The sequence below is a fragment of the Bufo gargarizans genome, chromosome 9 (genome assembly GCF_014858855.1).
Source record: "Bufo gargarizans isolate SCDJY-AF-19 chromosome 9, ASM1485885v1, whole genome shotgun sequence".
Taxonomy (NCBI): Eukaryota; Metazoa; Chordata; class Amphibia; order Anura; family Bufonidae; genus Bufo; species Bufo gargarizans.
Window position 1 is genome coordinate 111632392 of NC_058088.1, and position 144179 is coordinate 111776570.

The following is a 144179-nucleotide window of genomic DNA, read 5'->3' on the forward strand; positions in this document are numbered from 1 at the left end:
TAGGGCCACATTTGTTTAAAAAAAGGGCTGATTCATTTGGGAGCATTTGCGCGTGTTCTGGGTGTGGTGGTGGATGGTGAGTGTTTGAGCGCCACCCACCGTCACTCTCAGGAAGTGTGCGAATGTATGCCTTCCAGGTCTAAAGGGAATTTCTATTGGTCAAGGCATAAGGTGGAATGTACCTGCATATCTGCAACTTTACTGGGCAGCCATGTGCCATGGAGGGCGGGGTTAGCCCAGTAAAAGGTCTAACCTGAATATCCTATCTATGTGTAGAACTTGCATGCCTTATGTTTTTTCTTACTTTTCTTTCTTCTCTCTTTTCACTATGCAGGAGATTTTTTCCTACTGTGCGCCAAATTACACAGAAGGTTTTTTTTCATCTCCTTCATAGTCTTTAGTGTCTTCATGGGTCACACACACACACACACACACACATATTTAGATATATATATATATATACATATACACACACACAGCCTTAGATGGAGGAAAACATACAGTGATCCCAGTTTTTATATATATATATATAAAAGTTGGGATCAATGGTTGGATTGAAAGGGATTTTCATAATCTTACTTTTGATACATTACAGATTAGACACATATATTATACAAGCCTCATCTCTTATGGAAATACAGTACCTCACATTAACATATCTTACATCCTCTGCCAGTCTTGGACACAATAGAAGCCTTCCTGACCAAAAGGCTATTTAACACCTCACCTCGCATACATTGACAGGAACGTGTGATTTCCTATTTAACTTGTTAGCATGGAGAAAGAAACCTGTTCAATGTAAAATAACCCTTTCATGTATTGTATATAGCAGATGTCAGCATTGTTTAGTAAAGTTTCAACTGTATATTCACAAACACATGATTCCCAATGCCTTGTGAGTTCTAGGAGGATTGGTGCAAATTGGATCTGGGAGGACACTATGTTCCCACCCCCAACAAGCCCTATAAACTATGTGCTGGGAGAATAAAGATTTCAGATATTGACAACCTATGTTGAGTCAGGGCTGTCTTATCTCTCTGATCAGAAGCAAAGGGGATATTCGTTGCACAGGGAAATATTCACGGGTGTGGAGGTCTGAAGCCTCATAATATAACAACCACAAACCTGCCAAGAAAAACCGCTAACAGGCCTGGAGCTGCAGCTCCATCAGCCCCTACGTTAATCCAGCCCTGCCTGTATGGCCAGAGGGGGGGAAGGTCATAGTGTTATGTCTGTATATGTGGATATGTCTGTATGCCCCTGTATTTGCACACATGTCCATTTATACTTACATTAGAGTTGGGTATATATAGTATATATAGATATGCCCCAATTGTCTTATATGCATGTGGCCAGTTATGTCCCCCAGTCATGGCGCCCCCGCCTCCTCCTGCTGCATACCTGTGGGTGATGGCACCAGATGGCTAGATTGTCCAGTTTCTGGTCACTTCAGAAGATCAATAGATCTCTTTGAAACATGCCCAGCAGGGCTCCCCCACCTTCTGTCTAGGGACTGTTTATGACATGGGTGTGTGTGTGTGTGTGTGTGTGGTGCCATGGTGTCTTTGGCTGTACAGATTGTAAGCCTCAGGGGGGCCAGCCAATTATCTGTTGCAATCTGAGTGCATGCATTCCGTCACACGCACACGATGATGTCATTTCCCTACACCTTGGATGGGGGAAGGGGGGGGGAGTGAGATTGACTTATATATCAGTCCAAGACAGAGGAAGAGGGTCTCTTGCATCTGGGCTACAATGAGACTCACATGGGAACAGAACCCTGAAGGAAGAGAGGCCACATGCTCCTGGAAATGGCCCTAGACGAACGAGCAAGAACGCTAAGTATCGATTAACCCCTACCGCTATCCCACCAATGATAAACCCCTACTCCCCTGATTATCCCACCAACGATCCAAACCCCTACTCCCCTGATCCCTTCTATTTGTACCTCACTCTCACCCACTACCTACCCACAACCTGCCCATACTCAACCCTTCTCTGTACCCTTGACACTTGCAGGGTATTAAACCTTGCATTGCTGTAGACAACCCTTGCATTGCTGGATCCCTACCCTTTAGTTCCCCTTACCCTAATCCTACTAGAGAAACTTGCAAGGTATTAACCCTTGCATTGCTGGTCCCCTACCAAACGTCCGTGGCCTGCATTCACCCCTGCAGTGCTACCATTAACCCTTCGTCATACTCTTAGGGATAGAATTAGACAGGTGGGGTGGGCTGCTAATACGTGTGTGTGTATTGTATAGTTAGTTTGTGGGTGGAATTTGGGAACCGTGTAGTGTAGTTTAGTGCTGTATTTATAGTACTGTATTGTTAGTGTATTGCGTGCGTAGTGTATTGTTGGTATTAATAAATACTATGTTTTACATATAACTATCTGTGTAATGTGTGGTTATTAACGATAGTTAGTTTAGTAAGGCGCATGCAGTTAGCTTAGTGATTAGCGTAAGGCAAAGTATAGTGAAAATATTGTGTTATTGTTATATAAAGGTATAAATAGGCGGAGTCATCAATAGACGGCTCCTCCTATTTATGAATATTGATATTTGCATAAATATTGGTGATTAATATTCCCCCTTTACAAATATTATGAAGGACGTCAATCCATCTATTATCTTATATATTTCTCACTAGGGACGCATACACTCCTAAAGCATGATGAGAAGAATTTAAAGTGTAGACTATGTTAATGAGTCCTTGTTCAGGAAGGATGGTGTTATTTCAACTAACAATAAATCACCTGTTGAAGGGACAGAGGAGACACATGTGTCTGTGAGAGTAAAATGTCCATTATATTCTTATCGGTACATATATTTGAGAGTATGGGAAAAGTCTAAATTGTACCACAAAGTCTATGCCTTAATTGTTTTTTGTGTCAAAATTAATCCCTTAGCTCTGATTTAGGATTCCATATATTAACCGCCTCCGGACCGCCTAACGCAGATGTGCGGTCCGGAGGCGGCAGCGCTGCGCACAGTCACGCATATACGCGTCTTCTCGCGAGACGCGAGATGACGCGAATATGTGCGCGCGAATATGCGCGCGCGCATGCGCAGTTCGCGCCGGCATTTCGTAGAGGGGGGTCGGGTCACCAGCCTGTCAGCCAATGATCGCGGCTGGCAGGCTGACGATTTTTAAAAAAACCAATCAAAGGCCAGATATCAGATCATATTAGTAAATATGATCTGATATATGGCTGCCTGCTCCTCTGCTGGTTCTTTTCGTCGGTTGGATCCAGCAGAGGAGCAGGCTTCACAGTGAGTACACCAAACAGCACACTTTAGCCCCAGATCACCCCCCTGAACCCCAATTAACCCTTTGATCACCCCTTTGTCAATCACTAGTGAAAGGAAAAAAGTGATCAGTGTAAACTGTCACATTTTTTTTTCACTGGTATTGACCGTTAGGTTTTAGGTATAGTTTAGGCCCCTTGGTTAGGTAGTTAGCGATCAGTTAGCGCCCAGCCCACCGCACCGCAGTCCGTTATTCGCTGATTAGCGTATCGCTAATCAGCATTTGTACTTTTATAGTATCTGGAAGCGATCAAAACTGATCACGGTCAGATCTATAATAGTACTAGTGTCACTTTAGTTCGCCCTCCACCCAAAACGCAGTGTTTGCCCGATCAGGCCTGATCGGTCGCCCACACGTGCGTTCGCCCACACCCGCCCCACCGCAGTGACAAATTTTTTTTTTGGGTTCACTGCACAATCACTTTTCACGCACTGCGGCGATAAAAAAAATCAGTTTTGATATTTTTTATCAACCGCAGCGGCCTCCGGTACTTCGCTAGCCTCCCCTTTGTAAGACAGGCTTGCTTTTTTTCCCCTCACCCATGACGGCACCCAGTGCGACTCAGGACCTCCCATCAGGACAGGAAACCTGAGAAGATAAAAAGGACACACCTCCACCCAACACCAGTTCAGGTTTCCTGTCCTCCGGGATGGGAGTTCCTGAGAAGCAGCACAGCAGATCACTGCAGGACATACCTTAAGAGGAACCAGCGCTGGGGGGGGTCTGTGGCTTGGCCGTGTGAAGACCTATCCCTGGGGAGCGGTAGTTCTGTGGCCGTGCCGGAAGCCGCTCCCCACAAGTCTGCCTGCTCCCGCACTCGTTACCGGTCCTGCGGGGAGCCGCTGTGGCCGTGTTCAGGCGGCTCCCCACGCTGACATGCCCAGATTAAAGATGGCGCCCGCGCGTCTAAGCGCTTATGCGCATGCGCGGGGCCGTCCTTCAGGGGGCCGGCTGATGACGTAGGAGGGGGCGGGGCTCTCTCCCGACGGCAGGACCCGGAAGTGAGGCCGAGGCGCGTCTTTTAAATCTATAAATACGGCAGCAGGTGCAGGCAGCCAGCGGGGCACAGTTTAATGTGCTGAAGTAGGATCCAGCTGAAGCATGTCGGAACCTACAGAGGGACGCGCTGATCCCCCGGACCCCTTGAGGCCTCCAAGTCCGGTATTGGTCCTAAGGACGGGGAGAGGAAAAATTCACTTGGTGAGAATGTTCCTTTTTTTTTACTAATATGGTGTTTCTGTCTTAGATCCCAAAGCCTCCTAAAAAGTCATCCTCCAAGTCCAAACACAAGGAGTGTGCAGACTGTAAGACGGCTCTATCTGCATCCTATCAGAAGTCTCTGTGCACAGCTTGTATAGACAAGCTGGTAGCGGAACAGTCCAAAACCCTTACAAAATCTATGAAGTCCCTAATCAAAGCGTCCTTCAAGGCGTTCAGTAAAGGCCGTGCCAGATCCCCGGATAAAGCCACAGAATATGATAGTGGGAAAATGGACTCGTCCGATAGTGAAGCCAGAGAATCCGGACAGTTAGATTCCAGTAATTTGGACTCCTCGGACGAGGAATACTCAGGGAGGTCCTTTTTTTCCCCTGATGATACTCAGCCGTTACTGAAAGCGGTCCGAGCGACTATGCAATTGGAGGACATTAAGGAGTCCAGATCGGTTGCGGATCAGGCCTTCCAGGCTTTAGGCCCTAAGAGACATAGAGTTTTTTCTGTACATGAGAGCATGCAGGCGATTATTAAAAAGGAGTGGAAAAATCCCGACAGAAAGTTCTTCATACCCTCTTCGGTTAAAAGAAAGTACCCTTACGAAGAAAAAGTGTCCTCAAGCTGGGATAGGGCCCCTACGGTGGATGCACCAGTCGCCAAGATTGCAAAAAAGTCTGCCCTCCCTTTTGATGACTTAGGTTGTCTCTCTGACCCCTTAGACAAAAAAGCGGATATGTATCTTAAGCGGGCTTGGGAGACGTCAGCCGCCTGTCTCAGGCCGGCAGTCGCAGCCACTTGGGTTTCCCGGTCGTTGAGACTATGGATTGACCAGCTAGAAACACACCTTAAAATAAAAAGGCCTAGAGAAGAGCTCCTAGCCTCTCTCCCCTCCTTCGCAAAAGCAGCCGATTTTTTAACGGATGCCTCCACTGATGTGATGCGCTTTTCCGCCAGAGCCTCTGCTATGACAAACGCGGCTAGACGAGCTATTTGGCTTAGATCCTGGAAGGGTGACCAGGGATCCAAGGCCAGACTCTGTGCCCTTCCGTGTGAGGGCGACAGGTTATTTGGGTCATCTTTAGATGACATCCTGGAGAAGGCCTCCGACAAAAAAAGGGGGTTTCCTGTCCCTCAGAAGCCCCCCTTTTTTCGTAGGCCCCAGCAGAGTTTTAGAAGGCAGAGGGGCAAGCCCTATGATAGGAAGGAGAGGGATCGTTTTCAGAGGAAATCTAGCGGCTTCCTTTTCAAAACCCAAGATAAAAAAGATAAGCAGCAATGACGCCAGTCTCCAGGTTGGGGGAAGACTTTCATATACATTATGTGTGTATATATATATATATATATATATATATATATATATATATAGGATACAGTCAGGTCTATATGAAGTAATATAGATTTGTAAAAAAAAAAAAAGGGGGTCCTTAATCCCTTATCACTCTCTCCGGAGAACAATTTATTTCTTCCACTGGTGTTGGGTGGAGGTGTGTCCTTTTTATCTTCTCAGGTTTCCTGTCCTGATGGGAGGTCCTGAGTCGTACTGGGTGCCGTCATGGGTATCGAGAAAAACGATTACCGGTAAGCAATGTTGTTTTTTCTTGGGTAGTCTCAGGGAATACCCCTAAATTTAGTTGCCCACATGTCTAACAGGGGGTATTCTTCTGAAGAGGCCTACAGGCTTCTGACCCAGTCGGATTAGGAGTGGGAACCCTCATCTGATGAATCCAGCGGGTCAGAATACGAACCTGTAGAAAGCAGTGGCTCTCTGACCCAAAGTTCGGACGAGGAGGCTGAGGTCCCTGATACCACCAGGCGTACCCGGCCCCGTGTCGCTAGACCACAGGTTGCGCAGGATCCGCTTCAAGAGCAGCAGAGTGGGGCTGGTGCTGTCGGATTACGTGGTGAGGCATACACCAGCAGCCCAGCCCTCCCTGGACCTAGTACCAGCAATGCCGTACAACCTGGTGAAGTAGCGAGCACCAGAAGGGCAGTTGAAGCTGGTACGGTGGCACGTGCAGTAGTGACCCCATCGCAGCCACCGCAAAGACGTGCCCGTAGAGCCCCTAGAATCCCAGAGGTGCTGGCAAACCCTGATTGGCAGTCCCCAACTTCAGCCGCACCCGTAGTTTTCCCTTTCACTGCCCAGTCTGGAGTTCGGGTTGAGACAGCTCAGATCGGTTCGGCCCTGGGATTTTCGTGAGCTGTTCTTGACTGCGGAGCTTTTAGACATAGTTGTGGCCGAAACAAACAGATATGCCACACAATTTATCACCGCTAACCCGGGAAGCTTTTATGCCCAGCCTTTCCGGTGGAAACCAGTCCAAGTTTCCGAAATTAAAACTTTTCTGGGCCTCCTCCTCAACATGGGCCTGACAAAAAAGCATGAATTGCGGTCATATTGGTCCACGAACCCGATTCATCACATGCCCATGTTCTCTGCTGCTATGTCCAGGGCACGTTTTGAGGCCATCCTGCGTTTCCTGCACTTTAGTGACAAAACCGCCTCCCGTCCCAGGGGCCACCCTGCTTTTGACCGGCTCCACAAAATTCGGCCCCTCATAGACCATTTCAACCAGAAATTTGCAGATATTTATACCCCAGAGCAAAACATCTGCGTAGACGAGTCCCTGATACATTTTACCGGGCGCCTTGGCTTCAAACAATACATCCCAAGCAAGCGCACCCGGTATGGGGTCAAATTGTATAAGCTCTGTGAAAGGGCCACAGGCTATACCCACAAATTTCGTGTCTATGAGGGAAAAGATCAGACCCTGGAGCCGGTCGGTTGCCCTGACTACCTGGGGAGCAGTGGGAAGACAGTTTGGGACTTGGTGTCACCCTTATTCGGCAAGGGGTACCATCTTTATGTAGACAATTTTTACACAAGTGTGGCCCTCTTTAGGCATTTGTTTCTAGAACGGATTGGCGCCTGTGGTACCGCGCGAACTAGTCGCGCGGGCTTCCCCCAACGGCTCGTTACCACCCGTCTTGCAAGGGGGCAGAGGGCCGCACTGTGTAACGAAGAACTGCTCGCGGTGAAATGGAGAGACAAGCGTGACGTTTACATGCTCTCCTCCATTCACGCAGACACGACAATACAAATTGAGCGAGCAACCCGTGTCATTGAAAAGCCCCTCTCAGTCCACGACTATAACCTCCACATGGGAGGGGTGGACTTCAATGACCAGATGTTGTCTCCGTATTTAGTTTCCCGCAGAACCAGACACTGGTATAAGAAGGTGTCTGTATATTTAATTCAATTGGCTCTGTACAATAGTTTTGTTCTCTACAGTAAGGCTGGGAGAACTGGATCCTTCCTCAAATTTCAGGAAGAGATCATCGAGAACCTCCTGTACCCAGGAGGTTCCGTGGCCCCATCCACCAGTGTAGTTAGCCGTCTACACGAGCGACATTTCCCCAATGTCGTTCCTGGTACCTCAACCCAACCGTCACCCCGAAAAAGATGTTGTGTCTGTAGCAGGAGTGGAATAAGGCGTGACACCTGCTATTTCTGTCCTGACTGTCCTGACCACCCTTCCCTATGCTTTGGAGAGTGTTTCCGGAAGTACCACTCACAGGTACACTATTAGCATAGGGATCATCTCACCAGGACAGGCACACAGGGCTATTAGGGCCCATTCACTCACTGCTGCTGCTGCAAACGTCTCCTTTCACATGGGACAAAGTGCATAACGCACTTCGCCACATCTTTGGGCAATTTGCGCTTTGCACATTGACCCATGGGGAAGGAGAGGTTTGTTCTATAAAAGGTAAAAGAAAACAAAAAAAAAAGCCAGTAAGCAAAAAGGTTAATGTTCAGTTAAAAAGTTAAAGTTACATGTTCTGTTGCAAAGTTAATAAAATTATTGCGTTGCAGCCTGGTTTTTTCTTTTTTTTGTCTTTTTACCTTCCTGGTGGACCAACCGATCGACCAGCTGCAGCACCGATGTGCATTCTGACAGAAGCATTGCGCTGCTGTCAGATTACACGCAAGTCGGTGTATGCCGCGCTGCAAGACGGGATTTTCTCCTCTGCAGTAACAGATATGTTTGCCGAGGCATACGAGCTGAGGAGGAGGCGGCGTTCCTATGCTTTGGCAAAGTGTGTGTGTGTGTGTATGTATGTGTGTGTATGTGTATGTGTATGTGTATGTGTGTGTGTGTGTATGTGTGTGTGTGTGTGTGTATGTATGTGTGTATGTGTGTATGTGTGTGTATGTGTGTATGTGTATGTGTGTATGTGTATATATATATATATATAAAAAATCCCAGCAATGATTTATTCATCCACATCGATTGATGTGAATGGAGAAATCTGGTTTGCCAGGGCATACGAGCTAAGTGGGTATGGATGTAGGGCGGAGCTCCTATGTCCTGGCAGACGCCTTTCCCCTCCATTTTTTTTTTTGGCAGAGATTTTTTTCATCCACATTGATCGATGCGAATGAAGAAATCTGTGCCGTTCATTTTTTTTCTTTCAGCCCAGAGGCTGAACGGAAAAAAAAAAAATCTCATTACCTGTATGCTCAATATAAGGAGAATAGCAGAAACTCCTAATGCTGGCCATACATGTAATGATTGCGGAGACCCTCAAATGCCAGGGCAGTACAAACACCCCACAACTGACCCCATTTTGGAAAGAAGACACCCCAAGGTATTTGCTGAGGGGCATATTGAGTCCATGAAAGATTTAAATTTTTGTCCTAAGTTAGCGGAAAGTGAGACTTTGTGAGAAAAAACAAAAAAAAAAAAAAATCAATTTCCGCTAACTTATGCGAAAAAAAAAAAAATTTCTATGAACTTGCCAGGCCCCTCATTGGATACCTTGGGGTGTCTTTTTTCCAAAGTGGGGTCACATGTGGGGTGTTTATACTGCCCTGGCTTTTTAGGGGCCCTAAAGTGTGAGAAGAAGTCTGGGATCCAAATGTCTAAAAATGCCCTCCTAAAAGGAATTTGGGCACCTTTGCGCATCTAGGCTGCAAAAAAGTGCGACACATCTGGTATCACCGTACTCAGGAGAAGTTGGGGAATGTGTTTTGGGGTGTCATTTTACATATACCCATGCTGGGTGAGAAAAATATCTTGGTCAAATGCCAACTTTGTATAAAAAAAAATGGGAAAAGTTGTCTTTTGCCAAGATATTTCTCTCACCCAGCATGGGTATATGTAAAATGACACCCAAAAACACATTCCCCAACTTCTCCTGAGTACGGCGATACCAGATGTGTCACACTTTTTTGCTGCCAAGGTGGGCAAAGGGGCACACATTCCAAAGAGCACCTTTCAGATTTTGCAGGCCATTTTTTTACACATTTTGATTGCAAGGTACTTCTCACACATTTGGGCCCCTAAATTGCCAGGGCAGTATAACTATGCCACAAGTGACCCCATTTTGGAAAGAAGACACCCCAAGGTATTCTGTGAGGGGCATGGCGAGTTCCTAGAATTTTTTTTTTTTGTCACAAGTTAGCGGAAAATTCCCCAACTTCTCCTGAGTACGGCGATACCAGATGTGTGACACTTTTTTGCTGCCAAGGTGGGCAAAGGGGCACATATTCCAAAGTGCACCTTTTGGATTTCACCGGTCATTTTTTACACATTTTGATTGCAAAGTTCTTCTCACACATTTGGGCCCCTAAATTGCCAGGGCAGTATAACTACCCCACAAGTGACCCCATTTTGGAAAGAAGACACCCCTGGTGACAGGTTCCCTTTAACCGCCTCCAGACCGCCTAACGCAGATGTGCGGTCCGGAGGCGGCAGCCCTGCGCAGAGTGACACATATACGCGTCATCTCGCGAGGGCCGAGATTTCCTGTGAACGCGCGCAAACAGGTATCCGTGGATCCGTAAAAATCATACGGACGTCTGAATGGAGCCTTACAGGGGGGTGATCAATGACAGGGTGGTGATCACCCCATATAGACTCCCTGATCACCCCCCTGTCATTGATCCAGGCTCCATTCAGACATTTTTTTTTGGCCCAAGTTAGCGGAATTTTTTATTTTTCTTACTAAGTCTCATATGCCACTAACTTGTGTCAAAAAATAAAATCTCACATGAACTCACCATACCCCTCACGGAATCCAAATGCGTAAAATTTTTTAGACATTTATATTCCAGACTTTTTCTCGCGCTTTAGGGCCCCTAAAATGCCAGGGCAGTATAAATACCCCACATGTGACCCCATTTCGGAAAGAAGACACCCCAAGGTATTCCGTGAGGGGCATATAGAGTTCATGAAAGATTGAAATTTTTGTCCCAAGTTAGCGGAAAGGGAGACTTTGTGAGAAAAAAAAATAAAATATCAATTTCCTCTAACTTGTGCCCAAAAAAAAAAATTCTATGAACTCGCCATGCCCCTCATTGAATACCTTGGGGTGTCTTCTTTCCAAAATGGGGTCACATGTGGGGTATTTATACTGCCCCGGCTTTTTAGGGGCCCGAAAGCGTGAGAAGTAGTCTGGAATATAAATGTTTAAAAATGCCCTCCTAAAAGGAATTTGGGCCGCTTTGCGCATCTAGGCTGCAAAAAAGTGTCACACATCTGGTATCGCCGTACTCAGGAGAAGTTGGGCAATGTGTTTTGGGGTGTCATTTTACATATACCCATGCTGGGCGAGATAAATATCTTGGTCAAATGCCAACTTTGTATAAAAAAAAAAAAAGGGAAAAGTTGTCTTTTGCCAAGATATTTCCCTCACCCAGCATGGGTATATGTAAAATGACACCCCAAAACACATTCCCCAACTTCTCCTGAGTACGGCGATACCAGATGTGTCACACTTTTTTGCCGCCTAGGTGGGCAAAGGGGCACACATTCCAAAGAGCCCCTTTAGGATTTCACAGGTCATTTTTTACACATTTTGATTTCAAACTACTTACCACACATTAGGGCCCCTAGAATGCCAGGGAAGTATAACTACCCCACAAGTGACCCCATTTTGGAAAGAAGACACCCCAAGGTATTCCGTGAGGGGCATGGCAAGTTCCTAGAATTTTTTATTTTTTGTCGCAAGTTAGTGGAATATGAGACTTTGTAAGAAAAGAAAAAAAAAAATCTCATCATTTTCCGCTAACTTGTGACAAAAAATAAAAAAAGTTCTATGAACTCACTATGCCCATCAGCGAATACCTTAGGGTGTCTACTTTCCGAAATGGGGTCCTTTGTGGGGGTTTTCTACTGTTTGGGCATTGTAGAACCTCAGGAAACACGACAGGTGCTCAGAAAGTCAGAACTGCTTCAAAAAGCGGAAATTCACATTTTTGTACCATAGTTTGTAAACGCTATAACTTTTACCCAAACAATTTTTTTTTTGCCCAAACATTTTTTTTTTTTTAATCAAAGACATGTAGAACAATAAATTTAGCGAAAAATTTATATATGGATGTCGTTTTTTTTGCAAAATTTTACAGCTGAAAGTGAAAAGTCATTTTTTTGCAAATAAATTTGTTACATTTTGATTAACAACAAAAAAAGTAAAAATGTCAGCAGCAATGAAATACCACCAAATGAAAGCTCTATTAGTGAGAAGAAAAGGAGGTAAAATTCATTTGGGTGGTAAGTTGCATGACCGAGCGATAAACGGTGAAAGTAGGGTAGTGCAGAAGTGTAAAAAGTGGCCTGGTCATTAAGGGGGTTTCAGCTAGCGGGGTTGAAGTGGTTAAACTACATGTCTGCTTCTAATCAGGTATTTAGACATGTACCACTGGTTAATAACGGCTAGTTTAATTTGAAAGGTAGTAAATGGTTTTCTGATTCCATAAAGGGTAGTAGCACTTGCCTGCCGGGTTTACAATACATTCTACTATAGGCTAGGTTTTGATAACCTAGATACATGACGCCAACTGGCCCATGTTACCGGAAGTGAAGGAACTGGTAGCATGCGTGCTGCCCAATGTACGAGGGACTAAAATGTACTGTCGGTTCTGAGGTGATGTACGTACGAGCAAATAGTGCTTTGACTTAAGCCCAGTCGCAACACAGACGCCGCACGTGTTCTCCACAACTCCTAAGCACCTCCATCAGTATAAATTATAGGTATGTGCCTTCCGCTTTATTTCTCTGCTGTTACAATGTGAATTATAATGTTATATGACACAGTATGAATTATATAGGGAGATTGTAAATATTAGCTATTGTATATGTGGAGGAACTGACCCTTTTGAGGTGGTTCCTGACCCCTTCACTTAAATCAAATCTAAATGGGTGTGTATATTTTTAGTTTCAAAAAGGTATTTATTGGATTTTTAAACAATGAATGATGGCAACATACTGCCAATGCACCCCACGCGGGGGTGGGGTGGGGGAATATACACAAAAGATAAAAACAGGAAATAATTAAAGATCAGTACCGATGATCCAATATCTAGTCAAACATACAGACTACAATATAGTCCGACAAAGCAGATATATTCCTATGACTTTGTACGATTTCAACAACTTATCACAGCTGAACATAGTAGTGCAAGTCTGAAATGGCATAGTACAATATCCAGGGAGACCATATTTTTTGTGCACTACCCTATCCAAACGAATGGCTGTAAGTTTTTCAAAGAGCATTATTTTATTGATCCGCCTAATGACTGCTCCGACGCAGAGGGTTGACTGTATCCACTGTTGTGCTATATGAATACGGGCTGCCATGAGGATATGTTGTAGAAGTTTAAAAGAAGCATTGAGTTTTGGGGGGTGGTAGCAATACAGAAAAGGTTAAGGTGTGCTCTATTTTTTTTAGACAGCCGCTATTCACTGGCCGTTAAATAAAAAAATAAATTTAAAAAAGGCCATGTTAATAGACAAGCAATGGCCTTTTGAATGTAGTCTTGTGTCAAAAGTCACTATACGGTAGAGTAAGGAAGGGTAAAAAAAAATTCACACTGCAAAGAAATCAATTCAAAATAATTTTTATTGAAAAATGTGAAGAAATCAGACAGATCAATAAAACGTTTTTCAGATATCACTGTTAAGGCTTGGCCAACATGCATGCATTATTATTAGTAGGCTACAACTTCAAAGATTTCTTTACTCTTCGTGTTTCGTAAATGCACTATAGCATGATGCAAATAGAAATGCAACTTTGAGATGACTAAGAATGGTTGACCAAAATACTGAACAATTTTATTAAACTTTTCTGTTCACCCAATCTTGAGCAGGCTTCACTGATGAATACAGAAGATTCAAGTAACACAAAATCAGATTGTAAAAGTGCAAGGTTCATCTGGAGCATCCACTAAAGAAACCTGTTCCAGAAACCGAGGTATTCTAAAATGATTAATCTCTCTGCTGAATGGGCCCTGTTAGTCTGTCATCCTAGTTACCCATATTGTGTGCTTTTAAGGGAACCAGTCACATTGAACATGAGCTTGATATAGAGCCAGAGGAGCTGGACAGATTGATCTATAGGGGAAATATTCAGTATAAAATGTCCCTTTTTAATTTTTATTTCTGCTCAGTGGCCACTTCTACTCCATGACCAACAGCTCTTTATGTACACTTATACAGTCAGTCACCGAGTAGGACCATCGACTGAACTTGAGCCCAAAATAAGCCCAGATTAAGGATGGTTTCAGATGGCCCTGTGCAGTCCAGGAAAAAAAAAAAAAAAATTGTCTACTGTCCCCATGTTCAAATGATGCAATAGGTTTAAAGTCAGCCGAGCCATGGTGGGTCCAGGAAATGTGGGCAGCTCATGGACAATTTTTTTCCTGGACCGCACACAGCTATCAGAAACCAGCCTTACTTTGTATGTGTGAGTAAATATATACTGTATATACATACATTCCTATCCTAATCTGCTCAGCTCTTCCTGCTCTATAACATGTTGCCTGCAGATCAAACTACTTGTTCAATGTCAGATTCCTTTTAAAGGAATTCTCCAGGAGCTCCAAAAAAGATTGTTTCCATGCAGACTGCAGAATATGCATAAAGCACAGTACACACAAAAAAAGTAACAGGCTGCAATGTATGCACTCTATACAGATATGTGGTCCAAAGATCTCAACTCGGGAACTGAATTGAGGCCATTAGAAAGTTTTAACACACAACTAAACACGCCTCTCAACTCGCAGAGAACCCTTTAAGATAAAAAGATTTACAAACGCCTGTACCGAGAAGAGCCAAATCTGCAAGCAATTAGAAATTGAGAGCAATAACGTTTTCCAAGGCAGTGTCAAAAAACTGTGCATTTTATTACCTTGCAATCGCATTTGATTCATTTCTAAGAATTCTGAAAATCTAAAATATTCTAAGACATCAGTCGCCCAATAGGGCAGCACAACACAAGAGCAGCCTTAAGCTGTTTACTCTGTGTATATGTCAGGCACTTCTTAGAGATTGTTTCTGGTTCTGAAAGTCGAATATTCAAGTACATTTAATACACAGTGAAATAAATAAACCCAGCATAAACATCTTAAAGAAGCAATGTAAAGCTCCCGTCCCGTCCATTCTGTTAGGTACACAACACTGATCTTCTGTTCATATTCCATTACATGGATGTATGATCTTATAATATTATACTTGGTATAATGCACAATATTAGAGGCTTCATTGTAGGAAAGTAACATAAGTAGCGTGGTATACAGCAGGAGGAACTGAGCAAGTTGATTTTGAAGGGTTGATCATGCAGAGTTAAACAATATGAAATAGTTGATTTTATTGCAGAGAAATCTGCACTTTATTGCATATGCTAATGAGGTACTCCAAGCATCGAGAGATGGGTCTAGGATCAGAGCCTGCACAGTTTGGATCTCAGCAGGCTTTCTCAAAAAATGAGATCTAGACTGCGCATGTGCCGACTCAACATTCACAGACACGTGCATAGGATTACAGGACCAACTGAGAGGATGCCTGGCCTTGTCACTTTAAGGAGCGGCAAAATGGGAAAGACGTTGGGGCAGTGGTGCTCTGAGGGGCTAGGCCTGCCCTTCGGTGCTCCAAACATCTTATTAGTATATGTAATAAACTTCAGATTTCTGTACAACAGGCCAACGATTTAAAATATACAGAGGGATGGTTTAACTCAGCATGATCAACCCTAATAAGATGTATGACTGGTTTAAGTTGATGCTCTTTAAACAAGCGGAGCTGCTAAATGGTGCTACCATCAGGTAAATGGTAAGACATTAGCAGGATCTCTGTACCTTCCTCCTGTATTACAATGGTACTTAACCTCTCAGCATAACCTTAGGCCTCACATGAACAATTCTTTGAAGCAGTAATCAATGACTTGTGCTTTCACGGTGAATCTTTTTTTTTTTTTTTAAACATATACAGCTAAACAATAGTGAACACCCCCCACCCAAAAAAGTAATATCCATATTAAAACATATCACCAAAAATACCAAGCTACCAAAAGTTAGTTTTATTAGGAGGCCAAATAAAGAAATCTCATTGCACCAGGTTTGTCGAAGGATCTTCACATTGTACTCTACCGTTATGCAGAAAAGAAAGATGAAATGTTCTTGTTAGGCTGTATACTCTTTATATGGAATGCAGGAGGGGGTCTTGTACTTTCGGGGAGATGGGGTTTCACTGCATTTCACTAAGGCACTGCATCAGGTCTTTGGTTCACGGTTACCACCAAGGAAAAACATCTCAATTATAACAAGTTCTATTGCAAAATGTGTCCTAGACACAATCCACTGTGGTGAATCCTCGTGAGCAAGTAGCATGAACCATTCCTATGTCTCTTACCGATGTCTTCAGTACAAATGAGCTGCATCTAGGACATCAGAAAGCTAAAAGAAAAAAGAAAAGAAGGGCTGTCTGCTCGTTCCAAAGTGAATGGTATGAAGCTGTAAACACTAAAGAGGCTGCAGTGCTCAACAGAGCGAAGCGACCCTTTCAAATATCTGACCCCCAACAATCTGATATTGATGGTCTATCCTGAGGACAGGCCATCAATAATCAAAGCCAAATATCCCTTTAATGCGACTATGGACTCCTGCCTACATATCCCAATACCCCTTTAATGGTACTATATTGCATGTAGGGCGAGACTCCTGTCTACATATCTTACACAAGTTTTCAGAGGTAAGCAGGTCTAATATTAAGATGCAATGGTTTACCTGTATGGATATCCATGGTATTTGGATCTGAAGACAGAAAGCAGCCAGCTGAAGAATAGCACCATCAGCCCCAAGCCTGCCACACACATTACTATCAAAGGAAGACAAAGTCAGACTTCATATGTTGCAGGATGCAGTTTACACGGCTCTCAAATACAGGCAATTATGTCCAGTTCTGTAAGGCGGACGCACTTGCAATGCTTTACCATGGAGAGCCACCTTCCTTTAAAGAGGATTTCCACTCAAAAGCATGACAATGGCCCTATAAATGGTAAACTGCTGTTGGTTGTCATCCTTTTTACTTAGTGATATTACCATTTTTCTATTCAGGTGCAGCAGCAATTTTTACTAAAGTGATAAGGGATGGGAATCCACCGAGTTATCTAAGGCTAGGGCTACACGGTGACGTGTCTCACTAATGTTGCGCATCATTTATTATAATGATAGTCTATGGCAGGAATGCCCAACCTGCGGCCCCCCAGCTGTTGCAAAACTACAACTCCCAGCATACCTGGACAGCCTACAGCAGGGCATGGTGGGAGTTGTAGTTTTACAACTGCTGGAAGGTCACAGGTTGAGCATCCTTGGTCTATGGTGTCACATTGCAATAGTTGCAAAAAATCCATCCAAGATGTAGTTAAACCTTTTTGTTGCATGACATGTCACCGTGTATCCCTAACCTAATGGTTCAACTTATGTCACTCATTGAACGTTCTCCAATGACGGTTGATTCTCAGTTGCAGAGTAGCTAAATGAAAAGGGATGACAATATGGCTGAATGTCTTGTTGTAATTTTTGCAGCACAAGTTCAATTGTGATAAAATCCAAGAACATATACTCACCAATTTCATCCTCCACCGCTGGTGGTCCAATCCTCCCTGCAGCGATGACACGCCCATGTACTCCCCATGATCACTGCAGCCAATCACTGGTCTCAATAGTCATGTGGCATATACTGCTTAGGCCAATTATTGGTTGCTGTAGTGCCCGGGATATATGGGTACATCATCGCTGTAGTCACAAAAAGGATTGGACAGCGGTACTGGAAGTGGATGAAATTAATTAATAATTATTAAGAAAAAAATATTGACATTTACCTTATACAATTACTGCCTTTGAGGACTTTTTTTTAAACTATGTCAGGCAACCCTCATTGTATTATTAGCAAAAAATAAATAAATAAATGAATAATAAAGCATTTTAGGCACACTTGGTCTGTGACCTGCAGGAGGTCAGTCCTAAACCTGTCCTAGTGTCTTCTGCCACAGAAGTTGGCTATAACCCAATACTACTGATATGTGCCAGGATTTCGGTGGCTGTCCCACGGTCTCGGAATGGCCGAGGTATGCCCTGCTGGACTGTATAGTAGGAGTCTGCGGGCCAGGAATCAGCCTGTGCGCTGCTCCTCCTCCACATGATGTGCGACAGTATCCTGCTTGCTACTTTCTGGGGAACGCTGGCAGCTGAGCTCTAATCACAGGAGGAAACAGGTGAGTGTTTTTTCTTCTTGTGAAGGGGGCATGGCTACCGTGGAGGGGGGCCCAATGTGGGCATGGCTACCGTGGAGGGGGGCCCAATGTGGGCATGGCTACCGTGGAGGGGGGCCCAATGTGGGCATGGCTACCGTGGAGGGGGGCCCAATGTGGGCATGGCTACCGTGGAGGGGGCATAAAGGGGAAATAATTACTATGTTGGGGCCTTAAGGGGACTGTGGGATTGGGTGTGTATAATTGTTTTGATTAGAGTAAGAGTCGTGGCCTAGCATGAAAAAAAATTGCGTATTGTAAAGCATATTGTGCTTTTCAAAAGCTGTGAGGTATGCATATTCAAATCTGACTTCTGTGAAATCTCACTTGAAGTTAAAAGGTCCACAGCCTGAGGCTGCACTTCTAATTTCTAATAGCATGTCCCCTGCCCAGTTATTCTATGGCTGGACCACATTAGATCTTTCAGATCTGTTCATGTACGTCTTATGGGAGCCCTCTATCACAGGACTTTACATACACAATAGGGAGCAGAGACAGCACCTCAAGTACTCAGCTGTGCAATTAGAAGTCCCACCGCCATGTTTTAACAGGCAAAGGTAGGAGACATTAAAGGTGTGTCAACAGCCTTGAAGCAGACGTGTCCTTCATCTGCAGTGTGGTCCTGCAGACTTCGCATAAATTGAAACAATTATCCCCGCATTATCCCCATACATCTGTCAGTATAATGCCCCCCAAAATGACCTCATACAGGTTATACTTACCCTGCTCCCTGGCACCCACGTCACTCCTGATGTGGATCAAAACATCCAGCGAGGAGAGGTTTAGCCAACAGCATGCTGTGACGGGAACGAGTGGGGTAAGTACAACCTGTATGAGGTCATTTTGGGGGGCATTATACTGACAGATGTATAAATGCGGGGAATAATTATATCAATTTATGGCCGGGCATTTTAGGGGTTGAATAACCCCTTTAAGCCAGTAAAAGGGTTTCTATCATCAGAATTTGATCAGCGATGTGCTAATGTCAGCAGTACATGACAGTGTTCTTTTTACATTTGTCCCTGCAGCCGTCCTCCTAAAAAACACACTTTTACAATATGCTAATGAGCCTCTAGGTGCTATGTGGGCGTAGTATCGGCACCTAGAGGCTCAGTATACTAACCATTTATCCATCCCAGGTCCTCAGTCTAGCCCACCCCTCTTGATTGATGTCCAAATTCGCAGCATCGCTGACAAAATCCTGTGCCATCCACTTCTGTATTTGGCGCAGGCGCAGTGAGTGAAGGACGCGCTCCTGCTGTAAAAAGAACACTTATGTACTGCTGACATTAGCGCATCGCTAATGTCAGTCAGCTACATAACAGAAATTCTGATGGTAGAAACCTTTCAAGATGTAGATATTGATGTCAATTGCAAGCTTTATATACAGACCACTTATCACAGGCATTTATCAAATATATTTAGGTTTATACAAGGCTCTGCATTTCTCCTGGTGTCTCTCCTTAAGGTTTTCTCATTTAAATTAGGTACTCACTCTTGCGTTTTCCTACATCCATTTCAGAAGTAGCAGCTTCATGTAAAAGGACCATTCCCAAAGTTACTCCAGCATCTAAGTGTCAAATGTAAGGACAAAGATAACTGTACTCATGGTTAATATACTGTAATCTAGTAGATTTTTAATCCCAAGAATTGGATCCAGCAAGAAGGAGATGTATACCGTATTTTTCGGCCAAAGTGGGGGTAAAATCTCACCGCTGTACGCGTCGGGTCACAGCACAGCGGCGGCAAAAAGAAGAGAGATTGAGGTGAGGAGCGGCAAGTGGATTTTTTTTTATTTGCTCCATGTCTGGGGCTGACAAGAGGCTGATGGCTGGGTGGTCATTCACATTGGGGTCTGATCTAAAGTCTTATTGAGGTCTAAATTAACATTGTGGGTCTGACCTGAGGTCCGATTGGGGCTGTGAGCTGAAGTCTGATCAACACTGGGGGTCCGATTGCTGGTCTGATCTGACGTCTACCGAAAAAAAAAAAAAAAAAAAAAAAATATCTTAATGTCCTCCTCTAAAACCTAGGTGAGTCTTATGGGCCGCTGCGTCTTATAGGCCCTTCCAAGGTCTTTTTTTTTTTTTAGATAAAAAACTGCCAAGTTGGAAGGGAAAGCCACCAATACCTGTGTGTGAACTCACTCTTAAAACTGTCTACTATAATTCCATTAATATAGACCCGTTAGGCTACTTTCACACCTGCGTTTAGGTGCGGATGCGTCTGGTATCTGCACAGACGGATCCGCACCTATAATGCAAACGCTTGTATCCGTTCAGAACGGATCCGTTTGTATTACCATGAACAAAACATGATAATGCAAACGGATTTGTTTTGACTTACACTGCAAGTCAATGGGAGGTGGATCAGTTTTCAATTGCACCATATTGTGTCAGTGAAAACTGATCCGTCCCCATTGACTTACATTGTAAGTCAGGACGGATTAGTTTGGCTCCGCATCGTCAGGCGGACATCAAAACGCTGCAAGCTGCGTTTTGGTGTCCGCCTCCAGAGCGGAATGGAGGCTGAACGGAGGCAAACTGATGCATTCTTAACCGATCCTTATCCATTCAGAATGCATTGAGGCTAAACTGATCAGTTTTGGGCCGCTTGTGAGAGCCCTGAAACGGATCTCGCAACCGGACCCAGAAACGCCAGTGTGAAAGTAGCCTGAGATGGATTAAATAAAAATGGCTTCATTAGTTCAGTATTAAGTTCTTGTAAGCCAGAGACTGCCTCAAAATGGGATGCCAGAGTTATAAAAATAAGAAATACAGCACTGGAAATCTGATGGTCAGCAATATATACATAAGCTAAGCAAGTTTTAAGCAAAATAAATTCGATTTCCTAATTTCTCTGGTTTTCTTTAGGCCCGTTACTTGCAATACCAACAATCTCTGAGGTTTTTCTCATGAATATTTGTGCCCCTCCCCCTGCTTTGCAAAGGGAGTGAATAAAAGTGCTGCCCTGAGTGAAATGTCTGACTGCTGAGATACTCAATACTCAGCATCATGTTGTATGTGTAGAACTACAATTCTCAGCTGTACAATGACACTGCTGATACACACAGGATCTTCCCCCTGCCTGTGCTTGCGCAATGCTCTGCAGAACTCCTCCAATATGTCACTTCTGTGGCTGCAGGATGAGGAAGGGAGATCCTGTGCCCAGCATTTGTCTCTTCACTGTCTGCAGCTGCTCAGCAAAGCCTTCTGACCTTAGTCTGTGCTGCCGATAGTAAAAGGGGTCAATCTTTCCTACGACTACTTTCTTGAAATGCTGGCAACCTTGGGACACTTGCAAGTCTATGCTACCTTTAGGTCTCTCACACGAGCGGATCCCGCTGCGTGAAAAAAGCCAAGCCCCTTTCAGCTGAGACACGGAGCATTAACATGACTGCTACAAAATCACGGTGACAACTTTCTCTGAAGATACGTAGCAAAAAGTCCAGCTCACTCAATCAACCTGGATCACCTGCGTGCATGGAACAGGCAGGTGAGCCTCTATGGCATAAGTTATAAAACAAAGTTCCAGCACTCACGTTTTCTTTGGTAGCTAAAATCCTCGTCTTTATTCAGGCAGTAGAAACAATGTACAGGACATGCACCCACTAGTGTAGCAACATAAACTTAAGAGTAAGAACTTTGTTTGAAACGCGTCAATGTTGCTACACTAGTGGGTGCATGTCCTGTACATTGCTTCTACTGCCTGAATAAAGACGATTTTAGCTACCAAAGAAAACGTGAGTACTGGAACTTTGTTTTATGCCAACTTTCTCTCACTGTGATTTTGTAGTAAAAACATTACAGAGGCAAAGAGCATCATCAATCATGTTATTGCTCCATGTCTCTGCTGTCTGGAACGGGGCTTGGCTCTCTTTCACACAGCGGATTACTTGCACGGCATCCGGTCGTGTAAAAAGAGCCCTTATAGTCACGGAGAGACGATAATTATCTTCTAAACCTTTGTTGTTAGTTTTGTATAAGGTTTAATTGTGTGGACCAATTGAGATGGACCACCACAATCTTATTATATTGTTTGTAATTTCATATATTAAAAAAAAAATGCAATATATAAATGGGTAAAAAAGGGGTTAATATTTCCTAAAGAATGCAGTGGGAGGGAGACGCAGAGTAGACAAAAGCAGCTCGGCCAGTGCCAAGTCTATGCCAGTCTGTAACTCACACCACTTTGTGGCAAATTATAGTAAATCCAGCGGGCGGCGCAAAGCCAGCCCCTTTTTTTTGTGGCACCTTGGAAAATTGCTCAGAAGCTCAAAACATTGCAAAATTATTTCTTGAATAGCGTGCACCATAATTAGCTTATTTTTTTTACACAATAGTGTAAAACCTTTAGTAAATGTCCACCCTTATGTATGCTTTGTGGACTTAGGCTACATTCACATGAAAAGGCCCTCCAATAGTGCCCCCTCTATATAAAATGCCCCCCTATAGAGTTCCTCTACTATAAAAAGTCCCCCAACAGTGGCACCATTTCTCTGGGTATGAAAAATAAAAAATCATCACTTCATCCACTTGTATGTGCCGAAACTCGCTCCGCACTGGAGGGAACTGGAAGGACGCATCATAAAAGTTATGACGCTGGGAGAGTCTGGTCCTTCCAGTGCAGAGCGAGTCTCGGCACAGTCAAGTGGATAAAAAGGTGAGGATTTTTGTTTTGTACCCAGAATACGAGGTGAGAGTTAATTATTTTTTACATTTTAACCCCTGAAAGGCACTTTAACCCATGTTAATGGCTGTTAGTCGGGTGCACTCCTGTCTGTATGGCCATTAAATTCCATGGATTCTGTCTAGCCGTGAAAATGGACAAAAATAGGACAGGTCTTATTTTCTGACAGCCGCTATTCACTGGCCATTTGCATAGCCCCGAAGATAGATTTTTGATGCAGATCTCACCCTTGCATTGAAAAAGGTGAAATCCACAGCTAAAACTGCAAACATAAATCCACGTGCTAATTTATTTTGAAATACACACGGCAGGTCAATTTCTGCACAGAAAAAAAATCTGCAGAATTGTGTACATGAGATTTGTGTAATCTCATACACTTTGCTGGTGCTGTATCTTCTATTGTCATTTCCTCAGCCTCACTGTAGTTCACTTCCGACAACCCAATTAAACCCTTACTGCAGCACATATTTTGAATGTTAGGGACCTAACAATTTTCTTTTTTTCAATTTCAGAGCTGCAATTTAATTTTTTTTATCACTATAGCCGTGCGAGGACTTGATTTTCTGACTTGTATTATTCAATGGCACCATTTTAATGGAAATCTATGGGCTGCATAATAGATCCGTCTGCTGTCCACTATGCAGGAGTCCTCTCCTGCACAACGGAAACCAGACGGATCCATTATGCAGCCCACAGACTTCTATTATGATGGAATGCCTCTTAAAGGCATTCCGCTATGCATCCCATTATAGAATTCCGTTATGGCCCGTGGTAGCGGAATCCATAATCTGAATTGTAATAAAACCAGGACCCGAACTCGTAAAACACAAGTTTGCTCATCCCTATTTATGGATTTATTTTTCTATATATTTTTTTTTGTGTGAGGAGGTAGTCGGGTGCAAGAAATAAAATAAGAAAATAAAAATAAAACAGCTCTGCCATTGCTTTTTGCACTTCTTTCTTTACTGTGCAAGTTAACTTTATTTTCTATGGGCTGCTATGATTCAGCGATACTGAAAATATATTCTTTTGATTAATTATTAACCTTATTAAACTTGAAGCAGCTATTGTTTTTACTGCTTTCTCAATGGCTTAAAATATATAGGTAGTATACTGACGTCTCATATGGCCAATTAGGCAGATACTTATGGCAGACCAAGGAGCCTTTCTTATACATCTCCTTTCCCCTCCTGCCAACATGGTAAAGCATTGCCCTCCTCCGCAATCCTGGTAGTCTAATGAACTGGCAGATGCAGCATCTTCCCTCTTACAAACACCTTAGATGCTGTGGCAGTCAAGTAGTTAAAACAGACCAACTTTATTGGTCTCCAAATCAGTGTCCCGATGCCCAAGGTTGTTAGCAACAGCCTTCATAGTGGCAAAATCCTCATTCAGAAAAAAGTGCTGCATCAGAAGAAGTCCTGTGAACGGCTGTCAAATAAAATACTATACAATGGTTAACCAAAGGATACTGAACAAGAGAACGATATGGGTTTCTGCCACAAACTGTGCTTGGCTGCTTCCATGTATATAATTCTGCAGGAAATGAGAGAACAAAATCAATAGTAATCAAAGTATAAACCTAGTAGGAGGCATTAAAGGAAGTTGGGTACCAGGTGAAATTTAGCAGACCATACATTGCACGAAGGCCATCATGTCCGCTGGAGTCTACACCGTATGTCAGAACATGCAGACATTTCCCTTGAAAGACGAGGATGGATGCTTGTAGCTAGGGAAATTGTGACCCGCTCTTGTAAAGTGTTTGGTACAGATTTACCATATACCAGGTAGGGGAATAGGACACACATTCCAAAATGCTTTTGTGGCCGCAGATAGACATACCATTTCCAAGAAAGGGAGCTTTGCCCAATTACGAAAATTATGTTACATGCATCCAAAGTCTGGTCAGTATTAAAAGTCTTGTTAGTAAACCCTGTCCCCTTGGACTTAACAACTCCATTTTTCTGCAAACTCAGTGTCCTCAGCAATTAAATCTGACTGCGGCATATGTGCAGGATTGAAGTCTGGCTGTGGTGCATTTGTACATCTGTGAGCGGTACATCTGCCCATACACGGTACTAGGGCTGCAGCTAACGATTATTTGAATAATCGATTAGTTGCCGATTAATTTCTACGATTAATCGATTAATCGGCAAAAACGACAAAATTACAAAACAGAGAGGTTTATATGATCTTACTTGAAAAAAATATGTTCAAAGGCCATATTAAAACAAATTGTGGACGACACTATTATGGGGGATCTGTGGACGACACTTATGGGGGATCTGTGGACGGCGCAGTTATGGAGAGGGGGATCTGTGGGTGGCGCAGTTATGGAGAGGGGGATCTGTGGACGGCGCAGTTATGGAGAGGGGGATCTGTGGACGGCGCAGTTATGGAGAGGGGGATCTGTGGACGGCGCAGTTATGGAGAGGGGGATCTGTGGGTGGCGTAGTTATGGAGAGGGGGATCTGTGGGTGGCGCAGTTATGGAGAGGGGGATCTGTGGGTGGCGCAGTTATGGAGAGGGGGATCTGTGGGTGGCGCAGTTATGGAGAGGGGGATCTGTGGGTGGCGCAGTTATGGAGAGGGGGATCTGTGGGTGGCGCAGTTATGGAGAGGGGGATCTGTGGACGGCGCAGTTATGGAGAGGGGGATCTGTGGGTGGCGTAGTTATGGAGAGGGGGATCTGTGGGTGGCGTAGTTATGGAGAGGGGGATCTGTGGGTGGCGTAGTTATGGAGAGGGGGATCTGTGGGTGGCGTAGTTATGGAGAGGGGGATCTGTGGGTGGCGCAGTTATGGAGAGGGGGATCTGTGGGTGGCGTAGTTATCGAGAGGGGGATCTGTGGGTGGCGCAGTTATGGAGAGGGGGATCTGTGGGTGGCGCAGTTATGGAGAGGGGGATCTGTGAGTGGCGCAGTTATGGAGAGGGGGATCTGTGGGTGGCGCAGTTATGGAGAGGGGGATCTGTGGGCGGCGCAGTTATGGAGAGGGGGATCTGTGGGCGGCGCAGTTATGGAGAGGGGGATCTGTGGGCGGCGCAGTTATGGAGAGGGGGATCTGTGGATGGCGCAGTTATGGAGAGGGGGATCTGTGGGTGGCGCTGTTATGGGCTTAACAGTGCACAGATCCCTTTCCTCATAACAGTGCACAGATCCCCCCTCCTCCCCATAGCAGTGCTATACACAGACCCCCCTCCCCATAGCAGTGCCATAGACAGATCCTCCCCCCTCCCCATAACAGCCCCGGCCCCGATGCTTATAAGTCGGACTAATCACGTCTGCATCTTTATTTTACCTTTTTACAATGACGCTCCTGTAACAGCCAGGCAGAGCGGACGGCGGCGTAACGTCACTCACGTGACGCACCTGCTCCGCCCACCTCATGAATGAAGGAGGCGGAGCAGGCGTGTCACGTGAGTGAGTGACGTTACGCCGCCGTCCGCTCTGCCTGGCTGTTACAGGAGCGTCATTGTAAAAAGGTAAAATAAAGATGCAGCGACCGCCCGCCCACCCGCATAGCAACGAATCGGCGATTATTCGATAACTGGATTCGTCGACAACGAATCCAGTTATCGAATATAATCGATTACATCGATTAATCGTTGCAGCCCTACACGGTACTCACCCTTGCTGTGGGCAGCACAGATGTACTGTGCATGCGCTACAACCACATTTCAATGCTAAGGGCATGTAGGTGTCAGAACGGAGGGTTAGGGTTTACTGACGAGACCCACTATACTGTCCACATAGTCCTGATTGCCGATACCCTTGTTCTGTGATATCACTGTGCTCAGCATGTGCATGAGCACTAATCAAATCTCGATGAAAATTTCAATAACAAAGACAGTGACATGTCAGAACAGTGGCGATGGCAACAAGGATCAAGGGGGGGTGGCATTGCACGGGTTTACTGACAAGACCTGAAGCACTTGCACAAATGGCTGCATGGTATTGTGTCATGGCCACCAAGTTTGTAGTGGACAAGTATCTCTCAATTTGCTTTTTCTAATGGCCATAATACAAATAAATGTAGTGAACCTTAAAAGTTCTTCCTAAAGTATGAATCATGTCAAGGAAATAACGTCTAAATGTTTCAGTTAGGCTGAGAATGTCACATATCAGGTGACAGCCTCAGCCCACTGATGTAGAGTTCCAGCATACAATGAATCCAAACTACATGGGTGAATTAAGACGCCCACTCTTTTCACATTGGGGTGCTGGCCATTTATAATTCTTTAGATCAGTGACCTGTGTAAAAAAAAAAAAAAAAAGCCAATACTTTGTATAGAGTTTTCAGAGAGCTTTCCACCCCTGTGAGACAGTGACAGGCCTCACACTTGATAGAGGTGTGGAGGGGGTGGATATTTCAGTCCACACCCCTATTCCACCACAGGTGAGGCTATCTGGGGTTTAATCACTGGGGGATAAACCAGCCCTCAGTGTAGGAGTCCAGGGAGAGAGTAAGTGACCCTTGAGAGGGGGAAGCCTGTGAGGCTCTGTGTGGTCTTAGCCAGGAGGGCTGTGAAGCCGGATATCTCCCCTGTGTGGGACTGTGCCAGATGAGCTGACCTGCTGAGGGTCGGAACCCGATACCCTGTTTGTGAACTGCGCTCTATAGGGGAGATAGAGACAAAACTGTATTAGGTAGAGCCCAGACGGGCAGGTGTTTATTTTGGTTTATGTTTGTGATGGTGCTGAAGTACCAGAATAAAGCACCATTTGGACTTGAACCCAGTTGTCTAAGAAGGAATCTGTCATTGCCGCCCGGCTTGAGAGAGCGATCTCTTATATCCCATATGAAGTAAATCTGTATTAGGGTAGTCTATGCTAAAAATAGTGGGTCTTTTCCATGCCATAATTTATCCCACAGCTCTCCTCCCTCATCACAACACAACATGCTCTCTTTTCCACTGTCACTCCTGTTGCAAAACCCAAATCAAAATTCTGCATTACTGAAAACAAAAACCTGCTTCTCAAAGGAAAAGGTCATACATTTAATACAAGTCTTGTCCTATTTCAAACCTGATAGGCCAAGAGGAGAGCATATTGATAATTGTTTGACCCACCCTTTAGATATAACTGAAAAGCATTAAACTCAGACAAATAGGAAAAACAGAGAACATTTACCACTTGACCAGTATGAGGATTCTTGTGAGCATAGGGGGGTCCACGGATGTGATTCCACATTTGTCCAGATGTCATTGCCAACACGAAGCACTGAGAAAGAAACGAAGAACAGAGAGAGGACTGTAAATGATGGGGTTTAAGCCTCTTGCACACGACCGTATGGCTTTCAGTATTTTGCCGTCTGCAAAAAACACAGATGACGTCCGTGAGCATTCCGTTTTTTGCGGAACGGAACAGCTGGATCCTGATAGAACAGTACTATCCTTGCCCGTTATGCGGACAATAATAGGAAATGTTATATCTTTGAACGGAACAGAAATAGAAGGTATACGGAGCACCTTCTGTTTTTTTGTGGATCCATTGAAATGAATGGTTCAGTATACGGAACACAAAAAACGGAACGGAAAAAAAAAAAACGTTTGTGTGCAAGAGGCCTTAAAGGGAAGGTGTCAACAGAAAATGACCCATTGTTTAAATCACATTTTTATTTTAACATTTTTAACCACCTCCCGTCTGCCCATTGACTATAAACGTCCAGGAGGTGGATCTCTATTTCTGACAGCACGTTTTAAAACGTCCTGCAGCTTTCCCCCCTGTGCTCCGCCCCTGTACACAGAAACTCCGTGACTCAGCTGCCTCCTGACAGCCAAGAACATGGAGCTTTACCCTGAGACCTTTTTTCCTGGTCTCTGTTCTTTTGATCGCTCTGACAAGCAGTCAGAGCGATCACAAATGCATCTACCATCTCCCTCTCATTAGTGCTGGCAGGAGAGGGAGATCGGTACATTTACACTGCAGCAGCGATCCCCCCAGCAGCTGCTTTCACCTGGAGACCGATCAGTATGGTCTCCTGGGCATGTGAGCGCTGTAATTGCCAGTTACAGCACTCTGACATGCTTGTACTGTCTCCCTCTCATTAGTGCTGGCAGGAGAGGGAGATCGGTACACTTACACTGCAGCAGCGATCCCCCCAGCAGCTGATTTCACCTGGAGACCAATCAGCATGGTCTCCAGGACATGTGAGCTCGGTAGTATCCAGTTACAGCACTCAGCTGTTTGGGAGGGAGGGCTGAGGGAGATCGCAATAGCCCCATAGTACCTCTGTGACTCCTGCTGCCTCCAGAATCAGAATGGTCTCCAGGGCATGTGATTACTGTGACATCCAGTCACAGTAATTATGCAGAAGTTTGTGAGTAAACAATAACTTACTATCATCTCCCTCTCCTCACAGCCTGCTAGTGAGGGAGACTGGTATGTACAGAACACTTACTGTAACACATTTCTTTCTTTCATTCTTTTTTTTTTTTTTCAATAAATGGCAATCTATCTATCCCTTTTTTTCTTCTATGTATATATACATAAAATACAGTTTTAGGGTATGTGACTGAAATGCTGTGGATTTGCTGCCATGTATTTTCATGTGGCAAGTCCACAGTGTTGTACAGTATCCACACACTGCATAAAAAAAGCTGCAGTATTGTAGATTTGAAATCTGCGGCATTTAAATTTATACAGTGGATTTCGCTTGCAGAATTCATCCTTCTCAATGAAGAGGATGAAATTTGCTGGCTTTTCCACAACCAAAAAGGTTTTTGTTTTGTTTTTTTTCGCTTGAACCCAGCCTAATGCCTTATTCACACAGTCTGCTTTCGGTCAGTGATTTTCATTAGTGCCGCCAGGTGCGGCTCTAAACACAGAACAGGCGCAGATATTTCCCTTAGGGCTCATTCACACGACCGTGGTTTTGGTCCCCATCCGAGCCGCATTTTTTGCGGCTCGGGTGTGGACCCATTCACTTCAATGGGGCCGCAAAAGATGCGGATAGCACTCTGTGTGCTGTCCGCATCCGTTGCTCTGTTCCATGGCTCAGCAAAAATTATAGATCATGTCCTATTCTTGTCCATTTTGCGGACAAGAATAAGCATTTCTTTATCCACCTCCCGACCGCCTAACGCGCCGATGCGTCCGGGAGGTGGTTGATTTGTTCCTCCTGGACGCATCGACGCGTCATATCGCACGCAGGAGCGCGCGCTCACAGGAACAGAAGGTAAGCGAGTGGATCTCCAGCCTGCCAGCGGCGATTCGTTCGCTGGCAGGCTGGAGATGTGATTTTTTTTAACCCCTAAAGGTATATTAGACGCTGTTTTGATAACAGCGTCTAATATACCTACTACCTGGTCCTCTGGTGGTCCCTTTTGTTAGGATCGACCACCAGAGGACACAGCTAGGTCAGTAAAGTCGCACCAAACACTACACTACACCCCCCCGTCACTTATTAACCCCTGATCACCCCATATAAACTCCCTGATCACCCCCCCTGTCATTGATCACCCCCCTGTCAGGCTCCGTTCAGACGTCCATATGATTTTTACGGATCCACAGATACATGGATCAGATCCGCAAAACACATACGGACGTCTGAATGGAGCCTTACAGGGGGGTGATCAATGACAGGCGGGTGATCACCCATATAGATTCTCTGATCACCCCCTGTCATTGATCACCCCCCTGTAAGGCTCCATTCAGACGTCCGCATGTGTTTTGCGGATCCGATCCATGTATCCATGGATCCGTAAAAATCATACGGACGTCTGAATGGAGCCTTACAGGGGGGTGATCAATGATGGAGGTGATCAGGGAGTCTATATGGGTGATCACCCCCCTGTCATTGATCACCCCCCCCCCCCCTGTAAGGCTCCATTCAGACATTTTTTTGGCTCAAGTTAGCGGAAATATATATTTTTTTTGTTTGTTTTTTCTTACATATTCCACTAACTTGTGTCAAAAAATAAAATCTCACATGAACTCGCCATACCCCTCACGGAATCCAAATGCGTAAACATTTTTAGACATTTATATTCCAGACTTCTTCTCACGCTTTAGGGCCCCTAAAAAGCCAGGGCAGTATAAATACCCCACATGTGACCCCATTTCGGAAAGAAGACACCCCAAGGTATTCGCTGAGGGGCATATTGAGTCCATGAAAGATTGAAATTTTTGTCCTAAGTTAGCGGAAAGTGAGACTTTGTGAGAAAAAAACAAAAAAAAATCAATTTCCGCTAACTTATGCAAAAAAATAAAAATTCTATGAACTCGCCAGGCCCCTCATTGAATACCTTGGGGTGTCTTCTTTCCAAAGTGGGGTCACATGTGGGGTATTTATTCTGCCCTGGCTTTTTAGGGGCCCTAAAGCGTGAGAAGAAGTCTGGGATCCAAATGTCTAAAAATGCCCTCCTAAAAGGAATTTGGGCTGCTTTGCGCATCTAGGCTGCAAAAAAGTGTCACACATCTGGTATCGCCGTACTCAGGAGAAGTTGGGGAATGTGTTTTGGGGTGTCATTTTACATATACCCATGCTGGATGAGAGAAATATCTTGGTCAAATGCCAACTTTGTATAAAAAAATGGGAAAAGTTGTCTTTTGCCAAGATATTTCTCTCACCCAGCATGGGTATATGTAAAATGACACCCCAAAACACATTCCCCAACTTCTCCTGAGTACGGCGATACCAGATGTGTGACACTTTTTTGATGCCAAGGTGGGCAAAGGGGCACATATTCCAAAGTGCACCTTTCGGGTTTCGCCGGTCATTTTTTACAGATTTTGATTGCAAAGTACTTCTCACACATTTGGGCCCCTAAATTGCCAGGGCAGTATAACTACCCCACAAGTGACCCCATTTTGGAAAGAAGACACCCCAAGGTATTCTGTGAGGGGCATGGTGAGTTCCTAGAATTTTTTATTTTTTGTCGCAAGTTAGTGGAATATGAGACTTTGTAAGAAAAAAAAAAAAAATAATAAATCATCATAATTTTCCGCTAACTTGTGACAAAAAATAAAAAGTTCTATGAACTCACTATGCCCATCAGCGAATACCTTAGGGTGTCTACTTTCCGAAATGGGGTCATTTGTGGGGTTTTTCTACTGTTTGGGCATTGTAGAACCTCAGGAAACATGACAGGTGCTCAGAAAGTCAGAGCTGTTTCAAAAAGCGGAAATTCACATTTTTGTACCATAGTTTGTAAACGCTATAACTTTTACCCAAACCATTTTTTTTTTGCCCAAACATTTTTTTTTTATCAAAGACATGTAGAACAATAAATTTGGCGAAAAATTTATATATGGATGTCGTTTGTTTTGCAAAATTTTACAGCTGAAAGTGAAAAATGTCCTTTTTTTGCAAAAAAATCGTTACATTTTGATTAATAACAAAAAAAGTAAAAATGTCAGCAGCAATAAAATACCACCAAATGAAAGCTCCATTAGTGAGAAGAAAAGGAGGTAAAATTCATTTGGGTGGTAAGTTGCATGACCGAGCGATAAACGGTGAAAGGAGTGTAGTGCCAAAGTGTAAAAAGTGCTCTGGTCATGAATGGGGTTTCAGCTAGCGGGGCTGAAGTGGTTAAGGACTTTTCAGTGAAAATTTTAATTTTCCATGTCAATATTTATATTAAACAAAAACCATGAAATCCTGCAGTTTTTTTTCCACTGGCCACTAAGACTAATAGATGCCACTTCTTGGCCTGTACAGATCACTTTACTTAAGTTACCTGCTTATCAGTCATTCTAATCCTGCCTGTAATGACATCACCTCTGTGTATAGACAAGACAGGATCCACCATTCTCCGTAGGCGATTGTCAAAGCTCATCTATTCTTTCCTTGTACAATGACCTCTGCACGGGTCACAGAGCATGCCTAAAAACGCTCCCATACAAATCAATGAGGTCCTCTCCTGTCCATTGAGTCTATGGCCCATGCGTCTGCCATAAAGAATTTTTCTTCGGCCATTTTCGCATCAGCGTGACGGATGTCAGGATGCGTTCAGTGAAACGCGCACCATTTTGCAAGCAAGTTTAGTCAGTTTTATCTGCGATTGCGTTCAGTTGTATCCGCATGAGTGCAATGCATTTTGATGCATTTTTGACGCATGTGATAAAAAAAATAAAAAAATAAAAAATTATATGAAGATTTACAGACATCTCTTAGCAACCATCAGTGAAAAAAGAATTGCATCTGCACTTGCTTCCGGATGCAATGCGTTTTTCACTGAAGCCCCATTCACTTCTATGGTGCCAGAGCTGCGTGAAAAACGCTGAATATAAAACGTTGCGTTTTTTACACAATGCACAACAACAAAAAAAAAAAAAGTGAACTCATGTACACAGACCCATTGAAATCAATGGGTCACGATTCAGTGCTGGTGCTATGCATTCACGTCACGCATTGCACCCGTGCGGAAAACTCGTATGAAAGGGGCCTTAATGCTGTTAAGAACAGCTCAGACAAGACGGCAGTCCCCATTATCATGATCAGGAAATAGAATAAAAAATGTCAAGTTGAAAAATAAAATAAAACACATTAGAAAAAAGGATGTGTGTTGCTATCTGGTTTTAACGGGCAAAAAAAGGTTGTGTACTTTGGAAAACCCATTTTACCACATTAGGAAATATAATCTATGGGGTCCTCCATTCAGGACCTCTTACACAGAGCATCTCTCTCTGAAGGAACTGGCACTTTTAATTGCAGCAAAGTAATGATTTATTGCTTCTGTAGTGACACAGTCGTGTGCATAAGGCCTTACAGTGATGTTTTTTGCAGTCCACAAACTGAAGCCGCCTGTGTGCCTTCCGCAATTTGCGGAACGGGTGGCTGTCAATATAAAGCGCGGACAAGAATAGGACAGGTTATATTTTTTTTTTTTGCGGGGCTGCGGAATAGAGCAACGGCTGTCCGCATCTTTTGCGGCCCCATTGAAATGAATGGGTCTGCATCCGAGCCGCCAAAACAGCAGCTCGGATGCGGACCCAAACAACGGCCGTGTGCATGAGGCCTAAGAGAAATGCACAACTGTTGTCCGAGTAGCATGACACCATCATTAGCCTTTACTTAAGGGAGCCTTCTTACAAAAAGTGATTGTTCAACGCAACAACCACTTCGATCATAGTATAATTAAAGGTTTCAGCTTACGTTCCTCACTAGTTTAGTTTAAACATCTCCATTTGCCGTCAGGCTATGTAGACGTTCCCGTTTACCCCCAACAATCTATTGCAATTATGGCTTTCTGATAAGCTTCCAGCCTAATAACACAGGATGGTAAGGGTACGGTCACAGGACGCATGAACACTGGACTTTCTGCAGGGGAGTTGTGTCCAGAAAACCCACAGTGCTTTACAGGAGCAGCAAAGTGAGATTTCCACAGATCATCCACACACTGCGGAGTGTCCTCAGTGAAATCCACACAACTTGACATGTAGTGCAGAAATTAAATCCGCAGCATGTCATTTTATATTTGTGGATGTGTGTCATGGATTTAAAAATGAAATATTATAACATTCATAAGATTTGGGGCTGCAGAATTAGACGAAGCTACACGTGGCCGTGTCCCAATAGTGTGGCACAAATCTGCATCATTACCATTGAAAATACAAGCAATTGTGGATTTCCAATATTGGGAATGCAACCATTCTGCGGTAGAACTGCTTCCAGCCCAGTGCTGGACCATAGCTATAGGAATCGTGCATCTGTACCACACTGCATGCCACAGACACTAGATTGTGCTAGATTGACGTAAAGCAAAAATAAATCATCAAAATATGGGAGCTTATCCTAGATTCTTTTGTCTTATGAACTGCGTTATTTACCAAGGCAGCCAGCGCCCATCCGGTTTTGTTGTGCAGGAAATCAAGGTTGCTTCTTCTCAAATACACCAATCCTCCAATTACAGCCAAGAGCAAACCCAGCATTAAAGGGCCAGCGTAATTTGGAGGCCTTATTACACGTATCTGTAAAGACATTTGGGAGAAGATTATAATCAATCATTTTTATTATCCCTTGTTTCATAAAAGGACAATTTGCTGTAAATGCCATATACTCTTACATTGACATCTGTCCGATCTGCAATCCAGCGAGCGAGCTGTTCTGCAGCAAAACCACGCACTTGCAGCTCATACGTGTCCCCTCTCTTGGGCTTCCCCTTAGGGGGGAAGTGAATGAAGGTCGGTGCAGAGTTCATATTAAGCTGAATAAACAGGAAGGAGAGAAAACGGTCAGGTAAAAGATAAAAAATTAATGAAGATTTTCAGATTCACAGTGTATGATATATGGAAGGGATTCCCAGTGCATACACTGAACACATCACCACTGACCCAACAGATACCCAAAGTGTGGCAAAAAATTAGCAGTGAATGGGTTAACATCAGAATCCCTCTTGGTCCTGGGCAGCAAAGGGATTAGTGTCCCAATTCCTGGTTTTCTAGGGTAGTGGTTAATTTTAGAATCCCTGGTATTAACAGGTTAATATTTCATACCTGGGTTCCAGTGGTTACTTACCTCTCCAGCTCCAGCAGGAAGTTTAACACTGATCATTCAGCTTCCTAATCTCTCCCTGCACTGATCATAGAAATTAGAGTGAAGGGAATAGAGAGGTTGGAACGACTGCTCCATCCTCTCTGCGATCAGGCATAGTGCTTCCGGAGGGTTCTGCTCGATCACCAATACCACACGCAAAAAAAAACAAAAAAAATAAATCTGTGCTATTTATCGCGTTTTTGGTAAAGATTTTCCACCAAACTCACCCGTCCATTGAAAGAGAAAAGCAACAACTATTGACCCGCTGCAGATTTCAAAATCCGCACAGCAGGTCAATTTCCACACCTAAGAAAAAAAAAACGAAAAAAGTGTACATGAGACTTGTCTCCTTCACTTTGCCCACACTGCATTACTCTATGGCATTTCTGCACGGAAATCTGCACAGAGAAAGCAGAGGTGATCCACATTGTGTGCAGGCATTCTAAGGCCTCTTTCACACGGGCAAGTTGTCCGTGAGGTGGACGCATTGCACCCGCACTGAATCCGGATCCATTCACTTCTATGGGGCTGTGCACATGAGCGGCAATTTTCACGCATCACTTGTGCGTTGCGTGAAAAACGCAGCAAGCTCTATATGGTCTGTTTTTCATGCAACACAGTCCCCATAGAAGTGAATGGGCCTGCTTAAAAAAAAATCGCAAGCATCCACAAGCAAGTGCGGATGTGGTGCGATTTTCACACATGGTTGCTAGGTAACGATCGGGATGGAGACCCGATCATTATTATTTTACCTTATAATATGGTTATAAGGGAAAATATAGCATTCCTAAGGGTACTTTCACACTTGCGGCAGGACGGATCCGACAGGCTGTTCACCATGTCGGATCCGTCCTGCGGCTATTTCGCCGTGCCCGCGGACCGCCGCTCCGTCCCCATTGACTATAATGGGGACGGGGGCGGAGCTCCGGCGCAGCACGGCGGTGCACGGAGAAAGGCCGCCGGACTAAAATTACTGCATGTCAGGCTTTTTAGTCCGGCGGCCTTTCTCCGTGCACCGCCGTGCTGCGCCGGAGCTCCGCCCCCGTCCCCATTATAGTCAATGGGGACGGAGCGGCGGTCCGCGGGCACGGCGAAATAGCCGCAGGACGGATCCGACATGGTGAACAGCATGTCGGATCCGTCCTGCCGCAAGTGTGAAACTAGCCTTATACAGAATGCTTAGTAAAATAGTGATGGAGGGGTTAAAAAATAATAATTAAACTCACCTCATCCACTTGTTCGCACTGCCTGGCCCGTCTTCTTTCTTCTTCTTTGATGACCTGGGAGGAAAAGGACCTTTGGTGACGTCACTGTGCTCATCACATGGTCCATCACCAAAGGTCCTTTTCCTCCCAGGTCATCAAAGAAGAATGAAGATGGGCCGGGCTTCACAAACAAGTGGATGAGGCGAGTTTAATTATTTATTTATTTTAACCCCTCCATCAATAATCTACTTAGCATTCTGTATTAAGAATGCTATTATATTCCCTTATAACCATGTTATAAGGGAAAATTATAAAAATTTACACAACACCTAACCCAAACCCAAACTTCTGTGAATAAGTTTGGGTTCGGTTCTGGGTACCAAACATGCTGATTTTCCTCACGCGCGTGCAAAATGCATTAAAACGCTTTGCACTTGCGGGGATAAAAAATAAATAAATTGCGCATTTTACAGCAACGCACCCGCATCTTTTCCCACACGTCACCCGCAACGCCCGTGTGAAAGAGGCCTAAGGGGGGAGATGAGCGACTCTGCTCAAGCAGATTTTGCCTGGGCGAGGAGAGCTTTTAAGCTGTGCAGCCAAATTGCCAGGAAGTGATGTGGTATTAAATGGCAATCATGTAATACATGGACGGGGGATTGCATGTGGTTTTTCCATGCGGATTTTCAAGTGGAAAATCCACTCTGTAATACAGTACTAGCAAAGTGTATGACATTTGCTTTTTTCTTAGGTGCGGAAATTGACCTGCTGTGTGGATTTAGAAATCTACAGCATTTTCAATGAAAGGGTGAAATCTGCAGAAAATCCACACCAAAAACATAAAAACACGATAGTGTGGATTTATGTGTGTTTTTGGTGCAGATTTAAGGAATATTTCCACACAAATCTGTACCATGTTGCAGCCACCCTAAGGCTACTTTCACATCTCCGTAGCTGCTGGATACAAACGGAATGCCCCTCAGCCCCATTAAGTATAATGGGGTCCGGCAGAGATCCCTACACTGTCAAGCGCAGAGTTGGCCGGACACAAACTGCTGCATGCTGTGGTTTGTATCTGGACGACTCTCCATTTGTCTGCTGGAACAGGGTCAAGGAGTTTCACATTGGAGGTGTAAAACTAGCCTAAGCATGCTAGAGGTGGTTCAGAAGGAGACAGCAAACCGTACATCCATTCCCGTATGGCCACAGCATGTTGCTGCTCACTATGCTCCATAGTCATTTTGCCTGTAGTTCACAATGCCAAGATCTCCTGAAACAGATCATGTGAACAACGTATCCAGGTTTGCTCACTGAAGAACACAAATACCGTTTTAAAGCTGTGCTCTCCATCTTGGGTGCCACAGAGGGATGCAGACTTATTTTATTCTTGAACGGGTGGAGTGTAACTGCAAGTGAATAGGACGGAGGAGCTGCAATTACGCTGCTCTGCCGCTGCTATGTCAGTGGCGAGAAGGTAAATAATGGAGAATGCTGCGCTCATTCAAGCACCGTGTTCTCTTCAAACAGCTGAGTCAGCTCCCTCCGATCTCCGGACAACCCCTGCAAGGCAACAATTTTATACTTTACCATTTGGAAGACATCTGATCCTTCATCAAAATCCACCATAGCAAAGAAAATCCTATTGGTAAATGCACTTGAGTAACGCCAGGAATTTGCCAGGATCTGATATTCCTCGTCAGCTTGCCTACATAGGAAATGTGAAAATTGATGCTTATTGTATATATGATGGCTGGAGACTATCTACATAATGTAGAATCTGTGTATATATATATATATATATAAAAATAATAATATAGAAGACACCGCAGCACATCCGGTGAAAATAGTGGATCTTTATTCACCAACCAAACATGAAACGAACAATGAAAAGCATCTCTGCAAAAAAGGTTCAAGGGTTGGGGTGATGTGTGAACAAGCCATAGATTAAGGCCTCATGCACACGGCTGTTGTTTTGGTCAGCATCAGAGCCGCAGTTTTGGCAGCTCGGATGCGGACCCTGTCACTTCAATGGGGCCGCAAAAGACACAGACAGCACTCCGTGTGCTGTCCGCATCAGTTACTCCCTTCCGTGGTCCACAAAAAAATAATAATATATAACCCGTCTTATTCTTGTCCGTTTTGCGGACAAGAATAGGCAGTTATATCAATAACACCATCCGTGTTTTGCATGTAGCCTTACTAGGACTTTTTCCACATGTTTATGTTCATAGCTTTAGGGAAAGAGTAAAGTGGATAAATTGGTCTGTATCGGTGCACAATGGGTGTATATTACAGAAATAGTCTTACTAACCTCAACCCATCCTACGCTGATGCCATTCTGACAATGTTCCTCCTGGTCTCTGCTCCTGGTCCTAATGTGACAGGAGATGACTGCTCAATCACTGGCCACAGCACAGACTTTTCAGCCAGTGAAGTGCTGGGAGCCATCTTCTGTGTATTAGGCTACATTCAGACGACCGGATGAATGAGTCCGCATCCTTCCTGCAATTTTGCAGAAAGGGTGCGGACCCATTCATTTCTATGTGGCCGCAAAAGATGCGGACAGCACACTGTGTGCTGTCCGCATCTGTTGCTTCGTGCTGCAGCCACGCAAATAAAAAAAATAGAACATGTCCTATTCATGTCCGCAATTGCGGACAAGAATAGGCATTTTCTAGGATAGCCGCGGCATGTGTGGTCCGCAAATTAAGGAACGCATAAGGGCCTGCGTCCGTGTTTTGCGGACCTGCAAAACAGTAAGCATCAAAAAGGCAACATTGGGGATCGTGAGGAGATTTTTTTTTTTTTTTTTTTTTTTTTTAACCAATCCAGCCGTATATAGTCGTATGTCCCTGTGAATTGAGCAAGGCACTGACAGACATATACTGGAGCCATGAAGAACGTCCATGTTATTTTAATGTAGAAACAGAGAGCTGGTACTAAGTCCCTGATATTGCCACGGCTTACTCAAGGCTTTATCTCTACTTTAAAAATAAATAAATCCATAATTAAGACATTTTTCTTAGGCCCCATGCACATGGCCGTGTGCGGGCCGTGGAACCGCGGCCTGGATCCCTCCTGAGAGCAGGAGCGCACGGCGTCACTGGTTGCTATGACGCCGTGCGCTCCCTGCTGCCGGCACAGTACAGTAACACACTGGTATAGATCATACCAGTGTATTACTGTATTGCGGCGGCAGCAGGGAGCGCACGGCGTCATAGCAACCAGTGACGCCGTGCGCTCCTGCTCTCAGGAGGGATCCAGGCCGCGGTTCCACGGCCCGCACATGGCTGTGAAACACGGCCGTGTGCATGGGGCCTTATCCTTACTTGCAAACGGCGCATTGCCTCTGTGCCTGCAGAGCTGTGAACATGACGATCACAGAGTAGTTTCTTGGTGGAGCCTTGATTAGCCGGCGGAACTTATCGCCATTCATGCGTATGACGGGTCTCTTGCTGGCCCAGTCCATGAGCTGACCCACCTTCTCTGACAACACCATCTACAGATTACACAATGCAACAGAAAAAAAAAAAAAAAAAAAAAAAAAAAAACAAGGTTACAGTAAGTGCAGGTTTTACCCTTTCCTTGCATTCCCCATTTTGATACACATGATGGAAATCGCACAGGCTCATATATGTGCCCAGGTGATCACCGATGGAGCCCGCTGTGTTCTACTGCTATAAGCTGGCATACCTTTTTAGCAAATCAACTAAGTTTTTCAATACAAGGGGATTCTGAAAATGTGTACAACGGCCTTCAGTGGTAACTGTATGGACAGCAGTTTCAGGCGTCCGTGGCACACATTTCATGGCACTTTTCAAACCAGCCTCAAACCCAGGCTTTGTTCACACAAATGTTATTGAAACAATTTACTCATAGAAATGAATGAAACTGAGGGCTTGCACTTTACTGGTCCACGTCTCTGATCTGGACCTGGAGAAAACAGTCTCTACGAAGACATATAAACCTCACTGGTTGTAGCAGGGACTTCCTGACATGTACCCCTCGACATATGGGCATGGAGCCAACATTCATACCATGCAACAAAAAGTGATGACTTAATAATAGTTGTGTCTGTGTAACACAATCATAATTTACACCAGTGTTATGCATTTACACGCCAACCACGGAGGTCCAGTGAGGGCCCATACACTTAGACGCAGTGTGAATGAGTGCTTGCGTGCCCCTGGACTACTGCTCCTGCCCCATTGACTATAATGGGGGTGGGGCGGAGTTCCAGCGGCAGCACGGCAAACATGCTGAGAGGCGGACTGAATAAAACTAAGGGGTAAGACATGTCGTATTTTTATTACGGCCACCTCTCGGCATGCGCTGCCGCCGGAACTCCGCCCCGCCCCCATTATACTCAATGGGGCCGGAGCAGTAGTCCGTGGGCATGCGTGCACTAGTGGCAGCACGGATCAGACAGGCTTTTTGCCCGCCGGAGTCCCTTGCTGCTAGTGTGAAACTAGCCTTACACTGCTGATAAATGTCAGTATATGTGCAGTTTGGAGAGCTAAATGTTTACTCAGGCATTTCAAGAAATTAAGTGGATGAAGTCTATTAATAATCTGACTACAATTACTAAGAACCAACCTGACATGTCTACATTTGTAGTCCAAACCGCCAGCTACAATCATGGGCCACAATGTATTTAACCACTTCAGCCCCGCTAGCTGAAACCCCCTTCATGACCAGGCCACTTTTTACACTTCTGCACTACACTCCTTTCACCGTTTATCGCTCGGTCATGCAACTTACCACCCAAATGAATTTTACCTCCTTTTCTTCTCACTAATAGAGCTTTCATTTGGTGGTATTTTATTGCTGCTGACATTTTTACTTTTTATGTTATTAATCAAAATGTAACAATTTTTTTGCAAAAAAATGACATTTTTCACTTTCAGCTGTAAAATTTAGCAAAAAAAAAACGACATCCATATATAAATTTTTCGCCAAATTTATTGTTCTACATGTCTTTGATAAAAAAAAAAAAAAATGTTTGGGCAAAAAATAAAAAAGGTTTGGGTAAAAGTTATAGCGTTTACACACTATGGTACAAAAATGTGAATTTCCGCTTTTTGAAGCAGCTTTGACTTTCTGAGCACCTGTCATGACTCCTGAGGTTCTACAATGCCTAAACAGTAGAAAAACCCCACAAATGACCCCATTTCGGAAAGTAGACACCCTCAGGTATTCGCTGATGGGCATAGTGAGTTCATTGAACTTTTTATTTTTTGTCACAAGTTAGCGGAAAATGATGATTTTTTTATTTTTTCCTTACAAAGTCTCATATTCCACTAACTTGCGACAAAAAATTAAAAATTCTAGGAACTCGCCATGCCCCTCACGGAATACCTTGGGGTGTCTTCTTTCCAAAATGGGGTCACTTGTGGGGTAGTTATACTGCCCTGGCAATTTAGGGGCCCAAATGTGTGAGAAGTACTTTGCAATCAAAATGTGTAAAAAATGACCTGCGAAATCCGAAAGGTGCACTTTGGAATATGTGCCCCTTTGCCCACCTTGGCTGCAAAAAAGTGTCACACATCTGGTATGTCCGTACTCAGGAGAAGTTGGGGAATGTGTTTTGGGGTGTCATTTTACATATACCCATGCTGGGTGAGAGAAATATCTTGGCAAAAGACAACTTTTCCCATTTTTTTATACAAAGTTGGCATTTGACCAAGATATTTATCTCACCCAGCATGGGTATATGTAAAATGACACCCCAAAACACATTCCCCAGCTTCTCCTGAGTACGGCGATACCAGATGTGTGACACTTTTGCGCATCTAGGCTGCAAAAGTGCCCAAATTCCGTTTTTAGACATTTGGATCCCAAACTTCTTCTCACGCTTTAGGGCCCCTAAAAAGCCAGGGCAGTATAAATACCCCACATGTGACCCCACTTTGGAAAGAAGACACCCCAAGGTATCCAATGAGGGGCATGGCGAGTTCATAGAAATGTATTGTTTTGGCATAAGTTAGCGGAAATTGATTTTATTTTTTTTTTTCTCACAAAGTCTCACTTTCTGCTAACTTAGGACAAAAATTTAAATATCTTTCATGGACTCAATATGCCCCTCAGCGAATACCTTGGGGTGTCTTCTTTCCAAAATGGGGTCAGTTGTGGGGTGTTTGTACTGCCCTGGCATTTGAGGGTCTCCGCAATCATTACATGTATGGCCAGCATTAGGAGTTTCTGCTATTCTCCTTATATTGAGCATACAGGTAATGAGATTTTTTTTTTCCGTTCAGCCTCTGGGCTGAAAGAAAAAAAATGAACGGCACAGATTTCTTCATTCGCATCAATCAATGTGGATGAAAAAATCTTTGCCCAAAAAAAAAAAAAAAGGAGGGGAAAGGCGTCTGCCAGGACAAAGGAGCTCCGCCCAACATCCATACCCACTTAGCTCGTATGCCCTGGCAAACCAGATTTCTCCATTCACATCAATCGATGTGGATGAATAAATCATTGCCGGGATTTTTTATTTTATTTTTTACATACAAAGTGTTTGCCAAAGCATAGGAACGCCGCCTCCTCCTCAGCTCGTATGCCTCGGCAAACGTATCTGTCACTGCAGAGGAGAAATCTCGTCTTGCAGCGCCGCATACACCGACTTGCGTGTAATCTGACAGCAGCGCAATGCTTCTGTCAGAATGCACATCAGCGCTGCAGCTAGTCGATCGGTTGGTCCACCTGGAAGGTAAAAAAAGAAAAAAAAAAAAGAAAGAAAAAAACCAGGCCGCAACGCAATAATTTTATTAACTTTGGAACAGAACATATAAACTTTAACTTTTTGAACTAAACATTAACCTGTTTGCTTACATTTTTTTTTTTTTTTTTTTTTTACCTTTATAGAACAAACCTCTCCTTCCCCATGGGTCAATGTGCAAAGCGCAAATCGCCCAAAGATGTGGCGAAGTGCATTATGCACTTTGTCCCAGGTGAAAGGAGACGTTTGCAGCAGCTGTGTGAGTGAATGGGCCCTAATAGCCCTGTGTGCCTGTCCTGGTGAGATGATCCCTATGCTAGGTGTACCTGTGTGTGGTACTTCCGGAAACACTCCCCTAAGCATAGGGCAGGGTGGTCAGGACAGTCAGGACAGACATAGCGGGTGTCACGCCTTATTCCACTCCTGCTACAGACACAACATCTTTTTCGGGGTGACGGTTGGGTTGAGGTACCAGCAACGACATTGGGGAAATGTCGCTCGTGTAGACGGCTAACTAGACTGGTGGATGGGGCCACGGAACCTCCTGGGTACAGGAGGTTCTCTATGATCTCTTCCTGAAATTTGAGGAAGGATCCAGTTCTCCCAGCCTTACTGTAGAGCACAAAACTATTATACAGAGCCAATTGAATTAAATATACAGACACCTTCTTATACCAGCGTCTGGTTCTGCGGAAAACTAAACACAGAGACATCTGGTCATTGAAGTCCACCCCTCCCATGTGAAGGTTATAGTCGTGGACTGAGAGGGGTTTTTCAATGACACGGGTTGCTCGCTCAATTTGTATTGTCGTGTCTGCGTGAATGGAGGAGAGCATGTAAACGTCACGCTTGTCTCTCCATTTCACCGCGAGCAGTTCTTCGTTACACAGTGCGGCCCTCTGCCCCCTTGCAAGACGGGTGCCAACGAGCCGTTGGGGGAAGCCCGCGCGACTAGTTCGCGCGGTACCACAGGCGCCAATCCGTTCTACAAACAAATGCCTAAAGAGGGCCACACTTGTGTAGAAATTGTCCACATAAAGATGGTACCCCTTGCCGAATAAGGGTGACACCAAGTCCCAGACTATCTTCCCACTGCTCCCCAGGTAGTCAGGGCAACCGACCAGCTCCAGGGTCTGATCTTTTCCCTCATAGACACGAAATTTGTGGGTATAGCCTGTGGCCCTTTCACAGAGCTTATACAATTTGACCCCATACCAGGCGCGCTTGCTTGGGATGTATTGTTTGAAGGCGCCCGGTAAAATGTATCAGGGACTCGTCTACGCAGATTTTTTGCTCTGGGGTATACAAATCTGCAAATTTCAGGTTGAAATGGTCTATGAGGGGCCGAATTTTGTGGAGCCGGTCAAAAGCAGGGTGGCCTCTGGGACAGGAGGTGCTGTTATCACTAAAGTGCAGGAAACGCAGGAAGGTCTCAAATAGTGTCCTGGACATAGCAGCAGAGAACATGGGCATGTGATGAATTGGGTTCGTGGACCAATATGACCGCAATTCATGCTTTTTAGTTAGACCCATGTTGAGGAGAAGGCCCAAAAAAGTTTTAATTTCGGAAACTTGGACTGGTTTCCACCGGAAAGGCTGGGCATAAAAGCTTCCCGGGTTAGCGGTTATAAATTGTGTGGCAAACCGGTTTGTCTCTGCCACAACTAAGTCTAAGAGCTCCGCAGTCAAGAACAGCTCAAAAAAAAAATCCCAGGGCCGAACCAATCTGAGCTGTCTCAACCCGAACTACAGATTGGGCGGTGAAAGGGGGAACTACAGGTGCGGCTGAAGTTTGGGACTGCCAATCAGGGTTTGCCAGCACCTCAGGGATTCTAGGGGCTCTACGGGCACGTCTTTGCGGTGGCTGCGACGGGGTCACTACTGCACGTGCCACCGTACCAGCTTCAACTGCCCTTCTGGTGCTCGCCACTTCACCATGTTCTACGGCAGTGCTGGTACTAGGTCCAGGAAGGGCTAGGCTGCTGGTGTATGCCTCACCACGTAATCCGACAGCACCAGCCCCACTCTGCTGCTCTTGAAGCGGATGCTGCGCAATTTGCGGTCTAGCAACACAAGGCCGGGTACGCCTGGTGCCATCAGGGACCTCAGCCTCCTCGTCCGAACTTTGGGTCAGAGAGCCACTGCTTTCTACAGGTTCGTATTCTGACCCGCTAGATTCATCAGATGAGGGGTCCCATTCCTCATCCGACTGGGTCAGAAGCCTGTAGGCCTCTTCAGAAGAATACCCCGTTTGACATGTGGGCAACTAAATTTAGGGGTATTCCCTGAGACTACCCAAGAAAAAAAAGCAAGCCTGTCTTACAAATGGGAGGCTAGCGAAGTACTGGAGGCCGCTGTGGTTGATAAAAAAATATCAAAACTGATTTTTTTTATCGCCGCAGCGCGTGTAAAGTGAATGTGCAGTGATCAAAAAAAAATATTTTTTGTCACTGCGGTGGGGCGGGCGTGGGTGAACGCACGTGTGGGCGACCGATCAGGCCTGATCGGGCAAACACTGCGTTTTGGGTGGAGGGCAAACCTAAAGTGACACTAATACAATTATAGATCTGACCGTGATCAGTTTTGATCACTTCCAGATACTATAAAAGTACAAATGCTGATTAGCGATACGCTAATCAGCGAATCAGTGACTGCGGTGCGGTGGGCTGGGCGCTAACTGATCCCTAAACTACCTAACCAAGGGGCCTAAACTATACCTAAAACCTAACGGTCAATACCAGTGGGGAAAAAAAAGTGACAGTTTGCACTGATCACTTTTTTCCCTTTCACTAGTGATTGACAGGGGCGATCAAAGGGTTAATAGGGGTTCAGGGGGGGTGATCTGGGGCTAATATGTGTAGTGTTGGTGTACTCACTGTGTAGCCTGCTCCTCTGCTGGATCCAACCGACGAAAAGAACCAGCAGAGGAGCAGGCCAGCCATATAACAGATCATATTTACAAATATGATCTGTTATCTGGCTCTCTGATTGGTTTTTTTAAAAATCAGCAACCTGCCAGCCGCGATCATTGGCCGGCAGGTTGCTGACGAAATACTTCTCGACGAAATGCCGGCCCGCGATGCGCATGCGCGGGCCGGCTGTGACGAAATCTCCTGTCTCGCGAGATGACGCGCCGATGCGTCCAGGAGGAGTAAATCAACCACCTCCCGGACGCATCGGTGCGTTAGGCGGTCGGGAGGTGGTTAAAGGGCTATTACCGTGTCATCATTTGGGGCATATCGCTAGAAAATGCCAAATGTCCCACCTCTGGGGCCTGCTCCTACCTTCAGCAAAGTGTCCCCAAAGTGAAGGCAGTGCAGCCATGCCTGCGTGGCCACCCTGGCATTCACCACTATGGGAGTTCCAAAAAAATAGCCAAGCACTGGCTCGATTATTTTTGGGAGGCCCAAAAAGGCTGAGCTCTGATTGGCTGCTACTAGACAGTTGTGATAAATGAGGCCCTGTAAATGCCAGCCTCTACGGTAGAGTCTCACACACAGCTTGTTACAGGGGAGGCCACATATGGATGCTCAGTTGCAGAATTTTTATGTGACTTTCAGATATCCCACAAAACCATGAGAGAACTAAGATGTAAGAACTTACCCGTACCGTAACAGGGTTTTCTTTCAGTGATGCTGTCAAAATCTGCTGCAATTTTTGCCACTGAATGGTGCTAAACCGCCAGCGGACAACTGAAGCAGCGGCTGTCCGCACACTGCGCCAAGAAGACATGTCCTCCTTGGAGCGGTCACTGCTTTAAACCATGGTTTCCACGCCATAATTCCAATGGCAAATTCTGCCGTGTGAACAGCTTTAACCTCCTCAGGACCGCCGTACGCAGGATTGCGTCCTGGCGGCGGTCCTGTTATTCTGGGTGGATGCACCGGTGCGTCATCTCGCGAAAAGCGAGATTTCGGGCAAAGCCGGCCCGTGCATGCGCATCGCGGGCCGGCAAAAGTTAGAGTTGTATTTCGTCACCAGCCTGCCAGCCAATGATCTTGGCTGGCGATTTTCAAAAAAATCTAATCAGAAGCCTGTTAACACTTTATATTTATAAATAGGAGCAGGCATCACAGTGAGTTGCCACCAAACACTACACTTAGCCCCAGATCACCCCCCAGCACCCCAATTAACACCTTGATCACCCCTGTCGATCACCTAGTGAAAGGGAAAAAAGTGATGAGTGTAAACTGTCACTTTTTTTTTTTTTTCACTGGTATTGACTGTTTTGAAGGTTTTAGGATAGTTTAGGCTCCTTGGTTAGGCGATCGTTTAGCGCCCAGCCCACCGCAGTCACTGATTCGCCTATCGCTAGTCAGCAGTTGTACTTTTATACAACAATCAGCAGTTGTACTTTTATAGTATCTGTACGTGATCAAAACTGATCACAGTCAGATCTATAGTAGTATTAGTGTCACCTTAGCTCACCCTCCACCCAAAACGCAGTGTTTGCCCGATCAGGCCTGATCGGTTGCCCACACGTGCGTTCACCCACGCCCGCCCCGCCGCAGTGACAAAAAAAATATATTTTTTTTGATCACTGCACAATCACTTTACAAGCGCTGCGGCGATAAAAAATTAATAAAATAATCCGTTTTTATATTTTTTTATCAATCGCAGCGGCCTCCGGTACTTCGCTAGCCTCCCATTTGTAAGACAGGCTTGCTTTTTTTCTTGGGTAGTCTCAGGGAATCCCCCCTAAATTTAGTTGACCAAATGGCAAACAAGGGGTATTCTTCTGAAGAGGCCTACAGGCTTCTGACCGAGTGAGATGAGGAATGGGAACCCTCATCTGACAAATCTAGCGGGTCAGAATATGAACCTGTAGAAAGCAGTGGCTCTCTGACCCAAAGTTCGAACGAGGAGGTTGAGGTCCCTGATAGCACCAGGCGTACCCGACGCCGTGTTGCTAGACCACAGGTTGCACAGGATCCGCTTCAAGGGCAGCAGAGTGGGGCTGGCGCTGTCGGATTACATGGTGAGGCATACACCAGCAGCGCAGCCCATCCTGGACCTATTACCAGCACTGCCGTACAACATGGTGAAGTGGCGAGCACCAGAAGGGCAGTTGAAGCTGGTACGGTGGCACGTGCAATAGTTACCCCGTCGCAGCCACCGCACAGACAGGTCCGTAGACCCCCTAGAGTCCCTGAGGTGCTGGCAAACCCTGATTGGCAGTCCCGAACTTCAGCCGCACCATTAGTTCCCCCTTTCACCGCCCAGTCTGGAGTTCGGGTTGAGACAGCTCAGATCGGTTCGGCCCTGGGATTTTTTTGAGCTGTTCTTGACTGCGGAGCTCTTGGACTTGTGGCAGAAACAAACCGATATGCCACTGAATTTATAGCCGCCAACCCGGGAAGCTATTATGCCCAGTATTTCCGGTGGAAACCCGTCCAAGTTTCCGAATTAAAAAAATTTCTGGGCCTTCTCCTCAACATGGGTCTAACCAAAAAGCATGAATTGCGGTCATATTGGTCCACGAACCCAATTCATCACATGCCCATGTTCTCTGCTGCCATGTCCAGGACATGATTTGAGACCATCCTGCGTTTCCTGCACTTTAGTGATAACAGCACCTCCCGTCCCAGAGGCCACCCAGCTTTTGACCGGCTCCACAAAATTCGGCCCCTCATAGACCACTTCAACAACAAATTTGCAGATTTGTATACCCCTGAGCAAAACATCTGCGTAGACGAGTCCCTAATACATTTTACCGGGCGCCTTGGCTTCAAACAATACATCCCAAGCAAGCGCGCCCGGTATGGGGTCAAATTGTATTAGCTCTGTGAAAGGGCCACAGGCTATACCCACAAATTTCGGATCTATGAGGGAAAAGATCAGACCCTGGAGCCGGTCGGTTGCCCTGACTACCTGGGGAGCAGTGGGAAGACAGTCTGGGACTTGGTGTCACCCTTATTTGGCAAGGGGTACCATCTTTATGCGGACAATTTCTACACAAGTGTGCCCCTCTTCAGGCATTTGTTCCTAGAACAGATTGGCTGCTGTGGCACCGCGCAACCTAGTCACAGGGGCTTCCCCCAACGGCTCGTTACCACCCGTCTTGCAAAGGGGGAGAGGGCTGCCTTGTGCAATGAAGAACAGCTTGCGGTGAAATGAAGAGACAAGCGTGACGTTTACATGCTCTCCTCCATTCACGCAGACACGACAATCCAAATTGAACGAGCAACCAGTGTCATTGAAAAGCCCCTCTGTATCCACGACTATAATTCGCTCATGGGAGGGATGGACCCTTGACCAGATGTTGGCTCCTTATCTCCTTTCCCGCAAGACCAGACGCTGGTATAAGAAGGTGTCTGTATATTTAATTTAATTGGCTGTATATAATTGTTTTGTTCTCTACAGTAAGGCTGGGAGAACTGGATCCTTCCTCAAATTTCAGGAAGAGATCATCGAGAACCTCCTGTATCCAGGAGGTTCCGTGGCCCCATCCACCAGTGTAGTTAGCCGTCTACACGAGTGACATTTCCCCAGTGTCGTTACTGGTACCTCAAACCGACCGCCATCCCGAAAAAAAAAAATTGTGTCTGTAGCAGGAGTGGAATAAGGCGTGACACCCGCTATTTCTGTCCTGACTACCCTGCCCTATGCTTAGGGGAGTGTTTCCGGAAGTACCACACACAGGTACACCTAGCATAGGGATCATCTCACCAGGACAGGCACACAGGGCTATTAGGGCCCATTCACTCACAGCTGCTGCAAACGTCTCCTTTCACCTGGGACAAAGTGCATAATGTACTTTGCCACATCTTTGGGCGATTTGCGCTTTGCACATTGTCCCATGGGGAAGGAGAGGTTTGTCCTATAAAGGTAAACGTTCAGTTCAAAAAGTTCAATAAAGTTTATATGTTCTGTTCAAATGTTATTATAAAGTTAATAAAATTTATTGCGTTACGGACATTTTTTTTTTTTTTTTTTTTTACTTTCTAGGTGGACCAACCGATCGACTAGCTGCAGCACTTATGTGCATTCTGACAGAAGCATTGCGCTGCTGTCAGATTACACACAAGTCTGTGTATGCAGCGCTGCAAGACGAGATTTCTCCTCTGCAGTAAAAGATACGTTTGCCGAGGCATATGAGCTAAGGAGGCGGTGGTGTTCATATCCTTTGGCAAACACATTGTATATATAAAAAAAAAAAATAATAATCCCGGCAATGATTTATTCATCCAGAAATCGGGTTTGCCAGGGCATACGAGCTAAGTGGGTATGGATGTTGGGCGGAGCTCCTATGTCCTGGCAGACGCCTTTCCCCTTTTTTTTTTTTTTTGGGCAGAGATTTTTTCATCCACATTGATCGATGTGAATGAAGAAATCTGTGCCGTTCATTTTTTCTTTCAGCCCAAAGGCTGAACGGAAAAAAAAATATGTCATTACCTGTATGCCCAATATAAGGAGAATAGCAGAAACTCCTAATGCTGGCCATACATGTAATGAGTGCGGAGACCCTCAAATGCCAGGGCAGTACAAACACCCCACAAATGACACCATTTTGGAAAGAAGACACCCCAAGGTATTCGCTGAGGGGCATACTGAGTCCAGAGAAAAAAAAAACAAAACAAAAAAACAATTTCCGCTAACTTGTGCCAAAAAATAAATAAAACATAATTCTATGAACTCGCCATGCCCCTCATTGAATACCTTGGGATGTCTTCTTTCCAAAATGGGGTCACAGGTGGGGTTTTTAGGGGCCCTAATGCGTGAGAAGAAGTCTGGGATCCAAATGTCTAAAAATGCCCTCCTAAAAGGAATTTGGGCACCTTTGCGCATCTAGGCTGCAAAAAAGTGTCACACATCTGGTATCGCCGTACTCAGGAGAAGTTGGGGAATGTGTTTTGGGGTGTCATTTTACATATACCCATGCTGGATGAGAGAAATATCTTGGCAAAAGACAACTTTTTTTTTTTTTTTTTTTTTTTATACAAAGGAAAAGTTGTCTTTTGCCAAGATATTTCTCTCACCCAGCATGGGTATATGTAAAATGACACCCCAAAACACATTGCCCAACTTCTCCCGAGTACGGCGATACCACATGTGTGACACTTTTTTGCAGCCTAGGTGGGCAAAGGGGCCCACATTCCAAAGAGCACCTTTTGGATTTCACAGGCCATTTTTTTTACAGATTTTGATTTCAAACTACTTCTCACACATTAGGGCCCCTAGAATGCCAGGGCAGTATAACTACACCACAAGTGACCCCATTTTGGAAAGAAGACACCCCGAGGTATTTCATGATGAGCATAGTGAGTTCATGGAAGTTTTTATTTTTTGTCACAAGTTAGTGGAATATGAGACTTTTGTAAGGAAAAAAAAAAAAAAAAAAAAAAAAGTTCTATGAACTCACTATGCCCATCATGAAATACCTTGGGGTGTCTTCTGTCTGAAATGGGGTCATTTGTGGGGTGTTTGTACTGTCTGGGCATTGTAGAACCTCAGGAAACATGACAGGTGCTCAGAAAGTCAGAGCTGCTTCAAAAAGCGGAAATTCACATTTTTTGTACCATCGTTTGTAAACGCTATAACTTTTATCCAAACCTGTAGGTTCCAACCCTGGTTTTGGCTTCTAAATACGGATGTAAAATACTGATCAACTACTGTACTGACCATGTACAACTTGGTTTTGACCAAATAATGTGAAAGTGGCTACAGGATAGTCGGCCATGTGTGCCCCAAGACACAGGCAGTCACAATTTTCATTCCGGTCCATTTTCAGCAGGATTCCGGATGCTGAATCCACGTCCATAACAAACAGGACGCTGCTTTTTCCTGCGTTGCGGTTTCTAATTCCCATACGGTAAAACACAGCCCTGTATGGATTAACACGCAGACCCCCCCTCTGAAAGCAATGGAGAAGTTCTGCATGTGTTTTTGGTCTGAAATCCCCAAATCTGCAGCAGAAAGCCGAGGGTCAGCCGCGCTGCATTTATCGTGCTGTGTGAACAGTGGAGTAAATCTACTGAAACGCCATGTAAAGACCTTCCGCCTCTAACTAAGCTAAGCTTATTTCTCAGCTACAATAATAATATAAACATTAACCCTTCATGGGGCATTCTACCAATCTTCGGAGATTACAGTGTAATGAGTTGTAGCTCTGCTCTTGTCCTAAGCACTCGGTGTACGAGTCACGTGACTCCTGTCTCCGCACAGCACTGTAGTCACTTATTCCCTAATGGCTGCAGGTCCCCGGAAGACTCTGCTGTGCGTCCCATGAGGCCGCCGCCTTGTGAGACCCACCTCCTTCTTCTTCTGGCCGTCTGACAGGCCCCCGCACAGGGCGAGCAGGACCACCCCGGCCAGCATTACTTTCACCGCTGCCGCCATCTCCCCGGCGAAACTTTCCTCCGACCAGGAAGACCGGGAGGAGACGTCACGACGTCTACGGGGAAGTGGGAGGGATTTTTCCAGTGGACGTGCATGATTGGAGGAACGCAGCCAATCAGAGAGCGGCAAGCTGTTACATTCTTATTTGTCAGCAGCAAAGTGGGCGGAGCCATGTGACAGCTTCATTCATGGGCAGCTAATCTTTGCTGTAGTGCGGTTGGAGGGATGGCTGGTTATACAGAGTCCAGGGGCTTGGACATGGCTGTGAGGCTGCACCTCCGGAGCACTGAATGGGTGGCCTGACCGCAACCCCAGAAGTGCAAAAATAATCCAACACTGACAGATTTTTGTGATTCTGGGGTCGCAGTTGCATCAATTTGTGGAGTCTTACTAGACTGCGACCCCATTCAGTTCAATGGCTACACAGCAAGCCTTAGCCGTGGTCAAGATCACTAGTCCCAGCCTTAAAGGGAACCTGTCACCTGGATTTTGGGTATAGAGCTGAGGACATGGGCTGCTAGATGGCCGCTAGCACATCTGCAATAACCAGTCCCCATAGCTCTGTGTGCTTTTATTGTGTAATTTTTTTTTTTTTTATATATATACATATGCAAATTAACCTGAGATGAGTCCTGTCCCTGACTCATCTCACGTACAGGACTCATCTCAGGTTAGTTTGCATATGTTTAAAATCGTTTTTTTTTTTACACAATAAAAGCACACAGAGCTATGGGGACTGGGTATTGCGGATGTGCTAGCGGCCATCTAGCAACACATGTCCTCAGCGCTATACCCAAAATCCCATTGACATGTTCCCTTTAATCGGATTACTGTCCGTGATCCTTACCCTCTTCCTTTGATTCCCGATTTGTTCAGCCAGATTATTGGCGCCAAGGTGTTCTCCAAGTTAGACCTAAGGGGGGCATATAATCTGGTTAGGATCAAGGAAAGGGATGAATGGAAGATGGCTTTTAATACTACTGAGGGGCACTTTGAGAACCTGGTCGTGCCTTTCTGGTTGACCAATGCTCCTGCGGTGTTCCAACACTGTGTGAATGATATTTTTCATCACCTGGTGGAGAGGTTTGTAGTCGTGTATTTAGATGACATTCTAATTTATTCTCCAGATGTGGAAACACATCAGGATCATGTGAGACAGGTGTTAGAGATCCTAAGGGACAATAAATTGTATGCAAAATTAGAGAAATGTGGTTTTGCTGTACACGAGGTGCAGTTTTTGGGTTACCTACTATCATCTTTGGGTTTTCGAATGGATCCAGAGAAAGTTCGTGCTGGATTGGACTGTATTGCAGAAGAAGGTATTGGACTGGGATCGACTTAAAATCTGAAGGTTTTTATGCATTTTTTACAGTTTATCAACTTTTACCGAAAATGTATTCAGAATTGTTCGACTATAGCAAAACTCTTATCTGACATGACTAAGAAAAGGAATGTCTCAGTGTGGTCTGATTCAGCGTTGCGAGCCTTTTCTGCGATTAAGGAATGCCTCTCTTCTGCCCCTATATTGGTGCAGCCGGATGTATCACAAGCTTTCATTGTGGAAGTGGACGCGTCCGAGGTGGGGGTAGGAGCAATTTTGACGCAAGGTCCATCACCTGGTAAATGACAACCATTTGAATTTTTATCTAAAAAAAACCTCTCCCGCTGAGAGAAATTACGATGTGGGTAACGGAGAATTACTGCCAATTAAATTGGCTTTTGAGTAATAGCGTCATTGGTTGGAAGGGGCGATTCTTCCGATCACGGTGTTCACTGATCACAAAAATCTGGCTTACCTGGAGTCGGCCAAGCGACTGAACCCGAGACAAGCCAGATGCTCATTGTTTTTCACCAGATTCAGTTTTGCTGTCACCTATCATCCTGGGATTAACAACGTCAATGCAGATGCCTTGTCACGTAGTTTTCCTGGAGGTGGTGATTTTGAAAATCCGAGTCCCATACTGTCTAAAAGGGTGGTGATATCCGTTCTTTACCCTGAGGTGAAGGTGTTAGAGGCTCAGGGAGACGCACTGGATTCGTGTCCCTCTGGGAAACTATTTGTGCCACCGGAATTGCGTCACAAGGTGTTTGAGGACCCCCGCCGATCAGCTGTTTGAGAAGGCACCGGCATGCCAGCAGCACTGCGGCCTTCTCACTGTTTACCGCTGGCCGAGTGACGTCACGACTTGTATCAACTGGCCTGGGCGGGGCTAAGCTCAATTCAAGTGAACGGAGCTTAGCAGCGCCCAGGCTAATAATACTAGTCATGACGTCACTGGGCCTGCGGTAAACAGTGAGAAGGCCACAGCGCTCCTTGAGCGCCGCTGCCTTCTCAAACAGCTGATCGGCGGGGGTCCCGGGTGTCAGACCCCCCGCTGATCAGATGCTGATGATCTATCCAGAGGATAGATCATCAGTTAAAACAAACTGCAGAACCCCTTTAAGGACTATGTGTCAGCCTGTACCACCTTCTGCACATGCTAAGATGACACATACTCGGCCTTCCAGATCTTTACTTCCGTTACCTATCCCATCCAGACCGTGGACTTATGTATCCATTGATTTTATCACTGATCTACCTAACTCTTCAGGAAAGACAGTTATTCTGGTGGTAGTTGATCACTTTAGTAAAATATTTCTCTTTATTGCTTTACCAGGCCTACTTAAAGGGAGTCTGTCACCAGATTGTGACCTTATAGACCGCTTACATAGCGCTCTAGCATAGCAGTCTATGATTCTAATGGTACCTTTGATGTGTGCTTCTGAAGTTCCCCCAAGGCAAAAACGGACTTTTATTCAAGGGATCGCAAGTGCCCAGGGCGGGGTTCACCTTGTTGGAGCCCAGGCTGTTCTGCCTCTTTTCGCCATATCCCCGCCCCAGCCTCTTCCTCTGCCCGCCCTGCTTTTCCTTTGCATCCTCTGTCTCTGCAGCCGGATCCCGCGCCTGCGCTATCCATTGCTTGACCGGGGCATGCGCACTGCGATGCCCATTGTGGGCACGACATCGCAGTAGCTACTACGCATGCGCCGGCCAACGGCGAGAAACAGCGGCGAGTAGGCGGACCAGATACACCCACAATGGGCATCGCAGTGCGCATGCCCCGGCCAAGCAATGGATAGCGCAGGCGCGGGATTCGGCCGCAGAGAAGGAGGACGCAAAGGAAGAGCGGGGCGGGCAGAGGAAGAGGCTGGGGCGGGGATATGGCGAAAAGAGGCAGAACAGCCTGGGCTCCAACAAGGTGAACCCCGCCCTGGGCACTTGCGATCCCTTGAATAAAAGTCCGTTTTTGCCTTGGGGGAACTTCAGAAGCACACATCAAAGGTACCATTAGAATCATAGACTGCTATGCTAGAGCGCTATGTAAGCGGTCTATAAGGTCACAATCTGGTGACAGACTCCCTTTAATGCTAATACACTTGCACAAGTATTTGTTGACAACATTGTGAAACCCCATGGCATTCCCTCTGACGTGGTCTCAGATCGTGGGACTTAGTTTGTTTCCAGATTCTGGAAAGCGTTCTGTACTTGACTGGGTATACAACTGTCCTTTTCTTCGGCTTTTCATCCTCAGTCGAACAGACAGACGGAGCGCACTAATCAAAGTCTGGAGATTTACTTGAGATGTTTTGTATCTGAGAACCAAGAGGAGTGGTCTTCCTTTTTGTCTTTGGCTGTCATAATGTAGGGGGAGGGGGTGAATACCAGAATAACCACAGAAAGAAAATGACCCAAAACTAGGCCTCAAGGCTAGGGAAAGGAAAAAAGGTCACCACCTAGGAAACCCTAAAACTAGCCCTGACTCCTGTCAGTATGAATAGACCCTGAAGGTGGGAATATTCATACACCATAAAGCTAGGCCCTAGAAACCCTGAAAAGCCCTAGGTGTAGTGACAGGGTCTGAGACCACTGGTTTCTTCCCAGATGAATGAACCAGAGGCCTAGGAAACAATGAGCAAAAGGGGACAACACAATACAAAGGAGAGTACACTTATCTTCAATAGAAAATGGATGAGCAGAAACTCAGCAGAGGACAACACACCAACTCTTCCAACTCCAGGCAGATAATATCAACCGCATGGTAAGAAGTGTGAATTTAGACTAAATAAAGGAGCAGTAATGACCACGAGCTACAACTGAAACAAGAGGTGTGGTCATACCAACAAAAACACTGCAAAGTGAAAACAGAAAGACTGTCAGATAACCTCACGTGATGCAAGTCTCTCAGATCTACTAACCTTTGTCACAGGAAGGATCGTGACAGTACCCCCCCCCCCCCCTTCTACGGGTGACCTTCGGACACCCAGGACCGACCTTATCCGAGTGAAACTTGTGAAAAGCTTTCACCAAGCAATTGGCATTCACATCGGATGCTGGTACCCACATCCTCTGTTTTGGTCCATATGTGTGGAACACATTATGAATTTTCAGGGCCTGGGGAAGTTCAAGATGAAAAGCTACAGGATTAAAGGGAATCTGTCACCTGGTTTGACCATATTAAGCTCTCACCATTGCCCTGTGTAATAAATTACCTTCTCTCCTGCAGTGGTTTTCTTTCTTATTTTCATGCTTTCATTTTGCTAAAAAAAGCGATTCTTCACCCTCTGAGCCCAGTAATGCCCCCCTGCAGTGCCTAGCCCGCCATAATTTATAGCCCAAGCACTCCTACTCGCTATGTAGTAACGTCCCATAGTCTAGTTTAACGGCGCCAGGCCCTTCTGCTATGTCAGTTAATTCATTCAAACCAGGCACCTTGAATCTTTAGTTAGAGTGGCTGAAATCTCGCACAGGCGCAGTACTGCCTGCGCCTGTGCGATCCAACTGCTCCTGAGAGCAACAGCGATAAGAAGACATCACTGGGCTCTGCGCATGCCCAGTGACACTTTGAGGCTGTTGCCCTCAGGAGCGGTCGGATCGCACAGGCACAGACAGTAGGTTTCAGCCGGACTAACTGAAGATTCAAGGTGCCTGGTTTGAATGAATTAACTGACGTAGCAGAGGGGCGGCGCCGTTAAACTAGACTGTGGGACGTTACTACATAGCGAGGAGGCTTGCTTGGTCTATAAACTAAGGGGGCTAGGCACTTTCAGACACAACATCAGAGGGAATCAGGGGCGTAGCTATAGGGAGTGCAGAGGTAGCAGTCGCTACCGGGTGCAGGAGCCTAAGGGGGCCCAAAGACCCTTTTGCCACATAAGACGCTGGCATTATAGAAAGTGCATACTGGTCAATTTACACCTCTGGCTGGAGGGAAGGGGTTAGGTTAAGAATTTGGCATGAGGGGGTGCCCTTTCAATGTTTGCCTCAGGCGGCAGGAAGGCTACGTGCTCCCCTGCCCCTTTCCAACAAGCACTGAGGGACGGGGGGCCCAAGCTGAACTCTTGCACCAGGGCCCATGAGCTTTTAGCTACGCCCCTGGAGGGAATACCATGTAGCTTCAGGATATTATCGACAAACACTTGTGTGAGAGTTTTAGCATTAGGTAGACCTGATAATGTTATAAAGTGCGACATCTTGCTGAAGCGATCAACAACCACCAGAATCACAGTTTTTCCTGAGGAATTCAGCAAATCTGTGATAAAGTCCATGGACAAATGAGTCCAAGGTGGGGACGGGATGGACAACGGAAGTAGAGATCCTGAAGGCCGAGTATCAATAGAAAACAGATCATGACAGATCCGTCTTGGCTATGTTACAGATAATACAAACTGATCCGTTTTACAAGCAGCGTTTTGTTGTCCGCCTCCAGAGCAGAATGGAGACTGAATGGAGGCAAACTGATGCATTCTGAGCCAATCCGTTTCCATTCAGAATGCATTAGGGCAAAACTGATCCGTTTTGGACCGCTTGTGAGAGCCCATGACGAATCTCACAAACGGAAATGTGAAAGTAGCCTAAGGCCCCTTTTACATGGGCGAGATTTCTGCACGGGTGCAATGTGTGAGGTGAACGCATTGCACCTGCACTGAATCTGGACCCATTCATTTCTATGGGGCTATGCACATCACTTGTGCGCAGCATGCTCTATTTTGTGCGTTTTTCACGCAACGCAGGCCCCTTAGAAGTGAATGGGGCTGCGTGAAAATTACCATGGTGATGGATCATGTGATGGACCATGTGATGAGCGCAGTGACGTCATCAAAGGTCCTTACCTGTGCACAGCAAAGATGAATACAGAAGAGAAGCCGGGCTGTTCGAACAAGTGGATTAAGGTGAGTTAAATTTGTATTTTATTTTTTAACCCCTCCAGCCCTATTGTACCATGCATTCTATATTAAGAATGCTATTATTTTCAGTTATAACCATGTTATAAGGGAAAATAATACAATCTACAAAACACCGAACCAAACATGCCGATTTTTCTCACGCGCGTGCAAATTGCATTAAAATGTTTTGCACTTGCGTGGAAAAATTGCACATTTTCCCGCGACGCACCCTCATCTTATCCGGGCCAAAAACATGACGCCCATGTGAAAGAGGCCTAACAGTGCTTCCTTCCTGCCCCCTGTGAGGTTTAGTGGCACGAGGGAGTAGGAGTGGTGCTGTTCATATACAGTTGCAAGAAAAAGTATATGAACCCTTTGGAATTATATGGATTTCTGCACAAATTGGTCATAAAATGAAATCTGATCTTCATCTAAGTCACAACAATAGACAATCACAGTCTGCTTAAACTAATAACACACAAAGAATTAAATGTTACCATGTTTTTATTGAACACACCATGTAAACATTCACAGTGCAGGTGGAAAAAGTATGTGAACCCCTAGACTAATGACATCTCCAAGAGCTAATTGGAGTGAGGTGTCAGCCAACTGGAGTCCAATCAATGAGATCAGATTCTAGGTGTTGGTTATAGCTGCCCTGTCCTATAAAAAACACACACCAGTTCTGGGTTCGCTTTTCACAAGAAGCATTGCCTGATGTGAATGATGCCTCGCACAAAAGAGCTCTCAGAAGACCTATGATTAAGGATTGTTGACTTGCATAAAGCTGGAAAGGGTTATAAAAGTATCTCCAAAAGCCTTGCTGTTCATCAGTCCACTAGTAAGACAAACTGTCTATAAATGGAGAAAGTTCAGCACTGCTGATACTCTACCTAGGAGTGGCCATCCTGTAAAGATGACTGCAAGAGCACAGCGCAGACTGCTCAATGAGGTGAAGAAGAATCCTAGAGTGTCAGCTAAAGACTTACAAAAGTCTCTGGCATATGCTAACATCCCTGTTAGCGAATCTACAATACGTAAAACACTAAACAAGAATGGATTTCATGGGAGGATACCACAGAGGAAGCCACTGCTGTCCAAAAAAAACATTGCTGCACGTTTACAGTTTGCACAAGAGCACCTGGATGTTCCACAGCAGTACTGGCAAAATATTCTGTGGACAGATGAAACCAAAGTTGAGTTGTTTGGAAGAAACACACAACACAACATGTGTGGAGAAAAAGAGGCACAGCACACCAACATCAAAACCTCATCCCAACTGTGAAGTATGGTGGTGGGGGCATCCCGGTTTGGGGCTGCTTTGCTGCGTCAGGGCCTGGACGGATTGCTATCATCGAAGGAAAAATAAATTCCCAAGTTTATCAAGACATTTTGCAGGAGAACTTAAGGCCACCTGTCCACCAGCTGAAGCTTAACAGAAGATGGGTGTTGCAACAGGACAACGACCCAAAGCATAGAAATAAATCAACAACAGAACGGCTTAAACAGAAGAAAATCCGCCTTCTGGAGTGGCCCAGTCAGAGTCCTGACCTCAACCTGATTGAGATGCTGTGGCATGACCTCAAGAAAGCGATTCACACCAGAGATCCCAAGAATATTGCTGAACTGAAACAGTTCTGTAAAGAGGAATGGTCAAGAATTACTCCTGACCGTTGTGCACGTCTGATCTGCAACTACAGGAAACGTTTGGTTGAAGTTATTGCTGCCAAAGGAGGTTCAACCAGTTATTAAATCCAAGGGTTCACATACTTTTTCCACCTGCACTGTGAATGTTTACATGGTGTGTTCAATAAAAACATGGTAACATTTAATTCTTTGTGTGTTATTAGGTTAAGCAGACTGTGATTATCTATTGTTGTGACTTAGATGAAGATCAGATCACATTTTATGACCAATTTGTGCAGAAATCCATATCATTCCAAAGGGTTCACATACTTTTTATTGCAACTGTAACAGTGCTTCCTCCTTGCTCCCCTGTAAGGTTCAGTGCCACAAGGGAGTGGGAGTGGTGCTGTTAATATGATGGTGCTCCTTCCCACTCTCTATAGAGTTTGGCATAATCGGGGGTGGGATCGTGCTGTTCATATAACTGTGCTTCCTTCCTGCCCCTGTAAAGTTTAGTGACACCAGGGGGTAGGAGTAGTGCCGTTAATATAACAGTGCTCCTTCCCACTCTCTGTAGGGTTTGGCATACCCGGTGGTGGTACTGTTCATATAACAGTGCTTCCTTCCTGCCCCCTGTAAGGTTTAGTGCCACGAGGGAGTAGGAGTGGTGCTATTCATATAACAGTGCTTTCTTTCTGCCCCCTATAAGGTTTAGTGCCACGAAAGGGCGGGCATGATGCTGTTGATATAATGGTGCTCCTTCCCACTCTCTGTAGGGTTTGGCACAATCGGGGATGGGGGTGGTGCTGTTCATATAACGGTGCTCCCTCCCTGTCCCTGTAAGGTTTAGTGACATGAGGTGGTAGGAGTAGTGCTGTTCATATAACAGTGCTCCTTCCCACTCTCTGTAGGGTTTGGCACAATTGTGGGTGGGGGTGGTGCTGTTCATATAACGGTGCTTCTTTCCTGCCACCTGTAAGGTTCAGTGCCACGAGGGAGTGGTGCTGTTCATATAACAGTGCTACTTCCCATTCTCTGTAGGGTTTAGCACAATCTGGGGTGGGGGTGGTGCTAAAAATGAAGAACATTTTTAATAAATAAAAATTGTGTGTGGCGTGCATTTGTATTCAGCCCCCTGTACTTTGATTCCCATAAATAGTCCAGTGTGACCAATTGCCTTCAGAAGTCTCCTAATTAGTAAATAGCCACCTTTGTGTAATTTATTCTCAGTATAACTACAGCTATTCTGTGAAGGTCTCAGAGGTTTTTAGTCAATATTAGTGGTCAAACAGCATCATGAAAACCAAGGAACACACCAAACAGGTCAAGGATAAAGTTGTGGAGAAGTGTAAAGCAAGGTTACGTTATAAAAAATATCCCAAACTCTGAACATCTCACAGAGCACTGTTCAATCCAACATCTGAAAATGAAAGAAGTATGCTGTTCACAGACGCTCTCCATCCAATCTGACTGAGCTTGAGTTATTTTGCCAAGAGGAATGGGCACAAATGCCCACCCCTAGATGTGCAAATCTGGTAGAGACATACCCCGAAAGGCTTGTAGCTGTAATTTCAACTAAAGATGATCCTACAAAGTATTGACTCAGGGAAGATGAATACAAATGCACGGCACACTTTTCAGATTTTATTAAAACGTTTGAAATCCACGTATCATTTTCTTTTCACTTCATACATACTTGCAACTTTGTGTTGGTCTATCACTTAAAAACCCAATAAAATACATTTAAGTTTGTGGGTGTAACATGGAAAAGTTCAAGGGGTATGAACACTTTTTCAAGGCACTGTATATAATGCCCCATGTAGAGCCAGTATATTCTTCTCTATGCCTCCTGTATTGCCAGTATATATATGATGCCCCCCGTTGTGCTAGTATATAATGCTCCTCTATACCCCCTGTAGTGTCAGTATATATATATATATAATGCCTCCCCCCATAGTACCCGAATATATGCATATATATATATATAAAATATCCCCCCTGTAGTGCCAGGTATATATAATGCCCCACCCTTCCTTGGTGTCCCCAGTAGTGCTTACATTTACTGTTAAAATAAAAAATATATATTTATTTATAATTCAATTCCGTTCTCCGCTGCCTTTTATGATGCAGTATGATCAGTGGCGTGTCTTGTCACATCCCGATGCAGATGGTCCCTATGACATCAACCTTCCTGTGCCGGGTCTCTTGTGATAACGTGAATAGGTAAGACCCGGCACAGGAGGTTGCGGTGATGTAATGGCAACCTTTTCCTCCGGCCAAGTGTCCTGAGGCCTATGAGGTTGAGAGACCTCAAATGTGGCCATGATTACGCCCCCCCTTATGGGTAGCGAGGTGGCGCCCTAGGTAGGCGCCTACCCATCATCCCAGCCCTGGGCTCCCAGTGGTAACCAAGAGGCCTTACACCTCATACAGAAGAAGAGGAGGAGATTGTTGTATACTGTCTTTGGAACAGGCAGAGTTGTGTGCAGAGGTTGTAAGTAGTGACCATCTGCAGGCCATACATAGCTCTGGATATACACAATACACTGCTATATAGTAACATTATGTGCCCCATCTGCACTGACTAACCCTTAGAAAGTGACGGAGAACTACAAGTACCGGCATGCATTGCGCTCAGGCGGCACGCGCTACTGAGCGGTGACGTCAGGAGGGGGCGTGTTCACGCCAGGATATCCTGATCAGCCATTTTGTTTTCCTTCATTCGCTTCAAGGGTACAGCAGAGAGGTAGAGGCATGTTTCCTTTGGCGAGGTCCGCCCTGTCTCTGGCCGGTAAGTTGCCGGCGGTGGCTCCTGGGCTCACACTGAGGGCGGCGCTGCCTGCAGTGCAGTCCCGGCTCCCTCATTCATATGGTCACTGTGCTGTCTCAGTGATACGGGTCTGACGTGCCGGGTTAGTTCCGTGTCATGTCTGCACGATAATGTATATGTTATACTGTGTGTTCCCCTGACCCCCCTGGTTATATCCCGTCTCCTACTCATCTAGCGGTAGGTGGCTGTGACCTGTGTCAGGCCGGGTCACCTTGGTGCCCCATACGCCCTTCCGTTACCGTCGTGCCCACGGTGCCGAGGAGAACTAGAGGTGTTGTCCGTGGCAACCAATCTGAATGCTGCTTTCATTTTTGGATTTGCTTTCATGAAATAAAAGCTGAAATCTGGTTGCAGTGGACAGCGCCCCCTCCTCTGTGTGCAGGGAGGTCATAATTGTGCCCCTGGCTTACTGTCATACATCAGTATTACTGCACACAGGGGATGTTCTCTGCCTCATCTACCCCTCAAAGCTAGGTGGGAAGAAAGCTCACCTTGACCCCTTGGGTTACGTTCATACAGCATTATTTTTATATGGATTTTCTGCACAGAATTCCACCAGAAGGGAGTCTGTCGTCTCCTTTGAATGTTTTGCACCGATCATATCGTGATTTAGCACAGCTGCTCAACCATTGTTTTCTATACCAAAATTTTGATTCGGTTTCAATACCATAAAGTATTGTGATACCCGATACCACGCGGAAAAAGAACACCAAAAAAAGCTGTGTGCGTTCCTCATTTTATGGAACCTCTGGCCCACAATAGAACAGTACGATCCTATTTTTTGAGGGATCAAGGTGACTAAAAAAAAAGGTGAATTGTGCAGTTTTTCTTTTACGGTGTTCACGGCATAGGACTTTTAAAAATTTTTTTTTAATAGTTTGGACTTTTCAGACGTGGCGATATGTAATGTTTATATATTTTATATGTAAAATTGGGAAAGGGGTGATTTGCACTTGCCTCTTTCACACTTGCGTTGTCTGGATCCGACGTGTACTCCACTTGCCAGAATTACACGCCGGATCCGGAAAAAAACGCAAGTGAACTGAAGGCATTTGAAGACGGATCCGTCTTCAAAATGCGTTCATTGTTACTATGGAAGCCAGGACGCTATTAAAGTCCTGGTTGCCATAGTAGGAGCGGGGAGCGGAGGAGCGGTATACTTACCGTCCGTGCGGCTCCCGGGGCGCTCCAGAATGACGTGCGCATGGATGACGTGCCATGCAATCACGTGATCCATGTGCTTGGGGCGCCCTGACGTCATTCTGGAGCGCCCCGGGAGCCGCACGGATGGTAAGTATACTGCTCCCCACTACACTTTACCATGGCTGCCAGGACTTTGGCGTCCTGGCAGCCATGGTAACCATTCAGAAAAAGCTAAACGTCAAATCCGGCAATGCGCCGAAACGACGTTTAGCTTAAGTCCGGATCAATGCCTTTCAATGGGTATTCATTCCGGATCCGGCCTTGCGGCAAGTGTTCGATCTCTATCGGGGTGAATAGGATCCCACACTCTCCCTGCTGCCCTGTGCATAGTGCACACAGCAGCAGGGAGCTTACCATGGCAGCCAGGGCTTCAGTAGCGTCCTGGCTGCCATGGTAACCAATCAGAGCCCCAGGATTACACTGCTGGGGCTCCAATCAGAAGCTGCCACTGCCACCAATGAGGAGGGGACGGGACCCTGTGGCCACTGCCACCAATGATTAATACTGGGGGGGTTGAGGGGAGAAGGTGCACTGCGCCACCAATGATGATTAACATTTAATACCTGAGGGGTTAGTTGCCCCTAATCGCAGCTCCCCGCCAGCACCCGCCTTCTGGATTTGTATTAAACATTTGCTTTCATTGGTAGCACAGTGCGCCCGCCCCTCTCTCCTCACTGGTGGCAGCGGCACAGGGGGGAGGGAGAGAGTAACTCCTTCTCCCCTGTGCTGCTGAGGAGAACACGGAGCGTGCTGAGAGCCGCAAGCTCAATGTTCTGATACTAGTATAAAAAACTGGTATTGAGGTCGATACCAGACAAAAGTATTGAAAATTCGATACCCGAAACAACCCTATGCCAATCGTAGAGATAGTACCTGTCTTGTGTTTTTCACACGTCCACAAATGGGGGGGGGGGGGGGAGGGGGAGAAACTCTTTATAACAATCTGCAAATTGGGGCCTGCAAGTGCCGAGGTCCCTTTCTGCTGTGCCCAGATAACCGCTCCCCTTTGAGTCCTTTGGTCTGCCCTCCTCTGCTTAGGCATCCTCTTCCACTGGTTTAGATCTCATGTGAGCGCCAGTCATCGCTGGGCCCGCTCATGCGCACTGCTCTGCCCACTATGGATAGACCATCAATATTAAAATCCCAGTGAAACCCTTTAAGAAAAATGCTTCCAACGTGCTTCCTATTGTTTTATAGAGGTTATCCCATGAAACGCATTTATCGCCCATCCACAGGGCAGGTGATAAATAATGGATCCTGAGGGAGGGCAGTTCTGAATGCTGGCATTCCCTGTGGTCCGGGGTCCTTCTCCACACCTCTATTCATTTCTATGGGAGCGGGGTATGTTATCACCTATTCAGTGGGTAAATATTTTCTTTCTTTAGAAGACGACACTTTAAAGGCATTTTGCACTTTAAAACGGGGTGGTAACCCCCTTCCCCTCATGTGTAGACCTTCCCCATAGGTACACAACCTCTTTAAATTGGAAAATGACCCATGTTGCATTTTTATTTCCATTTTCTAAATTTAATTGTGTGACATGAAAAAACCACATGGATTAGCTCATTCAACTAGAATAAACTACGGCAGAAGCGCGCCCATAAAATCCGCTAACCGAGCATGTTCACCCATGCCGATGCCACACATCAGCGTCTCCTCACCTGTAGTCTGAGTAAAGCTTTCCTCATGATGTACATGTGCCTGTATATATCCGGACCGTGCATGCTGTGGTCAATAGATGAATGGGTTGGGTGCGGTACTGATGACAGGTTCACTTTGTCTTATAGCCCGTGGCGTGCAGAGGTCCATCTCCAGGCAGACGCATCACAAAGCTGCTCCTAACTTTCATGACAAGTATGGAAACCTCATCCTGGCATCTGGAGCCCTGTTCTGCGTCTCTATCTGGGGATATGTAAGTATTAGGAGATGTGGGTGGTTGCCCAGGAATGAAACCCCCCTGCACCACATTCACATGTGTCAATGTACTGGCGGGGATGACCAATGCCATCCAGGTCTCACAGTGACAGGGCTTGTATACGATGAAGAATGTCCCCTCGGAAATGACCAGGTTTATCGACTTTTTTCCTACCAGCCTTTTTTATAGATCTGTAATCAAGGTTGATGTGAAATACACCACTTAGGCGATGGGCCCTGAGAAGCAAGCACATTCTTATTAAAAACAGAAAAACAAACACTGCTTTGTGACAGCTGGGCGCAGTAAAAAATAGCAGCACGCTCGACCTTGTCCTTGTGTAGGTTCCACCTTGAAGCCTTTTTTCGCACTGTACACCAGGAGTGGAGATCTCCTTTCCATCCCTGGTCATCTACGTGGCTCCAATATAAGCTTTCACTTCAATTGCTCAGACCACTTTTTTAAAACTGTTGGCATACTGTGGGTTTGGAAATCCGCACAGCAGGTCCGTTTCTATTCAGAACAAATCCTTAGTGTCCATGAGAATTGTATATTCTCATCAGGGTGGATTTGATTTAAATCACCATTTGAATCACTAGTCAGTGTTGTAGAAATATTAATAGTTGTAATCGGCTCGCATCAAAGTTTGTGTAAGGAAAAAGGTAAATCCCTGTTCCCTTAGCCAGAGCCAGGTGTTACCATATTGATTGAATTCTTGCTGAACACTCCTCTCCTCCCGCTCAGTCTGTCTTTTTTTATTTACTAACAAAAGGTGTAAAAGGGGCTGGCCCAAGACGAGGATACAGGAAGTGATGACATACAGGAAGTGATGACATACAGGAAGTGATGACATACAGGAAGTGATGACATACAGGAAGTGATGACATACAGGAAGTGATGACATACAGGAAGTGATGACATACAGGAAGTGATGACATACAGGAAGTGATGACACCATCATTTAGAATAACCTAGCTAACAAACACATGTATACTATAACCTACCATTACCACTGGAGCTAATTTTATCCAGCCTTGCTCAGTGATGAATGGCAAATAAAATTACTATGATCCTCATGCAGGTTTATTTACAGGACAGCGTCATTATCTCCCGAGGCTGATCAGGCGCACTAGAGACAACAAACGCACGTTCCTTTCATATATTGGACTCTTAACAAATGCATCCACGCCAAGCAAATAAATCCGCGTCTTGCACGGGGGCCCTAGCCGGCGTCCATATATCAGCCAACAAAACACTGCTCTGCTGAACACATCAGTCTCCCACAGCCCAGTGCTTAGCACATGGACCATTCGACGACGGAGACCTCTGCACCCAGCAGCTGTGACAGGACATACACAGGAAGATATCCACTCCCAATGGTTTACCCTGACACTGAGAGACATGATGACAATACACAATATATTAAATACACATCCTAATAAAATTTCCACAACATCAGTAAGGCTTAATTTAAATCATAGTTATAGTTTTCTACATAAAGACTAATTCTTGCTGGTATAACTTATAATATGCAAGTAGATGAAGATTTTTAGAATAACAACTTTTCATATTACAAACGCAAAAACACAAAATGCAATCGCACTCTGCCCTGCCTTTATGCTGGATGTTGAATGAGGCATTGGTGTACATTTTGGCCAAAGCGTAATAAGCCACTCGCCACGTCAAGGTCGCCTTCATGAGTGGTCCCTAACACTAGTTCCTACCTTTTATGGGCCATGACAGCCACACACAGTCCAGGGAGCGCATGTACAGCATGCACGCCAAGCACACGCTGCTTTTAACCCCGTCCGGTGCCATTACAGCTTTCATCGGATCCAGGGATGCAAGTACCAACATGCATGCTGAGCCCACTATATACTTCTCCTGGAGCCAAATGGCTACTGGTAGGCGCTATGAAAGCAGACTCAGTTTTATACTGACTTTAAAACCAGCCTCCAGTGCATACTAACTGGTCAGGTGTGCATGACTGCTTGGAGATCGCCACGCCTCCAATATATACTACAAAGAAAAAATATGGGGGATTCAGCCTGCACAACCCCTAGCAGGTGCAGATTGCTATGGCAAAAGTCAGTATAAAACTGAGTCTACTTATATAGCACCTACCAGTAGCCATTTGGCTCCAGGAGAAGTATATAGTGGGCTCAGCATGCATGTTGGTACTTGCATCCCTGGATCCGATGAAAGCTGTAGTTTGATTAGGTTGATTCTGCATTCATAGGTTTGTAGAATAGAAGTTAGGATTAAGGTCTCTTTCTCAACTCTGTTCATGTTATACCATTTTTGCTGTGAAGAGGCATGTCATCTCTGCCACTGATGCCCCGTTCGCTTTGTTCGCCCGCGAACACATGCGATCTGCCATCTTAACTGACAAGTCCGGCGAGGCACAGGTAAGTCCTTACCGGTGCGCGAGCCGGTCTGAAATGAAACGCGGTCTCCGGGTGCAGGCAGTTCAGAGAACAGCCCGATGAAGGCCTCCGGCGGCTGTTCTCGGAACTGCCTGCTCCCGGAGACCACATTTCATTTCAGACCGGCTCGCGCACAGGTAAGTCCTTACCTGTGCCTCGCCGGACTTGTCAGTTAAGATGGCAGATCGCATGTGTTCGCGGGCGAACACTGCGAACTGGACCTCACTGATCTCTGCTGAGTCAAATTCAGTTTTGAGAACTAAAAGTAAACCAAGCATCGATGATAATGTTGGCAGAGAAACTGCCCAATCTTGCAAAAACCTCTGGAAGAGCATGATATTGTGAATGGATTAATGGCATTTATTTGCCCCAAAAAATTAACATATACAGCCTTATTCTACATAATTAAAAATCTAATCTTTATTTCATGATGGAATAACCTTTGGATGGTAATATATTTTCCTCCAAAAAGCATTTTATATTAAAAAAAAAATCTGATTTTAAATAAAAATCGGTTTTAAAAAAAAAAGTTAAAAAATGTTTAATCATTGATTTTTATCCACCCTGATTCTCATACACTTTGCTGGTACTGCCCCACACTGCGGTTCTTCTGCACGGAGTCAGCCTCTTGGGCTCCAGTCTTCAGGATTGGAGCTAAAGCTGCTGAGTGACATTACATCCCATAGCAATAGCATCCTGAATATAGGAGCCCAAGAGGCTGAGCAGAGAGCTCTGTGTTCAGCTGGTATCAGCAGCAGGCACCATGCCCAATATTCTCTAATCAAGGAGACCCACTCCCATCTCAAAACGGAAACCCCAGCAGGTGCCACCAGGAATGGAGGGGTAGCCGTGCATGGACGACTCTCCATTTCAATAGGACATGCGAAAATAGCCCTATGCGCTTACCATGTTTTCACATGTCCTATTAAAGTGAATGAAGAGATGCATATCCTGTGGATATGCCATAAGTTGTCCAGATGGGCAACCCATTTAATTTATATTTAACCTCTTTACTGCCAAGAACTTACATTAGCCATTGTAACGGACATTTTTTTTATTCTGGCGTCTTATACTCTGGCTTGCTGGCATTAGAGACGCCACAATTGTTGAGGTGTCTGTGTGCCAGAACTGAAATGCGCATCGGCTAGGAGCTGGCGTAGGTTTGAGGTATGATTTATGCCAGTGTTTTTTAGCGTGAATACTAATGTGCTGGCTAGGCCTGGCCTTGCACCACCCAGTGCCTCCTAGTTTTTGAAAAGTGGCGGGTAGGCTGCAAGTCAACTAAAAATTGGCAGTTTGCGCAAGTAGGGCTTGCACAAAAAATGTTCAACTCTTCATGCCAGAATAATGGCAGAAGACTAATAAATGTGACCTTAGAGTGCTGCTTTGGCTAGAATATAAGGGCCAGGGCTTTGTCTAGATAGAAGATGAGCTCTATGTGCTGCCAGATGTGCAGCACCACTGCAACCATAGATTAGTATCTCTGGACTATAACCATTGGGGGGTCACAAGTTTAGATGGTTTTTCCTGTATGAATGTGATAAGCTGCATGAAGCATAGGTCATCTCTTGGGATCACTTAGAAACCTGTAATCATTGAATTCTGCCTCACCAGCGATCATAATGTTGTGCTGTACTTTGTACCTTCTGTTTGCCTATTATGCCGAGTATGTAGATCCGAAGAATCATTACATGATAATCCTAGCGTTTGATCCTGCAGAGGAAGAGGCGCTATGTTTATTCGATGGCTGACTTTATGTATGTTCCTATTTTAGGTGATAACACAGACTGGAATTTGCTGGAACCTGTCTCCAGTCGGTAAAGTTACTCCAAAGGAATGGAAGGACCAATAAGACAGACACGGCTGTTTTACACTTACCTCCAGTACTTTTAACAAGCTTATGCTTTGTACATACCTTATCTGTAACCTCATTGTCCCGTCGTATGGTGATGAGGTTCCTGTTGTAATAAACATGGAACTAAATGGAAGTGTTTTTTTGTTCTTAGTCTTTATTTCCATGTCGGGTTGTCAAAAAATCATGACATGAGCAGAAAATAGGTTAACAGCTCTCATGCTGGGGTTAGAGCGCCCCTTATCTGTACTCATGCTTATCTAGCAGAATGTTTGTAGTTCTATGTTGATGGGAGACCCTTCTGAGCCTATTATTCCCTGGAGATTATAGCCTGTCAGTGTGCTGTAGTCTCTCAGCTGGAAGAAGAGAGAGGGGATAAAAACTGGGCACAGATGCATCATTGTGGAGAAAGTCTACTCAAAGGTCCCAGTGGATGAAAGGCTAAAACCCCTAGACCATAGTCGGACTACATGTATCCATGAGCACTAAACTCCCAAAGCATAACATCCTAGGCCAATTGAAGAGAAACATGGGCTGAACACCTTGAGATTGCCAACTATTGGAGCCCTCTCCTAGGTAGGTATGTATGTAGTTTTTGGACCATAAGGATATATTTATTATTACAGAAATAACCTGTACAATAAAAACCTTCTAAAAATGCATATATCAAACAAATAAGATACAATTGGTACCAAGGATTAAAATAAACATTAAAAAATAAGAATACTGGTATCTGTATTGGTGCCCCTATTCCCACAATGTTGAATAGCGTAATGTACAGTGATAATAAGTAGCGTTCAGAAATGTCTCTTTAGGCAACCAATTAGTTGTACTGAAAAATCACTGTTCATATGTTGAATACCTCAATGAATGCAGGAGGATGATGCGCAAAAGGACAATAGTAAAAAGTCCATCCGGAGTTTGTTACTTATTCAGCTGTTTAACATTGCCGCCAAGGTAAATAAAATAATATTTCCAGGTTCCTACCTGTCTCCTGGTAAGCCGTTCCCCCTGAGACGTATATTGCTCTCGTTGCATGAGGAGCGAGCGGTGCCGGCAGCACTCAGCGTCTCACGTCGCTCGCCTCGGGTGAATTACGTCACGTTATCGCAGGATTATACAAACAGGAGTGATATCTTGTCAGCGGCGTCTGTTGATGTAGGCTGTATCGGTGGTTTAGCTGAAAGTCTTTATCGCATGGCCATGCAATATTTCAGTAGATGTTCAGTTGACTAGGTGGGCACTTTTCCTTTTACCAGACGCGTTTTGGGGCGTCTACACCCCTTCCTCAGCGACCACTCCACTTAAGGAGAGAATTCCTTCCTGACTCCAATCAGGCAATCGGAATAACACCCTGGATCAACGACCCCTCTCTAGTAGCTATAGCCTGTAATATTACACTCCAGAAATACATCCAGGCCCCTCTTGAACTCTTTTAGTGAAATCGCCATCGCCACCTCCTCAGGCAGAGAGTTCCATAGTCTCACTGCTCTTACCGTAAAGAATCATCTTCTATGTGTACAAACCTTCTTTCCTCCAGACACAGGATGTCCCCTCGTCACAGTCACAGTCCTGGGGATAAATAGATGATGGGAGAGATCTCTGTACTGACCCCTGATATAGTTATACATAGTAAGGCCTCTTTCACACTTGCGTTGTCCGGATCCGGCGTGTACTCCACTTGCCGGAATTACACGCCGGATCCGGAAAAACGCAAGTGAACTGAAAGCATTTGAAGACGGATCAGTCTTCAAAATGCTTTCAGTGTTACTATGGCAGCCAAGACGCTATTAAAGTCCTGGTTGCCATAGTAGTAGTGGGGAGCGGTATACTTACAGTCCGTGCGGCTCCCGGGGCGCTCCAGAGTGACATCAGAGCGCCCCATGCGCATGGATGACGTGCCATGCGATCACGTGATCCATGCGCTTGGGGCGCCCTGACGTCACTCTGGAGCGTCCCGGGAGCCGCACGGACGGTAAGTATGCTGCTCCCCCGCTCCCCACTACACTTTACCATGGCTGCCAGGACTTTAGCATCCCGGCAGCCATGGTAACCATTGAGAAAAAGCTAAACGTCGGATCCGGCAATACGCCGAAACGACGTTTAGCTTAAGGCCGGATCAATGCCTTTCAATGGGCAAGTCTTCAGGATTTTTGGCTGGAGCAAAAAGCGCAGCATGCTGCGGTATTTTCTCCGGCCAAAAAACGTTCCGGTCCGGAACTGAAGACATCCTGATGCATCCTGAACGGATCTCTCTCCATTCAGAATGCATTAGGATAATCCTGATCAGGATTCTTCTGGCATAGAGCCCCGACGACGGAACTCTATGCCGGAAGAAAAGAACGCAGGTGTGAAAGAGCCCTAATTTAGATCTCTCCTGAGTTTTTTTTTTTTTTTTTTTTTTTTTTTTTTCTAAAGTGAAAACCCAAATGTTGATCTTTCAGGGTACTGTAGTTGCCCCATTCCAGTTATTATTTTAGTTGCTCTCCTCTGAACCCTCTCCAGCTCTGCTATGTCTGACCTGGTCACAGGAGCCCAGACCTGTACACAGTACTGTGTGGTATAGCTAAGTTTTGCCAGACAGACACCAAAACACTACAAGCAGCGCTTTGGTGTCCGCCTCCAAAGCAGAATGGAGACGGAATTGATGCATTCTGAGTGGATCCTTTTCCCTTCAGAATGCATTAGGGCAAAACTGATCCATTTTGGACCGCTTGTGAGAGCCCTGAACGGCTCTCGCAAACGGAAAAGCCAAAACGGCAATGTGAAAGTAGCCTTAGTTGTGTGCTGGAAAAAAAGCTGCTGCCGAATCTACTTCCGGTTTCCTTGTTTTTTGGATGTGATTTTTTTATACCTACAGTTGCAAGAAAAAGTATGTGAACCCTTTGGAATGATATGGATTTCTGCACAAATTGGTCATAAAATGTGATCTGATCTTCATCTAAGTCACAACAATAGACAATCACAGTCTGCTTAAACTAATAACACACAAAGAATTAAATGTTACCATGTTTTTATTAAACAAACCATGTAAACACTCACAGTGCAGGTGGAAAAAGTATGTGAACCCCTAGACTAATGACCTCCAAGAGCTAATTGGAGTGAGGTGTCAGCCAACTGGAGTCCAATCAATGAGATGAGATTGGAGGTGTTGGTTACAGCTGCCCTGCTTATAAAAAAGCCTCATCAGTTCTGGGTTTGCTTTTCACAAGAAGCATTGCCTGATGTGAATGATGCCTCGCACAAAAGAGCTCTCAGAAGACCTACGATTAAGAATTGTTGACTTGCATTGCATAAAGCTGGAAAAGGTTTTAAAAGTATCTCCAAAAGCCTTGCTTTTCATCAGTCCACGGTAAGACAAATTGTCTATAAATGGAGAAAGTTCAGCACTGGTGCTACTCTCCCTAGGAGTGTCTGTCCTGTAAAGATGACTGCAAGAGCACAGCGCAGACTGCTCAATGAGGTGAAGAAGAATCCTAGAGTGTCAGCTAAAGACTTACAAAAGTCTCTGGCATATGCTAACATCCCTGTTAGCGAATCTACGATAGGTAAAACACTAAACAAGAATGGATTTCATGGGAGGATACCACAGAGGAAGCCACTGCTGTCCCAAAAAAAACACATTGCTGCACGTTTACAGTTTGCACAAGAGCACTTGGATGTTCCACAGCAGTACTGGCAAAATATTCTGTGGACAGATGAAAACAAAGTTGAGTTGTTGGGAAGAAACACACAACACTGTGTGGAGAAAAAGAGGCACAGCACAACAACATCAAAACCTCATCCCAACTGTGATGTGTGGTGGTGGGGGCATCGTGGTTTGGGGCTGCTTTGCTGCCTCAGGGCCTGGACGGATTGCTATCATCGAAGAAAAAATGTTTATCGAGACATTTTGCAGGAGAACTTAAGGCAATCTGTCCACCAGCTAAAACTTAACAGAAGATGGGTGTTGCAACAGGACAACGACCCAAAGCATAGAAGTAAATCAACAACAGTCAGAGTCCTGACCTCAACCCGATTGAGATGCTGTGGCATGACCTCAAGAAAGCGATTCACACCAGACATCCCAAGAATATTGCTGAACTGAAACAGTTCTGTAAAGAGGAATGGTCAAGAATGACTCCTGACCGTTGTGCATGTCTGATCTGCAACTACAGGAAACGTTTGGTTGAAGTTATTGCTGCCAAAGGAGGTTCAACCAGTTATTAAATCCAAGGGTTCATATACTTTTTCCACCTGCACTGTGAATGTTTATATGGTGTGTTCAAAAAAACATGGTAACATTTAATTCTTTGTGTTATTAGTTTAAGCAGACTGTGATTGTCTATTGTTGTGACTTAGATGAAGATTAGATCACATTTTATGACCAATTTGTGCAGAAATCCATATCATTCCAAAGGGTTCACATACTTTTTCTTGCAACTGTATGTGCTTTTTCATGCTATCCATTTCAGTGGGAAGTTTGGATGTGGAAACTGCACCAAGAATAAACATGTCACTACTTTTTCCCCGCTTTGTGGTTTTTAAAACTGAGTGCAAAAAAAAAAAGTAGAGATGATTTGTAAGAGTTTTTAGCCCGCTTTTTGGATGTCGAATCTGCACCAAAATCCATGTCTAAAAAAACGATCTCAACATACCCTGAAAGACTGCTGCTGGTTTCTAAGTGATGTACTGTCTAACATCACTGCGAGATTTACTTCTCACCTGCTTAGTTCTGCAGTATAATGTTCTCTATTACTGCTGCTTCTGCAGTTGTGCTACAGAGGGTTAGGAAGCAGAGTCCCCAATTACATTTTTATATTTTTTCAATAGATTCTGTTTAAAAAAATTAAATAAATCTTTATTTTTGGGGGGCATTCTAGGAAGCTTGCAAAGCAGACGATCAAACAATTAAAGGGTATGCATTGTCAAAAAATGACTCTGACGCATAGATCAGATCCTTCGGCACTCCAGCATGCTCCATTCAATTACGTTCTGAGAAAAGCTGAGCAAGAATGCATGCTGGGAGGTATAGTTTCAAAACAGCTGGAGTTCTGGAGGTTCCTGACCCCCTTATCTAGGGCAATGGTTATAACAGTTGCATAACTCAAAAACATCTCCCGCATCTGCTCTTTCCTTAACTTTGAATCTGCGAAAATGCTTGTACAACATCATCTCCCGCCTAGACTACCGCAACATTCTCCTCTGTGGCCTTCCATCTAGCACTCTTGCACCCCTCCAATCTATCCTCAACTCTGCTGCCCAACTAATCCACCTCCCACCCTGTTACTCCTCTGCCAATCCCTTCACTGGCTCCCCATTGCCCAGCGAATTCCCTTCAAAATACTAACAAATACATACAGGCCGTCCACAACCTGTCCCCTCTCTACATCTCTGAGCTACTTTCCAGATACATCCCCACACGCAATCTCCGATCCTCACAAGACCTCCTTCTCTCCTCTTATCACCTCTTCCCAAAATCGCCTCCAAGATTTTTCCCGTACATCCCCCCATACTTTGGAACTTGCTACCCCAACATATCAGACTCTCACATACAGTGGTATCCTTCAAAAGAAACTTGTCTTGTTTATGATTAATGTAATTCTCTGTATTATGTATGTATACTCCTTTTCATATGTACAGCGCTGTGGAATGAATGGCGCTTTAATAATAATAATAATAACTGAAGAATAGATATTTCAGTCCTCACTGTGCAGTTGCCCTGGATGGTCACTTTATGTGCAGTCCTCCAGCCTCTACCATCTATCCATCCAGGAAACCACTAGAGCAGGAATGTCAAACTTGTGGCCCTCCAGCTGTTGTAAAACCGCAACCTCCATCAAGCCCAGGCACCCTATAGCAGGGATGCCCACCCTCTGGCCCTCGAGCTGTTGTAAAACTACACCGCCCGGATGGCCTAAAGATATCGGGGCATGTTGGGAGTTGTAGTTTTGCAACAGCTGGAGGGCCGCAAGTTTGACTACCCTGCACTAGAGCCATTGTTCAAGAGGGGAGAGGTTTGGACCCTTTGGATTGAGGCGTGAGGCATATTTAATTATTATTTTTTTTTTTTGTGTGCATACCTGCAAAATCCTTTTCTCGCTGAGTTTATTAGGGGACACAGAAGACCATGGGTATAGCTACTGCCACTAGGAGGTGACACTAAGCTGAAAAGAGTTGGCTCCTCCTCTTAGCTATAACCCTCCTGCAGACACTGAGCTAATCAGTTTGTATGAAAGCAGTAGAAGAAGCCAACAGAAAACAATATGAAGAAAGAGAGATGGGTCAGAACCAAGAATCAGGAAGATCCAGCAATTTACTTACTGGGTGGGAGTTGTGTCCCCCAATAAGCTCAGCGAGAAAAAGACTTTACGGGAAAGCACAAAATCCTATTTTCTCGATTGTATCTCTGGGGGACAGAGAAAACCATGGACCTTGGGGAGGGAACAAAGACCAGAATAAATCTAAGGCTGGCCAGAAATGCAGGGGGGGGGGGGGGGGGGGGGGGTTACCCAGGAAAACCTGAATAGGACAGGAAGAATGTGTAACCAGCCAGAGCGAGCGTTGCAGGCTGGGCAGGAGAAAGGACAGCCCAGGGAAGCCAGGGCTTGGGAAACCTCAGAAGTGGATAGCAGCACAGAATATCCACAAGACGGACAAGCAAGAAGAAAAGCCAGTCACCATAACAAACAGAGCGACTGTCAGAGAGGACATTTAGCCTTGGGCCAGGATACTCAGAAGGAAAGTCATACCAGAGGAGCAGGGTCACAGGAAAAAACTCCCTGGAGTCAAACTGTGACAACATTTGATGAGAAGAAAAAAAGAGGTCTGAGAATGCCAGCAATAGGCATTTTCAGGTCAGTACCGCTCGTCTGGAAGTCCCAGATATGTTCTGGAGGACTAGGTGGTAGTATACCTGCTGGGTAACCTTAGATTACACTCACCGGTAATCTGGTTTCCTGGAAGTCTCCATGACAGCACAACCTTAGATAGGACAGGAAAAAACACACAGAGAGGTTAAAAACCCCACCCCCTCCCCTCATCACCAGTGTATTATACCAGGACAAGGGGTAAAACATAACTAGTCAATTTAATCTAATGAAAAAAACAAGGGCGGGAAATATGTGTGCTGTCATGGAGACTTCGAGGAAACTGGATTACTGGTGAGTGTAATACTCATTTCCCCAGTCGTCTCCATGACAGCACAACATGAGAACTATCAAAGTAACTTGGGGGGACTACAGCACCTAGGACCTTGCGTCCAAAGGCCAAGTCCTCATTTGCAAATACGTCAACCCTATAATGTTTGGTGAAGGTGTGAGCCCTCTTCCAAGTGGCTGCTATGCAAATTTGTTCTAACGAGGCCCTCTCAGCCCAGGAAGTAGAGACCGATCTAACTGAATGGGCTCTGAGGGACGGAGGAGCCTCCTTACCAGAGGCTTTATAGGCCTCGGAGATGGCACGCCTATTCCAGCGGGATATAGAGCTTTTTGCTGCTTTTTTACCTTTATTTGGGCCTGCAAACTGGACAAATACATTTTTCTCAATACGCCATTCTTCTGTGGCATGTAAATAATGAAGGATAGTACGCCTAACACCTAAATTATGGAATCTAGATTCCTGCTCGTCTTTAGGGTTAGGAAAAAAAGATAGGATGACTATATCTTGTGACCTATGAAAGGAAGAGACCACCTTGGGAAGAAAACAAGGGTCTAACTTAAAAAAGAGCTTATCTTCCAGTACTTTGAGGAAGGGCTCCTGTATGGACAGAGACTGGAGCTCACAGACCCTCCTTGCAGAGGAGATGGCAATTAAGAAAATGGTTTACAACGTGAGCCATTTAATGGATAAGGAGTGAAGGGGCTCAAATGGTGCATCCGACAGACCCGACAGGATGGTGTTCAGGTTCCAGGGTGCAACCATATTCCTGATCCGGGTATTTAGTCGTTCTGCTGCCTTCAGAAATCTCGCCACCCAGGGGACCTCGTAAAGGCTGGTATTGTATAGAGCTCCCAAGGCTGACACAGGAGCAAGGCCCAAATTCAACCTACCCTGGAGGAATTCCAGGATAAGAGGAATATCAGGGAAGGACTGATTAAACCTAACCCCGCCCCAGGAGGCAAACTTTCTCCAGACTTTGAGGTATGCTGTAGAGGTGTTGGATTTTCTGCTAAGTAAGAGAGTGCCGACCACCCTTTCAGACAGACCTAATCCTAACAGGAGGGATTGTTCAGAATCCAGGCGGCCAGTTTGAAGAGGTTGGAATTCGGATAGGATCGTCCAGACTGAGGGACCTCAGGAGCCCGAACCAGCCCCTTCTGGGCTAGAAGGGGGCCACCAGGATTAGCTTGCACCTTTCGGATTGGAACTTTTGGAGCACCCTTGGAATCATTAGTATCGGGGGAAAGGCATAGACCAGACCCGACGTCCAATCCTGAGTGAAAGCGTCTATTGCCACACATGGATCTCTTGGATTAAGAGAAAAGTAATTCTGAACCTTGTGATTCTTCCCTGAGGCGAACAGGTCTAGGACGGGATTCCGCAACCGATCCCGGATTCTTTGGAAAGCTGACTGGGACAAGGACCATTTGCCTGGGACAAGGACTTCGCCGACTGAGGTAATCAGCCTGGAGATTTAGGGAACCCTTCAGATGTACTGCCACCAGGGATTTTGTATTCCTTTCTGCCCAAAGGAAGATCTGGTTTGAGAGCTTCTGGAGGTGATCGTGTCTTGTTCCTCCCTGATGTTGGATAAATGCCACGGCTGTGGAGTTGTCTGAATGGACCAGGACATAGCGATTCCTGACTTGGACCTGGATTAACTTCAAGCCCTCACATATTGCCTGAAGCTCCCTATAGTTGGAAGACATCCTTCTCTGTTCTCCGGACCAGATCCCCTGAAAAGCTTCTGAAGCCGTAAGAGCTCCCCAGCCTCGGTAACTGGTGTCTGTTGTGAGAGAAACCACCTTCTCCTGCCTCCAAGGAACTCTCGTTTCCAGGTTCTTGGTCTTGAGCCACCAACCAAGTGAAGTTTTAACCTCCTGGGACACTGACATCCTTTGGTCCAGGGTTAGTTGAGACCTGTTCCACTGTTTGAGGGGGTCTCATATGGAATTGAGCCCAGGCTACCGCGGGGATGCAGGAGGTGAGGTGACCCAGCATCTCCATGGCCTGTCTTATTGAGCAACAGGGTTGCTTTGTGAAGTGAAGGATTCTTAGTTTCAAATTCCGGACCCTTAGAGGGGGAGAAAGCATTTCTGGAGAGTAGAATCTAGGAGGATACCTAGGAATACTTTCCGATGGTTTGGAAGCAGATCGACTTCCCCTGGTTGACTAGCCAGCCTAAGTCCTGGAGGAGCGAGAGAACCACCTGAATGTGCCTGTGAAGGAGATCTGAGGTCTTCGCTACTATCAGCAGGTTGTCCAGGTAAGGGACAATTGATATCCTGTCCTTGCTCAGGGAGGCCACGACCTCCACCATAACTTTGGTAAAGATGTGGGGCGCAGATGATATGCCGAACGGGAGGGACTTGAACTGAAAGTGATGAACTCTCCCCCCTTGCTCCACCGCAAACCTCAGGAATCTTCTGGAAAGACCAGAAATAAAGGGGAGTAGTGACCCCTCCCTAATTCCCCGTTGGGGACCTTCTCTATGGCCCCTAGGCGTAATAGGTCTCTTACGCCCTCAGACAAGGGAGATTTGAGGGCCATGGGAAGCCTGGTCAGAACAAACCTTTGTGGAGGAAGGGAATCCTATTCTATAGTGTAGCCATTTATTACGATACTTATTATATATGGATCTTTGATGATCTGCTCCCAAGAACTTAGAAAGGAGCTGAGCTGTCCTCCAACCGGGATGATGGAAGGAAAGGGATCTCCCCTGTTTGGATTGAGGATTTTTTTTCCCCTCCCGCAAAGCCCCGACCCTCGCGGCCCCTCCTATCGGCCCTGGGATCTTGCTGGGGCCTCCGAAAAAACTGTCTCCTAGTTTTAAATTTGTCTTCTGGAAACCCCCTCTTATGGTCTGTAGCATTCTCGAGGATCTTATCCAGATCGGACCCGAATACGTACTGACCGTGAAAGGGTAGGGATATTAGCCGTTTTTTTGAGATGGTATCACCGGACCAGGCTTTTAGCCACAGAATCCTTGTGATAGTGTTTGAGAGGACCGCGGTGCAGGCAGATAGGCTGACAGACTCCACAGCGGCATCAGCAAGAAAGTAGGTGGCCTTCCTAAGAAGGGGAAGACTAGCCAGGATCTCTTCCCGAGGAGCCTTATTAACTAAATGGTGCTCTAATTGTTCTAGCCATATGAAGAGTATACGAGCAACACACGTCGCCGCTACACCAGGCTTTAAGAGGGCAGCCGTGGACTCCCATGTTTTCTTAAGAAGTCTCTCGGCTTTCCTATCTAAAGGATCCTTGAGCTGCACAGTGTCCTCGAATAATAGGACTGTACGCTTTGCCACCATGGCAACTGGGGCGTTGACCCTGGGAACAGCTTCCCAATCAGCACAATCCGCCTCGTCAAAGGGGTATCGTCTTTTTAGGCAACGTGGAATAAAGGAGCCTTTCTCAGACTTATCCCATTCCGCCCTTATCATCTTTTGGATATTGTCCGGAACAGGGAACACCGACCTGTGCCTTTCTCCTAAACCCCCAAAAATCTTCTCTTGGACTGACTTAGATTTTTTAGGGACCTCCATTCTTATAGTGGCTCTGATGGTTCTGATTAATTCGTCAATGTCCTCTGGGTTGAAGAGGAACCTCCTATATTCGTTAATTTCCTCAGATTCTAGAGATCTAGGAAGAGTCTCAGTGTACGATAGGTCAGGGTTAACTGAGTCAAGGTCACTACCAGAGTAGTTGGGATCTCTGGAAGAGGGCGGTCTGTGGCTGTGGTGAGGCTGGGGTCTAGGGGAGGCAGGAGGGTCCCTAGAGGCCAGAGCTGACTGGACCTCCACTCTGACTAGCGTCTTAATCTCCTCCATAAGACTGGATGACTCTGACTTCACAATAGCAGAGGTGCAATCCTTCCAGCGGCTTAGACCCAGGGGAAGGAAGACTCTTAGAGCAAACGCCACACCTCCTGGGCCTAGCTTTAACAGAGGAGGTAGACTCCTTTTCTCCCTGTAATACACAAGTGAGGAAAGAGTCAACCACAGCAGGGCAAACATAAAAAATGACCAGGTGCCAGCAGGCTACTCACACCGCCCAGAGTGGTGAGGGGGCTCAGGACCCGAGCCAGTGGTGGTAGTGGCGCTCATCTCTCCAGCTCCCATCACATGAAATGCCATCAGCAGGCAGGGTGAGAACGGAGGGCACAGTGCAGAAAATGAGCTCCTATTTGAATTTGGCGCCGGTCGCGGCCGGCGTGATGTCACGGCTTAGGCCACGCCCCCGGCATACAATGTAATTATCTGACGACTGGAGAGAAGCACGTCATAGCGTCGCTCCAGCCGCCCATACCACGCTGCATCAAGCCCAACCGGGGCCGCCGCAGAGGGAACTTTGCCGGGGGCTCCATGAGCAGGGGAGACCCAGGCACAGACCGTGCCTGGAGGAGGAAAGACCCCAGATTCGACCTCCGGTCTGCAGGAAACCACAGGTGATGCCATGCCACAGCAGGGCAACATAGAGAAAAAAGCTAGGGAACCCAGAAGAGCTCCCAGCACATCTCTGGCATTCCTTCTTTGACAGGACAGGAAAAAACACTGGCGATGAGGGGAGGGGGTGGGGTTTTTAACCACTCTGTGTGTTTTTTCCTGTCCTATCAGAGGAAGGCAATCTCAGGTTGTGTTGTCATGGAGACGACTGGGGAAATATATATACAGACGTGGACAAAATTGTTGGTACCCTTTGGTCAATGAAAGAAAAAGTCACAATGGTCACAGAAATAACTTTAATCTGACAAAAGTAATAATAAATTAAAATTCTATAAATGTTAACCAATGAAAGTCAGACATTGTTTTTCAACCATGCTTCAACAGAATTATGTAAAAAAATAAACTCATGAAACAGGCATGGACAAAAATGATGGTACCCCTAGAAAACACAGAACATAATGTGACCAAAGGGACATGTTAATTCAAGGTGTGTCCACTAATTAGCATCACAGGTGTCTACAACCTTGTAATCAGCCATTGGGCCTATATATATGGCTCCAGGTAATCACTGTGTTGTTTGGTGATATGGTGTGTACCACACTCGACATGGACCAGAGGAAGCAAAGGAAAGAGCTGTCTCAAGAGATCAGAAAGAAAATTATAGACAAGCATGTTAAAGGTAAAGGCTATAAGACCATCTCCAAGCAACTAGATGTTCCTGTGAGTACAGTTGCACATATTATTCATAAGTTTAAGATCCATGGGACTGTAGCCAACCTCCCTGGACGTGGCCGCAGGAGGAAAATTGATGACAAATCTAAGAGACGGATAATCCGAATGGTAACAAAAGAGCCTAGAAAGACTTCTAAAGAGATTCAAGGTGAACTTCATGCTCAAGGAACATCAGTGTCAGATCGCACCATCCGTCGTTGTTTGAGCCAAAGTGGACTACATGGGAGACGACCAAGGAGGACACCATTGTTGAAAACGAATCATAAAAAAGCAAGACTGGAATATGCCAAACTACATGTTGACAAGCCACAAAGCTTCTGGGAGAATGTCCTGTGGACAGATGAGACAAAAATCGAAGTTTTTGCCAAGGCACATCAGCTGTATGTTCACAGACGAAAAAATGAAGCATATCAAGAAAAGAACACTGTCCCTACTGTGAAACATGGAGGAGGCTCTGTTATGTTCTGGGGCTGCTTTGCTGCGTCTGGCACAGGGTGTCTTGAATCTGTGCAGGGTACAATGAAATCTCAAGACTATCAAGGAATTCTAGAGAGAAATGTACTAGCCAGTGTCAGAAAGCTTGGTCTCAGTCGCAGGTCATGGGTCTTGCAACAGGACAATGACCCAAAACACACCGCTAAAAACACCCAAGAATGGCTAAGAGGAAAAAATTGGACTATTCTAAAGTGGCCTTCTATGAGCCCTGACCTCAATCCTATTGAGCATCTTTGGAAGGAGCTGAAACATGCAGTCTGGAAAAGGCACCCTTCAAACCGGACACAACTGGAGCAGTTTGCTCATGAGGAGTGGGCCAAAATACCTGCTGAGAGGTGCAGATGTCTCATTGACAGTTACAGGAAGCGTTTGATTGCAGTGATTGCCTCAAAAGGTTGCGCAACAAAATATTAAGTTAGGGGTACCATCATTTTTGTCCATGCCTGTTTCATGAGTTTATTTTTTTACATAATTCTGTTGAAGCATGGTTGAAAAACAATGTCTGACTTTCATTGGTTAACATTTATAGAATTTTAATTTATTATTACTTTTGTCAGATTAAAGTTATTTCTGTGACCATTGTGACTTTTTCTTTCATTGACCAAAGGGTACCAACAATTTTGTCCACGTCTGTATATGTGAAACTCGAAAAATTAGAATATCGTGCAAAGTTCATTTATTTCAGCAGTGCAACATAAAAGGTGAAACTAATATATGAGATAGACTCATTACATGCAAAGCGAGATATTTCAAGCCTTTATTTGTTATAATTTGGCTTACAGCTTATGAAACCTCAAAGTCACAATTTTGAGGTACCCTTTGCTTAGGGGGTATGGATTAATTAGCTGACTAGAGTGTGACACTTCGAGCCTAGAATATTGAACCTTTTCACAAATTTCTAATTTTAAGCTGCATTAATGCAATTTCTTTTAATTTGCATTACTGAAATAAATGGACTTTTGCACGATATTCTAATTTTTCGAGCTTCACCTGTATATACAGGTCATTCTCAAAAAATTAGCATATTGTGATAAAGTTCATTATTTTCTGTAATGTACTGATAAACATTAGACTTTCATATATTTTAGATTCATTACACACCAACTGAAGTAGTTCAAGCCTTTTATTGTTTTAATATTGATGATTTTGGCATACAGCTCATGAAAACCCAAATTTCCTATCTCAAAAAATTAGCATATTTCATCCGACCAATAAAATAAAAGTGTTTTTAATACAAAAAAAGTCAACCTTCAAATAATTATGGTCAGTTACGCACTCAATACTTGGTCGGGAATCCTTTTGCAGAAATGACTGCTTCAATGCGGCGTGGCATGGAGGCAATCAGCCTGTGGCACTGCTGAGGTGTTATGGAGGCCCAGGATGCTTCAATAGCGGCCTTAAGCTCATCCAGAGTGTTGGGTCTTGCGTCTCTCAACTTTCTCTTCCCAATATCCCACAGATTCTCTATGGGGTTCAGGTCAGGAGAGTTGGCAGGCCAATTGAGCACAGTAATACCATGGTCAGTAAACCATTTACCAGTGGTTTTGGCACTGTGAGCAGGTGCCAGGTCGTGCTGAAAAATGAAATCTTCATCTCCATAAAGGTTTTCAGCAGATGGAAGCATAAAGTGCTCCAAAATCTCCTGATAGCTAGCTGCATTGACCCTGCCCTTGATAAAACACAGTGGACCAACACCAGCAGCTGACATGGCACCCCAGACCATCACTGACTGTGGGTACTTGACACTGGACTTCAGGCATTTTGGCATTTCCCTCTCCCCAGTCTTCCTCCAGACTCTGGCACCTTGATTTCCGAATGACATGCAACAGTTCAGTTCTGCTTCTCTGTAGCCCAGGTCAGGCGCTTCTGCCACTGTTTCTGGTTCAAAAGTGGCTTGACCTGGGGAATGCGGCACCTGTAGCCCATTTCCTGCACACGCCTGTACACGGTGGCTCTGGATGTTTCTACTCCAGACTCAGTCCACTGCTTCCGCAGGTCCCCCAAGGTCTGGAATCGGTCCTTCTCCACAATCTTCCTCAGGGTCCGGTCACCTCTTCTCGTTGTGCAGCGTTTTCTGCCACACTTTTTCCTTCCCACAGACTTCCCACTGAGGTGCCTTGATACAGCACTCTGGGAACAGCCTATTCGTTCAGAAATTTCTTTCTGTGTCTTACCCTCTTGCTTGAGGGTGTCAATGATGGCCTTCTGGACAGCAGTCAGGTCGGCAGTCTTACCCATGATTGCGGTTTTGAGTAATGAACCAGGCTGGGAGTTTTTAAAAGCCTCAGGAATCTTTTGCAGGTGTTTAGAGTTAATTAGTTGATTCAGATGATTAGGTTAATAGCTCGTTTAGAGAACCTTTTCATGATATGCTAATTTTTTGAGATAGGAATTTTGGGTTTTCATGAGCTGTATGCCAAAATCATCAATATTAAAACAATAAAAGGCTTGAACTACTTCAGTTGGTGTGTAATGAATCTAAGATATATGAAAGTCTAATGTTTATCAGTACATTACAGAAAATAATGAACTTTATCACAATATGCTAATTTTTTGAGAAGGACCTGTACAGTACAGACCAAAAGTTTGGACACACCTTCTCATTCAAAGAGTTTTCTTTTTTTTCATGACTATGAAAATTGTAGATTCACACTGAAGGCATCAAAACTATGAATTAACACATGTGGAATTATATACATAACAAAAAAGTGTGAAACAACTGAAAATATGTCATATTCTAGGTTCTTCAAAGTAGCCACCTTTTGCTTTGATTACTGCTTTGCACACTCTTGGCATTCTCTTGATGAGCTTCAAGAGGTAGTCACCTGAAATGGTTTTCACTTCACAGGTGTGCCCTGTCAGGTTTAATAAGTGGGATTTCTTGCCTTATAAATGGGGTTGGGACCATCATTTGTGTTGTGGAGAAGTCAGGTGGATACACAGCTGACAGTCCTACTGAATAGACTGTTAGAATTTTTATTATGGCAAGAAAAAAGCAGCTAAGTAAAGAAAAACGAGTGGCCATCATTACTTTAAGAAATGAAGGTCAGTCAGTCTGAAAAATTGGGAAAACATTGAAAGTGTCCCCAAGTGCAGTCACAAAAACCATCAAGCGCTACAAAGAAACTGGCTCACATGCGGACCACCCCAGGAAAGGAAGACCAAAAGTCACCTCTGCTGCGGAGGATAAGTTCATCCGAGTCACCAGCCTCAGAAATCGCAGGTTAACAGCAGCTCAAATTAGAGACCAGGTCAATGCCACACAGAGTTCTAGCAGCAGACACATCTCTAGAACAACTGTTAAGAGGAGACTGTGTGAATCAGGCCTTCATGGTAGAATATCTGCTAGGAAACCACTGCTAAGGACAGGCAACAAGCAGAAGAGACTTGTTTGGGCTAAAGAACACAAGGCATGGACATTAGACCAGTGGAAATCTGTGCTTTGGTCTGATGAGTCCAAATTTGAGATCTTTGGTTCCAACCGCCGTGTCTTTGTGCGACGCAGAAAAGGTGAACGGATGGACTCTACATGCGTGGTTCCCACCGTGAAGCATGGAGGAGGAGGTGTGATGATGTGGGGGTGATTTGCTGGTAACACTGTTGGGGATTTATTCAAAATTGAAGGCATACTGAACCAGCATGGCTACCACAGCATCTTGCAGCGGCATGCTATTCCATCCGGTTTGCGTTTAGTTGGACCATCATTTATTTTTCAACAGGAAAATGACCCTAAACACACCTCCAGGCTGTGTAAGGGCTATTTGACCATAAAGGAGAGTGATGGGGTGCTGAGCCAGATGACCTGGCCTCCACAGTCACCGGACCTGAACCCAATCGAGATGGTTTGGGGTGAGCTAGACCGCAGAGTGAAGGCAAAAGGGCCAACAAGTGCTAAGCATCTCTGGGAACTCCTTCAAGACTATTGGAAGACCATTTCAGGTGACTACCTCTTGAAGCTCATCAAGAGAATGCCAAGAGTGTGCAAAGCAGTAATCAAAGCAAAAAAAGGTGGCTACTTTGAAGAACCTAGAATATGACATATTTTTTGTTATGTATATAATTCCACATGTGTTAATTCATAGTTTTGATGCCTTCAGTGTGAATCTACAATTTTCATAGTCATGAAAAAAAAATGAAAACTCTTTGCATGAGAAGGTGTGTCCAAACTTTTGGTCTGTACTGTATATCCTCCTCTATCTCCTGGGTCCTCTATGTGAGGGTTGGAGATGGATCTTGATTCCCCTGATCTGCTCTTCTTCTTTACATTTATAAGATTGTCCTGATTGGATGCAGTGGAGGAAGAAAAGAGGCCTGATCTGGCAGAAGGGGAGATCCTTGCTCCAGTACCGGTTCTGTTTTGGAATGAGTGGTTAAGTGCCCAAAAAGTGATATTGTGTTGATATTTGGTGTTTATTTTAGACAAGGCCTAAGAAAGTTTTGGCTAAAAAAAAGAATAAAGAATGTGCGTTACGTGGACATCCCTTATCTTCCTCATATACTCAGAAGCTTTGCCAACAATGTATAGACAAGACAGTAGTGGAAGAACCTCCATGTTTTCTAAAGAATATAAAAACACTCATTAGGACAGAGTTGAAAAGTTCCTTGAAATCCTGTCAACGTCAGAAAAGATCTGCGGAAGGCTGGTTATCAGATATGAATTCTACAGTTGATAGTGAGGAAGTGGTGGAAACATACAACTCAGATTTTTCCTCATCCTCTGAAGATGATATGGAGAGTAGAGCTTTATTTCCTGTAGAAGATACTGACAAATTATTGAAAGCTATTCGTTCTTCTCTGGATTTAGAAGATGTTAAAGATGACAAATATGTAGTTGATTTAATGTTTGAGAGGACTTCAAGAAAGGAGGCATAGATGTTTTCTGTTACATAAAAGTGTTTCGGCCCTCATAAACAGAGAGTGGAAAAAACCTGATAAAAAGTTATCCCTTTGAAGAAAAGGGCCTCTTCTTCTTGGAATAAAGCGCCAAATATTGACGTAGCTATATCAAAGATTTCTAAAAAGTCTTCTCTACCATTCGAAGATGTGGGGTTCCTAAGGGACCCATTAGATGAAAAAGTAGTGTCCGGTCTCAAAAACACCTAGGAAGCAGCGGCTTCCACGTTTAGACCGAATATTGTGACCACGGTTTTACGGCCAGATCCATGATTATCTGGTTGGAATGATTAGAATGTCAATTAGGGATAAGTGTCCTAGAGAGGCGAATTCTAGCCTCCTTGCCCACTTACAGAAGGTGGCTGATTTCGTTTGCAGCTGCTTCGTAGATTCCGTCAAACTGGTGGCTCAGGCATCCTCCCTTTCCAATTCTGCTCGCAAACGTCTTGTTAAAAATTGGAAAGGGGGTGATTTGTCTTCAAAGCAAAGATTGTGCAGTATTCCTCGTCAGGGAGAGTTTTTGTTTGGGCCTGATTTAGATTCCCTATTGGAGAAAGCTGCGGATAGGAAAAGGAAATTTCCTAGTCTTTCCCCAGGTTATTCTTCAACTGCCATTTGCAGATCTAGATGTTCCTTTCGTCCCTCATTTCGATTTTGGGGAAAAATAGCGACAGATCTAAAGGTTTTGGGGGTAAAGGCTTCCTGTTTGGAGGTTCCTCTTCCCAGCCTAAGAAGTCGCCTCAGCAATGACACCAAGGGTGGTGTGAGAGGAAGACTGAGGTTCTTTCTTCTCACATGGGAAAAAGTAGCTGGAAAATGGCTCCAGGAGCTCATAGGAGAAGGTTTAAGGTTAGATTTTTATTCAAAACCCCCTCAGAAATTTATGGTCACAAAGGCTCAAGGTTCGGCACTAGGAATGTCTGCTACGGAGGTAGAAGTCTTAGAACTGTTAGAGAAACAGGTTCTAATTCCAGTTCCAGTAGCAGAACACAAAAAGGGGTTCTACTCTCCTCTTTTTCTGGTAAAGAAACTCTTTCCCCACTATGATAAATCTAAAACAACTAAACAAATACCTTCTTTTAAGAAAATACAAGATGGAGACAGTAAAATCAGTAGTTCATCTACTGTATCCCAATTGTTTTATGGCAGTCTTAGATCTGAAAGACGTGCATTATCACATCCCCATACACCATTTGCATCAGCAGTTCCTTAGAGTGGCAGTCACTGCCAAAGGAAGTATTCGTCACCTTCAGTTTAAGGCGCTTCCGTTTGGCCTCTCTATGGCCCCCAGAATATTTACGAAGGTGATAGCAGACATAGCCTCCTTTATAAGGAAAGAGAACATTTTATTCCTGCCTTATTTGGATGACTTTCTAATTATAGCAGGCTCTCAGCAGGAATGTATGATGGTGGTGCAAAAGGTGACAGGAATTTTGGAAGACTTAGGCTGGATGATAAATAAATAAAAATCCAGAATTGTGACGGAAACTCATCAGGTGTTTTTGGATCTTCTCTTGGATTCGGTAGTCCAGAGAGTTTTTCTGACCAAAAAGAAGATAACCCAGGTCCATACAAAGTTACAGATGCTAAAATCATCTCAGAGCCTGACTATTCGGAAAGCCATGTCAGTCCTGGGGTTGCTGACCTCCTGTATTCCAGCGGGCAGAGATTCTTCTAGCACTAAAGAAGAGTGGGGGACTAAAAGATGGTAATTTCAAGGAAAACCTTAGAAGATCTGTCCTGGTGGGAAGACAGCACAATTCTAAGTCAGGGGATTCCTTGGAGTTGTTCTGATCCAGTGGTTTTGACGACAGATACCAACCCTTGGGGTGGGGGGCACATTTTTTGGACCAGATCATTTAAGGACAGTGGTCATCTGTACAGAGAACATTCTCCTCAAACAGAAAGGAGTTGCTGGCTATAAGACCGGCCTTGGAGACAGCAATACCCTTTATTCATTTAAAATGTGAGTATAATGTCGGACAATCAGTCAGCTGTAGCTTACATAAATCATCAGGGGGGAACAAAATCAGTTTCCCTCATAAAATAAGCAGATCTGTTGTTCTGAAATCTGGAGCGAACGGTCAGTCATATTTCTGCTCTTCACATAAGAGGTGAGGAGAACTTCCAGAGCTGTCATCAGCTGAGACAGGGGGAGTAGTCTCTGAATCCTTCGTTTTTTGGGGGAAATAGGCTGTGGGGGTCCCCATCCATCAATATTTTTGCCACCATAACAAACAGAAAGGTGGAGAGGTTTTGCTCCCTCAACCTGAGAGAATTCCCAGATGGGATGGATGCTCTTCTTCAGAAATGGGTTTTCCCTTAGGCTACACTTTTCTTCCCTTCCAGCTTATTTCTAGGGATCGACCGATTATCGGATTTACCGATATTATCGGCCGATATTCAGGATTTTGAACGTTATCGGTATCGGCATTTATTTTGCCGATATTCCGATAACGTCCTGGGAACACAGATCGCGCTGCTGACAGCGCTCTCCGTGTTCCCTCAGCAGCAGCACAGGGGAGAAGGAGCAGTGTCTCCTCCCCCTGTGCTGCTGCTGCCGCTCCAGCCAATGGGAGGACAGGGGACAAGAGGAGGGGAGGAGCTATGGCCACTGCGCCACCAATGAAGCTTAATCTCACATTAATTCATATACAGGAGGCGGGAGCTGCAGGATCACATAGCCGGCTCCCGGCCTCTATGAGCTGTAGCTGCGATCTGCGGTAGTTAACTCCTCAGGTGCCGCGGATCGCAGCTACAGCTCATAGAGGTCGGGAGCCGGCTATGTGATCCTGCAGCCAGCTCCCGCCTCCTGTATATGAATAAATTAGAGATTAAGCTTCATTGGTGGCGCAGTGCGCCCCCCCCAAGCCCCCCAGTATCAGACATTGGTGGCGCAGTGCGCCCCCCCTCCCCCCCAATATTAGGCATTGGTGGCGCAGTGCGCCTCCCCCCCAAGCCCCCCCAGTATTAAGCATTGGTGGCGCAGTGCGCCCCCCCCCCTCCCCCCCAGTATTAAACAGTGGTGCGCCCCCCCCCTCCCCCCCCACCCCAGTCGCAGTGCGCCCCCCACAGGATTCCCTCTCCCCTGCTCCTCCGATCAGAGCCCCAGCAGTGTAATGCTGGGGCTCCGATCGGTTACCATGGCAGCCAGGACGCTATTGAAGCCCTGGCTGTCATGGTAAGCTCCATGCTGCTGTGTGCACAAAGCACAGAGCAGCAGGGACAGTGTGAGCTCCTATTCACCCTGATAGATCTCTATCAGGGTGAATAGGACAAGGGTTCTAGTCCCTAAGGGGGCTAAAAGTTAGTTAAAAAAAAAAAAAGTAATAAAAATAAAAACACCAAAATATTAAATATAAATGAAAAAGAAAGATTTACAAAAAAAAATAAAAATACACATTAACAATAAACATTAATTTTCAGCAGATTTGTGGGAATTTATTTATTTTTTAAAAAATGAAAATTCCCAGAATATCGGTATAAATTATCGGCTATCGGCCTGAAAGTTCAGTATCGGCCCTAAAAAATCAATATCGGTCGATCCCTACTTATTTCACTAGTTCTCAAAAAAATCTGAGACAAGGGTGCAAGATTGATTATGATAGCCCCCTTCTGGCCGAGTAGGCATCGTTCTCTCTCCTGGGGTCCATGTTAATAACAGACCCGTCGATTCTTCCGGACACACCGGACCACCTGATGCAGGGCCCAATTTGTCATCCAAATGTCAGGGGCCTACACCCTATGGCCTGTAATTTGAAAGGTCATTTTCGATTAGACAGGGGTTTTCGGAAGCTCTAGTATCCACCTTACTAAAAAAGTAGGAAAGCTGTAACAGTTTCCATCTATGCTAGGGTTTGAAAAAAAATCTTAGAATTTTCAGGGATAAAGGCAAGTTCTTTGCCCTCTGAGACTTCAGTCAGTTCAAGGGGTCCTACCCCTTGAACGTTACACCAACAAGCCCAAATGTATTTTATTAGGATTTTATGTGATTGACCAACACAAAGTATCAAGTATGTGTGGAGTGAAAAGAAAATGATACATGGCTTTCAGAATTTTTTATAAATACAAATCTGCAAAGTGTCGCGTGCATTTGTATTCAGCGCCTGAGTCAATACTTGGTAGGACCACCTTTTGCTTCAATTCCAACTGCAAGTCTTTTGGAGTATGTCTCTATTAGCTTTGCACATCTAGGAGGCAGACATTTTTGCCCATTCTACTTTGGAAAATAGCTCAAGCTCAGTCAGATTGGATGGAGAGAGTCTGTGAACAGCAAGTCTTGCCACAGGTTCACAATGGGATTTAGGTCTGAACTTTGACTGGGCCATCCTAACACATGATGCTTTAATGTAAACCATTCTGTTGTAGCTTTGGCTTAATGTTTAGGTTTGTTATTCTGCTGGAAGGTGAACCGCCACCCCAGTCTCAAGTCTTTTGCAGCCTCTACTAGGTTTTCCTCCAGGATTGCCCTGTATTTAGCTCCATTCATCTTCCCATCAACTGTGACCAGTTTCCATGTTCCTGATAAAGAAAATAATCTTCACAGCATGATGCCACCACCACCATGTTTTACGGTGGAGATGGTGTGTTCAGGGTGATGCGCAGTGTTAGTTTTCCACCACACATAGCATTTTGAATTTAGGCCAAAAAGTTAAACTTTGGTCTCATCTGGCCAGAGCACCTTCTTCCACATGTTTTCTGTGTCCCCTCCATGGCTTGTAGCAAAGTGCAAATTGCTTTCTTCTTGCCACTCTTCTATAAAGGCAAGATTTTTAGATTGTATAACTAATAGTTGCCCTGTGGACAGATTCTCTCAACTGAGCTGTGGGTGCAACATGAAAAAAATGTGGAAAAGTATGAGTACTTTTTCAAGGCACTGTACATAGCCTTTAAAAAAAAGCAGTGGAACAGGCTACCAGATTTTACAGTATCAGGCATAGACAGATAATGCAGTTCACTGCCAGACCCCATTGACTATAATGGGATCCAGCTGCTTTCGGGCATAAGTGCTGTTTTTTTGGCCGGACAAAAACCATTGCATACAATGGTTTTTGTCTGGCTGAAAGGCAGTATTTAGCCAGAAAGCAAACAGTTGCCTTTATAGTCAAAGGGGTCCCGGATGTGCATGGCAGTATCCGGCTATGCCGAAACCGGTCAATTTTGACCAGAGATGTGAACATAGCATAAGCTGGCAATACACATTAGATCAGGGTTACACAAACTGTGGCCCGCTATTCCATTCCGTGCAGCCCCCAACCACTTAGTTCTCTGTGTAGCTGTCTCTGGGTCCCCATATATCGGAAAAAAGAATGGAGCCCCCTGTTTAGCATTCCAGAAAGGAGTATGTGAGGTGGTCATGTACATATGCGGCTCTCCCCATGGTACTTATAGAAGTTGTAAACTGCTAGGCTGTTACCACAACATCCATAATCTTCAATGGAAAGAGTCATATGCATGTACAGTCGTGGCCAAAAGTTTTGAGAATTACATAAATATTGGAAATTGGAAAAGTTGCTGCTTAAGTTTTTATAATAGCAATTTGCATATACTTCAGAATGTTATGAAGAGTGATCAGATAAATTGCATAGTCCTTCTTTGCCATGAAAAGTAACTTAATCCCAAAAAACCTTTCCACTGCATTTCATCGCTGTCATTAAAGGACCTGCTGAGATCATTTCAACAATTTATAGGATCATCAAGAACTTCAAGGAAAGAGGTTCAATTCTTGTTAAGAAGGCTTCAGGGCATCCAAGAAAGTCCAGAAAGCGCCAGGATCGTCTCTTAAGGAGGATTCAGCTGCGAGATCGGAGTGCCACCAGTGCAGAGCTTGCTCAGGAATGGCAGCAGGCAGGTGTGAGCGCATCTGCACGCACAGTGAGGCGAAGACTTTTGGAAGATGGCCTGGTGTCAAGAAGGGCAGCAAAGAAGCCACTTCTCTCCAAAAAAAACATCAGGGACAGATTGATCTTCTGCAGAAAATATGGTGAATGGACTGCTGAGGACTGGGGCAAAGTGATATTCTCCGATGAAGCCTCTTTCCGATTGTTTGGGGCATCAGGAAAAAGGCTTGTCCGGAGAAGAAAAGGTGAGCGCTACCATCAGTCCTGTGTGATGCCAACAGTAAAGCATCCTGAGACCATTCAATTGTGGGGTTGCCTCTCATCCAAGGGAGTGGGCTCACTCACAATTTTGCCCCAAAACACAGCCATGAATGAAGAATGGTACCAAAAACACCCTCCAACAGCAACTTCTTCCAACAATCCAACAACAGTTTGGTGAAGAACAATGCATTTTCCAGCACGATGGAGCACCGCACCATAAGGCAAAAGTGATAACTTAGTGGCTCGGGGACCAAAACGTTAACATTTTGGGTCCATGGCCTGGAAACTCCCCAGATCCTAATCCCATTGAGAACTTGTGGTCAATCCTCAAGAGGCGGGTGAACAAAAACCCACTAATTCTGACAAACTCCAAGAAGTGATTATGAAAGAATGGGTTGCTATCAGTCAGGAATTGGCCCAGAAGTTGATTGGGAGCATGCCCAGTCGAATTGCAGAGGTCCTGAAAAAGAAGGGCCAACACTGCAAATACTGACTCTTTGCATAAATGTCATGTAATTGTCGATAAAAGCCTTTGAAACGTATGAAGTGCGTGTAATTATATTTCACTACATCACAGAAACAACTGAAACTGTTTAGCAGCAAACTTTGTGAAAACGAATTTTTGTGTCATTCTCAAAACTTTTGGCCATGACTGTACATTCTCCTTTCTGGAGTGCTGATTTGGAAGGAAAGGGACCCCCATTTTCCGGTTAGGTGGGGGTCCTAAAAATGGAACCTGCACTTTTGATATGTGCGTGGGCAAAAACATTGTGGCCAGATGTTGGCTGAAAGTCAGCAGGATTACTAATCTATTTGCAATAATTGTATTTCATGAAATTCTGATGCATCAAGGAAATCAATAACTTTGCTGGAAGGCTTACCCCCACCCCCCATTTCTTACTTTTAGCAATGAGCCTTTCTTACTGTAAATAATTTCTGAGCCAACCTACATATTTAATATTATTTTTTACGGGACACGTTCCATGTATTTCTAAAACCACATTGTGAAAATGGATGCTAATTTATCTACTGGCTGGCCCCACCACAAGACTTCAAAGGACTGGAGCGCATTTTGGCAGCCTATTTTTCTATTGCTAGTTCTATGTCACCGTGCTTCCATTACAGATGTTGTACAGCAGCAAAATGTTCGAAGCTCTTTTAGTGTGCCTTTTTTTTATGTAGACCTCCCCTATATCATTATGTATTTCTTCTTCTACATTTTAATACAATTATTACATGTTTTGCCCTACAAAACTAGAATATAAATCCTACTATACATGATTAAAAAGATGTCCAATAAAACATAGTTTGTTCTGAAATCTGCCTGTGATAAGTAGTCCAGCCACTAGATGTCAGTATAGTACACAAATGTATTTTGGTTGTCACTCAAACTGTGTTAAAGGGCTTCTGTCACACCACTAAAGTGATTTTTTTTTTTTTTGGGCTAGTGAAATTAGTTATATTGCGATATATGACAATATAATTGTGTTACTTACTTTGATCCAGCAGTTTCTGCAAAAAACGAAGTTTTAATATATGTAAATTCGGTCTCTACCAGCAAGTAGGGCGGCTACTTGCTGGTAGCTGCTGCAGAAATCCGCCCCCTCGTCGTGTTGATTGACAGGGCCAGCCGGGATCTCCTCCTCCGGCCAGCCCTGTCGGCATTTCAAAAATCGCGCGCCTGTGTTGATTCGGCGCAGGCGCTCTGAGATGAGGAGGCTCGTCTCCTCAGAACTCCCTCAGTGCGCCTGCGCCGATGACATCACCGAAATAGAAGACGTCATCGGCGCAGGCGCACTGAGGGAGTGCTGAGGAGACGAGCCATCTCATCTCAGAGCGCCTGCACCGAATCAACACAGGCGCGCGATTTTTGAAATGCCGACAGGGCCGGCCGGAGGAGGAGATCCCGGCTGGCCCTGTCAATCAACACGACGAGGGGGCGGATTTCTGCAGCAGCTACCAGCAAGTAGCCGCCCTACTTGCTGGTAGAGACCAAATTTACATATTATAAAACTTCGTTTTTTGCAGAAACTGCTGGATCAAAGTAAGTAACACAATTATATTGTCATATATCGCAATATAACTAATTTCACTAGCCCAAAAAAAAAAAAACACTTTAGTGGGGTGACAGAAGCCCTTTAAGGCTTTTTCTCACCAAGGTATAGTTATACAGACCTCTGGGGCTTCACAAACATTAGAAGTGAAGGGCAGCAGCTCTAGTTAAAGGTACCCATACAAACTAAGAAAGTAAAATTTTGCTTTTTTTTATATTTTATTTTTTTATTATTTAACATGGTTAGAAAATAGTTACATTGTGTCCATGTCCAGGAAAATAGCACCAATCAGATTGGTGCAAGTTTCCTGTACATGGACACAGTGTAACTATTTTTTAACCATGTACGAATAAAAGCTGTATTGGAGGCCTTAAGAAAGCGTCGGAGGACGCAAAATGGTCCTTCAGCCAGTCTGACATCCATTTTGTTATACACCAATGTGTGAATAAACACCGCTGTTTGATTCAAGAACTGTGTACTTTGCCTCTATACTCCATCCGCTAGTCCTAATTACCAGAGCGAATCCCCACAACACCCAATCCCCCACACAGTAGAATGCCCACATTATGCCCACCTCAGAGTAAGAATGCCCTGTTAGTTCCCCCACACAGTAGAATGCTCCTTTTTTCGATGGTAAATCTGTGATAAAGCATCATATAAACAATGATTAGTACAATGTATGTGTTAGAGCGCTCTTTGTAAATAATCGTCATCCTCATTCTGTCCATCTTAGAGCCCCAAAGAAAAACACTGTCCTGGTGATGGCCCTGAAAATGGTGACAAGAAGGGGCCATGCTTGTCCAGTATATTGAAGAACAGGCAGAACATCCTTATGCAGGATGAGTTCTTTGCCCTCAATGGTGAGTTCTCTGAGGTGTCATAGTCCAATCCTTTAGTTCACCTTGGTCTTGCATCTTCCCAAAACTTGAGGGCCAAACCTTCCATTCCAAACCAGAATCCCAGAAGTTTAATGAAGACCAGTTCATGGTAAATGGGAAGGGGCCAGTTGCTAAAGATCATAGCTTCTGATTTCCTTCAGGTGACCCTTGCTCCTGCAGCTTGTCTGAACAATTCACCGAACACTGGTCACTACAGAAGATGGTCACATCGTCCATGTAGAGCGAGTACTTGACCTTGTCCTAGTCTTGGTGTGGTGATTGTAATCTATCCATTCTGCCAGACAGATTCAGCGAAGAGCTCTATAATACAAACAAAAAGGAGCGGTGAAAGAGGGCAGCCTTGTCTGAACCCAGAGAGGAGTGGAAAGAGGAAGGTCATCTAGCTTTTCACTAAGGTTTTTCCATGCCTTCTATAGTGATCACCTATCCTCCGGCTAGGTCATTAATTTGTGATCTGCGTGGGTACGACTTCCACACCCTGTCAATCAGCTGTTTGAAGAGGCCAGCCAGTGCTGCGGCCTCCTTGCATCATACCAAGCATAGCGTCATCCATTAAATAGCGGCAGTGATTGGCATTGAGGCTCAGGCATATTCGCTTAAATGAGACTGAGCTGCAAGTTGTTCATGTGACCGCTGAACGTGATGTCATGGGCCTAGGAAGAAACCACAGTGCTCAATGGAGTGTCGCGGCCTCTTCAAACAGCTGGTCGGCGGGGTGCCGGGAGTTGGACCCCCTCACTGACTCCTGAGGATAGGCCATGAATATAGAAGACCCTGAAAGCCCCAAAGGGGCACTATGGATATCCAGCAGGCAATATTTATTAGAAATCACAAGGCCTAATAATACATCTAGTGAGACTATAGTTTGTTATAAAAATTTGGTTCCTGTGCTTAGTAATAAAATGTCCACTTTTACAACACATGGTAGCTTGTCCAAAGTGCAACCTCTGCACAGACAGCAGTTCTTTTCAGGGACAGTTTTCCCAGTATCATATATATTTGTACTTTAAACCCAATAATACAAGAGAATAGTCGAAATCTTTACGGTATAAATGTCACAATACAAAGTCAAAGTCTCCGATATTAAAAACATCAGTTTGTAGAATGGTTCTGTAAGATAGCAGATGAATATAAAAATGAAATCCTTATTGGAGAAAAAGAGGGACATTAGAAAACCGCAATCAGAATAAATTCCTGGATCGACAACCTTTGTACAGTAATCTAGTAATCATTTCTTGTGAAATGATTACTTTCAAGAAGGGCATCCTAGCCCTTCTTGAACTTTTACAATAAACCAGACATCACAACATTGTGCAGCAGAAAGTTCCATAATCTGACTGCTCTTACAGTAAAGAAGGCCGGTCTTCTGTCCTCTACAGACGTACAGGATGCTCTAGTTATGGTTACAGGCCTAGGTATAAAAAATATTAGAAAGATCACCTCACTGTCCATTCATATATTTGCACATTGTAATTAGATCTCCTAAACTGTCTTTTTTCTCAACTGAATAACCCCAAGTTTGCTGCTTTGTATTGTTACTGCAATCCATCCACTCCCTTCATTACTTTGGCTGCCGTCCTGTACATACACACACTAGTTATCACGTGTGATATGGCAGGTAACAGACGTGCGGCGCAGAGGGGAGGGAAGGAGAGTACCTTTCACTAGGGAGAGGGAGGAGTGGTGACCCTTAACTCACCGAGCACTAACACCTGGCAACTTTAGGTTCCAGATTGACCTGGTTACCCATAACAACCACTGAGCTCGAGGTCTGCTGCTGCTGCTGAAGGACCGACGCCCTCAATTCTGTCACTTCAAGAGACAGACCTTGCAACTGCTTTGCCAAAGCAGCAATAGGATCCATAGCGGATCTTAAAAAAAAGAAACATTTTTTTAAATAAGGGCCAGATATAATATCACGTCTGATATGGCAGGTAACAGACATGTGGCGCAGAGGGGAGGGAAAAAGAGTACCCTTTCACTAGGGAGAGGGAGGAGTGACCCCTAACTCACCTAGCATTGGCACCTGGCTGCCCTGATGTCCCTAGACGGGCTGCTAACCCGTACGCCGATCACGTCCCTGGCTTACCCTGAAATAAGCCCTAAGTAGTGAGTAGGGTGGTGGGAGCACAGTAGGGCGGTGGGAGCACTAGTCATCACCACTGACACTTAGGGTAACAACAGGGAAAGGAGAAACAACACAAACAATCCCCAAAGGGAGACAACAACAGGAGACAACAACCGGAGTGAATCGGAGATCCAACAGCTCCACAGCAACTCCAACGCCATCAGAGGCCAGAATAGAAGATCTGGAATGAAGGGAAGCAGAAAGGGAGAATATATAGTACTGGGAGTGGCTGACAGAGAACAGCTGAAAGGAAAAGCTACAGGTTCCTACCTGAGACAAAACAGATTGCAAACCTAAGCAGGAAAACCTGGACCAGAATCCATTCCCACCACTAGGTCATGGAGCGATTTCTTGAAACAGAGTGAGTAGCCACCCGCTGCGACATTCTGACCCCAAGCACAACAGGGTCAGCGATAGGTTGTGACACCCTGGTGACAGTACCCCCCTTTTTACGAGGGGCCACCGGACACTCAGGTCTTTCAGGATGAGAAATGTGGAAAGAACAAATTCATCTGCTGGCGTTTACTTCCGACGCTGGCACCCACATCCTTTCTTCCGGACAGTAACCCCTCCAATGCACCAGATATTGAAGGGAGCGACGGACAAAACGAGTAATCAACAATTTTTGCCACCTCAAACTCCAAATTGCCATCGACAATTTGGAGGGGGGGGGGGTAACGGTGATAGTTCCGGAGGTGCAACATACTTTTTTAGCAACAATTTATGAAATACATAATGAATTTTCAATGTTTGAGGTGGCTCCAGGCAAAATGCCACAGGGTTAATGACGGAGACAATTTTATAAGGACCGATAAACCTAGGACCCAATTTCCAACCTTTATCTTAATATTTCTAGTCGACAACCATACAGTCTTTCACCCCTAGGTCTGGACCTGGCGAATGTTTGTTTATCAGCCATACATTTATATCTGTCTCCCATATTTTTTAAATTGCTTTGAACCTTTCCCCATACAAAAGAGAGTGATGACGTAAACCGTTCTTCCTCAGGGATCCCAGAAGTTTCCCCCTCACTGAAAGTGCAAAATTGAGGATATCCACCGAAAAATGGTGACTTACCAGTTGGCGGCAATTGTTTATAGCAATCTACCCAAGAAAGACTTTTATGAAATTGAATCCTCTACTGGACTGTTTCTTATTTCCCTTTTTTGGCTAGCCAAACGAATACTCTGCTTGGAAGGATCTGCCCTCAAGCTCACGTCACAGCATGTGATACACCACAGGTCCTATAATTGTTGAGGACACAAACACATTTTCTTACCTGCTCCACTTGTTGGGAAGGAAAGGAATCCGAAAATCGTCTGGAGAGGTAAGTGTGGCATCGGCAGTCCAGGTCTAGTGGGATGCCACAGAGAGCCGGACTCTATGCCGTACCACGTTGTGTTGTACATGCTGTGGCTTAGATTTAACAAGCTGGGCAATTCATATCTCTTGTCTTCTGAAGAAATTTATCACTCTGACTTTAAAGGGGATATATCCTTGAAAGGAGGTCATATGTGTCCTTTCTGAGGACTATATTTATGACATTGTTAAGTATACACAATATAATTCTACCTTAAGCAAGACATTATACCTGCCATCCAATATATACCTGAATGTGCCTGCAGTAACATTATTTCCATTTCAAGTGTTTTGAACTTGCAGAGATTACCTCTGGTTTCTTGTTTGAATGACCGTTCTCTAGTCTTAAATTGTTTTATGTGTTTTAGATTTTTTTAAACAAATTGATACTTTACTGTAACCTGATATCTGGATCTGAGTGCTCGGTCCATATTATTAGCTGTTTTGTTTATAGCAAACTCTGCTAAAGGTAAGGAAGATGACCATTCCTGCTGATTTTCAGACACAAAACACCTAAGACAAGTCTCTAGAAGAAAAAAACATAGGGAGTCCAGCTTCCTAAAAGTGACGTACTTTATTCCAAAAATATATTAAAATCCAACATGGCAACCCGGTCTACGCGTTTCAGATCTGCTAATACAGATCCTTACTCATGACATGATTTTTTTCTTCTACATTCTTAAGTGCGCTCAGGGCTGCCATCAGAAATTTTGGGGCCCCTTACACAGCTCAATGCCTGGGCCACCCCTCCTACCCCGCCCCTTTAGAATCCGTCCTGACTCCACCTCCCCTCCACCCCCAAGGACCTACCCCCAATTTCATAAAAAGTGATAATCAGTGATTTCAGTAAGGAATTCATTTTTGACCAAATAATATGAAGCCTGCTACCACGACAAGGTAGGCTCTTTTAAGCAGGACCCTACACTAACACTAACTACACTACCTGTTCTAATCCCTAGCGATCTTCCCCTGGCACATTTAAAAAAAAAAAAAAAAAAAAAAAAAAAAAAAAGCACAAGGTTTACTGTTACAGTGTTATGGGGGGATCTGTGGATGACGTACTGTTATGGGGGGAATCTGTGGATGACACACTGTTATGGGGGGAATATGTGGATGACACACTGTTATGGGGGAATCTGTGGATGACACACTTATGGGGGAATCTGTGGATGACACTGTTATGGGGAATCTGTGGATGACACACTGTTATGGGGGAATCTGTGGATGACACAGTTATGGGGGATCTGTGGATGACACACTGTTATGGGGGATCTGTGGATGACACACTGTTATGGGGGATCTGTGGATTACACACTGTTATGGGGGAATCTGTGGATGACACACTGTTATGGGGGAATCTGTGGATGACACACTGTTATGGGGGGATCTGTGGATGACACTGTTATGGGGGATCTGTGGATGACACACTGTTATGGGGGAATCTGTGGATGACACACTGTTATGGGGGAATCTGTGGATGACACACTGTTATGGGGGAATCTGTGGATGACACTGTTATGGGGATCTGTGGATGACGCACTGTTATGGAGGAATCTGTGGATGACACTGTTATGGGGGAATCTGTGGATGACACAGTTATGGGGGATCTGTGGATGACACACTGTTATGGGGGATATGTGGATGACACACTGTTATGGGGGATCTGTGGATGACACACTGTTATGGGGGGATCTGTGGATGACACACTGTTATGGGGGGATCTGTGGATGACACACTGTTATGGGGGAATCTGTGGATGACACACTGTTATGGGGGATCTGTGGATGACGCACTGTTATGGGGGAATCTGTGGATGACACACTGTTATGGGGGAATCTGTGGATGACACTGTTATGGGGATCTGTGGATGACACACTGTTATGGGGGAATCTGTCAATGACACACTGTTATGGGGGAATCTGTGGATGACACACTGTTATGGGGGATCTGTGGATGACACACTGTTATAGGGGAATCTGTGGATGACACACTGTTATGGGGGAATCTGTGGATGACACACTGTTATAGGGGAATCTGTGGATGACACACTGTTATGGGGATCTGTGGATGACACTGTTATGGGGGATCTGTGGATGATGCACTGTTATGGGGGGATCTGTGGATGACACACTGTTATGGGGGAATCTGTGGATGACACACTGTTATGGGGGATCTGTGGATGACACTGTTATGGGGGATCTGTGGATGACACACTGTTATGGGGAATCTGTGGATGACACACTGTTATGGGGGATCTGTGGATGACACTGTTATGAGGAATCTCTGGATGACGCACTGTTATGAGGAATCTCTGGATGACACTGTTATGGGGATCTGTGGATGACACTGTTATGGGGATCTGTGGATGACACACTGTTATGGGGGATCTGTGGATGACACATTGTTATGGGGGATCTGTGGGTGACACACTGTTATGGGGGGTCTGTGGGTGACGCACTGTTATGAGGGATCTGTGGATGACACTCAACCACTCTCAAACCCAACTGGTCAAACTTGTTAAATGGATCCCAAACACAATATGCACAATAACACCCCCCACCCCCTCCAACACTTAATTAACCCCTTCATGGCCTAAACATTTTTTTCAAAGCTGAACACAAAGCTAAATAGGGCTGGGTGGGCTGGCAAGGGAGGGGTTAATAACAATGATGGAGGATCATGGCCCTGTGGGATAATCCAGAAAACAGCTTTGCATTTTACCCCTGAGCAAAGACCACACAACAAGTTGGACATGCAGTACTTTTAGTCCGGCGGCCTTTTGCCATGCACTGCCGTGCTGGGCCGGAGCTCCACCCCCGTCCCCATTATAGTCAATGGGGACGGAGCGGCGGTCCGGCGAAATAACGGCAGGACGGATCCGACAGGGTGAACAGCCTGTCGGATCCGTCCTGCCGCTAGTTTAAAAGTAGCCTTACAATCTCATGGCTTCTGAGCAACAGATCCCGTGGTCTTCACAGTCATCTGTCACTTCTCTTATCTCTCTGCTCCTGTCCCTTAATCTTATCACTGCTGCAAAAGCATCAGCCTCAGTGTAAACTGCTCTAGAGTCTGACTCACGGCTCTTTTAACTCAAAGAATCGAATGAGTCTCTAACTAAGTCGGATCTTTAGATTATTTTAAAGGGTTTCTACCACATCGTTTTGACAAATTTAGCTGTCAGACACTAGCGATCCGCTAGTGTCTGCTCTACCAAACAATCCTAATATAATAGCTTTTTGTGCAGCTTTTATTGATATGCTAATGAGCCTCTAGGTGCTATGGGGGCGTCTTTTCAGCACCTAGAGGCTCGGTCTACCTTCACAAAATGCCGCCCAGCGCGTCCCTCCAGCACGCCCATCTCCTCTGGAATGCGATCCTACCTCTGAGTCAGCGGACGAATTCTCGCGCCTGCGCCGTGCGCGTCTGTCTTCGGCGCAGTAATTGTCTGACCGCTCCCTGCACAGACATCTCCACTGCGCCTGCGCCGATGACCGAGATGTCTGTGCAGGCAGCGGTCAGACATTCACTACGCCTGCGCCGAAGACAGATGCACCGAAGACAGAGGTAGGATCACATTCCAGAGGAGATGGGCGGGCTGGAGGGACGCGCTGGGCGGCATTTTGTGAAGGTAGACTGAGCCTCTAGGTGCTGAAAAGACGCCCCCATAGCACCTAGAGGATCATTAGCATATCAATAAATGTTCATTTTTTATGGAAACGGCTGCACAAAAAGCTATTATAATAGCATTGTTTGGTAGAGCAGACACTAGCGGATCGCTAGTGTCTGATAGCTAATTATGTCAAAATGATGTGGTAGAAACCCTTTAACCTGTGACTCATTCGATTCTTTCTTAGACTCCCTGTACTTGTGTCAGTGACTCAGAGCTGCTAGTGCTTGCCTTGCCTCAGCTCTTATTGGTTGGTGGGCGGGGAGGGGCGGGGCTGGCAGAAGCAGCTTCCACTCTAGGATCAGATTACACTCCTCCATGTACAGTGTGTGACTCAGACTCAGAGCTGCTAGTGCTTGCCTTGCCTCAGCTCTTATTGGTTGGTGGGCGGGGAGGGGAGGGGCTGGCAGAAGCAGCTTCCACTCTAGGATCAGATTACACTCCTCCCGAGTCCCTCCCTGCTGCCAGCGGCTCTGCTATTGTGTGCTGTGTGACTCACTGACTCAGTCTGAGAGGCTTCACACAGATCGGTTCAGTGAACTGATTTTTTTTTTTTTTTTACATTGGAACTGGCCGGGCCCCCCCCCAGGGTCTGGACCCCTTACTGGGGTATCGGCTGTACCCCCCTGATGGCGGCCCTGAGTGCGCTTTCAATCCAAGCGTCAGTCCGTGCTTCCAATTCAAATGGAATCAGGTGAGCACAGCTTTGGACTTTTCTTGTTTGCTTAAGGCAAGTCTCTAGGTTTTGGTTGGTGTCTGGCTGTTCGACTGCAGATGGAAGGCTGAGAAAAAGAACAAATGTACCCCAAGACAAGAACAAAAAGCTCTCCAGAATTTAGAAATAAACTGGGTTCCACGATCCGAAACAACATCAGAAGGGACCCTGTAAAGCTTCACTATTTCACTGATAAAAACCTGAGCCAGGGTTTTAGCATTTGGCAATGCGGGATCCGCAAAACACGGATTGCCGCATTTTTCGGACCACACATTGCCGGCACTCTCATAGAAAATGCTTTTTCTTGTCCACAATTGCAGACAAGAATAGAACAGAACGGAAGTGCAGATCCGCAAATGCGGATGCAGACAGCACATTCCAGCCCCATTGAAAATGAATGGGTCCGCACCTGTTCCGCTAAATTGCGGAACGGATGCAGACCCATTTTGTGGACATGTGAATAGAACCTTACTGAAACTGTCTACTACTACCAGGATAACAGCTTTAGGCCTCATGCACATGGCCGTGGCCATACTGCGGCCCGCAAACAGAGGGTCGGCGTGGGCATCACGGATGCGGACCCATTCATTTGAATGGGTCTGCAATTCCGGAGATGCGGAATGGAGTCATGGAATGGAACACCGGAAGCACTATGGAGTGCTTCCGTGGTGTTTCTTTCTGTTGTTCCACACCACAAATAAATATTACATGTCATTTTTTTTGCAGTGCGGACAGGCCACACGGACCCATTCCAGTTGATTGGGTCCGGCCCACTGCATGGATGTTGCCCGTGTATTGGGGACCGCAATTGCGATCCCCAATGCACGGAACGGCTGCACAACGGCCATGAGGCCTTAACCGCAGATACAGGTAGGTCAGTCAGAAAATCCATCGACAGGTGTGTCCACGGCCTGTTGGGAATGACCAGTGGCAACAGGGACCCTGCCGGACGAGTTTGAGTGACTTTAGTGCATGCACAGGTTGTACGGGTAGACACAAAATCAACTACATCCTGGAGCAACCTCGGCCACCAAAAACTACGAGACAATAGCTCCGTAGTTGCCCTACTACCTGAGTGCCCAGCGAGTGCAGAATTAGGATGTCCTTTGAATATTTTAAGGCGCAAATTCAAGGGAACAAACAACCTTCCTGGGGGACAGGAGACTCGGGCGTCCCCCTGAGCCTCCAACACCATCCCCTCCAGGTCTGAGTGTAAAGCAGAGACAACCACCCCCTTTTGTAAAATTGGCACCGGATCGTCAACATCACCTTCTCCATGAAAACTTCGGGATAACGCATCAGCTTTGTATTTATGTGCCCCCGGACGATAGGTGATAAAGTGAAACCTGGTATAAAAAAAACCCAAAAAACAAATAGAGACCACCTAGCTTGTCTACGGGTAAGACGTTTAGCAGATACAAAGTATAACAGGTTTTTATGATCCGTAATCACCGTGCCTGGATGAGATGCCCCCTCCAAAAAGTGACGCCACTCCTCAAACACTAATTTAATAGCTAAAAGTTCCCTGTTGCCTATATCATAGTTCTTCTCGGCTGCTGACAATTTCTTGGATGCCATTTACTTGGAGACGGAACATGGGACAGTACAGCCCCCACCTCCGATGCATCAACCTCCACAATAAAAGGTTAGGAAACATCAGGCTGGACCAGTATGGGTGCCGTGGTGAACCTCTCCTTCAGAGAGGAAAAAGCCAGTTTAGCAGCATCAGACCATTTAGAAAAATCAGTCCCCTTCTCTGTCAAGTCCGTAAGGGGTTTGACAATCGCAGAATCGTTCTGAATGAATTTTCTATAGAAATTGCCAAAACCAAAAAAACGCTGCAGAGCTTTTAGGTTCTCAAGAAGATCCCATTCTAGGATCGAGCGGACCTTCTCTGGATCCATACAGATCCCCAAAGCTGATAGCAGACACCCCAGGAATTGTACCTCCTGTACGGCGAATACACATTTCTTCAATTTAGTAGATAACTTATTAGTCCGTAAAATATGCAACACCTGCCTGACATGTACCTTGTGTGTCTCCAGATCGGGTGAATAGATCAAAATATCGTCAAGATATATCACAACAAATCTGCCGATAAGATGACAAATGATATCGTTGACAAAGTGTTGAAAGACAGCAGGAGCATTAGTCAGGCGAAACCAGAATAACCAGTTTTTCATAATGCCCCTCAGGAGAGTTAAACACTGTCTTCCCCCTCTTTGATGCAAAACAGATTGTAGGCTCCCCTTAAATCCATTTCGGAAAACCATTTCGCACTCGCATTAAGGAGGTTGGGAATGAGAGGAAGAGGATAAGGGTCTTGGATAGTTATCCAATTTAGTTCACGAAAATCTCGGTAAGGGCGCATGCCCCCATCTTTCTTCTTCACAAAGAAGAAGCCTGCAGCCACGGGTGAAGATGGTCTGATATCTCCTTTAGCCAGACTCTCGTAAAAATAGTCCTTCATGGCTTGTCTTTTGAGGCCAGAAGGATTATATAACTTGGTTTTAGGTAACTTTTCTCCAGGGAACAGGTTAAAGGGTTTTTTGGGGAATAAAAAAAAATATGAAAATACATAAATATATTCCCAAATACCTTTCATTAGTAATGGCTTGTTTTGTCTAGGGAGCAATGATTAAGAGAAACAAAATGGCCGCTATCCTGTTAGTATACACAAAACCTGTCCTATTCACTCAGCAAGACAAGTTACTTCACAACACTAAGCTAAAGAGCTGCCTCATCCTCCTCTCTACATGTCAGGGATTATGATCCTGAATACAGATGATAAGATCTTCAGCTGAATCTCTGTAGGAATGGAGTTCATGAGCAGATGTGGCTAATGAGCAGCAGCAATTGTGTGCAGTCTCCATTACCACAGTCTGTCCTCTCTGTACTTCACGTCACCTGATGAACTCCATTCCGACAAAGATTAAGCTAAATTTCATATTAAACTGTAGTCAGGATCATAATCCCTGACAGTCAGAGCACAGAGAAGGATGAAGCAGCTCTTTCTCCCAGTGTTGTGAAGTAACTCGTCCTGTTGTGTGATTAGGACAGGTTTTGTGTATACTAACAGGACGGCTGCCATTTTGTTTCTCCTAATAATTGCTGCGTAGACAAAATTAGCTATTATAACTAATGAAAGGTATTTGGGAATATATTTATAACAAAGTATATCATATGGACGATGAGGTGGTAACTCCTGACACCCTTTCTCAGAGAAAACATCTTCAAAATCGGACACATGCTGGTAAGGTTCTAATGGAGGTGGCTGAGCAACTGCTACTTAAGCAATTGTCCCTACAATGCTCACTTCACTCCAATATCTCCCTGACCTGCCAATAAACAACATGATTGCGCGCTACTCAACCAGGGAACACCCAATACCATAGGAGTAGGAAGACCTTCAAGGACCTAGCAAGAAATAAACTTATTATGGAGGGGCCCCACCCGAAGATGTATGTTATGTACAATGTGTGTCAGGTTCCCCTGAGTAAGAGGAGCAGAGTCAATAGCGAATATGGGGATAGATCTCGGTAAAGGACTAAAAGAAAAACCCAGAGTCCGAGCGAATCGGGCAGCTACCAAATTGACCCACTGTCTAAGAAAAGAGAAATCGTCTCAGTTTTATTACCCGAAACTACCATAGCTGGCAAAACAAACTGAGACGTTCGTATAGAAGAGATGTATACACCCAAGTTGTCATCCTTCGCACAAACTGGGGTCAGTAGTTCCGGCAGTTGTTTCTTTTTGGGTACGGATGGACAAGCTCCAATGAAATGACCCCTCCGACAACAGAAAAAACAAACCCTTGTCTTATGGCGAGCCCCAGGAGGACCAACTTGTCGAGTGGCTCCCCCTAGTTGATAAGGTTCGTCTGAGTCAGAACAAACAGACTCCTGCCTGAGAAAAGTCTCTAGAGGACAAGAACTCCTCAGCTTATCCCTAAAGAGTCTTATCAATTCTTATAGATAGCAACCTCAAGGGATATAGGAGTCTCATAAAGCGCAAGCACGTCTTTTACTATCTCTGACAACCCCTGGTAAAACTGGCTTCCATTGAGTATTTATGGCACAACTTCGAAACTCGGAACAATAAACCTCTGCTGACCGATCTCCCTGCTGAAGCCGCCTCAGATTGGTGTGGGTCTGACGCCAGGCACTGCAGCCAATCACCTGTTTTCACTAGCTGGAACCAGGAATCAGGCACTGGAACTACACAGCTCTGTGCTCTGCGGAGTGGTCATGCCTGGTTGCTGCAGTGCTGCTCCCATTCACTTGAGCAGTACATAGAGCTTGGTAAAAAAAAAAGTGATTGGTGGGGGACTAGCAGTCAGACCTCTGCCTATCTGATAGTGATAACCTGTCCTAAGGATAGGTCATCAATGCATAAATCTTGGACAACCTTTCAAGTTTACTGTTCACCAATATTCCTTTTTTTACTGAGCCACAGGAGCCCCAGTTACAGGGGAATCCAGCCCCCTGAGGGGGAATGACACACAGGCAGAGCTGATCAGGGTCGCCTTAGACTCTACAGCTCTGCTCCTGCCCCTGCTCTAGATCGCCGGGACTAACAGAGGAAGCGGTCTGCTTCCTCCTCCCTGCGCTCGTGCAACGCTTTCCTCCTGCCAGCACAGGAGAAGACAGAAGCGGTAATAACCCGCCCCTGTCTTCTCTTCAGGGTCCCTGCTACATCTGTCAGCCGCGACCCAACCTGCTCCTGCTAGATTGCAGGAGCAAGAGGTTTAATCCCAGCGCTGATCAGCCGTATAGCAGTCGGGAAGGGGTTAAAGTATATATGAAAAAGAAGAGGACCCTATATTGACCCCTGTGGTTCTCCACCGTGACTGTGACCCAACCTGAGGCTGTACCATTACTAAGTTCCCTCTGTTTGCTATCACTGAGCTAGTTGGTAATCCGCATACAAGTTTTCCCCTAGTCCCGGCATTCTCAGTTTATGTACAGCCTCCTATGTGCTACCCTCTCAGATGCCTCTGATACTGCACACAGGAGAAGGGAAAGGTAAAAAGTAACATAAGGTCATTAGTATCTTGTTTGTTCTAAGGTGTGACATATCTTTCAAGGCTACTTTCACACTTGCGCTTTGGTTTCCGTTTGTGAGATCTGTCATGGGCCCTCACACAAGCGGTCCAAAACGGATCAGTTTTGCCCTAATGCATTCTGAATGGATAAGGATCCGCTCAGAACGCACCAGTTTGCCTCCGTTCAGTCTCCATTCTGCTCTGGAGGCGGACACCAAAACTCTGCCTGCAGCTGAGCCAAACGGATCACAATGTAAGTCAATAGGGACGGATCAGTTTTCTCTGACACAATAGAAAACATCCGTCCCCCATTGACTTTCAATGGAGTTCATGACGGATCCGTCTTGGCTATATAAGACATAATACAACCAGATCCGTTCATGATGGATGCATGCGGTTATATTATTGCAACGGAAGCGTTTTTGCAGATCCATAATGGATCCACAAAAACCGCTAGTGTGAAAGTAGCCTAAGGCAAACTGTTAAGGGCTGACTGGTTTGGGTACGTGATATCAGCTCTATGTAGATAGGACTGACATTAAACAAGCAAACATTGTAATGTGCTTTATACCTTGTAGGGGAAGTAAGAGCCGTGCATGGTGAAAGTGAGCAGAGCAGCACTAAGGCCTGTTTCACACTTGCGTTGTGACATTTTGGTTTTGAGATCCAGCAGAGGATCTCAAAACTGGGCCAAAATGGATCTGTTTTGTCCCTATTCATTGTCAATGGGGAGACAAAACTGATCAGGATGCTGCAGGATGCGTTCCATTCCATTTTGTAGTGTTTTTTGAGGACACAAAACCTCTGCAAGCTGCAGTTTTGTATCAGGTCTGCAAAACGGAACTAATTCGGTATGAAAATCACTCAAAACTGAACAACCCGGATCGGGGATGAAAATCATTGTAAGTCAATGGGTGCCAGATCAGTCTTTTTGCTCATATGGATTTTCATGCCGGATCCGATTTTTATTCGTTAGTGAAAAAAAAACGGATCCGGCCCCCATTGACAAAGTGTTGAAAGACAGCAGGAGCATTAGTCAGGCGAAACCAGAATAACCAGTTTTTCATAATGCCCCTCAGGAGAGTTAAACACTGTCTTCCCCCTCTTTGATGCAAAACAGATTGTAGGCTCCCCTTAAATCCATTTCGGAAAACCATTTCGCACTCGCATTAAGGAGGTTGGGAATGAGAGGAAGAGGATAAGGGTCTTGGATAGTTATCCAATTTAGTTCACGAAAATCTCGGTAAGGGCGCATGCCCCCATCTTTCTTCTTCACAAAGAAGAAGCCTGCAGCCATGGGTGAAGATGGTCTGATATCTCCTTTAGCCAGACTCTCGTAAAAATAGTCCTTCATGGCTTGTCTTTTGAGGCCAGAAGGATTATATAACTTGGTTTTAGGTAACTTTTCTCCAGGGAACAGGTTAAAGGGGTTTTTGGGGAATAAAAAAAAAAATTAAAATACATAAATATATTCCCAAATACCTTTCATTAGTTATAATGGCTTGTTTTGTCTAGGGAGCAATGATTAAGAGAAACAAAATGGCCGCTATCCTGTTAGTATACACAAAACCTGTCCTATTCACTCAGCAAGACAAGTTACTTCACAACACTAAGCTAAAGAGCTGCCTCATCCTCCTCTCTACATCAGTCTCCTCCATTTAGTTTAAAATATACTAGTCTTACTGCCATATGTCTTGTCATTTCTGTAAAAAAAAAAAAAAAGCTTTTATTTATATGCAAATTGCCTCTCTAATGAGCCCAAGGGGCTGTCCCTCTGGCCATCGGAGCCCAACCACGCCCATTCTCTTGGAGCCCAGCACCGCCCTACTGCAAATTAATCACTCCTTTCATCACTGACCTCATTGTTCTGGTGCGCCATAATCTTGTGCATGCGCCCTGGATCCACTCGTCAGCGCCCGTGCGGTGTCCTGGCAGCAGCCTCAGCAAATGAATTAAGCATGCGACAGCAGCCTGCGCACTTCGCTCGACCCGGGAAAGGAAGAGCGGAATGGCACGAGATCCCTGACAAGCGGAGGTGCAGGAGAGGGCGCTGACGAGTGAATTCAGGGCGCATACGCAAGATTACGGCTCACCAGAACAATGACGTCAGCAATTAAGGCTAAGTCTACACGACGACATTTGTCGCGTGACATTTTGTTGCACTAATGTCGAGCGACAATTTTTATAATGACAGTCTATGGTGTCGCACTGCAACATGCTGCGACTGCGACTCAACAGTCGCTGAAAATCCATTTGAGATGGATTTTTCTGCGACTGTTGCGTCGCAGTCGCAGTGCGGCACCATAGACTTCCATTATAAAAATTGTTGCGCGACATTGGTGCAGCAAAATATTGCGCTAAAATGTTGCAGTGTAGTTGTGCCCTATCTGTCGCTCGACAAATGTCGTTGTGTAGACCTAGCCTTAAGGAGTGAATCATTTGCAGTAGGGCGGTGCTGGGCTCCAATAGCCAGAGGGACGGTAATTTGCATGTACATAAAAGCCATATGGCAGTAAGACTAGTATATTTTAAACTAAATGGAGGAGACTGATGTGTTAATGTGATAAGCTCTGTTGCCAAAATCCTGATGACAGAATCCCTTAAAGCTGTCCATGAAGGATCCATGGCTGGATTGTGTGTCCGTTTTTACCATCCGTGTGTCACCTGTAATTCACCGACGTTGCTCAGCTAAAAATTAATTTACAAAAGAATCTTCTTTTAGTCTTTAGAGAAAAATGGACGCAAAACGTACACAACATGGACGTGTGTCAGTGATTTTCGCTGACGCATAGACTTCAATGGGCATGCTTGGTCCGCATCACGGATCAAAGTAGTGCATGTCCCCGTGACATATGGTCAGTAAAAAAATACACATGAACAGACACATTTAAATCAATGGGTATGTGTGCTGTCCACAGAAAATGCGGACAGCACACGTCAGTGAAAAACGGAAATGTGAACCAGGCCTTACTAAATTCTTTCTTGAATCTGTAATAAGTCATGACCCCCTGAGCAAAGGGGACCTGAGATTGTGACTTTGGGGTTTCATAAGCTGTAAGCCATAATCATCCAAATTGTAACAAATAAAGGCTTGAAATATCTCGCTTTGCATGTAACGAGTCTCTCATATGTTAGCTTCACCTTTTAATTGCATTACTGAAATAAATGAACTTTGCACGATAGTCTAATTTTTCAGGTTTCACCTGTATAATTGGGATCCGGCTGCCATTGCCGGGATCAGAGATAGCTCTGATCCCAGCAGTTTATCCCCGCAGATACCATGGTCAACAGTGACAACGACATCTGAGAAGTTAGAAAGAAGGAGAGCTCCCTCTGTCCCCTGACTGGCACCCCATGAATGTAATTGCAGGGTGTCAACTATTTCTCATGGCACCCTGGGGCCTTCTGAAAGGCCCCAGGCCTGCAATGTCCCAGCTGCTATTACATCCTGCCAGAATCACTAACTAAACATAGTCATCACGTCACCTACAGTAGATAATTTCACCAAACTCAAGGAGATCAGGCTTTGCACAGTCTCAAGGTCAACCAGCTTCCCGACTCTGGCCCTGAATGAGCATTTCAACCTTGTAGTCATCCCCCCCAGTGATGAGCCCAGCAGTTACACCTGGGTTTGCCTTGAGCTACAGGAAAGTGTTGCACTGGAGTGGAGAGGCAATGGCACATCCCACTACCAACACCCACATGCCACTCCATAAAAATCTAGCTTTAAAGAAATGTTCCTCACTAAGGCTACTTTAACACTAGCCGGGCTCAGTAAAAACGCTTCCGTTACTGATAATACAACCATCTGCATCAGTTATGAACGGATCCGGTTGTATTATCTTTAACATACCCAAGACGGATCCGTCATGAACTCCATTAAAAGTGAATGGGGGATAGATCAGTTATCTATTGTGTCAGAGAAAACGAATCCGTCCCCATACTTGCATTGGGGGACATGCCGGATCCGTCTTACTCCGCATCCCAGGATGGAAAGCAAACTACAACATGTTGCGGTTTGCGATCCGGTATGGGAACACAACTAAACGGAACAGAATACTTTTTGGAGCATTCCGTTCAGTTTTGTCCCCATTAACAATGAATGGGACAAAATTGAAGCGTTTTTTTCCGATATTGAGCCCCTATGATGGATCTCAATACCGGAAAACTAAAACGCTAGTGTGAAAGTAGCCTAAACTACACATTGCTGAAACAACCCAGATTTTCTGGATTCTTTTTACCTCATCCATCTGAGCATTCTGAGTGAGATATAACCCCCTCCAGTACTTTTGCAGACCCCATGTTACAGGCCTTTTCCAGGAATTATTAGCTATTTACTTACAGCCCCTAGTGTGGATCACCTAATCAAAGATTTCCACTTAGCTGGTCTCTGACGCTTGTGGTCTTGCCCTCTGGGTCATGTGCCACGTAAGAACACATACCTGGCCAGAAGTAGACAAGCCTGGGAATGGAAGAATTCTGTTCAGCAATCTTCTGGTCCCTGACATTTTCATTTACCAAGAGGGTCACGTAGAATGAAGCAGCCAATTACTGGCCTCAGTGGTTATGTGTTCCCAAATGGCATGTCTCTGCCCGCTTGGGGTATGTCATGGTGTGTCTCTGCCACTTGGGATCCGTCATTGGCTGCAGCTGCCCCATTTGTACCTATATTGGAGCAGCAGGGAGACGGGAAGTATGATTCTTTCATTAGGTACCACATACTAGGATGCCTAATTAAAAAGGTGCCAAATACTGGAAAATCCCTTTAAAGGGTTAACATTATTTTCAGTAAGACAAACTGTTCATCCTACAGCTATTTTCCAACTCCCTCATACACATACATGCTTGGCTCCTGACCATTGTCTGACCTTTTTTCCTCCTCTCCACGACATCTGCAGTCATAGGGAGGGACCCCCCTATACACATTAGATGGTCTTCTGGTCCCGCAGAAACTGGCATGTTCGGACAGCATTTATTTAATGTGTATGGCCACCTTGAGATTTTTGTAGGATGATCTCATATATGTGTTGCCTGCAAGATGGTCTCTGAGGGCAGATGTTGGAGCAAAAAAGGTTTGGTCAGATACTCCGATTCCGACCGGTTTGTTCCTTCGATCCCTTGGAGCTACAGTAAGCAGTTCATCACTTATCCCTCTATTTCTAGTAAAATATGCTCCCTTCAGAGATTGATTTTTTATGGACGTCAGGCAGGATAGCTGTTACCTAAATGCAAATTCAGCCAGTTACCTTCTGTCTCCAGTTACTTCAACACCTGGTGTAGTATTTGGTACCCGAGAGCTGCTTTCAGTGACTATGACTACAGGTGCAGCACTTCTTTCATACAATCTGTTGGTTTACTGATAAATACAACATGAAGAACTCTATACTTGTGTACTTCACCATGGGCCATTAATAAATAGCACACTCCAGATGTTGCTGTTCAGGGCCCAGTGAACCCCGGTGGCATCATTTTTGTTTCACCACAAACAGCAGGACTATATAAATGAAAGCTGCCAACATGTTTAAAAATATATAAATCTTTATTTAACACCACAGAAAAAAAAACATTGTATACAACAGAAACCTTATGTGTGCCCACTGGTCCAAAAATAAGGACAATCCTGAGTGCCCAGACAACTCAAAAATAAGCAAATGAATGTATACAAGATGCTGAAACATGACAAATAACTTTCTCTATATAATAAATGCTAATACAAGGCACTTACTAATGTATTGTCATTCTCCATATTGCTTCCTTTGCTGGCTGGAGTCATTTTTCAATCACATTAAATACTGTGTGCTTCCATGGTTACGACCACCCTGCAATCCAGCAGTGGTGGCCGTGCTTGCACACTATAGAAAAAAGCAGCAGCTTATGTGTGCTCCCAAGATCCTGGCCACCAGAGAGCAGGTCTCCAGACCGAAAAAAATATCAAGGAGCCATCGGCTCCTAACCTGAAAAATTTAGGAGCCAAATAAAAAAAAATTGTCGCCAAATTTAAAATACATATAATCATGGCATAATAAAAAATAAAAAAACACACGTCTTACCTAGGGTTGTCACGATATCAAGGTTTTTACTTGATTTCGATACCATAAAAAAGTATTGGAATACTCGATACCACGTGAAAAAAATAAAACACCAAAAAAGCTGCATGCATTCCACATGGAACGCCAGGACCATAATCGAACAGTCCGATCCTAATTTTTGTCAGGTCAAGGTGACAAAAAAATGGCAAATTGCTCTTTTTTTTTTTTTTCTGTTACGGCGTTCACCGCTTAGGAGATATTTAATATTTTAATAGTTTGCACTTTTTCGGGCGTGGCGATATGTAATTTTTTTTTATTGTTCATACATTTTATATGTAAAATTGGGCAAGGGAGTGATTTAAACTTTTGGTGTTAGTTTTTTTTAACTATCAATTTTTTTTAAACTTTTTATTTAATACCTATTTACCCCCTTAAGGGCTAGAACCTGGGATCTTTCATCCCTTGTCCTATTCACCCTGATAGAGCTCTATCAGGGTGAATAGGACCTCACACTGTCCCTGCTGCTCTGTGCTTTCTGCACACAGCAGCAGAGAGCCAGCCGACTATGGCAGCCAGGGCTTGAGTAGCATCCTGGCTGCCATGGTAACCGATCGGAGCCCCAGGATTACACTGCTGGGGCTCCGATCGGAACTGCCACTGCCACCAATGATAAGACTTGGGGGATGGGGGGCACACTGCACCACCAATGATAATACTTGGGGGGGGGGTTGGGGGCGCACTGCACCACCAATGATTCTGATTTATAACAATGAATATAGTTTATGCTTAATACAAACGCAGGCTGCGGGTGCCGGACATATCCCATACCCGGCTCCCAGCCTATATGACTGCGCACTGAGAATCGTGGCGGATCGCAGCGCGCAGTCATAGAGGCTGGGTGCCGGGTATGGGATATGTCCGGCACCCGCAGCCTGCGTTTGTATTAAGCATAAACTATATTCATTGGTGGCGCATTGGCCGTAGACCCTCCCCTCCTCCTCCCTACTATCAGCCCATTGGTGGCAGCGGCAGCAGCAGTACAGGGGGGAGGGACGGCCTTCCTTCTCCCCTGTGTTGTTGAGAGCATGGCACGTGCTGAGAGCAGCGCGTGACATGTCAGTTTGTGAAAGCAGCAGAGCAGCGGCAGGTCTGGGCGCAAATGGCGACAAGACTACAAAGCAAATCTAGGTCGCATTTGCGACCATTTAGGTCGCCATCTGGAGCCCTGGAGAAGCTCCCACTTTTTCCTATAGTGTGCAAGCACGGCCACTATAGAAATGAGCAGTGTATAATGCAATAGAAAAATGAATCAAGCCAGCAAAGGAAGCAATATGGATAATAACAATACATTAGTAAATGTGTTGTATTAACTTTCTCTGCATGATAAATGCCACTTGCTGAAGTGGCACAACCCCTTTAAGCAAGGAGCTGTACCATGGTATATCCAGCATTCCCAGACCACACATGCTCGCAATAGCGCGCCACTAGAAGTGTGTTTCACCATGCGTTCCATAGACCAAAACTGACATTCTGTGCATAAAATGATTAAAGGACGGAAACTCATACCCACATGCGTTACAGATGTTAAATATAAGATGTAATTATATTCTACAGCTGGCAACTAAATATATGGAAAGTGCCCATGACAATGGTAAATAGTGTAAGTCAGAATGCATGGCCAGAAATACCAAAATATGCATTTCTCCATGCATTCCAAGTACCAGAAAATTCTGCTATACACACTGCATAAATTTCAGCAATATAAGTTCATACATGAAGTACCCATATGCGTATAAATAATAAAGCAAAACAATAAGGCCTCATGCACACGACTTTTGCGGTCCACAAATTGCGGATCCGCAAAAAACGGAAGCCGCCCGTGTGCCTTCCGCAATTTGCGGAACAGGTGGTCCATTGTAGAAATGCCTATTCTTGTCCGCAAAATGGACAAGAATAGGACATGTTATATTTTTTTTTGTGGGGCTACGGAACGGAGCAACAGATGCGGTTGTGGCCATCATAGAAAATGCCTATTTCTGTACGCAATTGCAGACAAGAATAGGACATTTTCTATTTATTTATTGTTTGTGGGGCTGTGGCACAGAGTAACGGATGCAGACCGCACACGGAGTACTGTCCGCATTTTTTCCGGCCCCACTGAAGTGAATGGGTCCGCACCTGAGCCGCAAAAACTGCAGTTCAGATGTGGACCAGAACAACGGTCGTGTGCATGAGGCCTAATAAGTAGAGTGACATAATCCATAAATATGTACATATAATTGAGTACATGATCATAACCACAGGATTGCATTATGTGGAAGAAATCTCTAGCCATAGCATAAGGTAGCCATATGCAATTGATAGCCAAAGGGTAGCAGATTTATACATATATGCTGCAGGTAAGTAACTGGTTATATACTGGGGGAATACCAAGGTGGCGGAGTGCTTTTGCTAGGTCTCCATCCCCCTGATTTCCAGTTACAAGCCTGCTCCCTTTGTATATACACAGCCCTGGGTTTTGGTCTGAAGGGTTAATAATATACCCTCTACCAGTGAGAGTACCTTACCTTGGACTGTATATCTATTTTTAATTACACGTCAAGTTGAAAATACCTTTTAGCGACAGCCCTTGTATTCACAATTTTTTGTGGTCGCCTAGTTCTTACAATAGTACTTAGTGAACTAACAGTGAAGAAATACACTAAATACAAATGTAGGCTGCGGGTGTCGGCTGCATCACATACCCAGCCTCAATGACAGGGCACATCGATCTGCGTCTATTAACCCCTGAGGTGCCCCCACTCCCTCAGTATTATATTCATTGGTGGAGCAGTGCGCCCCCACCTCAGTATTATAATCATTGGTGGCAGTGAGAGCTCCCGATTGGAGCCCCGGCAGGGAAATCACGAGGCTTCGATCGGTTACCATGGCAGCCAGGATGCTACTGACACCACCAATGGCTGCCATGGTAAGCTCCCTGCTACATGGCAGCAGGGACAGTGTGAAGTACTATTTACCCTAATAGAGTTTAATTAGGGTGAATAGGACAAGGGTTCTAGCCCCCTAAGGTGACTAAAGTAAAAAAATATAAATAAAACGTAAAAAAAAAAATATATATATATATATATATATGTTGGTAAGGCTGAAGCTTAGCCTGCATTTGTGGAAGGGGCTTGAGCCTTTATAAGCCCCCTCTCTCCCTCACCTGGTAGGCGTTCTGGTCGTGGAGTTCGTATTGGACATTGGATGTGTGTTTCTGCTTCATTCCGCTGGCCGCCTCACGCTACAGCCCCGCAGCGAGTGGGTAAGTGTTCGTTCTGATTAGGCATGCCAAGCAGGGACAGCGGCAGTCCTGCCGGCACGCACACACCTCGTCGAGCGGCGGGTGCGTTCTGGCGTGGAGCGCACGTGCTTCCGGTTCCTGGGGGCCGGCGAGTCATGCTTCCGCCATGGCAACGGGCGGCGCTGCGGCGGCGTGCGTTCCACCGTGGAGCGCACGTGGCCCGGTCATGGCTGGAACAGGCGGTGGCACGGGGACGGCAGTCTGCGGCGTGCGTTCCAAGGTGGAACGCACGCGCCTCCCGTTGCTGCCAGCATGTTTGTCCCTCCCCCTTGCCGGGCGCCGTAGCATTTCTTGTTGCAATGCTTAGGTCCAAGTTCACCTACACTTGCGCATGGGCTCAACGTATTAGCGTCCCAGGTGGGGTGCCACAGGGTTCTGCAGTTCTCTTGGGGGGGCCATTTAAAGAAAAAAAAAGAAAAAATTAAGAGGGTAAACCAAAAGAGGAAATTATGCACGATTTTATTTTTAAAAAAAGGATTCGCCCTGCTTCGTTCTCACTTTCTTCTGCCTGGTGGCGCCCAGGCCTGTCTCGTCTTCCTGGTACGCCCAGGCCACTGTTGTCATTGTGTCATAGCCACTTAGTTTTGTCAACAGGGCACAGTCAGTGGTCTTGTCTTGTCACTATGTTTCTCCCCTGGTTTGCCCATGTCAGTCTGCCGCACTTCGCAGGCCGCTGCTACGCGCAGCCTCTATCTCATGGCAATGCGCCATCACTCCTTTCACCCACCTGGTACGCTCAGGGGGTCTTCTCCTGTCAAATAACCGGTCAGATACGCTCAGATTGTTTGCTTGACCTAGGGGTGCGCCCCATCCTGGCCAGTTCGCCTGGTTCTAACAGGTAAGGGGTCATCCTTTATTCTGCACTCTCAAGTTTTGCCTGTTGCTTTTATTTTCAGGGTTTTCCCTATTTCCTGTTCCTTTCGGTCCTATACAAGTAAGTTCACACTGACTCCGTCAGCGTAACCCTCGGGTCAATGTTCACGGTTTAATTGGTTTCTTCGTCTGTCCGGCTAGGCAGGGGCGTACATAGAAATCACTGGGCCCCATAGCAAGCATCTAAATTGGGCCCCCTAACCCCGCCCACTAACCACCCCTGGCCCGTCCCACCTCCTGTCCTGGCTCCTCCCATGCCACACCCCCATTAAAGAATCCCTAATGCCCCCCAAGGAGTAGGAGAGCACACTGTCCACTATGAGCCCCCCAAACCCTTAATGCCCCCCAAAATGCTCAGGGCAGTGTGCTTTCCTTCTACTCTTCCCCCCCTGGGAATTTTGGGGTAATGGGGGCATAAGGGGGGCTCATAGAGGATTCAGGGGGGGAGGCTCATACAGGACAGAGTAGGAGGAAAGCAGACTGTCCTTTATGAGCCCCCGAAACCCTTAATGCCCCCGAAAATGCTCAGGACAGTGTGCTTTCCTTCTACTCCTCTCCCCCCTGGCATTTTCGGGGGCATTAGGGGTTGAGGGGCTCATAGAGGACTCAGGTGGGGGGAGGCTCATAGAGGACAGTGTGCTTTCCTCCTACTCCTCCCCCCTGGACATTTTGGGGTAATGGGGGCATTAGGGGGCTCATAGAGGATTCGGGGGGGGGGGCTCATACAGGACAGAGTAGGAGGAAAGCAGACTGTCCTCTATGGGCCCCCCTCCCTATAAGTTCTCTTGCTGCCTGGCAATGCTGCAGCCTGCATTAACCTATCTATCTAACCCTGGGGACCCTTCCCAATATAACAAACCACCGGCACCAACCGTGTCTGGTCAGGAGCTGGCAAGCAGTCCTTCAGTCTGGGGCTGAGAAGGGATCGATGCAGGGTGCAGGCTGCCTACTTCACTCGAGTCGCGGCTCAGCTCAGGTCAGACAGACTCAGAGAATGAATGTGTAATGACCGGCGGTCCGGCGCCCGCCCCTGCTGCCCGCAAACACTGGCCAATCAGCAGCTGCCTCTTTGTGCTGCTGACTTGCGCTGATTGGCCAGTGTCTGTGAAACTAGAACACACCTGCAGGCTGGCCGGGCGGGAGAATCAAGTTGAAGCAGTGAGGCAGCATGAGCAAGTTAATACAAGGGGGGAGGGGGCCGGGCGCCGATCAAAGGCAAGTGCCGCGGGCCCGCACTGTGCCTGCGCCGCCCACAGTGTGTGTTAGTACTAGTATTGCCTGGCTAAAATAAATGGAGGGGGCAGGGCCTTCCGTGCACTCCGGGCCCCCCTGCGCTGCGGGCCCCATAGCAACGGCGTGGTCTGCCTATATTGGCGGTACGCCACTGCGGCTAGGTCAGGTTCTGCTAGTCTGTGTTACGTGTTCTAATTCCGGTACGTGTTTTCTCCGTCTTGCACCTCTTCGATCTCGTAACTTTTTTTTTTTCCTCCTTCTTCTGTCCTGCCGTTTATGTTTCAACAGCTCAACTATGTCTCGAGCATCGGATATGGATGACAGCCTATCTGTCTCTGGGTCGGTCATGTCAGGCCAGGCGGGTCCATCATCCTTAAGGAGTTGGACCATTCCGAAGTTGTTGGTAGAGCTTAACCGGAGAGGCATCCCGCACCCGGCCACCGCCAGGAAGGCAGAACTGTACAAACTGCTCATGGTCAATTCTAGCGCTTCGGTGGTGCAACCGGAGATGTCTTCCATCCAGCTATCACTGGTGCAGCTGCAGTCTACCTTGAACTCGTTGGTCGACTCGGTTAAGTGCACTAGCAAGGTTCTGATTATTTCCCTCCAACTGTCTGTGCCAAATCACTACAACACCCCTAGATCTAACAAATCGGGAAATGTGTATTCAAAAGACAACTGGACCTCTCCACCTCCGCTCCTCCTTTGCACCCTGCCACCCCACCTGATGCAATGTTTAATGAGCAACGGCATTAACTGTATGTGACAAAGATCATTGCCGTTAGCATGAATCATTAAAACCGTAGGCGTTTGGGACACATGACCGATTTTCACCATGGGCAAAAACTGCAACCATCGCAGGCTCCTTATACCTCTCTAGAAAAAGTCTGCCTCTGAGAGTCCCAGACTAGTTCCACAAGGGCGCACAAATGACCGTCTCTCCATCCAGAGAACATAAAAATGTCAATGATTCAAATAAACAGGCAAAAACCTAGAAAAGTAACAATGGTTAATTTAACAATAAATCAGGGAGTATACAGAGCATAAAGCACAAAAAATGCCACTTGCTCAACCACTTCACCTGCTTACCTGAACAACCAAGCTTACTCGCCACCCCAATATGGAAGGAATGAGACCCAGAACTGTAATAGCCCACTGAAAATGGATTAAAATTGAAAAAGAGTAAGGGGAGAACCATCTTTGTGAAAGAGGAAATTAAAGCCCTGAAACCTCCTGCAAATGGAATTCTAGACTACATTGGTGGGCCAAAATGGTCCCAACAATAGGCTACAACATGACAAAACTAACCTGACTGAAAATGTCAATCTTAGACTGTAGAATCAGCAACTGCAACCCTGTGGGCAGAAGCACCACAACCCCTGCCAATTAGTCAGCAAGGGTAGCCCCTAGTGCAACCAGTGCCGAAATGCAAACCGCTCCAAAAAAGGTAAGCGAAAAATCCACATGAGAAAGGGATGCTACAAAATTTGACAAACTAATTGATGCTAAAGACTCCAGTAGGCAACTCAACTTTGGCAAGGACACTGCACCCAGAGTATCCACTGACAGAAATTGCTTCTTCCAACAATGAAAATCTGGCTAATAAATACTTGGTGACATCCTGTCAAAAGAAAGCCAAGCTGCTAAGACGCCACTGTGCTACATTTCCCATATATAAGACAGTGCCATACGGCAATGGAACACGTAATTTAGGAGAATAGGGAATCTGCCACCCCCAACACTCTCCCCATGACTTACCATGGGCAGACCAGGTGGATGTCACTAGTGAAGCCCTCATGGGCAAAAGGGTTCATAAACCTGATGGCAGAGAGTGTCCTCCAATCCGCCAGAGGGTACTCAATTGTTGAAACTGTTGAAAATCCTGCCACTGGAAACAAGAGAGGCGTCAGCAATTACAATTTGCACCTTCGGAACATGCCTACCCTAAAACCAAATACTGAACGTCAAACAACGGAGCACCAACCACCTCAGGAGCGCCAGCACAGGAAAGAAAGTACAAGATTGTCTGTTGACCACTTGAACCACTGACACATTATAGTTTCCAAAAGATGACCATGGTGTTGGACACACACCCCATAGCTTCACTGCAACAACCATGAGGAACAGTTCTAGCAATGTCATATTGCAACACCAACCCCTCTCCACCCAATCAGCCAGCCATGCATCAGATGACCAAATTCCAACTTGGCTCGATGATGACGTGAAACATCTTGTCACAAACCTGCTGTGCAAGAATCCTAAGAAGCCCCTGGGTGTGTGCGGGAACAACAGAGAGCATCTATTATTTTCTACCATTGGCTGGGAGTAGAGGAGGGCCACCATTTCAGTCAATTCTAAAGAAACAACATAAGAAAGCCCTTCACCCTGTGGCCAGACTTAGCTATAGGTCACCAAGCTGAGCCCAGTAAGACCCTCCTCCTCTGGGGATAACTCTCATCAGCTGTGGTAATCATCATTGCCCTTCTGTTTGTGCCAATGACTATGTCAAGAATTCATGACCATCTGGTGAGTGACCACTATACACAGATGACACACATCCTTATATCAGAACATTATATCTGATGTTACATAGCTGGATGCTTCAGTCCCCTAAGAGACTAAGTGCCTTCTCCTGACTCATGCCACACCTCCCAACCGTCCTGGATCTGGTGGGATAGTCCCGGATTGCAGTAGCTGTTCCGATACAGGGGAGCTATGTCCATAGGAAGCAGAGACAGTTGCCTGTGTACTACGATGAAGCATAGAGCCAGCATCGGCTCCCTGCTTCATTATTTCTCCCCCTGTCGGCTCTCCGCACCTCTTGTCTGTGCAAGTAAGCCTCGCCTCCGCCTCCTCCACAGAACTGAGCAACTCATGTCCTGCTGCTGGGAACAAAGTAAGTATGTGGTGTTTATTTTTTTCACTTTCTGTGAGTGGCACATAACTGGACATACTACTGGGGGCACATAACTGGACATACTACTGGGGGCACATAACAGGGCATATTACTCGGGGCACATAACTGGGCATATTACTGGGGCACATAACTGGACATATTACTGGGGGAACAGCTGGGCATATTACTGGGGGCACATAACTGGACATATTACTGGGGGCACATAACTGGACATATTACTAGGGGCACATAAGGCATATTACTGGGGGCACAGCTGGGCAAATGAATGGGGGCACATAACAGGGCATATTACTGTGGGAACAGTTGGGCATAATTCTGTGAGGGGGCACATAACTGGGCATATTACTGGGGGCACACCTGGGCATAATTCTGTGAGGGGGCACAATGTGGGCATAAATACTGTTCGGGAATAATTACTATGTGGAGCCATTAAGAGGACTGTTTAGAATAAGGGGCATAGTTAAGTTTTGGGTGGAGTTAGAGGCGCGGCCTATAGCGGAAAAAACTTGCTGTGGAGTGCTTTGTGCGCAACACAATGTGTCCCTCTTTGTTCATTTAGAAAGTTGGGAGGTATGCCATGCTTTATGTCTCTGTTGCTATGTGTCACCTCAGCTGCCCTAAAACATCAGCCATACCATCATCATGCATCACCATTATCATTGCTGCCCCAGGCCCTTGAGCTGGCATCTTCCAATCTTGGGCTGTAATTTTATTGTATGTATACTAATGCCAGAAGCCTAATAAAACTGGGGAACTGGAATTAGTGATGTGTGAGGACTATGACATAGTGGGAATTACTGAGACATGGCTGGATGATAGCTATGACTGGGCGGTTAATGCACAGGGTTACAGTCTGTTTAGAAAGGATCGCCAAAACCAGAGAGGAGGAGGTGTCTGCCTTTATGTAAAGTCCTGTCTAAAGCCCACACTATGGTATGATATAAGTGAGAGACATAAACATGTGGTGTCACTGTGGGTAGAAATACATGGAGGCAAAGACAATAATAAAATACTGATAGGAGTTTGTTATTAGCCACCTAATATACCAGGGTCCACAGAAAATCTACTACTTAGGGAAATAGAGGAGGCTGTAAATCATAATGAAGTCGTTATTAAGAGGGGATTCAACTTAACTAAATATCTTGCCTGAATGGAACATTTAAAATAAAATAATAAATCTTTATTGCGTTAGTTTATTAAAAAATAGGAGTCAAACTGCTCTACCTTGTTTAATATGGTCACTTAGATACACAGTGCTACAGTCTTAAAACCTGTCCAACATTGCCCAAATCCTCAAAGCTAGCCCTGCTCAACCCATTTCTATGCTGTGATAAGACCGATATCACGAATAATGGGGAGGGACACCAGAATAAAGGGGAAAGACAAAGAACTAGACCTCAAGGCTAGGGAAAGGGGAACGGTCACCTCCTAGGAAACCCTTAAACCTGGCCCTGACTCCTGTCAGTATGTATAGACCCTGAGGGTGGTAAAATACATACACTGTAACCTAGACCCTAGGAGCCCTGAAATGCCCTAGAGCATTGATGGCGAACCTATGGCACAGGTGCCAGAAGCGGCACTCAGAGCCCTCTCTGTGGGCGCCCACACCCTGCATAAAGTCTATGGTGTACCCATACGCCTTAGACTTTTCCGGCCCTTCATCAGCACAGGGCGCACTATGAGCAGCACAGGCAGCGCACTGAATGTAGGCAGGCTATTATGGCTACATGATAAAGTACATGGAGGATATACCATACTATATTCGTATTCAGGGTAAATTGCCGTGTTTGCACTTTGCGGTTTTGTGTTGCAGTTTGGGCACTCGGTCTGTGAAAGGTTCGCCATTACTGCCCTAGAGGTAGTGACAGGGAATGAGACCACTGGTTCTTTCCCAGGTGAACGAACCAGCGTCTCCCTGAGGCCTAACAACAACATACACAAAAGAACAACCAAATAAAAAGAGCAGTACAACTTATCTTATAGAAAATGGATGAGCAGGAACACAGGAAAGATCCACACACCAACTCTTCCAAATCCAAGCAGAAAATATCAACCGCAGGGTATGAAGTGTGAAACTAAACAGGAAAGTAGTAATAACCACAAGCTGCACCTGACATGAGGTGTGGTCATTACCAAACAACACTGAGAATCAAAAGACTGTCAGTTATCCCCACATGCAGCCAGTCTCTCAGATCTTCTAACCTCTGTCACGGGAGGTACCATGACAGCCGCACTTCATAAGGAGCAGGTTAAAAGGTTAGCAGGTAAGTAAAGAGAGCATGTGGCATTAAATCTCCGCACTTAGTAGCGCGCAGTACAACAGCATGTCGGCACTACGATGGCCGTAACCCCCCAGCAGGCGCAGTCTCAGTTGACAGCCAATCGCGGCAGGGGTGTTTCAGCTGTCTCCTCCTGCTAGTGAGAGACACTGCAGAATGTTTTGCCAGAATGGGGATCTTCCATATAAAGGTCCTTCATTTGATAAGCCTCCAAATATTGATCATACTTTTTTTGTCATGGTTAGAGTGTGTCTATCAAGAGACTGACACACTGTCAATCATTCCAGACATCAATGCTACATATAGATAAGCATAATTTCAAATAGCAAACTGGCAGTTCTATATTTAAAATGAAACAATCTGAGCGTGACACAGAAATTGTGATCAAGCCGTCCGATAAAGGGGGCAATATTGTCATTCTCTAACATATAAGCATAATGAATTCATGTTTCTAAATCCTGAACATCCAATATTGGCAACATTTGCTAGCCTACTAAAATTGCACAAAGGGCTAATACCGTTGAAAGGGAGACCAATCGTGCCCGGCATTGGAAACCTAACATCAAATATTAGTACATTTATCCTGACACGGAATGTATTTATTTTTTCCAACCAGATCTTCCACCAGCTCAGGGGTGTGGCCATGGGAAGTTCATATGCCCTAACTTATGCCAACCTCTCCCTTGTTTGGTGGGAGAGTGAGGTGGTCTTTTCCAACATCAAGTCATCGATAGTACTCTGGATAAGATTTATCGATGACGTGTTCATTTTATTGAGAGGGCAAAAGACGGAGTTCCACCAGTTTGTATCTGAATTGAATAAAAATCTATTCGGACTACATTTTATATCTGAAATAGATGCAAAGCAAATATCATTCCTGGACCTCTCTATTACGTTAGATGGTGTGACGAGACCAATCTCGCCACATTGCATTGGAGAAGCCTGGTTGCCCGCCTGCTTCCTTTAGACTATGGCCCCATGTTGAAACGCTTGATTTTCCCCTGCAAAGACATGAAAGCCGGGTCATTTGGTACTTGCTCTATTTGCACAGTGATAACCCAGATAGCTATGCCATGGAGCCCATTCGGATAACGAAAGACTATGTGAAAGACTTTGGCTCCATGGCGATTCTACTGTATTCGTTTAGTCTGAGTGCCATTCACCTAATAATATGCGCTCAGACCTGAGCTATCTGGGGATATGTTAAATGTCTATGTTTTATGCAATAGCTGCACAGTTAAATATTCTTATGTCTTTTATTGTCTTTTGCTACCATGTGGCTAATGGAGTTTTGCCTCTGCCCTTGGAGATAAATTGGATTACTTCCCAATTGTCTCCAGAACAGAAGACATTGTATAAAACGGTGTATTCTCCTGCCTGTGATAATTACATTAACCTATTGTGTAAGGTAATTGTATCACAGGCAGAGGGGAGGATTTTGTGTGGGAATGTCTGAGTGTATTGTACGGGGTTACTGGTTGTTTTACAAAACCCTGTGGGTGGTACTAATGTGTAAGAATGTGTATATAAGAACAATAAACACACAGCTCTGGCTGTCAACTGATTGACCCTCAACACGTCGCCTTGTCTCGTTCTTGGAGAGGATTTATTGTATGCTGTTCCAGTTGACTGCTAGGAGTGTAAACCCTTCATATGGTTTTTCCTATTTGGCTGTATGCAGCATTCATATGGTTTCCAGTTCGGGAGATTGGTGTCTTTAGTAGCTGCCTTTGCATCTGGAAAGGGAATATCTCTTAAACGTCTGTTTACCCCCTTTTATGTCCGGGGTGCCGTTACAGTTGGATCAGGAAAAATGGTGACCAATTTATTTAGAAAATCCACTGCAACAAACAATCTTTTGAAATGGGACAGTGGTCACCTGACAGCTCTAAAGAGAGGTATACCAAAAGGGCTGTATCTAAGAGCTCGAAGAAACTGCTTGGAGCTGGCAGATTTCAGAGTGGCAGCTCGGGAGTTGTTACAGGCCGGGTTTCAAAACTGTGGCTACCCACAAGAAAAATGTTAAAAGTGTATATCAACAAGCATTAAGTAGTAACCGTGAATAAATCCTGTATCACAAGAATAGATCTGAGAAAAGTAAGACATACAGGATTATTGACACCTTTGACAGATCCCAACGGCAGATCAGAGAGATTATTTAATCAAAATCTGACTATTGGGGCTCTTTTAACAAACCATCCCTCCATCACGTACTGACAGAACTGCAATTTATGAGACCATTTAGTTCACAGTCCCTATCAGGCTCCAAAACCAGTAAAATTAGGGCTGAGAAATGATCTAGTGGGCACATTCCCACGTGGAGCATGCTCCTTTTGCAGATAAATATTACAAGGGGGAAAATATTTTAGCAGCACGACCACAGGGATACTATATGGGCTGAGATCATTTGTGAACTGTAGGACGGTAGGTGTGATCTATCTCTTGACCTGTGAATGCAGTAAACAATATATTGGAAAAAACAAAGAGTGAATTCAGAAAAAGGTTCGGTGAGCATCTTTCGGATATTAAAAATGAGGCAGAAACACCAATAGTACGGCATGTGAGTGAATACCATGAAGGTAGAGGGGAAGCAGTCTACTTTCAAGGTGTCGAACATGTGAAGCAATCGGTGCGAGGAGGAGATGTGGATACGACCCTGTTACACAAAGAAGCCCAATGGATTTTCAGGGTGCAAACGTTGAAACCGTTGGGTCTAAATGATGGTATCTCTTATGCCTGCTTCATCTGAAGCTTTAGAGTCAATCCTGTCCACCTGTATAACATTCTCCGGTTCACACATTATAGTCGTATTTGCGACAACAGCACTGTGCTGTATGCGGACTAGTGACATCCCTGACTATTAAATATTGTATGACCATAAATCTATTCATGTAGTCTGGGTGACCTACTGGCACTCTCTATGTTTGGGACGCTAAGTTTGACACCCTGACATTCACCGAGTGCATATTTTGGAAACTCATATTCCAACGCGCTAACATGCATTGAGTATATAGTATAAACTCCCCCCCCCCCTTTCATTTTAAATATAGAACTGCCAGTTTGCTATCTGAAATGATGCTTATACAGGGAGTGCAGAATTATTAGGCAAGTTGTATTTTTGAGGATTAATTTTATTATTGAACAACAACCATGTTCTCAATGAACCCAAAAAACTCATTAATATCAAAGCTGAATATTTTTGGAAGTAGTTTTTAGTTTGTTTTTAGTTTTAGCTATTTTAGGGGGATATCTGTGTGTGCAGGTGACTATTACTGTGCATAATTATTAGGCAACTTAACAAAAAACAAATATATACCCATTTCAATTATTTATTTTTACCAGTGAAACCAATATAACATCTCAACATTCACAAATATACATTTCTGACATTCAAAAAAAACCAAAAACAAATCAGCGACCAATATAGCCACCTTTCTTTGCAAGGACACTCAAAAGCCTGCCATCCATGGATTCTGTCAGTGTTTTGATCTGTTCACCATCAACATTGTGTGCAGCAGCAACCACAGCCTCCCAGACACTGTTCAGAGAGGTGTACTGTTTTCCCTCCTTGTAAATCTCACATTTGATGATGGACCACAGGTTCTCAATGGGGTTCAGATCAGGTGAACAAGGAGGCCATGTCATTAGATTTTCTTCTTTTATACCCTTTCTTGCCAGCCACGTTGTGGAGTACTTGGACGCGTGTGATGGAGCATTGTCCTGCATGAAAATCATGTTTTTCTTGAAGGATGCAGACTTCTTCCTGTACCACTGCTTGAAGAAGGTGTCTTCCAGAAACTGGCAGTAGGACTGGGAGTTGAGCTTGACTCCATCCTCAACCCGAAAAGGCCCCACAAGCTCATCTTTGATGATACCAGCCCAAACCAGTACTCCACCTCCACCTTGCTGGCGTCTGAGTCGGACTGGAGCTCTCTGCCCTTTACCAATCCAGCCATCTGGCCCATCAAGACTCACTCTCATTTCATCAGTCCATAAAACCTTAGAAAAATCAGTCTTGAGATATTTCTTGGCCCAGTCTTGACGTTTCAGCTTGTGTGTCTTGTTCAGTTGTGGTCGTCTTTCAGCCTTTCTTACCTTGGCCATGTCTCTGAGTATTGCACACCTTGTGCTTTTGGGCACTCCAGTGATGTTGCAGCTCTGAAATATGGCCAAACTGGTGGCAAGGGGCATCTTGGCAGCTGCACGCTTGACTTTTCTCAGTTCATGGGCAGTTATTTTGCGCCTTGGTTTTTCCACACGCTTCTTGCGACCCTGTTGACTATTTTGAATGAAACGCTTGATTGTTTGATGATCACGCTTCAGAAGCTTTGCAATTTTAAGAGTGCTGCATCCCTCTGCAAGATATCTTACTATTTTTGACTTTTCTGAGCCTGTCAAGTCCTTCTTTTGACCCATTTTGCCAAAGGAAAGGAAGTTGCCTAATAATTATGCACACCTGATATAGGGTGTTGATGTCATTAGACCACACCCCTTCTCATTACAGAGATGCACATCACCTAATATGCTTAATTGGTAGTAGGCTTTCGAGCCTATACAGCTTGGAGTAAGACAACATGCATAAAGAGGATGATGTGGTCAAAATACTCATTTGCCTAATAATTCTGCACGTAGTGTATATGTAGCATTGATGGCTGGAATGATTGACAGTGTGTCAGTTTCTTTATAGACACACTCTTACCATAACAAAAAAAGTATGATCAATATTCTGAGGCTTATCAAATGAAGGACCTTTATATGGAAGATCCCCATTCTGGCAAAACATTCTGCAGTGTCTCTCAGCTGATTGACAAGTATAGCCGCCAATAGGTTCCTCCTGTTACGTATGTGCAATTGTAAGCACTCCCCAGCATCGCCACACTACACTAGCAGCTGACGACAAGACGCAGGAAAATACGGCTGAAACTCCCCTGCCGCGATAGGTCGTCAACTGAGACCGCACCTGCTGAGGGGCGGAGTCTGAACTACTTAATGCCGGCGTGTGAGTGGACGGTTATGGCTGTCATAGTGCCGACATGCTGCTGCACTGCACTGCACTCTACTAAGTGCGGAGATTTAATGCCACATGATCTCTTTACTTATCTGCTAACCTTTTAACCAGCTCCTGATAAAGTGCGGTCTTACCACCGCAGAGAAACGCGTTGAATGGGATAGTGATTAGCGGGGCTACCTTTGAGGATTTGGGCAATGAGGACAGGTGTTAAGACAGTAGCACTGTGTATCTAAGTGACCATATTAAACAAGGTTGAGATACAAAGCCCATTGTTCCTTAGGAAATGTTCCCTACGGTATTGATCCAAATATAATAAATTGCCTGCCTTATATATTGGCAGGCACTGAGATTTGTGGTGATAGTGACACTGTTAGAGTTTGAGTCCTATTTTTAAATAAAATAACACAATAAAGATGTATTTTTTATACGTTCCATTCAGGCAAGATATTTAGTTTTTAGGACGAGGGATGTAAACATTCATCTATTAATTTATTATATTGGACTTCAACTTAAAAATGAAAGTTGTAAATCTTATAAAGGAAACAGGTTCTTGGCAGTAACCAAAGACGATTACCTTTCCCAACTGGTTCACGACCTGACTAGAGGGATGGCCATAATAGACTTAGTACTAATAGACCTGACAGAGCAACAAATGTACAGGTTGTGGACACCTGGGAAATAGTGACCATAAAATAATAACCTTCCAATTGTCATTTAAAAGAGTGTTTCTTCAGTGAGGAACAAAAATACGAAACTTCAAAAAAAACTAAATTTTACCAGCTAAGAGAGGCCATTGGCCTCACTAACTGGTACAAAGTCTCACTAACTGGCACAAAATTGAATATTTTCAAAACCATTCTAAACTCTAATTGTGAGAGGTACATACATTACGGGAATAAAAGGGTGTGGATGCATAGAATCGTAAAGAAAGCATTACAATCACTAAGGCTACTTTCACACTAGCGTTCTGCTGTCCGCTCGTGAGCTCCGTTTGAAGGGGCTCACGAGCGGACCCGAACGCTTCCGTCCAGCCCTGATGCAGTCTGAATGGATGCAGATCCGCTCAGACTGCATCAGTCTGGCGGCGTTCAGCCTCCGCTCCGCTCGCCTCCGCACGGCCAGGCGGACAGCTGAACGCTGCTTGCAGCAGAGTTCAACAGGGGCCTGGATGTATTTCTGGAGTGTAATAATATTACAGATTATAGCTACTTGATAGGGGTCGTTTATCCAGGTAGTTATTCTGGTTGCCTGCTTGAAGTCGAGAAGGATTTTTTTCCCACTAAAATGAGAAAAATTGGCTTCTACCTCACTGTTTTTTTTTTTTGCTTTCCAACTTACAGGATAGCAGGCTGAACTGGATGGACAGTTTTTTTAGCCTTACAAACTATGTTACTATGTTATATCAGACATCATTATGGCCTGAAGATTGTCCATGACCCCAGGAGAGGCCTGTGCTTCCTTTCCATCTGGTGAGTTCAGGGACAATAGCCGCATGTTGTAGTCCTGAGGCTGCTGAGCGGCTATTATTCACATCCACATCACTTACACTACATGATAGGTATAGGCACCCACACTACATTATAGGTATAAATGCCCAAACATAGTAGAGAGATAGAGATATTGATATCAATAATATGGTTCCGCGCGACATTACTCCACACTTCCTACAATACCATAAGCAGAGGTAATCGTGCATTCATAGCATTAATCCAAATATGTATATGTACCTGTTTGAACTTTGCTGTCACTTTTCTGTGCGTACCGATCCTCTCTTGTATGCTGGCACTTGTATATTAGAGTGGGATAGGGAGCCCTATGTGATTTGTTAAAAATGAGCTTTCCCCGGCCGGTGGCACCGCTCGATGTTAGACTTGCTAGCTCAGGCTCAAGAGGAGGAGATTTTATTTTAAAAAAATGTCTAAAGCGGAGACACGTTGGATTTTTAATATTAATAGATTAGCACCAATAGGGTTAAACTCAGAGATTGAATTATTTGCATTTGAATAAAGGAGAAAAGTATGAGAGAGAACTAAGGGTTAAAAATGGGAGGAGAACCCTATATAAGGAATACTAGGTGAAAAAGTCTGCATCCCTGACGAAGGATATCGATTATCCGAAACGCGATGGAGCTTTTTTTTTTTTTACACTCCTAGATACCCGTGACCTAGTTCAGTGATGTCACATAGCTATCGGATTTTAGCGCAAGCTAACGAGTCTAACATCGAGCGGTGCCACCGGCCGGGGCAAGCTTATTTTTAACAAATCACATAAGGCTCCCTATCCCACTCTAATACAGAAGTACCAGCATACAAGAGAGGATCGGTCCGCGCAGAAAAGTGAAGGCAACGTTCAAACAGGTACATATACATATTTGGATTGCCGCTGTGAATGCACCTTTACCTCTGCTTATAGTATTGTAGGAAGTGTGGGGTATTCTCGCAAGGAACCATATTATTGATATTAGTTTTCCCGCATTTTGCAGCAGTGGCGGTACCGCAGCGTCAGTGATAGGTCATAGAGTCTAAAAGCGCTGGAGTAATATAGTTCTTAAGTACGGTGTTTCAGTTATCGCAATACACTACTGCAGTTATACCCTCGACAGTAAAGACATTAATTCACAATTAAGAAATATGTCAGAATTATAGTGGGACAGAAAGGAACGTATCCAAAAAGTACAAACGTTCTTTGGGTCATATAAGAGACAATCTAAGTCCCTAAATAATGATACTAGTGTACAATTTATACAGATTAAACATATATTGAAAGATTTGGAGCAGTTACTCATATTAGAAAAGAAAGATCTATGGGAAATCACTTCATTAGAGAAATATCTGGAATGAGATATAATACCCAAAGGATTAAAAGTGGAAAAAGTGTTATTAGGAGACATAGGAAACAACAGTGTAACGAATTAATGGGAACGTATGTTTCATGAATTTTCAAGGAATGCAACTAAATGTATTATTAACAAGAGAAAAGAAAGATTAATATGAACAAATAGAGAGATCATGGTAACATTTGAGAAATTAAGACCAAGGAAAGACCATATGAGTATAAAACAGATAGTAGAAAATATAAAAAGGATACTACACCAAAAGGAAGATAAAATAAGGGAGAAGAAAATTTGGAAATTGAATCATGATGCCCTCGCCAAAAATCCAGTAAAGTATCACGAATCCATGATCCCCAATTCATTTCAAACAGTAGATGAATTTATACAAAGTGGGAAAAATGATATGGAAGAATTATCATCCATTATCACTATACATAATGAAGAAGAAGAAGACAACAACCTAAACTATAGAACCCCACTAACCCCAGAAATTATAATAAAAAGAAAAGATGGATTTAATGTACAAAAAAGTAATCAATTTGATGTGTTAACAGATTGTAGTGAGGAGAGCATTGAGGATGTAGTCCAGCAACAACATCAAAGCTTACAAAATGATACACCAAAAAATAGTAACGATGATAAGGAAAAAGAAGAGAAAAATGTTGTACAAAAAAAGAGCATCCAATATAATGATGAAAGGAATAACAGAAATATGGGGATAGATATAAAGAAGGAGAAAGAGATGGAGGGTGAAGCGGGTAATGAACAAAGAGAATAAGAAGAAGGCAGTGGTAAAAAAAAGAAAGAAGTAAAACAGGATTTTTCTCAGGCCACAAGGAAAGGAAATACAAAAGGGGAAGTAGGGGAGGGAAACTCACCAAAAAGAAGAAGTCATCATCAAATGGACCAATAAAGCAATCAGGACAAAAGGTTTATAATTTGAGTAAATATACACTCAAGGAAGGAGAACAAAAAATATTAGAGAAAGGTTTGAAGTTTGTGCGACAACATTTTTGAAATAAATTTGAGGCGTTCATAGGGATACGAAAATGTATGAGGAGATTAGCACTAAAGAAATATTTCATGAAGAAAAATGATCAAAAAAATCATTAAAAAAAATAAAAATGAAAGAGGTGATAATGATATTAAAACCCCTTACTAACCACTAATACACCTTTTTACTGACGTAAACAAAGGGTGTTTTAGCTAAACGACTGGCTTTAATCAATTATTACATGTAACCAAAATGGTGCATTAAAAACTATAACGTGTCCTGCAAAAAATAAGACTTCATACAAGTACATTGATAAAAAAACAAAAAACTTAAAGCACTTGGAATGCAATTTAAAAAAAATGTGCATGGTCACTAAGGGGTTAAGGAAGAGATTAATAATGACTATTTATGAACCTAGTAGTAATAGATATATTGAAGGTAAAAGGTCCCCAAAAATCCAAAAAACTACAATATATGAGCAATATATCAAAAGTGGAGAGGGAAGCTGTAACTGGCGATGCAAGAGAATAACAACATCATTATACGTCCAGTGGACAAAGGTGGTGGCATCGTAATTATGGATAAAGAAAATTATTGCAAGGAGGCATACAACTTATTGCGGGTCCAAAAAACATATAGAATATTGAAGAAAGATCCAACGGAAACATAAAAAAGAAAAAATAATTAAATGGATTAATACAAAGGGGCAAAAAACAAGGTATATTAAATAAAAAGGAGGCAGAATTTGTAGAAATCAGACACCCGAGGATTGTGGCCTTCTAACAGAATCCCCAAATCCATAAAAGTACAATGATACCGCCTGGTAGACCGATTGTATCGGGCACTGGATGTCTAACCAGCAATTTATCGGGGTATGTTGATTTCAACTTACAGCCTTGTGCCCAGGTGTTACTGACCTATTTGAAAGACACTAAGCACATTTTACAGATATTAAATTAAATAGACTGGAGATCGCAGTATATTATCAGTACACTTGAGGTAAAATCACTTTATACTATAACAGAAAATGAGAAAGAACGTGAAGCTGCAATTTTTATTTTTTTTTAAACAGGGAGAACTACCTAGAGATCAAATCGATTTCATAGAGGAGTGTATATTGTTTATTTTAAAGAAAAATTATTTTATTTTTGAGGATACTTTTTACCTTCAGCAGTGGGGAACTGCGATGGGGACGAGATTCGCACTGGGGATCCACCCCAATGGCGAGCTCCCGGTGAATGAATCTCGTCCTCTGGAAACGTTTAGGGGGAAGTAAAATTGGTGCAATTTTTTTTAACCACTTCATATCCGTCCTATGGGTGGATGTTTAACGCTGGATGGACGTTCTGGAACGTCCATTCAGAGATCGCAGCCGCACACTAATCGTGCAGCTGCAGAGCGGATTGCCCACTGTCGGTGACAGCAGGGCAACCCAGAGAGAAGGCAGGGACAGTTCCCAGGTGTCCCTGCCTTCTAGATCGCTGTATACACAGCGCTCACCGAGCGCTGTGAATACAGATCAGGAAGCACTATGGGCTTCCTGTTCTGGCCCGGCGGTCATGTGACTGCCGACTCGGGAGAGTGAAGGAGCTGTCGGGTCTTTTACAGACCTCGATCAGCCCTGCACTGAGGCTGCACAGCACAGTGCTGTACATCCTCTCTAGGGGGTGTATTTTGCCTGTAACTGGGGCTACTATATCAGAGAAATCAATAGTGAAAAAAATAAAATAAAAAATGAAGTCAAATATCCCCCAGAGGTCTTGTATGACCTTATGGGGGACGCAAAGTGTAAAATAAAAAAATATAAAAAAAAATAGTGTTTTACAAAAAAATAAAAAGTTTCACATGTAAAAAAAAATCTCCCCAATTAAGTAATAAAAAAAAAATAAAAAAAATAGGAAAAAATAAATAAAAGACATATTTGGTATTGCAGCGTCCGTGACGGCCGGCTCTATAACTATATCACGTGATCCACCGTGTTCGATAAACACCATAATAAATAAACAGTGTCAAAAAAAGCCATTTTTGTCACATTACAGAAAGTGCAACACAAAGTGATCAAAAAGGTGTCTGCCCCACAAAATGATACCAATAAAGCAGTCACCTCATTCCGCAAAAAATGAGCCCCTACACAAGAAAATTGCAAAAAAAAAATAATATATAGCTCTCAGAACATGGAGACATTAAAACATCATTTTTGTTTTCAAAAATGCTATTATTGTGTTCAAGTGAAATAAATATTAGGTATCGCCACGTCCGTAACAACCATCTCTACAAAAATATCACATAACCTAACCCCTCAGGTGAACAGTGCCAAGCGATCAAAAAGTCATATGCATCCTAAAATAGAACCAATAAAACCGTCATCTCATATAAAAAAAAATGAGCCCCTACATAAGACAACAAAAACAACAAAAAAAAAATATGGCTTTCAGAATGTGGAGACACAAAAAAAAAATATAATTTTCAAAAATGCTTTATTATGTAAAACTGAAACAAAAAAATAAATAAAAAGTTGTCATATTTGGTATTGTCTCATCCGTAACCTGCTCTATAAAAATAGCACATAATCTAACCTGTCAGATGAACATTGTAAATAACAAAAAGTAAACACGGTGCCAAAACAGCTATTTTTTGTTACCTTGCCTCACAAAAAGTGTAATATAGAGCAACAAAAAATCATATGTACCCTAAAATAGTACCAACAAAACTGCCACCTTATACCGTAGTTTCCAAAATGGGGTAACTTTTTGGGAGTTTCTACTCTAGGGGTGCATCAGGGGGTCTTCAAACCAGTTTAGCAAAATCTGCCTTCAAAAACTACATGGCGCTCATTTCCTTCTGCGCCTTGCCGTGTGCCCGTACAGCAGCTTATGACCCCATATGGGGTGTTTCTGTAAACAACAGAATCAGGGCCATAAATATTGAGTTTTGCTTGTCTGTTAACCCTTGCTTAGTTACTGGAAAAATGGAAAATTTGACAAAAAAGTGAAATTCTGAGATTTCATCTCCATTTTCCATTAATTCTTGTGGAACACCTAAAGGGCTAACAAAGTTTGTAAAATCAGTTTTGAATACCTTGAGGGATGTAGTTTCTTAAATAGAGTAACTTTTTTGGAGTTTCTACTCCAGGGGTGCATTAGGGGTCTTCAAAATCTGCCTTCCAAAAACCATATGGCATTCCTTTCCTACTGCTCCCTGCCATGTGGCCATACAGCAGCTTACGACCACATATGGGGTGTTTCTCTAAACTACAGAATCAGGGCCATAAATATTGAGTTTTGCTTGGCTGTTAACCCTTGCTTAGTTACTGGAAAAATGGATTCAAATGGAAAATTTTCCAAAAAAGTGAAATTCTGAAATTTCATCTCCATTTTCCATTAATTCTTGCGGAACACCTAAAGGGCTAACAAAGTTTGTAAAATTAGTTTTGAATACCTTGAGAGATGTAGTTTCTTAAATAGAGTAACTTTTTTGGAGTTTCTACTCCAGGGGTGCATTAGTTACTGGAAAAAATTGATTAAAATTGAAAATTTGCCAAAATATAGAAATTCTCCATATTCCATTAATTCTTGTGGAACATCTAAAGGGTAACCAAAGTTTGTAAAATCAGTTTTGAATACCTTGAGGGGTGTGTTTTTAAAAAGTTTCTACTCTAGGGGTGCATCAGGGGGGCTTCAAATGGGACATGGTGTCAAAAAACCAGTCCAGCAAAATCTGCCTTTCAAAAACCATATGGCATTCCTTTCCTTCTGCGCCCTGCCGTGTGGCCATACAGCAGTTTACTACCACATATGCGGTGTTTCTGTAAACTACAGAATCAGGGAAATAAACATTGAGTTTTGTTTGGCTGTTCACCCTTACTTTGTTACTGAAAAAAATTGACAAATGTGCCCAAAAATTGAAATTCTGAAATGTTATCTCCATATTCCATTAACTCTTGTGGAACACCTAAAGGGTTACCAAAGTTTGTAAAAATCAGTTTTGACTACCTTGAGGGGTGTAGTTTCTAATATGGGGTCATTTCTGGGTGGTTTCTATTATGTAAGCCTCCCAATATGACTTCAGACCTGAACTGGTCCTGAAAAAGTTGATTTTGGAAATTTTCTGAAATATTTCAAAATTTGCTTCTAAACTTATAAGCCTTCTAATGTCCCCCCCAAAAAAAATTACATTCACAAAATGATCCAAACATGAAGTAGACATATGGGAAATGTAAAGTAATAACTATTTTTGGAGGTATTACTATCTATTATAAAAGTAGAGAAATTGAAATTTGCAAAAAAAAATTATTATAAAAAATTACATTTTTTGACTCCATTTTACCACTGTCATGAAGTACAATATGTGAGTAGAAAACAATCTCAGAATGGCCTGGACCTGGATAAGTAAAAGCGTGTTAATGTTATTACCACATAAAGTGACACATATCCGATTTGCAAAAATTGGCCTGGTCAGGAAGGGGGAAATGGCCCGGATGTGAAGTGGTTAAAGAATTAAATAAATATGAATTTTATTTGGAATTTACACCGATGTTTAATACAAGGGAGATACATTTTTTTAGTCTTAACTATTTCTATAGAGAAGGGTAAAATATGTACAAGGACATATAACAAACCCACAGATGTGAATAGTTTTATTTCACAAGATAGTTGTCATCTCCCCCAGTGGTGGAAAAGAGCCAATTCATGCGAATGAAAAGAAACTGTACAAAAAGGGAGGATTATGAGAAAGAAGTAGAGGAAATACAACCTAAATTTGAATCAAAAGGTTACAGTAGATACAGGTTAATAGAACAAAAAAAACAATAATAGCTGAATTAGAGAGACAGGAATTAATTAAGAATAAGAAATGTGAGAATGAAAATGGAGAAGAGAATGATGGGGAACAATTTGAAATACTGCCTATTATTACACAATATAACTGTCAGACTAAGATGATTAAAAACATCATTAAAAAACATTGGGACATTTTGAAAGAGGATAAAATAGTAGGTGATTATATCCCCAAGTTCCCCAAATTTATATATAAGAAGGCTAGAAATGTGGGGAATTTGGTGGCATCAACAAATAAATGCATAAATATACAGGTGAATAATCCAAAAATAAAGCAATCATGTGGGATATGCAAAAGGTTAAAAATTACAAAAAAATCTGGAAGAAATACACAAGTAAAAAATACAGATGGCTCATTTGTGCATGATATGAGAGACTATATCACATGTAATAGTCGAGGTGTTATTTTACTCATTAAAGGGGTGTTGTCACGGCCATGGCTGTGACCGTGACTCCTTAACCGCATGCGGTTGCCTGCGGTTTGGATTGGGTGTTCAACCACAGGTGAGGGCCGCTGGTGTGTGGCCTCACTTGTGGTTGCCGCGGGCAACTAGTCGTGCTGTGTATGTGTCAGCAGAGCAGCCTGAGTGGTGCTGGGCAGCTTGCTGCAGTGGCATGCAGTTACACCTGACAACCTCTATGTTAGGTGTGTGTGTATGGTGTGCACTGTGTTTTGTGTGCACTTCCCCTTTAAGTGGTGTTTTCCCTTCCCTGGTGGTGGAAGGGTTAACTCCCTTTCTGTGTGTGTGAGACACTGGGTATGTCTGTGTGGGTGTGGCCACTTAGGCCTATAAAGCCTCTGTGTTTGGCCTGTCTCAGTGGGTTTCTTCAGCCATGCTTAGCTGGAGCAGCCTCCTGTGAATACCATCTGCCAGTGAGGGCCACCCCCTGTGGTCATAAATGTAAAACTAATTGTGACTCTTAAGTGTATGTCAAGTTTATGTGTGATGTCTATTTGTTGTTTTCCTTGTTTTTCTGTGCAGCTATGGATCTGGGTCCCTGTGTGTGGATGCGTTGTGATCTTCAGCTTGCCAGCACAGGGATCCAGTCAGCAAGGCTGTGGCAGGTAGGTGGAACTGGTTTAGTTCACCTGCCATATCCATAGATCTGTTTGTGTTTCCCCTTTTCCCTGCAGCTTGGCCAGTGAGACCCCTGTTCCTCCGTGTCCAGAAGGAACAGGCCGTCTTACCCTGACTCCTAGTCCAGGGACCGGTCGGAGGGTGAGTTAGGGATCCGAGGGTCCTGAGCATGGGTCCTCCTACCTTAAAGGTCGGCCCATGCAGCTAGGAGTTAGGGTCAGATTAGGGATGCGATTAGGAGGTGACCTGCTCCCTAATTCTGTCGTCCTGGCCGAGCAGGGGTTAACATCATCTGGCATCGCACGGCTGAGGATTTTCCCCATCCTCAGCCGTGACAGGTGTTCCCATCTTAATGATCACTGTTAAATCTGTTAATGAGAAGACTTCAATCAAGATGGAGCCCGCTTCCTGCCGAGTGCTGAAACCAGGAAGTGGACAGCGCGCTGGGAGCAGGTAAGTATGAAAAGGCGTGTTGAGAATACCCCTTTAACTTGTCCATGTAATAAGATATATATAGGACGTACAAAAAGGTTCTTAAATAAGAGAGTGGGGGAACATATTTACAATATTCACTGAAAATACGATGTCCACCCCTTATCCCGACATTATAAGGGTACTTTCACACTAGCGTTAACTTTTTCCGGTATTGAGTTCCGTCATAGGGGCTCAATACCGGAAAAAAACGTTTCAGTTTTGTCCTAATGCTTTCTAAAAAATGGAGAGCAATCCATTCAGTATGCATCATGATGTCTTCAGTTCAGTCCCTTTTACGGTATTTTCTCCGGCCAAATTTCCGGAACACTTGCTGGATTTCCGGATCCGCATTCATTTCCATTTAAATCTATTAATGCCGAATCTGGTAGCAAGCGTTCCGGAAAAACTGATCCGGTTTCCCGGTTGGCACATGCGCAGACCTCTAAATTTGTGAAAAAGATAAATACCAAATCCGTTTTTCCAGATGACACCAGAAACACAACCGGTATTGCAATGCATTTGTCCGACGGATCCGCATCCGGAAACAAATGATATCCGTTTGCATACGGATTTCCAGATCCTGCCGGATTCTTCTAATGCTAGTGTGAAAGTAGCCTTAGGAGAAACATGGGGGTTTAAGTGAGGGAACTCAATTTAGTGGAATAGAAATAGTTAAGGGAGATAAAAGAGGGGGAGATTTTATTCAAAAAATGTCTAAATCGGAGACACGTTGGATTTTTGACATGAATAGATTAGTACCAATAGGGTTAAACTCAGAGATTGAATTATTTGCATTTGAATGAATGAGAAAAGTATGAGAGGGAACTAAGGGTTAAAAATGGGAGGGGAGGAGAACCCTATATAAGGAATACTAGGTGAAACAGTCTGCATCCCTGACGAAGGATATCGATTATCTGGAACGCAATGGAGCTTTTTTTTTTACTCTCCTAGATACCCGTAATCTAGTTCAGTGACGTCACATAGCGCTCGGATTTGAGCCTGAACTAGCGAGTCTAACATCGAGCGGTGCCACCGGCCGGGGCAAGCTCACATAGGGCTCCCTATCCCACTCTAATATACAAGTACCAGCATACAAGAGAGGATCGGTACGCACAGAAAAGTGACAGCAAAGTTCAAACAGGTACATATACATATTTGGATTGCCGCTGTGAATGCACCTTTACCTCTGCTTATGGTATTGTAGGAAGTGTGGGGTATTCTCGCAAGGAACCATATTATTGGTATTAGTTTCCCCGCATTTTGCAGCAGTGGCGGTACCGCAGCGTCAGTGATAGGTCATAGAGGATAAAAGCACCAGCGTAATCTAGTTCTTAAGATAGAGATATTGGCTGCATCCTGGGATTTATTCTGATCGCCATATTTGGGGTCAGGAAGGAATTTCCCCCAACAGTTGAGGAGAACCTCACAGGGGTTTTAGTCTTCCTCTGGATCTTCATGGCCACAAACAGGTTAAGTATAATGGGTTAGCTGACACATTAGTACTATAATAAAAATTTATAAAACACAAAAAAAACCTTTTGTTTAAAAAAACATATTCACACAATCCTACATATGAAATTAGTAGAAATCTAAAAAATTTGTATGATATGCTTCTTCTATTTATTCCCATATCACACAAGTCAAGTATCAGTCTTTGATCCTGGGATTTATGCTGATCACCAGAATTGGGGCCAGGAAGGAATATACCCCTCCCCCCTATTGTTAGGAGGACAATTGTTCCATTGGGGGTTATCACTTTCCTCTGAATCAACATGGCCCGTAAATAGGTTTTAATAAAGTAGATAAATAATTTACACATACATTTAGTATATACAGTCTTAACACATATAAAAGTCACACAGGTTATTGTCATGCATTTTTAAAGGGGTTGTCCAGGCTAGATATTAATAACCTATCTTCAGGGGGACAAAAAGCAATGTTGGATGTCAGCATTGCTGCTACATCTGAATGTAACTGTGCCTTCACCTAAAAGACCAAGCAATGTCTCAGCCT

The 144179-nt window shown here is 44.7% G+C and overlaps 2 protein-coding genes across 2 annotated transcripts; one reads left to right on the top strand and one right to left on the bottom strand.

The window, feature by feature from the left end:
• Positions 1-13412: 13412 nt before the first annotated feature.
• On the bottom strand, positions 13413-52607 carry MAGT1 (magnesium transporter 1). The gene is made up of 10 exons (XM_044305224.1): positions 52455-52607; positions 39817-39986; positions 38075-38192; positions 34813-34953; positions 34577-34717; positions 27935-28024; positions 24278-24341; positions 19612-19686; positions 16591-16681; positions 13413-16260 (listed from the first exon to the last, which is right to left on the bottom strand). The coding sequence occupies exons 1-10, from the start codon at positions 52539-52541 to the stop codon at positions 16245-16247; spliced, it is 993 nt and encodes a 330-aa protein (XP_044161159.1). The 5' UTR covers positions 52542-52607; the 3' UTR covers positions 13413-16244.
• Positions 52608-63024: 10417 nt separating this feature from the next.
• On the top strand, positions 63025-70730 carry LOC122946647 (cytochrome c oxidase subunit 7B, mitochondrial). The gene is made up of 3 exons (XM_044306402.1): positions 63025-63162; positions 66192-66316; positions 70517-70730. Exons 1-3 carry the CDS (start codon positions 63126-63128, stop codon positions 70592-70594), a joined length of 240 nt encoding a protein of 79 aa, XP_044162337.1. The 5' UTR covers positions 63025-63125; the 3' UTR covers positions 70595-70730.
• Positions 70731-144179: the final 73449 nt, after the last annotated feature.

Coding starts and splice junctions, on each gene's coding strand:
- LOC122946647 (XM_044306402.1), top strand. CDS start 63,126: ATGTTTCCTTTGGCGAGGTCCGCCCTGTCTCTGGCCG. Junction 63,163..66,191: donor GTCCGCCCTGTCTCTGGCCG/GTAAGTTGCCGG, acceptor TTTGTCTTATAG/CCCGTGGCGTGCAGAGGTCC. Junction 66,317..70,516: donor GCGTCTCTATCTGGGGATAT/GTAAGTATTAGG, acceptor TTCCTATTTTAG/GTGATAACACAGACTGGAAT.
- MAGT1 (XM_044305224.1), bottom strand. CDS start 52,541: ATGGCGGCAGCGGTGAAAGTAATGCTGGCCGGGGTGGTCCTGCTCGCC. Junction 38,193..39,816: donor AGGCAATGCGCCGTTTGCAA/GTAAGGATAAGG, acceptor TTTCCTATGTAG/GCAAGCTGACGAGGAATATC. Junction 16,682..19,611: donor GGATGTAGGAAAACGCAAGA/GTGAGTACCTAA, acceptor TTCCTTTGATAG/TAATGTGTGTGGCAGGCTTG.